The 144,179-nt window shown below is 32.6% G+C and overlaps 5 protein-coding genes across 5 annotated transcripts; 4 read left to right on the top strand and 1 right to left on the bottom strand.

Annotated features, from left to right (window-relative positions):
- The first annotated feature begins 40,080 nt into the window (after positions 1 to 40,080).
- Positions 40,081 to 53,544, top strand: LOC139525116 (uncharacterized). Its single transcript, XM_071320301.1, has 4 exons — positions 40,081 to 40,287; positions 49,126 to 49,311; positions 52,132 to 52,185; positions 53,510 to 53,544. Exons 1-4 carry the CDS (start codon positions 40,089 to 40,091, stop codon positions 53,542 to 53,544), a joined length of 474 nt encoding a protein of 157 aa, XP_071176402.1. The 5' UTR covers positions 40,081 to 40,088.
- Positions 53,545 to 69,937: 16,393 nt separating this feature from the next.
- LOC139523807 (uncharacterized) lies at positions 69,938 to 89,590 on the top strand. Its single transcript, XM_071318092.1, has 4 exons — positions 69,938 to 70,110; positions 84,120 to 84,227; positions 87,752 to 87,850; positions 89,130 to 89,590. The coding sequence occupies exons 1-4, from the start codon at positions 69,950 to 69,952 to the stop codon at positions 89,494 to 89,496; spliced, it is 735 nt and encodes a 244-aa protein (XP_071174193.1). The 5' UTR covers positions 69,938 to 69,949; the 3' UTR covers positions 89,497 to 89,590.
- Positions 89,591 to 117,115: 27,525 nt separating this feature from the next.
- LOC139523806 (acidic phospholipase A2-like) lies at positions 117,116 to 143,766 on the bottom strand. The gene is made up of 4 exons (XM_071318091.1): positions 143,697 to 143,766; positions 122,737 to 122,893; positions 117,749 to 117,864; positions 117,116 to 117,306 (listed from the first exon to the last, which is right to left on the bottom strand). The coding sequence occupies exons 1-4, from the start codon at positions 143,743 to 143,745 to the stop codon at positions 117,152 to 117,154; spliced, it is 477 nt and encodes a 158-aa protein (XP_071174192.1). The 5' UTR covers positions 143,746 to 143,766; the 3' UTR covers positions 117,116 to 117,151.
- LOC139522590 (uncharacterized) lies at positions 124,382 to 128,365 on the top strand. The gene is made up of 5 exons (XM_071316055.1): positions 124,382 to 124,603; positions 125,277 to 125,407; positions 127,154 to 127,268; positions 127,598 to 127,703; positions 128,135 to 128,365. Exons 1-5 carry the CDS (start codon positions 124,551 to 124,553, stop codon positions 128,363 to 128,365), a joined length of 636 nt encoding a protein of 211 aa, XP_071172156.1. The 5' UTR covers positions 124,382 to 124,550.
- On the top strand, positions 130,514 to 139,693 carry LOC139523805 (uncharacterized). The gene is made up of 5 exons (XM_071318090.1): positions 130,514 to 130,619; positions 131,914 to 132,016; positions 137,093 to 137,255; positions 137,499 to 137,591; positions 138,318 to 139,693. Exons 1-5 carry the CDS (start codon positions 130,549 to 130,551, stop codon positions 138,602 to 138,604), a joined length of 717 nt encoding a protein of 238 aa, XP_071174191.1. The 5' UTR covers positions 130,514 to 130,548; the 3' UTR covers positions 138,605 to 139,693.
- Positions 143,767 to 144,179: the final 413 nt, after the last annotated feature.

The raw sequence follows: 144,179 nt of genomic DNA, 5'->3' as shown, positions 1-144,179 counted from the left end.
TTCCATTGCATATAATTAGGGTCTGATTTAGATTTTGTAGAATTTTTGGCTGTTATCAAAGAAGCTACGTGATTGTGCAACAGATATATATATATAAAAAAAAGAAGCGATATGATTGCTAATAAGACAGCTGTACACAAGAGACCAAATGACACAGAAATGAAAAGTCTACATAGATTATAATTTTATATTTAACCCTAAACTTTAAACGAGAACTCGTGCAGTTCAACCTTCAAAGTTATATGGTAATTACGTGTGTTTAACCCGCTTTCAAACCCAAATTTAGGAATGCTTGTTGTCCTTTTACCGAATTTATGACAAATGTCCTCCTGAAAAATACTGCATTTGAAATTTTGTAAATATATTCTTGTTCCTCTCCAAAGCAACATACCGTATAGCGGGTTATTTTCACGGATGTAAAATTTCGCGATTTCCATAAATAAGGTATACGAAATATTTTGGCGGTTATTATTTTGGCGGATTCAAAACTTTTATCAATACCTTTGCATGTACACTTTTAAATTGGCGGAATTTATTTTGGCGATTTTGTTCTATCCGCGTAAATAAGCGAAAATGCACACCCCGCGAAAATAACCCGCTATACGGTATACAGTTGGGTGCAGACCAAGCATTACATAAAGTAAACGCAAGTTAACGCGGCGTGCACATATTTCGTTAGTTAACTTTAAATTTCGCGTTTACTAGTAAACGGCCGTTTACTTCATTTACGTTAACGCGGTCAAAATGGAAATTTCTAATGTCTACTCGAGTAAACGCGCGTTTACTCTGTGTCCGTTTAGTCAGTAGTAAACGGCCGTTTACTTCAGATTTCACAAGTTTAATTTTACGTGCACGTAAAAGTAAACGGGCGTTTACTACAGATTTCTAAATTGTATTTTTACGTGCACTTGAAAGTAAACGCGCGTTTACTTTTCGCGTTAACTAATTGTGTATATTATAAAATAATCGTCGCGTGCATTTGTACATTTATTTATGTTGTTAAAATGACTTAATATTTTACGTATTTGTGTTTTAAACCTTAACATTCAAAAACACTTTTTATTACAAATATAAACATTTATTAATTGCAAAAAAAAATCTCTAACTTCAGTAATGTTTTTGCCAGATCTTCTTAAACTTAATATCCTCTCACGAATGTAAACTGAAAGTCTTGTAGGTTTTACAGTTCCAGGACGAATTTCCATTTTGTTCTTATATGCAATTATTAATTTTCAATAAATTAATTAAAGAGGTGTCATTTCATTAAATGCAATCGTCAATATGTTGATCGAAAATGGACAGATGGATATTTTGATGTACCTTATCATGTGATATATTAGGTCAGTGTATCCAGGATACGAGGACAATCTGCGTTAACGCGCGTTTAATACAAACAGTAAACGGGCGTTTACTTTATTATACAAAATTGGAAGACACGCCTTTTTCGCGTTAACGCGAAGTAAACGCCCGTTTACTCTTTACAAAATTAGAAGACGCGCGGTTTTTGCGTTAACGCGGAGGTAAACGCGAAAGTAAACGCCCGTTTACTATTTATGTCTACTAAAATTTCGGAGTTAACACAGAGTTAACGCGGCGTTTACATGAAGTGCACGCGAGTAAACGCCGCGTTAACTTTTAAGGCCCGTTTACATGTAATGCTTGGTCTGCACCCAACTGTACATGTATAGCTATTTAAATAAATTGGTGGAAAATTGCTGTATATTTCAATATTGTGAAAGATATGAGTATACTGTACATCATTTGAGATGAAAATCAATTTAATTTTTTTCTCCAATAACTGGATATAGCCTATCCTTTCCTTACTTATAATATCACCTGCTGATATGATCCCTTCCTATAGACAACATGTTAATTTACAATATATGTACATTTTCCGACAATGTACATATATTGTTTTTATCCTGAAATTTAAACCCAACACTCGAAACTTTCGTTGTCGAATGTAAATCATATCTCTAATGTTTCAAAGAGATCGACAGTTTAAACGCGGACCGCGATGAGAACACCCAAAATGAACTGGTACAGAAAAAGAAAAATCCCAATTACCCCCTGCTCACCATAGAAGAGGGGTAACAGGAGACTTTATTTGTACATGTACAAATAAAGCAAAAAAAATTATTTGTATACCTGTTAACTTATATGTACAAAAGAAGGCTGAGTTGATTGCAGGATAAAGTGTCTCTATCGACTCTTTCTTCAATCATAATATCACTTGCTGTTAGGATTACTCCATCAAGGCACACATAAAGCGTCTCTATTGATCGTTCCTGTATTTATAACACCACCTCCTGATATTACACTCTCTTATAGACACCATAGAAAGTGTCCCTGTTGACCCTTTCTTTACTTATAACATCACCTGCTGATATGACCCCTCGATATAGACATCGTAGAAAGTGTCCCTATTGATCCTTTCTTTACTTATAACATCACCTGCTGATATGACCCCTTCCTATAGACAGCATAGAAAGTGTCTCTATTGATCCTTTCTTTACTTATAACATCACCTGCTGATATGCCCCTTCCTTTAGACACCATAGAAAGTGTCTCTATTGATCCTTTCTTTACTTATAACATCACCTGCTGATATGACCCCTTCCTATAGACACCATAGAAAGTATCTCTATTGATCCTTTCTTTACTTATAACATTACCTGCTGATATGACCCCTTCCTAAAGACACCATAGAAAGTATCTCTATTGATCCTTTCTTTACTTATAACATCACCTGCTGATATGACTCCTTCCTATAGACACCATAGAAAGTGTACCTGTTGACCCTTTCTTTACTTATAAAATCACCTGCTGATATAACCCCTTCCTATAGACATCATAGAAAGTGTCTCTATTGATCCTTTCTTTACTTATAACATCAACCGCTAATATGACCCCTTCCTATAGACATTATAAAAAGAATCTGTATTGATCCTTTCTGGACCTATTCTATCACCTGCTGATATAACCCCTTCCTATAGACACCATAGAGCGTGTCTCTATTGATCCTTTCTTTACTTATAACATCACCTGCTAATATGACCCCTTCATATAGACATTATAGAAAGAGTCTCTATTGATCCTTCCTTTACTTATGACATCACCTGCTGATATGACCCCTTCCTATAGACATCATAGAAAGTGTCTCTATTGATCCTTTCTTTACTTATAAAATCACCTTCTAATATGACCCCTTCCTATAGACATTATAAAAAGTTTCTCTATTGATCCTTTCTGGACCTATTCTATCACCTGCTGATATAACCCCTTCCTATAGACACCATAGAAAGTGTCTCTATTGATCATTTCTTTACTTATAACATCACCTGCTAATATGACCCCTTCTTATAGACATTATAGAAAGTGTCTCTTTTGATCCTTCCTTTACTTATGACATCACCTGCTGATATGACCCCTTCCTATAGACACCATAGAATGTGTCTCTATTGATCCTTTCTTTACCTATTCTATCACCTGCTGATATAAAAAAGGATCAATAGAGACACTTTCTATGATGTCTATAGGAAGGGGTCATATGAGCAGGTGATGTTATAAGTAAAGAAAGGATCAATAGAGACACTTTCTATAATGTCTTTAGGAAGGGGTCATATTAGCAGGTGATGTTATAAGTGAAGAAAGGATCAATAAAGACACTTTCTATGCTGTCTATATTGAGGGGTCATATCAGCAGATGATGTTATAAGTAAAGAAAGGATCAATAGGGACACTTTCTATGAAGTCTATAGGAAGGGGTCATATCAGCAGGTGATGTTATTAGTAAAGAAAAGATCAATAGGGACACTTTCTATGCTGTCTATATCGATGTGTCATATCAGCAGGTGATGTCATAAGTAAAGAAAGGATCAATAGAGACACTTTCTATGCTGTCTATATCGAGGGGTCATATCAGCAGGTGATGCCATAAGTAAAGAAAGGATCAATAGAGACACTTTCGATGCTGTCTATATCGAGGGGTCATATCGGCAGATGATGTTATAAGTAAAGAAAGGATCAATAGGGACACTTTCTATGCTGTCTCAAGGAAGGGGTTATATCAGCAGGTGATGTTATAAGTAAAAAAGGATCAATAGAGTCCCTTTCATATCAGCAGGTGATGTTATAAGTAAAGAAAGGATCAATAGGGACACTTTCTATGCTGTCTATATCGAGGTGTCATATCAGCACGTGATGTCATAAGTAAAGAAAGGATCAATAGAGACACTTTCTATGCTGTTTATATCGAGGGGTCATATCATCAGATGATGTTATAAGTAAAGACAGGATCAATAGGGACACTTTCTATGCTGTCTGAAGTAAGAAGTCATATCAGCAGGTGATGTTATAAGCAAACAAAGGATCAATAGAGACACTTTCCATGGTGTCTATATGAAGGTGTCATATCAGCAGGTGAAGTTATTAGCAAACAAAGGATCAATAGAGACACTTTCTATGGTGTCTATAGGAAGGGGTCATATCAGCAGGTGATGTTATAAGTAAAGAAAGGATCAATAGGGACACTTTCTATGGTGTCTATAGGAAGGGGTCATATCAGCAGGTGATGTTATAAGTAAAGAAAGGATCAATAGAAACACTTTCTATGATGTCTATAGGAAGGGGTCATATCAGCAGGTGATGTTATAAGTAAAGAAAGGATCAATAGAGACACTTTATATGGTGTCTATAGGAAGGGGTCATATCAGCAGGTGATGTTATAAGTAAAGAAAGGATCAATAGAGACACTTTCTATGGTGTCTATAGGAAGGGGTCATATCAGCAGGTGATGTTATAAGTAAAGAAAGGATCAATAGAGACACTTTCTATGGTGTCTATATGAAGGGGTCATATCAGCAGGTGATGTTATAAGTAAAGAAAGGATCAATAGAAACACTTTGTATGGTGTCTATAGGAAGGGGTCATATCAGCAGGTGATGTTATAAGTAAAGAAAGGATCAATAAAGACACTTTTTATGGTGTCTATAGGAAGGGGTCATATCAGCAGGTGATGTTATAAGTAAAGAAAGGATCAATAGAGACACTTTCTATGGTGTCTATATGAAGGGGTCATATCAGCAGGTGATGTTATAAGTAAAGAAAGGATCAATAGAGACACTTTCTATGGTGTCTAAAGGAAGGGGTCATATCAGCAGGTGATGTTATAAGTAAAGAAAGGATCATTAGAGACACTTTCTATGGTGTCTATAGGAAGAGGTCATATCAGCAGGTGATGTTATAAGTAAAGAAAGGATCAATAGAGACACTTTCTATGATGTCTATAGGAAGGGGTCATATCAGCAGGTGATGTTATAAGTAAAGAAAGGATCAATAGAGACACTTTCTATGGTGTCTATAGGAAGGGGTCATATCAGCAGGTGATGTTATAAGTAAAGAAAGGATCAATAGGGACACTTTCTATGGTGTCTATAGGAAGGGGTCATATCAGCAGGTGATGTTATAAGTAAAGAAAGGATCAATAGAGACACTTTATATGGTGTCTATAGGAAGGGGTCATATCAGCAGGTGATGTTATAAGTAAAGAAAGGATCAATAGAGACACTTTCTATGGTGTCTATAGGAAGGGGTCATATCAGCAGGTGATGTTATAAGTAAAGAAAGGATCAATAGAGACACTTTCTATGGTGTCTATAGGAAGGGGTCATATCAGCAGGTGATGTTATAAGTAAAGAAAGGATCAATAGAGATACTTTCTATGGTGTCTATATCGAGGGGTCATATCAGCAGGTGATGTTATAAGTAAAGAAAGGATCAATAGAGATACTTTCTATGGTGTCTTTAGGAAGGGGTCATATCAGCAGGTGATGTTATAAGTAAAGAAAGGATCAATAGAGATACTTTCTATGGTGTCTTTAGGAAGGGGTCATATCAGCAGGTGATGTTATAAGTAAAGAAAGGATCAATAGAGATACTTTCTATGGTATCTATATGAAGGGGTCATATCAGCAGGTGATGTTATAAGTAAAGAAAGGATCAATAGAGACACTTTCTATGGTGTCTTTAGGAAGGGGTCATATCAGCAGGTGATGTTATAAGTAAAGAAAGGATCAATAGAGACACTTTCTATGGTGTCTATATCGAGGGGTCATATCAGCAGGTGATGTTATAAGTAAAGAAAGGATCAATAGAGACACTTTCTATGGTGTCTATAGGAAGGGGTCATATCAGCAGGTGATGTTATAAGTAAAGAAAGGATCAATAGAGATACTTTCTATGGTGTCTATATCGAGGGGTCATATCAGCAGGTGATGTTATAAGTAAAGAAATTATCAATAGAGACACTTTCTATGGTGTCTATAGGAAGGGGTCATATCAGCAGGTGATGTTATAAGTAAAGAAAGGATCAATAGGGACACTTTCTATGGTGTCTTTAGGAAGGGGTCATATCAGCAGGTGATGTTATAAGTAAAGAAAGGATCAATAGAGACACTTTCTATGGTGTCTATAGGAAGGGGTCATATCAGCAGGTGATGTTATAAGTAAAGAAAGGATCAATAGAAACACTTTGTATGGTGTCTATAGGAAGGGGTCATATCAGCAGGTGATGTTATAAGTAAAGAAAGGATCAATAGAGACACTTTCTGTGATGTCTATAGGAAGGGGTCATATCAGCAGGTGATGTTATAAGTAAAGAAAGGATCAATAGAAACACTTTCTATGGTGTCTATAGGAAGGGGTCATATCAGCAGGTGATGTTATAAGTAAAGACATTATCAATAGAGACACTTTCTATGATGTCTATAGGAAGGGGTCATATCAGCAGGTGATGTTATAAGTAAAGAAAGGATCAATAGAGACACTTTCTATGCTGTCTATATCGAGGTGTCATATCAGCAGGTGATGTCATAAGTAAAGAAAGGATCAATAGAAACACTTTCTATGGTGTCTATAGGAAGGGGTCATATCAGCAGGTGATGTTATAAGTAAAGAAAGGATCAATAGAGACACTTTCTATGGTGTCTATATGAAGGGGTTATATCAGCAGGTGATGTTATAAGTAAAGAAAGGATCAATAGAGACACTTTCTATGCTGTATATATCGAGGGGTCATATCAGCAGATGATGTTATAAGTAAAGAAAGGATCAATAGAAACACTTTCTATGGTGTCTATAGGAAGGGGTCATATCAGCAGGTGATGTTATAAGTAAAGACAGGATCAATAGAGACACTTTCTATGGTGTCTATATGAAGCGGTCATATCAGCAGGTGATGTTATAAGTAAAGAAAGGATCAATAAAGACACTTTCTATGGTGTCTATAGGAAGGGGTCATATCAGCAGGTGATGTTATAAGTAAAGAAATTATCAATAGAGACACTTTCTATGATGTCTATAGGAAGGGGTCATATCAGCAGGTGATGTTATAAGTAAAGAAAGGATCAATAGAGACACTTTCTATGGTGTCTATATCGAGGGGTCATATCAGCAGGTGATGTTATAAGTAAAGAAAGGATCAATAGAGACACTTTCTATGGTGTCTATAGGAAGGGGTCATATCAGCAGGTGATGTTATAAGTAAAGAAAGGATCAATAGAGATACTTTCTATGGTGTCTATATCGAGGGGTCATATCAGCAGGTGATGTTATAAGTAAAGAAATTATCAATAGAGACACTTTCTATGGTGTCTATAGGAAGGGGTCATATCAGCAGGTGATGTTATAAGTAAAGAAAGGATCAATAGGGACACTTTCTATGGTGTCTTTAGGAAGGGGTCATATCAGCAGGTGATGTTATAAGTAAAGAAAGGATCAATAGAGACACTTTCTATGGTGTCTATAGGAAGGGGTCATATCAGCAGGTGATGTTATAAGTAAAGAAAGGATCAATAGAAACACTTTGTATGGTGTCTATAGGAAGGGGTCATATCAGCAGGTGATGTTATAAGTAAAGAAAGGATCAATAGAGACACTTTCTGTGATGTCTATAGGAAGGGGTCATATCAGCAGGTGATGTTATAAGTAAAGAAAGGATCAATAGAAACACTTTCTATGGTGTCTATAGGAAGGGGTCATATCAGCAGGTGATGTTATAAGTAAAGACATTATCAATAGAGACACTTTCTATGATGTCTATAGGAAGGGGTCATATCAGCAGGTGATGTTATAAGTAAAGAAAGGATCAATAGAGACACTTTCTATGCTGTCTATATCGAGGTGTCATATCAGCAGGTGATGTCATAAGTAAAGAAAGGATCAATAGAAACACTTTCTATGGTGTCTATAGGAAGGGGTCATATCAGCAGGTGATGTTATAAGTAAAGAAAGGATCAATAGAGACACTTTCTATGGTGTCTATATGAAGGGGTTATATCAGCAGGTGATGTTATAAGTAAAGAAAGGATCAATAGAGACACTTTCTATGCTGTATATATCGAGGGGTCATATCAGCAGATGATGTTATAAGTAAAGAAAGGATCAATAGAAACACTTTCTATGGTGTCTATAGGAAGGGGTCATATCAGCAGGTGATGTTATAAGTAAAGACAGGATCAATAGAGACACTTTCTATGGTGTCTATATGAAGCGGTCATATCAGCAGGTGATGTTATAAGTAAAGAAAGGATCAATAAAGACACTTTCTATGGTGTCTATAGGAAGGGGTCATATCAGCAGGTGATGTTATAAGTAAAGAAATTATCAATAGAGACACTTTCTATGATGTCTATAGGAAGGGGTCATATCAGCAGGTGATGTTATAAGTAAAGAAAGGATCAATAGAGACACTTTCTATGGTGTCTATAGGAAGAGGTCATATCAGCACGTGATGTTATAAGTAAAGAAAGGATCAATAGAGACACTTTCTATGGTGTCTATAGGAAGGGGTCATATCAGCAGGTGATGTTATAAGTAAAGAAAGGATCAATAGAAACACTTTGTATGGTGTCTATAGGAAGGGGTCATATCAGCAGGTGATGTTATAAGTAAAGAAAGGATCAATAGAGACACTTTCTGTGATGTCTATAGGAAGGGGTCATATCAGCAGGTGATGTTATAAGTAAAGAAAGGATCAATAGAAACACTTTCTATGGTGTCTATAGGAAGGGGTCATATCAGCAGGTGATGTTATAAGTAAAGACATTATCAATAGAGACACTTTCTATGATGTCTATAGGAAGGGGTCATATCAGCAGGTGATGTTATAAGTAAAGAAAGGATCAATAGAGACACTTTCTATGCTGTCTATATCGAGGTGTCATATCAGCAGGTGATGTCATAAGTAAAGAAAGGATCAATAGAAACACTTTCTATGGTGTCTATAGGAAGGGGTCATATCAGCAGGTGATGTTATAAGTAAAGAAAGGATCAATAGAGACACTTTCTATGGTGTCTATAGGAAGGGGTCATATCAGCAGGTGATGTTATAAGTAAAGAAAGGATCAATAGAGATACTTTCTATGGTGTCTATATCGAGGGGTCATATCAGCAGGTGATGTTATAAGTAAAGAAATTATCAATAGAGACACTTTCTATGGTGTCTATAGGAAGGGGTCATATCAGCAGGTGATGTTATAAGTAAAGAAAGGATCAATAGGGACACTTTCTATGGTGTCTTTAGGAAGGGGTCATATCAGCAGGTGATGTTATAAGTAAAGAAAGGATCAATAGAGACACTTTCTATGGTGTCTATAGGAAGGGGTCATATCAGCAGGTGATGTTATAAGTAAAGAAAGGATCAATAGAAACACTTTGTATGGTGTCTATAGGAAGGGGTCATATCAGCAGGTGATGTTATAAGTAAAGAAAGGATCAATAGAGACACTTTCTGTGATGTCTATAGGAAGGGGTCATATCAGCAGGTGATGTTATAAGTAAAGAAAGGATCAATAGAAACACTTTCTATGGTGTCTATAGGAAGGGGTCATATCAGCAGGTGATGTTATAAGTAAAGACATTATCAATAGAGACACTTTCTATGATGTCTATAGGAAGGGGTCATATCAGCAGGTGATGTTATAAGTAAAGAAAGGATCAATAGAGACACTTTCTATGCTGTCTATATCGAGGTGTCATATCAGCAGGTGATGTCATAAGTAAAGAAAGGATCAATAGAAACACTTTCTATGGTGTCTATAGGAAGGGGTCATATCAGCAGGTGATGTTATAAGTAAAGAAAGGATCAATAGAGACACTTTCTATGGTGTCTATATGAAGGGGTTATATCAGCAGGTGATGTTATAAGTAAAGAAAGGATCAATAGAGACACTTTCTATGCTGTATATATCGAGGGGTCATATCAGCAGATGATGTTATAAGTAAAGAAAGGATCAATAGAAACACTTTCTATGGTGTCTATAGGAAGGGGTCATATCAGCAGGTGATGTTATAAGTAAAGACAGGATCAATAGAGACACTTTCTATGGTGTCTATATGAAGCGGTCATATCAGCAGGTGATGTTATAAGTAAAGAAAGGATCAATAAAGACACTTTCTATGGTGTCTATAGGAAGGGGTCATATCAGCAGGTGATGTTATAAGTAAAGAAATTATCAATAGAGACACTTTCTATGATGTCTATAGGAAGGGGTCATATCAGCAGGTGATGTTATAAGTAAAGAAAGGATCAATAGAGACACTTTCTATGGTGTCTATAGGAAGAGGTCATATCAGCACGTGATGTTATAAGTAAAGAAAGGATCAATAGAGACACTTTCTATGGTGTCTATAAGAAGGGGTCATATCAGCAGGTGATGTTATAAGTAAAGAAAGGATCAATAGAGACACTTTCTATGGTGTCTATAGAAAGGGGTCATATCAGCAGGTGATGTTTAAGTACATAAAGGGTCAATAGAGACACTGTCTTTAGTGTCTTCACGAAGGGATCATATGAAAAGATGAGGTTATAAGTAAAGAAAGGGTCCACAGGGACACTTTCTATGGTTTCTATATGAAGGGGTCATATCAGCAGGTGATGTTATAAATAAAGAAAAGATCAATAGAGACACTTTCATAATTGTTTATAGGAAGAAGTCATATCAGCCGATGAGGTTAGAAGTAAAGAAAGGGCCAAAAGAGACACTTTATATATATATAAGGTTCATCTTTCACAAAAAAATACCGAAAGAATTTAGTATAACTTTACAAAATATTCATCATGTCTTGTGCAGAATATATTTAACCACATCTAAATCATGGTGTCATCTTTTATCCCAATTTAATATTGATACTTGGGAATAATGTTAATGTGTAATGGCAACTTAAATTTAGCGGTATCCTTACCAATGGAAAAAGCATGTTTTAAGATTAAGAAAACAATTTTATTTGATAATCCTTGTAAACTTTTAGAAAAATTATTTGATTCATTAGCAAGTCCGATATTGCTATATTGTAGTGAGATTTGTGGTGTTTTTGATAATTCGGGAGACAATTCATTTTGGAAAAAATCCATATGAAATCATAAAAGAAGTTCTAGGTGTTCATTGCAAAGCAATTAATGCTGCTTTATTGTAGAGCCGAACTTTGCACGCTACCGTTGTGGTAAAAAATCTCATTTTATTTATTAATTTTGTTTTAACATATGTTTAGGTTTGAAAACACACTTGTATCCAAATTTTTCTGGCAAATGAAAAAAAAAGAACCCGTGCACAAATAAATGTATTCTATTTTAAACAATCTAGGATTTTCAAACCTAGCTGGGGGGAAGTTGTCTATATTAAACAATGTTTAACAAGTATTAAACAACGATTAATTAATCAGTGCACACAGGATCAATCATCAACAAGAGGCTGTCACAACGACAGCAAACCGGATTTATTAACATTTATCTGTGTCCTGTCAATATCACAAGAACCATAACTGATGAACGGTGAAAGTGAAAATCGTCAATATCAAATTTGACCTCCATTTTGTCAGCAGTATCAACATATTAAAATTTGAAAAGCTTAGTTTGAATGGTGGTTCATGAGTAAATGCAACAACATGAATGGAAACGCCATTTTTCGATCTTTCAAGAACCATAACTCCTGAACGGTAAAAGTCAAAATCGACATTAAAATTTGAAAAGCTTAGGTTGAATGGTTCATGAGTAAATGCAACAACATGAATGGAAACGACATTTTTTCGATCTTTCAAGAACCATAACTCCTGAACGGTAAAAGTCAAAATCGACATTATTGAACTTGACCTCCAATTTGTCATCAGTAATAACATATTAAAATTTGAAAATCTTTGGTTGAACCGTTCATGAGTAAATGCACGGACACGACTTGAAAAGCAATTTTTCAATCTTTCAAGAACCATAACTCCTGAACGGTAACAGTCAAAATCGTCATTATTGAACTTGACCTCCATTTTGTCATCAGTAACAGCATATTAAAATTTTAGCTTTGGTTGAACGGTTCATGAGTAAATGCACGGACAACATTTGGTTGCCGCCCACCCTACTGACCGCCGTACATCCCCAAATCAATAACCGACATTTTTGTCACAAAAATCCGGTTAAAAATGCACGATTCATCCAAACTAAAACTTTATCAACAATTTCATAATTCAAGTCAGCGTAGTTCTTATGTTGATGTTCTAAGTAATAAATAAGAAAGGTCATCTCTGTGTAAAATAAGATTAAGTGCACACAATCTTGCTATTGAAAAGGGCGACATTTAGGTTTACCCATGCACCGATGAACGAGTTTGTAATGTATGTAAATCGGGTGAGGTAGAAGATGAAAATCACTTTTTACTAAAATGTGAAAAAAAAATTTTAACTACAGAATAAACTTTAAAACTATTATAATAAATATACTTCCTACATGTTGTTGTGAAAATCAGCTTAATATTAAAAGCTGCATTAATAGTAATTCTTTAAAAGTCCTGAAAGTGACAAGTTCTTATCTACATAAATATCTGGTATATAGAAATGTGAATTTGGCTTCTTTTAAAACTATAACATATTTAATTATGTTGTTACAATGTACAATGTACTGAAATATGGGCCTTTGCCAATTATTGTAATTGTGTTTGTGCCAATAAAGTATTTGTATTTGTATTTGAATTTATTCTGATATAAGAGCAAAGTCCCGTAAGACCCCTTTTAATATTTTAAAGAATGATTATATTTGTGTTAAACCCCAAAAGTGACTCAGGAACTGCAGGAATATGATCACTTTTGTCTTTGAACCGACAGTAAAGTCCCTGAGAATATTGGGCGTTCTTTGGATGAATAAATACGCAGCCACGTCTAGTCAGAAAGCAGATTTTGCATCCTTTGTCTCGTGATGAGATAAAGTGCCAGGCTCTCTGTACATGTACGTTAATAGCCCTTGGAAGAACTTCTCCTTGCACGGTCTGGAGGTGGGCTGTTGCAAGGCTAAATTTCAATTTCTCTATCCAATATACCATCCAGTGTAATTTCAAATTTGTCGACATTGATTTCGATTAAAGACCTTCCGGTTGTATTAATGATCATTATTGATTTGATATCATCATGAGCATGCATGAAATATTTGATGCTGAACGTAAAACAAACCACAAACAATTAATTTAATATTTAAGTGTATCAGTGTAAATTAAATATACTTCTTCTGCTAGTGTTGTGGGGGTATACAATACAATAATACAATAATAATTTATTAACGTCTCACCATCAATAATATAGTATACACAATTCACATTATAAAAGGAAACCTTAAAATTATTAATGCCATTCTAAAAAGAATTATGAGAGACGGATTAAAAAGGAACTATAGTATTTACAAATTTCCAAAAAGCTATTATAAAACAAGTTAAATATTAAAACATATTTACATCAATTATAGGTATAAAAACCCGTCTTCTACGATCTAAAAGTTCTTTGATTGATCTATTGGATGACTCTCGTAGCGTCCTGTCTCTACCCGTATTGGGACAACACCACAGCGAAACTGAGAGTCATTTTATGTTGAATAATTGAAAAAATGAGTAATTACTAATTAAAAAAGCAAATCTTGGAACACAAGAAAAAAAGATAAAGCAAATTAACACTAATGATATCAAGGTTCCTCTATAAAAATATATGTGAATAAAATGCATAATGATTGTATGTATTGATACAAATTATAAAATACATTTACACCATGATTACATTGAAAGTGTAAGGATACCCTACATTTATCATGATAATCATGTTCACTGTGAACGAAGTCAAATTTTAGAATGACTATCCTCCCCCTTTTTACATCTTGTAAATTACTCAAATCATCGTTTTGCATTCATTATAAAATCATAGATAAAAATTATATTAATTGTGTGGCAAACTTCTTTTAGTGGTGTCCAAACAATAAAATTTTAAGAAAAAAATAACCTATTTCCTCCTTTTAGTTTAAATAATTTCATTTCACTTGTTTTTTTTTATCGTTGCAAGATAATACAATTTATTGTTTCCCAAATCAATATTTTATGTACTATAAAAAAACAAAACTCTTAAAAGTAAATTCAAATTTTACAAACCATTTAAATCATACTTTCCTGCAATCTTACATAACTAATGCTAGCTGTTATTTAACTTAATTAATAAAGTAACATAGCATTAATTTTTAATTTACAACCCGTTAGTGTACAAAGGGAAGCAACTTTAGTTGTTCTACGTAGGGGTAAAATTGGCAGGTTAATGGTGCAAAATCAGCAGGTGCCATATCAGCAGATGAGTGATCTAGACCCGTCTCATTGCACTTTTAACTTCTTCAGGTGTTGCTTGTTTAATTTCTTTTTTGGAATGTTGATTTTCAAAAATGATGTCATTTTGCAATTTAGCCAAGTGGAAGCGTTCCAGGTCAAAGATATTTTTGTCATGATTTGGTGTTCCGAGTTTTTCGAAATGTATTGTCCATGCTTTTAGAATACTTTCTCCTTCAAATTTCTCATTTCCAATGTAAAGAACGTCAGTATTTGATGAATGATTAGATCGTTGTTGCTTTATTAATTTATGGAATGTTTTGCTGTCTTTTTCTGAAGCTTGCATGATTTCATTTATGAACTTTTCCTTCTTTGATGCATGTGCCTGTCTCTGTAGTTGTCTCAGATGACGTTTTTTGTTTTTGAGAGCCAGCTTTTCTTGATCTGCATCCTGATTTTTGTTGGTTTTATCTATCCAGTTCCTATGTGCAGACTTTGCTTCTTTAGATGCTTGGCTAATTTTGCTATTCCATATGCCTTTCCCAACAGATTTTAGTTTTTTCAGCTTCCTGTAGCTCGGAATAGATTTTGTACCAGCTTTATGAAGTGTTAATTTCCAATTTTTGTATACGTGATTCTACGGTACCCGAGAATTTCTTTTCTCCAGATGTATTTCTAGACTACTTTCAATAGTTGACTTGTAGAGGCTTTTGTCGCATTTTCTCCAGTTTGGCCTTGTATATATTTTGACAGGTCGTAGAGAACATCTTTTAACCTTTAGAGCCATATTTGCAGTGACTAGAGTATGATCAGAGGTATTTGTAGGATGTCTCATAGCTATTTTCACATTTGGATTTGATTGCTGTATAATTCTTTCATCAAACAAGAAATAGTCAATTTGTGAGGTATATTTGCCATTGTGATGAAAAAAGGTTGGCTTTATTGGATAACCATCTGGTATATGGAGATTGTTTATGTTTTTGAATTCTCCAAAGACAGTGTCCCGTTTCCTATTGTCACGATGTAAAGATGCATTCATATCACCACATAAAATTATCTGGTATGTTTCTCTATACTTATCCATAATTTCGGAGATTTGATCTAATGTATCTTTATATTCAATGTCCCCACTACTCTGTGCAGATGGCATATAGGCATTAATTAAGCATGTTGCAATTGGACTGCTGTTTATTGTTATCACTTGAATACGAGAATTCCCATCCGGCATTATATTAACTGTGTTGTTTAGATCTTTCTGCCACAGAATTGCTGTTCCTCCGTAGCCACGGATAGATTTAAAGTCTATTAGTGGGTTTTCGTCATCCACTGATTTGATATTTGACGAGAATTTTTTATTTATTTCTATTGCTATATTTTTTTTCCAAAGATAGCAGCCAATGTTCTTGTATACATAGAATTTGCACTGTATCCAGGCCACCGTTTCACAAAGCCTTCTTAACTTACGACGATCGTATCAGTTTACGATCGGTTTACGTGTGGTTCTACGTTCCCGTTACATGTGTTTCACAAAGGCATCGTAAAGAACTACTAAGTTGATCGCAAGTTACGTCGTGTGTATCATCGTAAGTGTATCGTAAACCGAGAAGAGTGCTTTCTTTCACGTCCGCACTTTTATCGAGTATGGCATGCCAAATAAACATTTTTAAAAATAATTATTATGGAAGGCGAATTATGGAGATAGTTTTATATCAAAATTAATACAACTAAAGAATTTTAGTCCGTTTTCAATATTTATTCAAGATATATGACGCTTACAGTTATAGGACAAAAGTGAGTTCCCACTCAAAAATTGTCCAATCATTTCAACTAAAATCGGTATTTTTCAAAAAAATATTACCAAGTAAGTCTATGAGTGATTTTTATAAAATAGATACCATAAGATGCAGAAATGTCTGAAGTTTAATTGTTTATTTGGCTATATTTTTAGTGAGGTTTTTTTTTCATTATTGAATGGGTTAAACACAAATGATTTTTTTTACGATTTTTTTTTTGGTTAGAATACATAGCAAACTTTGCCGTGAGTCAAGCAATATTTTTCTTTGTGTTCACCTCGTCAGTAATTTAAAATACATATATTAACAACACTTTGTACCAATAATCTTTTTGGAGACAAAAACAGTCAAACTATCCGACACAGTGAGGGTCTAGATTAGGGGCAACGAGGGGTAGGGGGGGGGGGGGTTGCATTTCTTTCTTTGTTCTGTAATTCTTTTAGCCATTCTTATCTTTTCAGCATTAAAATATGGTTATACTTCAAATAATGTGCCCCTTTAGAATTTGCACTACACAAATGAAACCATTTATCAATTTTGTTAAATGTCTGATTGAAACGAAACACAGAAAAATATAAATATTGTAACTTAACTTATTTGTAATAATTTGGATATATGGGATAACAATTTAAGCAGTAGATTAGATGAAATTAGTTATATTTGATCTTATCTAGTTTGTAATATATGAGGAAATAGTAATGAGAAGCTAGCGCTGAGTATAAAGTTTTATAACATATACAGCATTATTAGTTATCCGACATTAAGAGTTATCTGGAATCTGACGAAGTAAAAATTTTATCACCAGAACAGGTTAGATTTATTATTGATAGCCCAATATAGAAAAAAATGCTTATCAATATAATCGTTTTGGAGGATTTTAAATTTTTTTTTACTTTTATTCGTAGTGAGAGAAAAATAGGTTTTCCCCAACCCCCAAAAAATCAAAAACAATGTCATCCGTCTTCGAGCATTCGTCTTCCAGACCTATATAAAAAATATATTGTTTTTTTTTTTTTTTTTTTTTTTTTTTTTTTTTTTTTAAATTGGAATGAATATGGATCTCTCAAATATGAAACTGAGGACGTAGGAATCATTCCGGCGAAAGAGACGTTTGAATTCTGCAACTCCCTTAAAATTATCCATAAATTTTGAAATTATAAAGAAACTAAGGTTTCAACTCCATTATACAAAGTTGATCTTCGTCTGCATGATTTGGCTATTTATTCGGTTCTATTTGGTCTGATAGCTCTTCAACTGTTTCTGTTTTTTTGTGCATGCTTCGTTCCAAAAATCGAGAATTATAGCTCTTTGATTGTATGACTAGTTGTTGTATGTTTTTTTTCCAGCTGTACAGAGCTTTTTGTTGTCAATGGTTATTTTATTTTAACTACCATCTCAAAATTTGTTAATGCACAGTCTAGCTCCGCCTCCTTGAGGTAGTAATTAGGGAGCAACCATTTGAACTTCATGGGGGCTATGTTTTTTTGTCTCAGTCGGAAATTTGTTTTCGCAAAAAGCGCGATCAATCTTTTTTAGTTTTTCAACGCTTTCAAATTTTTTTCCCCAATATTTAACACTATAAGGTATGGGGAAAATCTGGATTCAGAATTTATTTTTTGTCATCTGCTTGACCAGAATAAAAAAAACTGTTTATAAAATCTGGGATAAGAATATCTTTTTAGAAGAATAGGAAACATACCCCCCCTTCCAGGGCCCCCACATAAAGTTCTATTTTCGTGTATTGGACAAGCTTCAAACATTTGTCCCTGGACCTTACATGAATTCGACACGCAATCAATTAACCGATCTTCCCCAGTTTTGGGGAACGAAAGAACATTTTGATTTACCTTTATAATTGGTATTAGGGATATGTTTCCTTTTTATCACTACGTCCTTTGAAACTACAAGTCTTTTTTTATGTTTTGATGGCAAATAATCATAGAATACATTTTTGCATTATCCCCCCCCCCCCCTTCCCCCTCCTTTTTTTTCTCTCCACACACCCTTTTTCAAGAATTTTTTGGGAGGAAAAAATAAATGACTTTCGAGTAAGAATCAAACGGCAACAATTCTTTGAATTTTAAACGTACCTTTTAGTATCGTACAAACAAATCCAACTAACATTAATTTTCTGAAATCAGTTATAGTATCAAGCCACTACTTGATTGACGTATCTAAAAATGCAGAAATGTTTAATTGGTTAGGGTTTAACCTTTAACATGTGTTAAAGGTTAAACCCTAACCCTGTAGCCCATTAATGTTACAAATCATATATAGACACGCCTTACTCATTAACATATTTAATCATAAGTTAATTCGTAAAAGGCGTGCTATATATATATAGAGTCTATAACATTAATTTTCTGAAATCAGTTAAAGTATCAAGCCACTACTTGACTACAATATATATATATATATATAACTTGTTGTAATTATTATTGACACTATGTAGGAGAAGGATGTTAGGTTAACTAAGTCTGCAATAGTGGACGAAAATACCGATGCTTATTAATGAACATAATTTGCATGGCTAAAATCATTGAACCAGTTCTGATAAGGACCAGTTCAACATTTCATTCCAAATGATATACGTATATCAATATTTAATTTGGTATGCAGAAAACGCAGAGTTTAGTTATTTTGTCAACTTTACTTTATATTCTCTCTCTTTTTTTCTCTTTTTTTTTTGGGGGGGGGGGGGGGGGCATTATTCTCTATTCTGTAAACCTCATTCACAACCTCATATATCTTGAGTTATTTCAAATAAATATCTGGTATTCAAGCGCCTATTAATGGGATAGGATGCTTAATACTATAAGAGTATCCACAAGTAAAGTTTTAATGGTCTCTTTTAAAAGTCGGTGCATGAGAATATTATGCTACAACTAAGCAACAAAAAGGGTTGCCTACTAAGTATATAAAAGCTAAAGAATATGCAAAGCATGTAATTTTTACGACGCAGGAGTTCGGGTTAAAGGGGTTCCCAACCGTGAATATTAAATAATATATACCGATTTGATTGGCCAATAAATGTTTTAACACACGACGCCATCAATTTACGTAAATACTTTGGAAATATACAGACGATATTTTGCAATCCACGGCTCCTAGGAAAGTTTCTTGTAGTGTAACGTAAAGCGGGAAATACGCGTTTATGTAGTTAAAAATTGGTAATTTTAAATTAATAACTTTTTTTACATTTAGGCTTCTTCCTTTTTTTCCAAATTTTTTCCATTATTTGGAGAATTGCGATTTAATGTTATTTTTTTTTAATCGTTTCTATCAAATTTTATTTTTATATTAAAACTAAAAATTGATCTGTTGTCTCACAAGGAAACAGCTGTTTTGACGTTTTTTCTAGAAAAAATTCCTAAATATTCTAAAAACTTTTCACCCACATTTTGTCGGCTTGAATTCAGTGAGTAATATTGAATTTCATGCTAAATACAGAAACTTACCAGATTAAATTAACGCGACCTATTAAAATAGTCAAAACAATAAGTTTTTATTCCAATTACAATTGAACTTTTTATATCAATTCGAGATTTATGTCATGTTGATCTGTAATTATATATTTATTTGTATTAAAACTTGACCAACTTCTTAAAATCTGACGGACCGTACGCGAACAGTCCGACGTATGCCGCGTATTTTTGAAAAAGTACGCGTACGGTACAAATACTCATATGGTCTGGAACATAGATATCTATCTATATTGTTGAAAACTATACTATACTATGTTGCCTTCTGGATGTCCTTAGTTTGTCTTTGTCATTTGGTTGCTGTCTTATTAACGTATAACCTACATTTCCAGCAGTTTTGTATAGCTAAAACGGCTAATGTGTATAGAATAATTGTCTTTCTTCCCTAAATAATATGCCTAAAAGAAGAAGGGCCGAGGAGAGATGTGCACAGGCACTTGTTTCGATCTATCAATAGGAAGGTCGACTATCCATATATATTACATATTGATAGTCGACCTTCCCATTGATAGAAACAGGTGCATGTGGCGATGTCCCTAAATAAAAAATAAAGTAAACAGAAAAAAATGCTTCACTTTTCAATCTTTAACTTCCCCTCCCGCTTCCAAATTTGTTTCTACTGTATTAATTTTTGAAGACATGTCGCATCTACACAAAGCCTGTCTTATTGATCTGCAGCTTACCCCTATTAGTTTTGGTATATGTGATCTACAATAAATTCGATTCAAAAATAGTCACTCGAAAGGCATATTATATATCTAAATAGTTGCAATAAGTTCCATTAACCACGAAACTAATTACAGTCAGATATTTATTTCGATATTCTTATTAAAATACATTTCTTTTTTGGCCGAAATTACAAAAAAAAATAATTATTATCTGGTTTGACTGTGAAACACTGATTTCAGATTTATATTGTACACATAACTTTAAAAATGGGAATAAAACATCCTTCTTTAAACGTTTTATCGATTACCACTGTGCCTGTAGTGATATAATTATAAATAGATTTCAGAACGCGGACGTGATAGAAAGCCTATTTATTAAATTGTGAAGACGTACGCCGGTAGGAAATAAGATTAGTAAACAATGATTAATACCTTAGATTTGCATTAAGTTAGTTGCTTGAATATACAAATAATCAAACGAAAAAAGACTTCAAGTGTAGTTCTATAATATTGAAGATTCTTCTTCGTCTTTTAACATTTGAGGCATCTTGACAAAGAATAAAGAACGCTGCAGCCATGTTAGATGGATTAATTTATTTTCGTAGAAAAACTACGATGGAGTTACGACTGGGTATAGCTGTAGTAAGTTACGCCAGGATTTACGCTTTATTTACGATCATCTTAACTTACGACGGCTTTGTGAAACGGCTGTAAATCCTACGATTTATTTACGATGGACTTACGATGACACGTAGACTTACGAAGGCTTTGTGAAACGGTACCCAGGATTGAATTAAGATACAGGGTGTTGCCTTTTATATTTTGAATATTGATGGTTCCTATTATAAATTCATGTGGTTTATTGTCCAATTTACTGATGAGGCTCTGCCTGCTCCTAAAAAAGGCTTGTTTGAGTTTATTTGTTCATTATTTAAGGCTGGTTCTGAAATACTTCTATGATGTAATGTACTTCTAGACGGTGGAATATCTGGCTTACATGTACTATGAGATGTGTCCATATCATGTTTTGTATATACATGTCCATCCCTTATTTGGGTGTTCGCCTGATTTGATTCTGGAGTTTGTACCAGATTTTGATGAGAATTTTGGTTTGGCTTCTGATTTTCTTGCACTTGATGGAGAGTTTGTTGTTTGTAAACTTGTTCACTGTTAGTGTTAGTGGTTTTCGCCAGTTTTTGATGATTTCTTTGCATTCTGGACCGTTTTTGTCCTTGTGTTTCGGTATTTACTCTTTGGCGAGGTGGTTGAACATTTTTAGGCCTTGTATCATAGCTTATGTGTGTTTTTTGTTGTTGCACATGAGGAGCATATGGGGCGAATACCAATCCCATAGGTGTTTGATAGGGTTGTGGTCTAGTCCACATTGGAGGTCTTGTAAATTGTACACCAGGTATCTGTGGATTGTTTAGTGCCTGTTGAGGAAAGTTCTCATTCTGTGGTCTATCCTGTCCAATAGGTGCTTGGTATTGTGGTGGTTTAGTCCATATTGGAGGTCTTGTCCACTGTAGCCCAGGTGTATGTGGATGGTTTAGTGGTTGTTGAGTTTGTTGATTTGAGTTCCCATTCTGACTTTTAATGGAGTACTAGCCAAACTAGTAATATTTACTAGGTATTTTTTTCAGTGATCTTGGAAATGGAGTGAATTGAGTATTCATCTGTGGATATTGACTCGGTGGTTGTTGATTTCCACTTATGGTAGATTTATGTTGATTACATTCATTTTCCATATGATGAAGTTTACATTTCAGCTCATTGATTTCTGTATTGTGTTTCATTTGAATGGATATGATGTTAAGTTGATGCTCAAATTCCAGTTTCATTTTATTAATTTGCCCTTCAAATTTCAGTTCAAGCTGATGGATTTGTTGGTTAAATGGACGTTGGCTGTTGTTGTCTAATGGAGATTGTATGCCTAATTTAGATGATAGTAAGTCAATTGTTTGTCTATATTCCTGATTGACTGTTTGAAGATTGCTGATTTTTGTTTGACTTTCAGCCAGTTGTAATTCAAGATGAGTTTGTTCTAGATTGTCCTTCTTTTTTGCTCGCTTTGGTTTGGTTTTCACTTCAATAGGTGGAATATGTATATTATTTTTGGTAAGATCTTCTTTAACTGCTGATTCTGGTAGAACAGGTAGGCATGGATCAGATTTTTCTGCTTCAGCTTCAGTTGTATGGCATATTTTTATAGCGTCAGTATCCTGTTGACTCTTTGTTTCATATACTAGCTGTTTTGGATGGGTTTCATCCCTTTGTTGGATCATTTCATTATGCAGTGATTCGTCATATGGAATTGTATCGTCTAGGATTCTGCATGACGAGCATACGTAGGCTGTATGGTTATTGAGCGAGTTTTCGGATATTCCTTCGCAAACAGTATGCAGCCATTGTCCACATATTGTACATTCTACATTATTTTCATCTATAATAGCAGATCCACATACTATGCAGATTTCATCTGTTGTTTCTTCGCCTTCACGAGAAAGTGTATGTAACTCAGAGTCAATAAGTTCATCATTTAGACTAGTAATTGAGTTATAATGACTGTTTATACGTGTAGGGCTAGAGTCGCATAGTTCTTTATCACTGGTGGTCATTAATCTATGTGTTGTTTTTGGTTGATGGTTATGACTATCTTGGTTATAATCATTTAGCTCAACTTGTGTTTGGACTATATGGTGAGAATGCTGTTTAATAACACACGTTTTCTTGTCCTTATCACTGTTACCTGTGGAAGTATTGGTTTGCACAGTTTTGTTGAGTATGGGCTTAGCTGATAAGATGGATTTAGCTTGCCCCTTATTTGGATTATTTATTTGGTCTTTAGTGAGCTTACACATTTGCTTGATTTTGTTATTTAGCTCAGAGGATGATTTATTGACCAATAGTTCTTCGCATATTTTATCGAGGTCTTCTTGAATAAATGTTTGTACCATATATCCGTTAGCATCGATTCTACATGTGGTGTTGAACATGTTTATTCTAAATAGCTGACGACTAGACAAGGATGGATCTCTATTTTTGACAGATAATGATTCCTCAACTATCATTGGTTGTTTGCTGACATCTGGTAGACTTGACTTGCTTGTTTTGGTGTGTAGCCTATATGTTCTATCTTCAGATTGGTCGTAATATTTATATATGGAGGATTTCAAGATTTCATAAGCTCCTGCATTGCATGTTATGACTAGTGTACCATCTTTAAATTCCATATCACAGGAGTGATCCCTGTCTGTTGCATCAATTTTCTTATCTAGTGCCTTCTTGGCATTTAGCCTGTAGGACATATGCTTATTCCCATGTGATCGAGTAACACTTGGTGTGTATGTCATGGGAGGGTGTCTAGTTCTTGTAAGCCTTGTTATTTCCCTGGAGCCCATGTTGATAAAGTTATTGTATCTTTTATTTATTTATTTCTTTGTCTATAAATTGGTTGTATATTTAATGTTTATTATGACAGATAGCTTGGTATCCCATGCAGTCTGTATTAAAACTATTTGTTGAGAGGATAATAAGCTCTTACGAAGGTGTTTTAGGTACAGAATCAGTTAGCTTGGCATCCCATGCAGACTGGTCTGTATTTGTTATATATATGTATGACTATTGAATTTGAAGCTACGGATTAATATACTTATTTATGTGTCTTTGAGGCTGGTTTTACTAATTTTATTTTCTTAAATTCTATTAGAATTTATATTCTAAAGTTTATACATGTAATAGCAGTTAGCTTGGCATCCAATGCAGTCTGTATTATAAGCTTTTTGTTGTAAGAAGAACAAAAATATTGTTGATGTTAAAGTTCAGTTATAAGTTGGTATTCTGTATAATGGACAAGGTTTTTATATGCTATTGCTGTTGTGTATGTTGTTCCGGTTTCAGATACAGAATCTAGTTAGCTTGGCATCCCATGTAGACTGGTCTGTATCTGTTTTATGTATGACTATTGAATTTTAAAGCTACGGATTAATATACTTATTTATATATCTTTGAGGCTGGTTAAACTAATTTTATTTTTATTTTCTTTGAGAATTTATTATATCCTAAAGTTTATAATAGCAGTTAGCTTGGCATCCCATGCAGTCTGTATAATAAACTTTTTGTTGTGAGAAGAGTAAAAATATTATAGATGTTAAATTTCAGTTATATGTTGGTATTCTATATGACGGACAAGGTTTTTATATACAAACAATGTACTATTGCTGTTGTGTATGTTGTTCCAGTTTTAGATACAGAACCTAGTTAGCTTGGCATCCCATGCAGACTGGCCTGTATCTATTAAATATAAGTATAAGAATTTAGGATTTGACTTCAGATTTGCTCCAGCAATCAATTTTTATTCTTTCTGCTATTTCACGTAACCAAACTCTTGCTAGATTCTGGCCAGGATGGATCCCGTCCCTGTACAGGTTGTAATTGAAGTATTCCCAGGCTTCGACTCTTGACCGTGTACGGTGTTGTTTGCGGGCTTGTAGGAAAAGTGAAAAATTAGGTGAGCGTGTATCTAAGATTTGGTTCGTAGCTCTTATTTTCTCATTTACTTGCCAGACTTGATTTGCAAGTGTTTCGTCTTGTTGCTTGAAAGTTTTCGGGTCGGAGTGTTTTTGATGTTGATTGTAAGCTTTTATTGAGTATACTGGTACTTCAAGGAAAATAAGTTTGACTTGTGGAAAATCTTGTATATAGTTCTTGATGTCATCAATACAGGAGATAACTTTGTCAACAGTATCAGAATTATCAGTTGTAATAGATATGTATTTTGAGGATTTTTCTTTGGTTTTCAGATTACATGTACCAAGCCAGACATATAGAGCAATGTCTCCAATTTCATATAATTTAGTGGGAAGATTTCTTTTGAGCCAGGCAAAACTTTGCTCAATTGTCACACCTTTCTTGCACCACCATATAATATTTTGGTCAAATGGACTTATGATATTGTTTCGTAATGAAAATCCTTTGCTGTCAGATAAAATGACAGGGCGCCGTCTTGTTTGTCCTGTTGGAGGCACAAAGTTATGTGTTCTGAGATATTTTGCTAGCTTTGTCTCGGACATATAGATTCGATATTGTTGATAAAAGAGGGGGGTGGTACTATCAGGAACAGCCGGCTACAAGATTCCAAGAAAATTTGGGCCTTGGCAGGGTTTAGTTTTTTTTTTAGTTAAATAACATTTAAATACGAATTGCAAATATAAAATAATAAAAATGAGCTAGCAATGGACGGAAGACTTGAAAAGTGAACTCAAATGACCCGCGTAATAAGGCGGGAAATTCAATCGATCAGAAAATGTCAATATTGTTTCTAAAAATCGATTTAAATAAATTAAATTTAAGTTCAAACGTGAAAGTTACTATCGTGCTCAATATAGACAATTGTTTTTGATTTAAGTGGAGTGCAACACTTAGGAACCTCAATAATATTGTCTTCTTTCTGTGCAGTGAAAATCAGTCCGCCATGTTATCTCGTGAAAATCATTTGCAGTACAATAACGTCTACAAAATAATTTCTTCGTGCAACCAGAAAGGCCGAGTAGTTCCGATTGCATCAGTACGTTGGTGGTTTTCTGCAACAAAAGAAGAAATACGGATTTTCTACTTATGCTCACCGTATTTGTTTGCTATTATGGCAACTTCCGGTTTATAACTTCAAGACTTGGACACATTCCTCAACTACTCGTGAAGTGTCCTTGGATCATTTATAAGTACACTGTGTCTAAACCACACCGGCAAAATTTGCTCGGACTCGATGCTATCTAACATCCGGCACAATGACGGAACACCAATAGACAAAAGAAAGGTAGGTTTCTCCTTATTGTTTTATTCTTTTTATGATATCGAAGAATATATATACATATGCAACTATTTTCTATTGTGAGATGCAATATTTTCTACAACCGTTCTCTATTAACGGAGAATTAAGTCAAAATGCATGTCAAAATGACGAATTGAGTGAACCTTGCCTCGAAATTGTTTAATTTCTCGTTAAATTGTTCACATTGTACGGAAAGAAAGTTACGGGAAGATAGATATTGACACGGAGATTGCAAATTTAGTTATTATGAGCATCTCAATAATTGTAACTCTGTGTATGGAACGAAAGAAATGGGTCATGTCAAAATCGAACTGGCCGGTTTCGTCAATGTATACAACCCGGTTTCGTCATAGATTTCAAAATGCATAACCCGGTTTGGTCAAATAAAAAAAAATCATAATCGCATTACATTAGAATTGATTATTTAACTTCAGCGTCCAGAAGGAGTTTTGTGGGTCGTTCGAAAACAATTTCGCTCACCGAACAGCGGCTTATTATTTATATGAGTCTCAGATTCAAATAAATAATAAGCAAATTCATACTCTTATAGCCGACACATATATTTTAGTTTTACTTTGCATTCCGAAATTTTTTAACAGCATATTAAGATTAAAGCTCTCTAAATATGTCTTTTCTATATGAGTTATGGGAAAATATGTTGAATAATTTTAAACTTGAAATTAAAGTTTACGGTCTAAAAAATCGAAACACAATTGATATGTGATTTTCTCGCACAAAAGAATGGACACCTTTATAAGTAATCTAATCATTCCATGTATGTAATCTTTTCTACCATCGTTAAAAATAAATCTTCTTAAGGATAAACGTTGATAATAAGACAAATGTATATGCATGCATAATCGGCATAGAAAATATATGTAGGGTTACAACTACCATGCATTAAAATAAAATTTATTTATCACTATACTGCTATGTACAAATTAGTATAATAGTCTCAGGTCATCGATACAATTCAATAATAATTATTTTGTTAACATTATTAAAAAAACCGAGTCTGCACTGTCGCCATTGTGTTATGATGATCGTACACTGATGTTGATCAATATATTTTGACAATATATACGGACAGACGAATTCAGTTTATTTCAAAGTGGGCATATTTCGAACAACTTTTACATACCGCCGAGCGTAGCGAGTCGAACAATATTTTGATTATTTTTTGCTTTACAAAATCTTTAAATACAGGAATCAATAAAGTTTTGGCAACCAAAGGTGGGGTCGGGGCGTGCAACATATACGTCATCTAGATTCGCCACTTATCTTATAAAGTGTATACCGAATTAAAATATTGTAAGAAATGAGAAAACAGGGACACCTGGGAAATCGGATTATGTCAGTTGGATTATGTTTCTCATAATAAATGCCGAATATCAAGTTCTTTTTATCGATTTCTATACATTTTTTTTCAAATATATATAAAAGTTATATAGGAAAATGATAAGGCAGACAAATATACAAATAAATCGACTTGGCCGATATTCTAATAAAAATTATTGACCTTTAATTACGATTTTTTTCTCCATTTCTTCGCGTTTTTACACGCCCGTCCCAATTTTGACAGGCCGTATTATTGTATACACCCGTCTAACCGTCCGTCCTTCCATCCGTCCGTTCCTCAATCTATCAGTCATTCTGTCCGTCCGTCCATCCGTCTATCTATCCGTCTGTCCACCATAAACATGTCGCACCGTAACTTCAGGACAGCTTATCTTATTTTCTTAAAATTTAACATGATCTGTAAACCTTTTAGTGAAAATCAAATTAAATCTTTTTGAGTTACCGAACATGTAAGTGAAACAGGAATGTGGTTTTTTTTTTAACATGTCGCGCCATATCTCAAAAACGAAGTATTATAACTGCATCAAACTTTATACACTTCTTAGTTATATAAATACTATAAACTTCTGTTTACTTTTTGGTGATGTTTAAAATTTTGGTTTAGAGGGATTGAATTTTTTTTGGTAAAACAAAAACAAAAATAGGGGGGGGGGTCATTTAAACATAAAAAAATCATACAAATTCCAAGCGACAACAACCCGACCATAGAGCAGAAAACAGCCGAAGGCCACAATGGGTCTTCAATGAAGCGAGAAACTCCCGCATCCGGTGGTGTCCTTTAGCTGGCCCCTTAATAAATATGTATACTAGTTCAGTGATAGTGGATTTCATAGTAAACTGCGAATACATGTATATTTATCATATTTAATGGATAATTTGAACTATGATACAAGTTTTGGCACACATCGCGAATTTACTATAAAGGCTCTGTCATAGGACGAGTTAAGTTTTATTCATCATTTTTTATTATTTGTACTTTTGTTGTACTGTTTATGTCAGCGACAACACTTTGACTCAGTCCATTTCCCGAGTCACAGGATTGTAATTCTATGGTTGTCTTTGGTTGATTTATACCATATGTGTTTTGAACATAAAATAGGCAGGTAGTATTTTTGTTTAAATTGTTTTACATTTATAATTTAGGGCCCTGTTATAGCTTGCTTTCATGCGGTTTGTGTGTTTTTCTCATTGTTTAAGGCATACGGTGACCTAAACTTGATTAATTCAACATCATTTTTGTGTCTAACAGAAAGTTGTCTCATTGTCAATGTGTATGGGATAAGTGGTTACCGTCACTTCTTCTAAATAAGATCTAGATATAAATGACGGTCATGTTTTGCAAACCAACTTTTATTCACATTGAAAATACAATACTGTCAGATATTGTTTTCGAAAGTTATCTTGAAGTTTCAATTGAATTCGAACTGTAAAAAAGATGAATTTGAAATGTAAAAAAAAATCAATTTGAACTGTAAAAATAATGTGAAAAGCATGCCTATAGGAAAATAAATGTGCCTACCAGAAACGGGGAGAAAGTTAGAAATCTCATTGCTATGTTATGGATGTTTAAGTGTGAAAACTTGCTTTAGTGCGCAAGGAACACAGTATATATAGTACCAGGAAATCTGGCAGGACTGCATGCATGATAAACTTGTACCAGAAAATCTGGCAGGACTGCATGCATGATAAACTTGTGCAGAACAGTATAGACTATAGTCGGTTTGGGACTGTTCGTCAATGATTGAATGCATAGTGTATATAATTTAGTATAGTAAATTAAAATTATGGCACAATCAAAACACATACTTTTATTTTTCATCTTTACACACTACTATTATAAACAAAGAAAATATAATAATGTTACAAAATTATTAGATACCAGTGCTATTGAGTATTTATATTCCATTTAAAATTAGTTTGAAGTTAAGTGAAATAAGGGATACGCCTTTCATTAGGAAAATGTGTATTATCATAATTAACTATGTCCAAAAGTGCCTGTTTAAAATAGATTTTAACACGCCAAGTTTACCTTACAATAATTACATTTGATGTATGTTTCATTATAATACTTTATTTTGATTGGCTAACTGCACATCACGTGTTATTCCGTAAGCAATTGCATCAGTCAATATAACTTTTCACTCATGATAACACGTGGTCCCACAATAAAGTGCACTGGTAAATAAAATACAAAAATAATAAAATTCGTATTTTCGTGATCATAGGAAAAAAAATGTAATTATAAGTATTGAATGCTTCTTTTTGTAACTTTATAGGGTTGTAAAAGCGTTGACCGTGCGCACATTTTAGGTATGAAGCGCTTCCGCGCATCATACAAAATGTACTTCGGTCAACGCTTTTACACCCCAATAAATTTACAAAAAGAAGCATTCAATTCTTAAATAAATATATATTTAAATTCTCGAAATACAATGTTCAGATCCGTGCAAAAGTTGCTTTTCATAAATTGTTTGTTAAAAAAACCAACCAAACCGGGTGATATATATAGACGAAACCGGGTGATTGTGTAGTAACAACATTGACGAAACCGGTTTATTTTAATTTGACATGACCCTTTTCTTTCGTTCCATACACAGAGATACAATTAATTAGATGCTCATAATAACTTAATTTGCAATCTCCGTGTCAATATCTATCTTCCCGTACCTTTCTTTCCGTACAATGTGAACAATTTAACGAGAAATTAAACAATTTCGAGGCAAGGTTCACTCAATTCGTCATTTTGACATGCATTTTGACTTATTTCTCCGTTAATAGAGAACGGTTGTAGAAAATATTGCATCTCACAATAGAAAATAGTTGTATATGTATATATATTCTTCGATATCATAAAAAGAATAAAACAATAAGGAGAAACCTACCTTTCTTTTGTCTATTGGTGTTCCGTCATTGTGCCGGATGTTAGATAGCATCGAGTCCGAGCAAATTTTGCCGGTGTGGTTTAGACACAGTGAAGTAGTTTCAACAACTAATTGATGAAACGTCAACATTCGATTTGAAATTACAAGAGTTTCATTAGACATTACCCAACAGTTACAATAGTTTTTTGTACCAGAATTTCGTCGCGAGAAGTGATACCACCTCGATTACGGTGGCCGGTAGGTACAGTTTGTACTAAAACAAATAATTTCTATGTGGCATTGACCGGTCTCTAGGTTCCAATAATTCTGAGTCTGTTTCCAGGGTTTAGTGATGTTAGTTAGTTTAAAATAAGGCTTATTAATATGAGGCAGGCATTACCTGTAAATGGGGACGAAGTCTGTATGAATTATTTGTTTGTAACTTAAATATTTGTTTAAAAAAAAAAGAAACGGAAATACCGTAACGTTTTCGGTTTTGGTTCTGTTGTTAGGGATTTTAGTTGTGACGTTATTTTAGTTTTGACGTCATATGCAATGTAAACAAAGAAACGCTATCATCAGGTAACGTTTTTTCATATCAAGGAATTATTAAAAATGAAATTTGTATTGCGTTCCTTCCTATTTTATACTAGACTGATAGTCTTTAGTCTTTAGTATGCGTCATCTTGACACTGATTTTCTCATATGTACTTTGGTCACTTGCGCGTTTGAATACATTAATCACGTTTGTATTTTCTCTTTGTACTTTCACTTTAATTTACATGATTTAGGTAGGCGCTGTTGATACTGATTTATAAAAACAAATGATCAAATCTTCTAGTATCGTCTATAAACTCGGAAACTGCATATTGTATGTCTGCACTGGCTTCTGTGTTAAGTAATTCTTCTAGATCTAGATTAAGTGTTCCTGTTTTGAAATATATTGACTGGCGGAGTTTTTCTCTATCCAAACTGTAATTGTCACAATATAATAAAAAATGTTCTACAGATTCTATTTCTCCGCAAGTACATTTGTTGTCTTCTACATGTCTGTTAATGAAATGTTGATACCCCTTTAGTTTGGAGTATCCTGATCTGAGACTGTTTAGTACAATGTATATTGAAGTGTTTTTTTGATGGGAAGTCGAGTTTGATTCTTTTTGATGCATCTGGGTGATGATTAAAAAATCTTCTCCCAACCTCACTAGATTCCCATTGTGTCTTCCATTTTTTAATGACTGATGTTCTCGCCGCTTGTTTGATGTCTTGTTTTGTCGTGATTGAAGACATTTCCTCCCTATTATCTGCCTCTTTTGCCGCTGCTTTTGCCAGACGGCCAGCCTGTTCATTTCCCTCTATATCAGAGTGCCCCGGTGTCCAAATGATGTTGAAACCCTTTTGTTCCAATTTTATTTTCCTGTTTTTGATTTCTTGTATGGTTTTGTGATAGTTTTCTGATTTCCAATTTAAGGTTATAATGCCTATAGATGGCAGATTGGCTGTCAGAGTATATGTTAAGTTGTTTAACATTGCGGTAATTATAATTGTCTATTTTTTCCAGCACAAGTTTAATGGCTACTAGCTCTGCTAATAGTATTGATCCTCTGTTTGATACAGGATACTGTATTGTTTCCTCCTCTTCATTATTGTATATAATGGCTCCTGCACCACAAGGCCCTGGATTTCCCATGCATGAGCCATCTGTGAATGCCACTGTTGTATTTGGAGGAAGTTTTTCTAATTGTTGTTTTATAAGTCTTTGTCCTTCAATGGCTTGTTCACTGGTTCTTGTTTTGGAACTTCCCAATGTGGTCCATGACTCCGGTGCCCTTCTAATTGCACACATGCCACGACATTCATATTGCTGTTCAATATTATTTACTTCAATTGTTGTTTCCTTCTTCATATCATCTGCCTGTAGTATCATTTTTCCAATTGGAGAGATGTAAGTTTCCGGATTAGATTCTGTTTTCCAGTTTTCTAGCTTTTTCTTAATTGAACTGTTGTAAAAGATGAGGTAATTTTTGCCAATTCTCTAATTGCTATTTCTTCTCTTCTTAGTTCTAAAGGTAAGACTCCACCAATTATCTGAAGAACTTCAAGACTGATAAATAAATATTTTACTCAAAGTTTCATACAAACGAGACCGGAAAAAGGAAATACATTGTAGATTTCTGCGCAGATGCGGGAATTCAAAACATGACATCCAAAAAATTGAACGATTTTGAGTTCATTAGTACAATGAAAATTTCGGGAAAATTTTTCCCCGATTTTTTTTTTTTTTTTTTTAATTGATTTTTCTACTGTTATTGGGGACTTTGTCCCCATAGAATTGCCTGTATTGCTGCTTTCATGTCGATTCAGCCCCACAGTCATTGTCATTGATCTGTCCCAAGTTGATCGGGCCCAAGTCGATCCATCCCAATGTCGATCCGGCCCCATAATTACCTTTTGGCTTCATAAATGACTGTAATAATATAAATTATATAAATTTTTTTGGCCGAAAACATAAATCTTTATATACATGTCTTTACAATAATATGAAGAACAATTACCAATACAAATACTAATACTTATTCAGTTAATCTGGAATAATACACATAATGGCGGGCCACAAAAATTAAATATCTGCTGCATAAGTTACTGATGCAAAATATGCAAAAATAAAATAAAATAGAAGAAATTTTAAACAATATAAAAAGAGAGGGAGGGTGGGAAAATTTTCGAACTGACTACTCTAAAGAATTCTAATGTAATGACTAGGAAAAGTAATTCACTTTAAAACTAAAGGTGGAGTGAACACAAATCAAAATCAGTTAAGCGAGAATATCAAATGATCGGCCAAAGGGGAGTAACTAGAACATATTTCGCATCGTAATTACTAGTTTTTTAGAAAAAAACAAACCAATTACTTTTTGCTTCATAAAAGACTGCAATGATAAAATAAATTTATTTGGCCGAAAACATAAATCTTTACATACATGACATTTATGTCTTTACAATAATATAAAGAACAATTACCAACACATATACAAATACAGTACGCCCAGAGAGTATGTAATCGCGAACTCTAATCACCGATTTCCGAGTGTAGCGGTGTGACACCGCGAATCACGGATTATACTCCCAATTTCCTCCAAGGATTCTCTCCCAACACCGCGTGGCTGTTAATTGGTTTATTGCCCATCGGATGTTCTGAAAATTAATGACGCGTGACAACATCATCGGATTAGCCAGATTTATTACCTTTGTACATTTAATCGATCTTGATTGCACCTGTGTGCTTTAAAATACGTTATTTAAATGTCCTTTCATTGTCAGATAAAAGTGTGACATTTCTATTTAAAATAAGATTATTATTCTTGTATGTATATGCCCATGTCATTGTCATATGACATACAGCGTACTAATACTTATTCAGTTAATCTGGAATAATACACATAAAGTCATAATGGCGGGCCACAAGAATTAAATATCCGCCAAACAAGCCCGCCAAACAAAACCAAATAAGTTACAGATGCGGTTTTAATCCAAGAGATGTAACACTCTCTTGAAAGTTCAACTCCAAGCAGGAAGAATAAACCACTTCTTTAGCTGCTAGATCTACTTAGGAGATGCTCACGGAAATCTGTCCTAAAAGTAGAGTACCTTAAAGAGACATACATTTATGAATCCAAAGGATGAAACACTCCCTTGAAAATTCAAAAACCTAAGGAATGAAACACTTCCTTTAGGCTAGCCTATAAAAACTAAATAATAATTACGACATACATGAAAACAAAATACACAATACTAAATTATCTACATATGATTAATAGCATGCTGAAAACACTTGCGCAATTCATATTGCCCAGCTTCATTAAGGTGAAGCCCACCATCTTTAAATGCAAATAATGACCTAACTGTAATGCCTTTATGAAAAAATATTTTAAAAGACCTAATATAACTTAAATTACTCTTAGAGCACATCTTGCTCAATTCTAAATTAACACTTTTACACTTATTACCTGTATATGAAAAATCAACAGGCCTTGGCAGAATAGAAGAAATAAAAATCTTAATACTGTATGAATAAGATTTGATAGTAACAATTAGTTCCTTATAATCAGCAATAATTTTGTCAACAGAGTTATTAACTACAATATATATCATTACTACCTAAGTGAATAATAATATGAGAATAGTTAGCTAAACATATTTCTCTACTCTTAATCATGTTTCTTAAAGAATTTATCCTGGCTCCTCTGACCGGGACCAAATCCATGCAAATTATGTCATCCAAATATTTCCCTATAGAGTCTGTGAATACCAAAACCTTCTTAATGGTCACAACTTCTGAATGACAATTAAACAAATTTTGCCATGTTTCTAACTACAGAAGTTTTATCTTTCATAGAAAACTCTAAATATATCTTGTAGGCATCGCTTGCCCAGTCCCTGTGTAACTAAATCAGATCGCTAGGCACGTGAGAACTAAAAGCAAAAGTGGCACCACCCCTCCTAAAACTATGTGATGAATATGAATTAGGATCTCTCCCTTCTTCAGAATAACAGATTTCAGTTTTCTCTGGAACTGTGCATAAGTGACGGGTATCAACTTCGAATTCTTACATAGCTTATAACAAAGGCAGGGGAATCATAAGATGCCGGAACTTTACTACACATATGATTATGGGCAGAAACTGGACAAAGGACAGAGCCAGGACTTTTAACCAACAGAATCTTTAATTTTCTTTCTCCATGTTGAATAGTCTAATCCATTCAAAAACAACTATAGCAATGTCATTAACAACAAAGACTTTACCTCTGGTCAATTGCTTATTCTTGTCAAATTGAGAACTAGAATCTGGAACTAAATTAGATTTCCTAGACATTAAGAAAAAGGCAAACAAAAAAAGACACCAATACACACAATCAGAACCACTTTCTAAATTAAGATGTTTCACCATCTCTTAATAAAATATCTGGCGAAATGGGTAAAGCTCTACGTGGCATATGTAACTTGGTTCGTGACAATCCTTTAAGGATGTTCGCTACTCTGTTTAAAAATAACAAACTTTTTAAAAGATTGTTATAAATTGAAAGTATATAAATAAACAGAAACTTAAAAAGCAGAAAAAAATGGAGGGTCCGTGTGCTTGTTTTCGAGATATAAGCTGTTGAAAATTTGGCGGGAAATAATTCTCTCTAGAGTTTTCTTTTACTTAACATTGACACCTTTTTTGTTTAAAAAACTATGAAAAAATAACAAGGATTTTATGAGATTTTCAAATATGGCTTTTTAAATAATATGTAATAAAAATATGAAAAGAAAAGTAGGGGTTAGTGGGCAAATTTTTTTTAATGGTAATACATGGATAAAACCAGAGGATTCCGAAAATCTGAAAAAAATTCAAAAAGTAGAGGAGCAAACATCCTTAATCAGAAATTTATAAACAAAACTGTCTAAGTGTGGAAAGGTACAATCCAACATTAAATGCATAACTTTTACACCATTAATATAATTCTTAATCATTGTTAATAGATTCTACAGATTTAAAAGACCGACTGAGAAATTGTGCATAACAACAAATAGTATCCAAATTTGCAGGAATAAAACTCATATTAAAGTATGTGCAAAATATTAAAAAGGCTCTCCATAGAACTAATAAGTTTTTCTTCGATCCTAGCGCATATGCAGCTCTGGTAGAAACTTTAACATCCTCTTTTAACTGTATTAAGGGAGCTACCATTTGAATTAATGGGGGGGCTAGGATGAAAAATTTTGTCCTGCATTTTTTTTTAGTTGTAATCTCTGTCCTGCCTTTTTATTTTTCACTCTATTCGGTCCTGCCTTTTTTTTATTAGTTTATCCTGACTTTTTTTACCTTAATTGTCATCCTGCCTTTTTTTTTTTCGCAAAGTGTCTCATCCTGCCTTTTTTTTTACTCAAAACTCCTGTCCTGCCTATTTTTTTCAAATTTCATCCTAGCCCCCCCATAAAAATCAAATGGTAGCTCCCTAAATTTCGAACTGACTACTCTAAAGAATTCTAATGTAATGATTAGGAAAAGGAATTCACTTTAAAACTAAAGGTAGAGTGAACACAAATCAAAATCAGTTAAGCGAGAATATCAAATGATCGGCCAAAGGGGAGTAACTAGAACATATTTCGCATCGTAATTACTATTTTTTTTTAGAAAAAACAAACCATTTAAAGTCGATCCAGACCCAATAAAAAAAACATATTTATAAGGAATAAAAAGGAAGATAAGTATTGTAATTCATAAATGTTTATGTATACATGTGTATGTTTTAATGTCAAATGAATGTAAAAGTTGTTTTCCTTTGATGTTAAAAAAATAATAAAAAGCTGGCCTTTGGCGAATATTTTCATTGGATGAGTATAAAACAACTATGTTGATTCTGTTTTCATTTTAAGTTTTACAGATTATTGGGTATAATTATAATAAAAACATACATGATACATTGTACTGTATATAAAAGAATTTAGTACAATCAACAGTCATCAACAATAACAATGAATAATCAGGGGTCTCACTAATTAGCGACAAGAAGAATAAGTTTAGCGACAAGAAGACTATTTAGCGACAAGAAAACATTTTTTTTTATATTAAATATAAAGAAATATGCATTTAATCTTTTTTTTTTAATATACAGGCAATGAAATGGAAATAAAAACAAAGATTTTTCAACTTTCCTTTGAAGATTTTATTGAAACAAAAACATGAAATATTATTTCCTTTCTAACAGTATAATTCATTGTTCTTGATAGGAACAACATTAGATGGGGCTTCACTCTAAGGTAATAACAGTACACACAATGTGGAACATCAGTCAAATGAGATTAACGAGGCGCGTCACACGCCGTGTCCAGGGACGGATCCAGCTATTTTAAAAAGGGTGGGGTTCCTAACCCAGGACAAAAGGGGGGGTCCAACTACATTGTACATGTCCCCATTCATATGCATTGATCGTCCCAAAAAAGGGGGGGTTGCAACCCACGGAACCTCCCCTCCCCCTTGAAAACTCAAGATTGTCATTAATTTCCTTTAATATTCAATCAATTTGCATAAACATGATAAATATCGTTAATTGAGGCAATACACAAAATAAAATGATGGAAAATATTCACATTTTAATTTTGTTTTCCTCTTGTTTGATTTCAGTTCTTTGTATTTCGCAATTTGTGTCTGTATTTTCTGGACAATGATGCACAAATAATGCATTTTGCGAGTTTATTATATATTGTTCAAAGAGTAAAAAATTATAAGATAAATATATTGTTCTAAAACACAAGTAAAAGTAATATAATACGACAGGGTAAACGTAATACTTTCTGTTATACATAATAAATAAAAAAAATTCATGTAAATAAATGTAGCAATTAGATCTATGTTTCATTTTTTTTTCTATCAATATTAACTTTTTTGTCGCTAAAATTGTTTTCTTTTGCATATTCATTGATATTCTTTTAATATTTATTTGGAATAAGTAATTTTAATTAAAAAAAAAAGTTATCTTGTCGCTTCTTATCGCTGAAATTATTCTTCTTGTCGCTATTGCTAATTAGTGACAGGCGGAAACCCTGTTGAATTAGAACAAAAGAATTGAAGCTTTTTGTTAGAGAAGGTGATAAATGCTTACTGTAGTAATGTTTACTATAGTGACCAAAATTTTAAAAGTTAATAGAAACAAATAAAATGACAATTTTCTTCTCAATTATGAAGTGTTTTATTTTAAAAACACCATTTGCATAAGTTTTCAATTTATCTAGTACATAGTTTAGCAGAACAATTAGATATCTAGTCGACGACATGGGTATCTTTCAAGTTGGATGTAGAAAATGCATAACCTCCGATTCTAATTTTTTTTTACCACGGACCGAAAACATATCAATCTATTAGTTCAGTAATTTTCGTGTCTGCCCTTTGTTTATGTGTCTCAAGAAAAAATTCCAAAAAATGGGTAACAATTGTATCGAAAAGAGAAAAGCGTGTGCACCTTTTTATGTTAGGGCGTGTTTGCGTTTAATATTTTGTCTTGATATCGTACAAAGCAAAAATATTTCATACATCGTCTTGCTTCAGATTCTATCATTTTTATTTATATATCAAAGCTACAGGTTGACTTTATAGCATAAAAAAATCACAGTACTAAAAGATGAAATATATGGGTCAAGTGAAATACCTATCCAATGAATCACAAAAGCAGAATAGGTGTTTTCGAATAGATATTTTTTTACTAAAAGTACTTGACAATTTTTTCGTGTGTAATAACTAGGGTTTATCATGTTTATAGTCTTCAACCACTAAAAAAATCTAGTCTGCCCTTCCACGAAATATTTAATTAGAATTTTTTTTAAATGTTTATGAATTTTTCGAAAATTCCACCTGACAACGGATCAGACAATAGTTTTAAGTTGAATCAATGCCGACACGATCATTAACTGATGTTCATTAGCTAGTAGATACATTTGTTTTTTAAGATACAACTTACATATAAGGATCGTAATGTTGCACTGTGGATAAATTTATCGGTTTCCAAGAGCAAAATTGGCAGCGCGTCATCTCTACAATGGCTTCCATTTCTATGATTGGTAAAAATGAACTGACGTAATGGGGAGATAATTTTGACAAAGTAACATCCTGACTGGTGAGACCGATAATCAGCATTGTTTTTAACTGACTGTGATCCTAACAAGTGTCATCCGGTGTAATAACTTATAGTTACATAAACAACAGTACTAGCCAAACCCGTAAGCTGATACATACACACTTTATTTTTTATATGGTCACATTCTTTTTTATACATGTTACAAGTATAAGTATCTCATTGGTGTTTACTTTGCATCAATACCTATATGGGGTATGTCATTGGTTCTCATGAGCTCTAAGGGACGACATCAAAAGATCGATGTAGGATAAAAAACTTAAATCAAATAGTTTGGGGTGGGGGGGGGGGGGGGGGGGGTCAACATTGCTGCAAGTTTTGTTAATCTAAAATCGATTTTACATATACATGTATCCCTATTGGTCAATCAATTTTTCCAAAATTAAGTTAAGAGGGGGGGGGGGTGTGGGGGTCAGTGAAAAAACTATGAATTAAGTTTTTTATCCTTCATTGAACTTTTGATGTCGTCCCTAATGAATTTGGGTCTGTGCAAAGAAATATTTTAAATGATCTTAAATCCAATACATGAACTAGATCAGAGTACATGTAAATGACTCATTGAAATGATTATAAGTTACCTTTATATTTTAGAAAATCAGAAAATATCTTATGATTAACAATTCACAAGAGTCATATTGGACTGACAGACTCACCACAAGAAAATGTAACACTTATATATATTTTATAAAACAATAAAATAAAAATACCTCAGCAGTATAAAAAAAGAAGATAAGTATTTCATATTTCCATGTGTACTATTCTATTATAATATTGTAACCAAAATGAATATTTTCAGAACCAGATGAGAACATGGCAAGTGGTGGTGATGAAGGAGAGAACCCCTTTCAAAGAACCAGTGCCACAATATTGAACAGTATCAACAGTGAACATGATGAAGCTAATGAAGATGAAAAAAACCAGACTTATGATAATGGAAAACACCAAGCACCTAGATCAACTTGTTCCAACAATCAGAAAATTAATGCAATCCCCGGAGGAGAAAAACAAGGTACATTTGTATTTTTATTAACAATTGACTATCAACAATGATCAATGCCTATCAATGAAATACATGTAACTATTAAATACAAGGTCCAGGAATATATCATCTTCATGGAATTACAGTATTCAGTCATATATATAGAAATGTTTGCACCTGTCCTAAGTCAATGCAAGTCAGGAATCTGATGTACAGTAGTTGTTGTTTGTTTATGTAATTTATACGTGTTTCTCGTTTCTCGTTTTTTATGTAGATTAGACCGTTGGTTTTCCCGTTTGAATGGTTTTACACTAGTAATTTTGGGGCCCTTTATCAGTTTATAGCTTGTTGTTCGGTGTGAGCCAAGGCTCTGTGTTGAAGGCCGTACATTGACCTATAATGGTTTACTTTTATAAATTAATTAAAACATAGGGATAAAATACAAGTGCTGTCTATTAAGAAACGCTATGAATAACGAAAACCTGATGTGAAAAACGTGTTTAATCTGACATCGCACTCGGACTTCTTTTAAAACGAGTTTTACTGTGTGTATGCTTCATATGTGTTTCTTTATTCTACATAGGCTAGAGGTATAGGGGGAGAGTTGGGATCTCACAAAACATGTTTAACCCTGCCGCATATTTGCACCTGTCCCAATTCAGGAACCTCTTGCCTTTGTTAGTCTTGTATATTTATTCTAATTTAATCTTATTTATATTTTTTGGAGTTTAGTGTGACGCCCATTTTCATTGAACTAGTACATAATTTTATTTAAGGGACAGCTGATACCACCTCCGGTTGCGTGATTTTCTCGAAGACCTATTGGTGGCCTTCCGATGTTGTCCCAAGTCAGGAGCCTCTGGCCTTTGGTAGTCTTGTATTATTTTAATTTTAGTTTCTTGTGTACAATTTGGAAATTAGTATGGCGTTCATTATCACTGAACTAGTATATATTTGTTTAGGGGCCAGTTGAAGGACGCCTCCGGGTGCAGAAATTTTTCGCTACATTGAAGACCTGTTGGTGACCTTCTGCTGTTGTTTTTTCTATGGTCGGGTTGTTGTCTCTTTGGCACATTCCCCATTTCCATTCTCAATTTTATGCTCTTTGGTCGGGTTGTTGTCTTTTTGACATACTCCCCGTTTTCATTCTTAATTTTATTAGAATGTTCTCCTAATGTCTATTCACGTAAAAAATAGTCAATGACTTCTTACAGGAGTTTTCAACCTTATGTGACGAATTTCTCACTTGCATGTTCGCCTGTTATATTGAAATATATTGTAAATAGATCAAACTTTTAATAGCAAAAATTACCAGCAAGACAAGATCTCTTGGTTTTCATAGTCCTTTATTTTCCCCATTAAACTCTGTCTATTAATATACAAGTTTCTTTCCGTTTCCGTTCCGTTTTCCGTTTCCGCCGTTTAGCAACACCCATCATACTAAACTCCAAATTATAAACAAGAAACTTAAATTAAACATCTTATATACAAGACTAATCAGTATTGGAATATTTTTTGAAATATGGTTCCGGAAGCTTGTAAACAGTTTTAAATGTGCACCCGTTGGGTTGAAATAAAAATTAATTCAGACCCCGATACATATTTTTATTTCAAGTCCTTTTATCAAAAAAACTTTCTTGAAATTTACAATCACACAAATCATTAAATAAAACCCGGTCAGTGGCCAACAATAAATGAATAATTAACAAATTAAACAAAACTTACCTAAGTTGTAGTATGATGTTAATTTGGTAAGGTGAACAGATGATCACATGATGCAAATCAGACTTCAGAGTGGAGAAAGTCAGGAACTGAAACTTCCATAATGACATGAATGAGGGTGGGCACAAATCACAACTCGGGCGGGCATGTGATTCTGGTAGATTGGACCTTACCAAATTAACATCAAACTACAACTTAGGTAAGCTTTGTTTAATTTGTTAATTTAGTAAGTCCAATCTACCTATAGAATCACATGAGTCTTTAAAGTTCAGTTCTGCACTTTCAGTCAAAATCTTTGTTAAGTAGTAACAGTTATACTATAAACACTACATATTTCACTACTTGGAAAACACTACTAATTCTAAATTTCAGAAATTATATACATCCTTATATACACAAACTATCTTATTTTCTCTTGGCCAATAAGATTTCTTTACTGAAGGAGCTGTCATTAGTAATTGGTCTTTGATAAAATTTTCTAAACACACTATCTTTCCTCCATCCAGCTGTGCGAAGAATTGTAGCTATTGGAATTCGTCCATTAACATAGGAAGTAGCAGCTCCTCTAGTACTATGAGGTGTAAAGATTGTCATATCTATTCCAGCCAGAATTAAAACTTGTTTAATCCATTTAGCAATGGTACCCTTTTTTACAGGTTTATACGGTTTTTGGAAACTCAAAAACAATTGAGTGTTATTAAATCTCAATTTATTTGTGCGTTCTAAATATTCATGTAATGTATGAACCACACAAATCCTAAAATCTGGCTGAAATGCTTCTATAAATATGTTTGGTAACTGGTATCCAGGTCTAGTTTGCTTAAGCAAGTCTCCATATATCTAATTTTATCTGAGTATGTATCAAGATCCAAATTTCTAATATCTATTAAGAAAATACTCTGCATTCTTTGACCTGTTGTTAAAGATAATAACATTGCCAATTTAAATGTTAAGTTTTTTAATGTAATATCTTTCACTGGGTTCCAAGTCTTTAACAGACTTAACACAGTTTCCACATTCCAAGTACAATTATACCTAGGTAAAACCGGTTTCTTATTAAATATTCCCTTCATAAATTGTTTAACATAAAAATGTTTTCCAATTTGCACATTAGTAATAAGGTAAACAAAACTAGATACTGCTGATTTAGCAGTATTATCAGCACTATATCCTAAGCCGTTCAGATGCAATTCTAACAAACATTTTAATACACTATTTACAGATGGATCAAATCGCTCCGTTTTTTCTTTGTCACAAAAAAGCAGCCACTTTTTGATATATGTCCCATACTGTTTTTTGGTAGAATCTCTCCATGAATTGATGATGATGTCGGTAGCCTCTGCTGATACTCCTCCCTCACACATTTTATTCCGGAGATCTTGAAAGCCGCCAATATCATGTTTTTCAAAGGATGAGTTTGATTTGTTTTTGGGATTCGTCAGAATTGTTTCCACTTTTGGCAAAATATATGGTTGATCGCAAATCATTTGTAGTAGCTGCGGAAACCAAGGCTGTGTTGAAAATAAAGGTGCTATAACTAATGCGGTTGCTTTTTCCTGACAAATTTTCTGTAACACTGCACTGATCACACTGAAAGGAGGGAATATATAAGCATAAAATGTATTCCAAATTAAAGAGAATGCATTAACAGCCAAAACATTCACATCAGGGCCAAAGGATACATATTGGTCTAATCTATGGTTATGTTTTGATGCAAATAAATCAATGTCACATGGACCAAGTTTATTCATTATACACTCAAAATTACTATCAATAATCATCCATTCCATATCTGAATTAGACTTGTGTCTGCTTAACGCATCGGCTTTTATATTTAACTTTCCTGGTAGATGAAATACACTAAGCCAAATTTGTCTATGTATATACACAACAACCATATCTCTTTAGCTAAATTATTTTACTCCTCTTTTCTTCCTCCCATTTTATTCAAATACTTAATAGTAGTTTTATTATCAAGAAATAATTGTACATGTTCATTCCGAGTTCTGCCACAAAAGGCTTTTAATGCAAGAAACGCTGCTTTCAGTTCCAAAAAATTTATATGTTTATTACGTTCACTTAAACTCCAAACACCTGATTATGTAAGATTATTTGTTACATCAAGTGCTCCATATCCTAACATACTACTGTCAGATTCAATTTTTCTATCTGGTGGTTTAAAAACAATCGGTTTATAACTATCATGAATGTTTTCAGTCCACCAGTTTATACATTGTTTACTCTCATTTGATAATATAATCCTAGCATCAAAATTTCCTTTATTCAATTTTAATTCAACATCCTTTTGTATTTCTAAAGTTTTGTAAAAAAACTGGTGCATATAAGACACCATGTTCACTAGCAACTAACTTTCCAATTCACTGTGCAAATTCACGTATAGTAACAAAACACTTCCTGTATAATTCCACAATATTTGCAACTTTCTTTGGTGCTAGTTTCACTACCATGCTCACAGAGACTATACTGAATCCTAAAAACACAATGTTTTCAGCAGGCACAACAACTGATTTTTCTTTATGTATCGTAAATCCAAGGCTATCCAACAATTTCATTGTTTCTTGAACATTATTTAGACATTCCTCATAAGTATCCCCTACCAATAAAATGTCATCAATATACGCACAATTAACATATCCTTCTTTCCTTAAAGAAGATAACACAGGTTTTAACAACTTTATGAAAATACGAGGAGCTGGTGATAAACCATTAGGCATAGCTGTAAACTGATATAATTGACCTTTCAATGTAAATCTCAAAAATTTTCTATCTTCCTTTTTTATTCCTAAACTGTAATATGCATCTTTAATATCCAACTTTGCAAAAAAAAATTTATTTTTTACTAATTCTAATGCTGACTTGAAAGTTTCCATCTTGAAATGTTTATATTCCAAATGCTCATTCAGATTACTTAAATTTTATATTAATCTAAATGAACCATCAGCTTTGGGCCTAATAAAAATACTAGATAATACTTCCCCATGCTGATGAATTACAGGTTCAAAAACCTGTTTGTATAAAAATTTTGTTAACAGATTGTCGATAACTATCTGTTCACTGTCATTAAATTTAATTTCTCTCCGTGAACATTTACTACATGGTTCACATTCAAATTCCAAGTGATAACCTTGACATACAATATTCAAGAGGTCCCTATCACTTGTAATTGTTTTCCATGTCTCACTATACTGAGCTATTTTTCCAGCAACAAAGTTGTCAGTAGTATTATGCAGACAATTAAGATTTAATAATGTACATGTACTTACATTACTATTACTATGTGTGTCCATTTCTAATGGCCCAGATTCCCCTTTCCTTTCTTGTTGAAGGGTTTCTTCTGATCTCGTCATATCTGGGCTTTTTTGGCTAAAAAAAAAGGTTTTTAAAACCACTTTTCCCTTTGAAACTTCCATTGTCAGACTTAAAATTATCATTCCGAGAATGAGTGTCCTTAACTCCTGTTCCATGCACTTTTAACTTTCATTTTATTGCCCAATTTTGTACTATCATCTATTTCTTTCATCCGTTGTTCCAGATTTTCTCTGTCCCCAAATAAATAGTTCGGCGAAATTTTCTCATCTTCGTGGCTCAGAGCTAAATATTTTTTCTCTAAAGCTGGCGTTGGCAACTTCCTTCTTTGACTAGGCAGATCTCTATGACCATACAACAACAAATGTAGGGAGTCCAGGGATAGTTCAAACGTTTCTTCCGATTCTTCTGATGAGCTTTTCAACGACTTTTCCATCAACTGAACAACCGGTATCATCCCTTTAACAAGATACCCTTGTGTTCTTTGCAGGGATCTGTCATTATCTGTCACACGTTTAGATGTTTCCTTAGAACTCCACAGCACTTTATTCACTTTAGGAACCTCTAGAAATTCACAATTATCTGGCCGAACAAATTTGTCCACTAATTCCTGAACTTCTTTATTTTTATGATCTACGGCAGACTCCGCCCCTTGATTAACGATTTTAGCTATCTCCTCGTGTACCGGCGATCCTAATTTTGGTTTCTTAGACAAAATGTTCTCAACTTTTTTCATTTTTTCCATTTTTTCCATTTTCGTCGTAACTTTTATTCTTTTTTGCGGTGGTTCCTCCGCCATATTATCCTCCTCATCCTCCTGAGAAGACTCGTAGTCCCGTTCCGATTCCTCCTCCGACACACTGTCATAAAATGTATTCAGAGATTTGCCCCGTTTATTGTTTATCAACTGCATCGGCGCAATGAGCGCAATCGGATCAGCTGTTTTGGGGAGAACCACATTTTTAATTCAATTACGGATTTGGTTAGCTCATTAATAGCTTTCTGCTTTTCAAAATAAAGCTTTTGGTTGTTTATCAATTGCTCATTGTATTGAGCTAACAAATCTGGTCGCTGTTGATTAACTTCAACACTTGCAGTAAAAGGTACATAGTTAGGCTCCACCCCCTTTTTGTTTTTCTCAACTGTCGCTCGCTTCGAAACAGAATTTATACGGGTAGGCTGTGAAGATGATGGAGCTCCAGTATGAATCAACTGAAGAGAACCATTATCCTTCACCACTATTGCCTGGTCTTGGAAAACATTGCAATTTTCCACCACTGGATACAAAATAATAAATTCCTCTGCCATTGTTCGGAATTTCCTAAACACACGTGCCCTCTCTATCAGCGCAAACACATTTAACAAAGAAAATTGTTTACAAACCTAATTTCATGTCAAATGAAAATTATGGATAACATCACTATAGTAAAACTTTCAAACTACGAACAATTCCTGACTATCCAAACACTAAGGGAGCTACCATTTGATTTTTATGGGGGGGGGGGGGGGGGGGGGGGGGGGGGGCTAGGATGAAATTTGAAAAAAATAGGCAGGACAGGAATTTTGAATTAAAAAAAAAGGCAGGATGAGACACTTGCAAAAAAAAAAAGTCAGGATGACAATTTGGGTAAAAAAAGTCAGGATAAACTAAAAAAAAAAAGGCAGGACCGAATAGAGTGAAAAATAAAAAGGCAGGACAGAGATTACAACTAAAATAAAATGCAGGACAAAATTTTTCATCCTAGCCCCCCCCATAAAAATCAAATGGTAGCTCCCTAACATATTTATGAAATTTTGAATTTTCGTCTCCTGAATAATTAGTCTAACTTTGCATAACAAAGGATCAACCTCGTTCTCATTTGCATCATGTGATCATCTGTTCACTCATGTCATTCTATAGGTAAATTGGACTTACTAAATCAGAATTTTTACATTTTAATATCATTTTGGTTCATGTCAATTTACACTTGGGTGTACAGGGATGGGTGTGTTATGTTTTTGAGTTAGACATAATGAACAGTTGAGATTTCCCAACTACATTCCACTATGAGCTGCTCATTCAAAAATAAATGTTGTCAACTCATCTAAATGCTTTGTAAAATAGAACACAATCATAAACGCTTATTATATATTTTGGTCACTGGACAAAATGCTGCAAGCATACTGTTTTACCCGTGTAACGGGTATAAGATTTTCAGTAAAAAATTAAACATTTATTTTTCATTACAAATTTTATTAAATACCTTTAGTAGTTGTTACTTTATCAAATAATACAAAAATCATTTTGCAGTTAGATTTAGCACTTTTTGTTTTTAGATTTCCTCTGAGTCGTTTTTTTCTTCATTTTACTTTTTATTAGCACTTTCTTGAATCTTTTGATTAACTCATTTATTAGATAATTGTTTTCCTGCTAAATTTCAATAATTCTAGTATATACATATTTGTCTCCTTTTTATCCACTTTTCTCCCTTCTCCCGCCCCTCCTCTCCCTTCTTCCACCCCTCTCTCCCATGCTCCCAATACCATGTCTAGGCCCTCAACAATATTAACATTTTCTGAATTCACCACTTTTTATGATGAAAACCTGGATAAACAGTTATATGTGGTATTAGTACTTTATTATTCTGTTTTAAAAAGCCAAATAGTATCATGACCAACTTCCAACGTAGTCAGAGATTACTTTGACGTCCAACGGCTGTTTTGCCAGACAAGCTGCGGCCCAGCTTGTCTGGCAAAACGGCCGTTGGACGTCAGAGTAATCTTGGACTACTTCCAATTGGGCTTGTTTATGTTATTCATGCCCACCGTCATTTTGCACCAAATTTATCAAATTTTGGAAGTCGTTTAGGATAATTCTCTAGAAAATATAGAGGGAAACCCCTGTTTATTTACTCAATTGGGGAAAAAGTATCATGTTTTTAGTATTTGATTGTAAAAATTATTTAATTAGCTTTCAATAAAAACAGGTTGAATGATTGAAATGATTTTAAAAATTATATTAAATATGTTATGAGGGAGACAACACTGTAAACATCCTGTGTTTTTGGCAGTGAAAATTGAAAATTTATCCACTTTAGCTTTTTAGCAGGAGACCGTACCCTGAAATGAAGTTTTTTTTTGAAAGGCCAGGTAAAAACTTATTTACTTATGTAAAATATGCATGAATTAAGTCTTCATGGGTATGCATGTACATGACCTGATTTCAGGTTTTTTTTTCTTCAAATTAGGCATTTTTTCCCCATATAAAAAGTACACTATATTTTTATTTCATTATAAACCAGAGAACCTGAGAACTGTGACCCACATTCTGATTCCAGTGATATCTAGTTTTCAGCTGTCAACATATATTTGTTCCACCTAACAGAAGTTCCACTGGAAACTTTGTTATAAACAATGTTATAATACCTATTCCTGTTGGGGAAAATAATTTCTATACCATAAAGTCCATTTATTGCATTAGGAACATATAATGTAATATTTATTCCTGTGGAAAGTGGAAATAATATTAATATTTTTTTCCTTTTGGAACATTTATTATGAAGGAACTTCTATTCCGTGACAATACAAGTGTCTTTATCAATCAGTCCACCACTAAGGGTCACTTATGCGTGGTCCCTCAAAATTTGACGCCCTAGAATAAAACTGTTGATTGCACCCTATGTATTGCCTTGTAATACTCATAGAGTGCGTGTTTTTATATATATATTAAATATCTAAAAATACACTAAAGTGAAATTGAATGTTTCATATATTGCTATGTGTAGTTAATAAATTTATCTTTGATCATGTTAATATATAGAACAAACTTAATATTTTCAGAAGCAGATGAAGACATGGGGGATGATAGAAATAGCAAAGATGAAAAAAAAAATTTGGCCCCTAGATCCAACAGTCGAGAAGAAATATCTGAAGGAGAAACAGAAGTCCAGTCAGAGTTTGATTTTTGTTGGACTGTTGTCTTGTTGTCAATCTCAATCTTACCTCTGCTCCTTTATCTTATAAGTGGTATGTTTTTCATTTCAGCAAAAATTTATGCTACCATTTGATTTTTATGGGGGGGGGGGGGGGGGGGGGCTAGGATGAAATTTGAAAAAAATAGGCAGGACAGGAGTTTTGAGTTAAAAAAAAAGGCAGGATGAGACACTTGCAAAAAAAAACGTCAGGACGACAATTTAGGTAAAAAAAAGTCAGGATAAACTAAAAAAAAAATGCATGACCGAAAAGAGTAAAAAATAAAAAGGCAGGACAGAGATTACAGCTAAAAAAAAATGCAGGACAAAATTTTTCATCCTAGCCCCCCCCATGAAAATCAAATGGTAGCTCCCTTTAAAAAGAAAAAAAGGAAAAAAATTGTTGAAAAGAAAAACAACAGTACATTAATATATAGTGCATCAGAGCAGTGTTTCAACTTTCTGTGTGTCATTATGCCATTATGTATCTAAAACTTAATCCTAACAAAATTCACAACACCTCTTCATTTATTGAAGTTTGCAGAAATCACAACCCAAAAATTATTTCATAGGCATTTCAACTAAATTTTCAAAACGTTTGTATTAATTGTAATAGCTAGAAATAGCCAGGGGACATAAAATACAAGGTGTCAGTCCATTTTTCCACTCTTGTTAGTGCTCTCGCACTTCTGGTAGATTTATATGAAACTTATATCATAGGTTAAGATTAACAATATCTTGGTTGAGTTCGAAAAATCGTGCGGATAAACTAATTTTTAAAGAATTATATCTCTAGGAAACATTAATGGTCTCAAAAATTGCATCATAAGCGTCCTCATGCCAAGAATTCACGCCCGATTTTTATGAAACTTAAATCATAGGTTTATATAAGCAATGTAAAAATTAAGTGCTGATCAATTATTTTCATAACAGTTATGCCCCTTGGAAACATTATTTATATGGAAAATTGCATTGTTAACACATACTCTCTTACATACAATTCTAGCCAACTTTTTGTTGAGCCTGCGACTTTTGTCGCAGAAAGCTTGACATAGGGATAGTGATCCAGTGGCGACAGTGGCATTAGCTAACATCTTAAAAGCTTAATATTTTAGAAGGTGGAAGACCTGGATGCTCCATCCTTTGTATATAGATGCCTCATGTTGCGAAATTTCCATCTGTCACATGTCCATTGTCCTTGACCTCATTTTCATGATTCAGTGACTACTTGAAAAAAAAGGTTAATTTTTTTTGTTATGTTAATTTCTCTCTTTTTTTTAAAACTATAAGCAATAGGTCAACTATATTTAAAGTATTGAATTATTGTATGGTGTACATGTATTTCTCGTTTGGTTAATGTGACCTTGACTTCATTTTCTTTGATCATGTTTTTGTTAAGTTTTCTACTTCGTCAAAATTATCTCCCCATTATGCCAGTTTGCTTTTACAATAGTTAAAATGGAAGCCATTGCAGGGATGACACGCTGCCAATTAAGCTCTTGAAAAAACAATCAATTTATCTACATTATAAGCACTGATTATGATCCTTATATGCCAGTTGTATTTTAAAAGACAAAACTATCTAATAGCTAATGAACATCATCTAATGTACTTGTGTGCATTCAGTCTCCTTAAAACTAATGTTGGAGCCGTTGTCAGGTGGAATTTTAGAAATTCATAATTTAAAAAAAATTCTAGTGCTATATTTCGTGAAAGACTAAAACTTTTCAGTGGTTATAGAATATAAAGTTGATTGAGTATAACCCCTAGATATCACACAAAAAAATTAAGTTTTTTCGAAGTTATGCATTTTTAAGATCAAATTTAAAAGTCTATCGTCAAGTACTTCGTTTAAAATTTGCTATTCGAACACACCTACCCTGTTTTTGTGATTCATTAGAAAGGTATTTCACTTGACCCATATATTCCATTTTTTTAGAACTGAATTTTCTATGTTATAAAGTCAACCTGTAGCCTTGATATACAAAAATGATAGAATCTGAAGCGAGATTATATATTAAATACTTTTGCTTTTTAAGTTTTCAAGACAAAATATTCAACTCAAACACGCCCTAACTTAATAAGGTGCACATTTTCTCTTTTCGATGCAAAGATCTTTGATTTTTTATGCCCCACCTACGATAGTAGAGGGGCATTATGTTTTCTGGTCTGTGCGTCCGTTCGTCCGTCTGTCCCGCTCCAGGTTAAAGTTTTTGGTCAAGGTAGTTTCTGATGAAGTTGAAGTCCAATCGACTTCAAACTTAGTACACATGTTCCCTATGATATGATCTTTCTAATTTTAATGGCAAATTAGAGTTTTTACCCCAATTTCACGGTCCACTGAACATGGAAAATGATAGTGCGAGTGGGGCATTCGTGTACTGAGGACACATTCTTGTTTGGTTCTATTTCAACTGGGTTTCCGCCTGGCAGTAAAACTTTATATTTAGGACTATCATAATAATATCAATGGTTAGTAAAGAAGGCGAGACATTTCAGGGTGTGCACTCTTGTTTACCTTCATTTCAAACAAGCAATTTTTTAAACAATAGGTTTGAAATAAAACATCATTGAGGAAAAATTCTGTGTGTGATTTTCAACTCTTTTTAGCACTTTACCTGTTATATCATTTTGATTGAGAAATATTTAAATTAAAAAAGAATATACCATGTTCAGGAACAAATTCAGGGCTGTATAATGCTTCAATGTATTCTCCATAATTGCCCCAACTATGCAGGGTTCTACCTCTGCAATGGAATCAAGCTGCACCCAATGAAACATTTTATATTTCTTGGCTCTATACACATGACCCTTTGTTAATATTCGGACATCATTCAAATAATTTTAAATACATGAACATATATTTTCATTTCAGATGCAAACATTTCTACAATTGAATCAACAGATATATCTTTGTCCAGCTATCATGGTGAGTTTGCATAAAACATTGTTTTAAAATATTTAATTGAACTGATTTCCTATACAAAAAAATTTGCTGTATAGTCAGTTTTTAGCTTAGTTGACTGTGAGACAAAATATTGTTTTATGGGAATAAACAAAATATTGTATCATTGGAATAAACAAAATGACAAGCTTTTTTGCCCTTGTTTAATTCATGCAATTGACATGATTTACACAAGAGCAAAGAAATAAATGTTACTCCTGATGTAACCTTGTCTGACTTCAGTTTACCAACTTCAGTTAAACTGAAGTCTGAGATTACTATGACACAGAGATTGGTCACTTGTGATATCCTATATGAAAACCATTAAATGTATTTTATTAATATGTCCTACTGTTACACCACATCTTCTGTTTGGGGAGAGGTAGGCACCCACAAACATGTTTAGCTCCACAAAATTCTGTATTAGCCTGTCATGAATGAGAGACATACATATCTTACAGTGAATTAGTTGTCTCTGGACAGTATACAGAAGTTTGACAAAGTTCATGATAGCTGAAAAGCTTTAACTAGAATTCTAATTCAAACTTTTAATTTTAATTGATAGAAGAAAAAAATAATCAAATTTGTTTTTCATCTACCTTTGATTCTAATCAATCTTTAAATTAAACATCAATGAGCATGTAGAGGGAAACGTGTATGTAATATTCAACTCTTTTTAGCAACTTTTTTTTAATGATATCCATCTATTTTTGTATTTAATATAAAAAAGAAGATGTGGTATGATTGCCAATTAGACAACTGTCCACAAGAGAACAAAATGACACAGACATTAACAACTAAAGGTCACTGTATGGCCTTCAACAATGAGCAAAGCCCATACCGCATAGTCAGCTATAAAAGGCTGCGATAAGACAATGTAAAACAATTCAAACGAAAAAACTAACGGCCTTATTTGTATAAAAAAATGAACGAAAAACAAATATGTAACACATAAACAAACGACAACCATTGAATTACAGGATCCTGACTTGGGACAGGCACATACATAAATAATGTGGTGGGGTTAAACATGTTTCACTTGAAATCAAACTATGAATATTTGGAAATATTTTAATAAAAAAAAATTATACAAGGAATGAAGAAATTCAGAGCTGTACATGCTGTTTCAAGCTTGAATGTAGTGTTTATATATACTTGCCCAACTGTTCTTGGTTCTACCTCTGCTGTCCAAGCAAGCTATGCCCATTGGATCATCTTATATTTCTTGGCTCCATACATATAACCTTTTGTTTATATTCAGATATTGTTCAAATAATTATGTTAACATGAATATTTATTTTGATTTCAGATAGAACTAGGCCTTCAAGTTCATCTCACAGATGACTCCTCCTCAGAATTTTATTGTGAGTTTGAATCAAACAGTGTTTTAAAACGTTTAATCATACTGATTTGTTATATGAAACAACTTGCTGTTAAGTCAGTTCTTAACTTATTTCACTATGAGACAAAATATTGTTTAATGGGAATAAACAAACAAACAAGATTTGTTTGCCCTTGTTTAATTCATGCATTTGACATGTAACTGGCTGAATTCAGTTTATAATGAGGAATATTCTTTGAACTTAGGATACCAAATCATTGTTTGGGGTTGCCATTAACCTGTCATGTTATATTGGTATATCTGAGGAAGTAATCATTGTTTTGTTTTATTGCATTTTCTTGAGGGGTATTTCGGTATTGTTATTGTACAAAAAAAAGTCACAAAACATTACAATCATTTCCCCCCTTCCAAATTATCAACACAAAATGTAAAGGCAGAAATTCTGAATGAGATTGTTATCCTTTCCCTGATCATATTATTTTTTGTCAAGCCTGTGACTTCTGTAGCAGAAAGATCTAGCTAGGGAAAGCAAAGCAGCGGCAGCTGTATTAGCTATCTTCTTAAAAGCTGAATATTCCAAGAGGTGGAAGACCTGGCTCCTTCATTCTTTTATACATGTATATAGATGCCTTATGTAAAGAAATATGGCTGCATTAAGTGATGAATATTCTTTGAACTTAAGATACCAAAAATCTTTTATTGGATACCATTAAAACTGGCATGTTATTGACATACCAGGGGAAGAAAGCATTTCTGTGTTGTTTTGGCATTAGCTTATAAAGCAAATTACCATTTATTTTGAAGGGGATTTTAGATTTGCTTTGAACAAAAAAACATTCAAAATTGCAATATTTGCCTTTTTATGAGGTATTTCATTTCTCTCTTTCCCATGCAGGGGCAACACATAATGTAAAGAAAAATTCTGATAGATACTACTTTTGTTTCCTTTCCCTGTCATATTGTTTTTCTGAAAAGTTAGAATCAGATTGTTGTCGAGCCTGCAACATTTGTCTTAGAAAGCTTAACATACTTATAATAGGGATAGGGATCCAGCATTGTAGACTATCCAGCCATTGTTGCCGCACCGTTTACTAACTTCTTAAAAGATTTATATTTTAGAAGGTGGAAGACCTTCATTCTTTTATAACATGTATGAATCAAGCTGCGCCCAATATCTAGAGAGGTTTATTTTTCTTGGATCCATAATCATTAAACACTACCTTTTGTTTATATTCATGATATTAGGACATTGGTAAAATAATGGTGAATAAAAGGAATATTTATTTTCATTTCAGATGGAAATCGCATCCCATTTGTATTTCAACCAATAGATGACTCAACATTGGGAAATCATGGTGAGTTTGCATAAAACAGTGTTTTAAAACATTTATTATAAATTGTACTGATTTCTTATACAAAATAATTTGCTGTAAAGTCAGTTCTTGACTTGATTAATTATGAAACAAAATATTGTTTTATGGGAATAACAAAATGGAAAGCAAGCTTGTCCTTGTTGAAAACATGCATTTAACATGTTATAGGCTGGATTGGTGATGAATATTCTTTAAACTTAAGATACCAAAAATCTTTTATTGGATACCATTAAAACTGGCATGTTATTGACATACCAGGGGAAGAAAGCATTGCTGTGTTGTTTTGGGATTAGCTTATAAAGCAAATTACCATTTATGTTGAAGGGGATTTTAGATTTGCTTTGAACAAAAAAACATTCAAAATTGCAATATTTGCCTTTTTATGAGGTATTTCATTTCTCTCTTTCCCATGCAGGGGCAACACATAATGTAAAGAAAAATTCTGATAGATACTACTTTTGTTTCCTTTCCCTGATCATATTGTTTTTCTGAAAAGTTAGAATCAGATTTTTGTCGAGCCTGCAACATTTGTCTTAGAAAGCTCAACATACTTATAACAGGGATAGGGATCCAGCATTGTAGATTATCCAGCCATTGTTGCCGCAGCGTTAACTAACTGCTTAAAAGATTTATATTTTAGAAGGTGGAAGACCTTCATTCTTTTATACATGTATATAGATGCCTTATGTTACGAAGTTTCAACTTTTCAGGGTTCTACCTCTGGAGTTGAATCAAGCTGCGCCCAATATCTAGAGAGGTTTATTTTTCTTGGATCCATAATCATTAAACACTACCTTTTGTTTATATTCATGATATTAGGACATTGGTAAAATAATGGTGAATAAAAGGAATATTTATTTTCATTTCAGATGGAAATCGCATCCCATTTGTATTTCAACCAATAGATGACTCAACATTGGGAAATCATGGTGAGTTTGCATAAAACAGTGTTTTAAAACATTTATTATAAATTGTACTGATTTCTTATACAAAATAATTTGCTGTAAAGTCAGTTCTTGACTTGATTAATTATGAAACAAAATATTGTTTTATGGGAATAACAAAATGGAAAGCAAGCTTGTCCTTGTTGAATACATGCATTTAACATGTTATAGGCTGGATTGGTGTGATGAATATTCTTTAAACTTAAGATACCAAAAATCTTTTTTTGGGTGCCATTAAAACTGGCATGTTATTGACATACCAGGGGAAGAAAGCATTACTGTGTTGTTTTGGCATTCACTTCTATTTAGCAAATTACCATTTACCTTGAAGGGGATCTTAGATTTGCTTTGTACAAAAAAATCATCAAAAATTGCAATATTTGCCATTTTATGAGGCAATTCATTTCTCTCTTTCCCATGTAATGCGGTGACAGAAGTGTAAAAAGTAGTATAGATTGCGAGTTTAATCTCCCCAAATAACACACGGCTAAAAATTGTCTTAACTTTAAAAAGACAAATATGTCTTCTTTATTTTTTGCCCTGTCGTAAGAATTTCTTATGGTCACATTTTTCGAAAAAGTCGTATTAATGACTAGTAGTATATTGGAGAGTTTCAACCGCCCTTTTTCAAAATGAAAAATTGTGTATGTTTGCTTACATTTAATTGAAATAGTTTTTTTTCTGAAGCTATTTTCATATGTCAAAATATTCTATTCAGTATTTTATTTTCATCTAATCTATAAAAATTTGCTAAGTTTGGACTGTTTAAAATTGAGGTAATTTTAATTGCAAATTCAGACATTGTCAGATGCAAACTTTAGTTTCTTCTTTCATGGTACACTGTAGTAATAAAAATTATCCCATAATATTTTAAGCATATAGTATTTCATAAAACTAATAACTGATAAAAACATGAAAAATTTAGGAACCCAAATATGAAAACAAATGTAAGAAATCAATGGAAAAAGAATGGAGTAAAAAAACTTCAATAACATGGAACTTAATCACTTGCCTTCTGTCACATTTTGTGTTTGATATGAAATTACTACCTTTTTTGCTATTATATACAAATATTTTCAATTGAAGTGCACTAATATATGGCACATACTTTGTTTGTATATGCTTATATTCTATGTTTTTTGTTATAAAACATAAAATATACTATTTTAGAAAAGTCTTATTGTAAAAATCAAAATAATTGACAGATAGTTTCAGTAAATATTCCTAGACATGTCAAGTCAGTTGAAACTTGCTCCTTTGAGTCCAAAGAAAAGACAAACGTCGTTATATTTTATGCAGTGCTTAATATGCAAAAAAAAACCTACTGAAATTTTGAGTCAATTTACCAGTATAGGGAAGTCAACTTTTGTATCTGCATTGAATAAAAGATTGGATGAGGTGAACATCAAGGTTTTTCATGGGATAGCTGTGAATTTGAAGAACTCCGTGCAGGATGTTTATCATCGTTCATGCTACAAAAGTTACACAAGTAAACATAGTTATCCCCCTTTTAGAGCAAGGAAGCTTCTTATCTGATATTTTATGACGACATACAATTATCGGACTGTTGTCCCTCAGTTTCGGGTGTTTGTACGCATTCTAGAATGCAGTTGTTCAACTTGAGTGCTTGTATATTTTGTTGCAACAACACATTTTAAAAAGATCAAAAACTACACAAGTTTGAATCAGATGAGCGTATTAAGAGGTTTTCTCAGTGTCAGATAAAGTTTAAGTTGAAATAGTTTCTCGTCCATCTTTTAAACTTCAAGCACTCTGTCATTCTGGTTGCATTACAAAAATTTGCTAAAAACGAAAAAAACTAAAACAACTCCAAACCTGTGGAAGCAGAAATCTCAGATCAAAGGTGTCATACCACCAATTAAAAGTCCCTATCTGTTCAACCAAATTTTACAATTTTCACAGCTTTCTAAATATTTTACCTTAAGTTTAACTTCATAGAAACCAGGTATATCCTGAATCGTACATGTATCAGCTTTCTACATGCCAATTTTCAACAGGTGTTTAAAATCATATAAAAAAGAAAAGGTCTTCTGAATAGAGGTACGACTAAAAATAACCCCTGGTTTTCTGGAAATCTTAAATTAGTATACTATGGAGTGCATTAATCCTCAATTTTGAATGCAAACTCATAAACAAGTAAATTTTAGCTCAAAAAGGTCTCAATCTATTTCTCTTTCACCAAAAGTTTCATTTCTGCCAATTTGTTGGTTAGTTTATTAAGTAAACAATGACATCAAATGTACTATTTTTTGTCCGAGTAGGCCTACTTTCACATACGTTCTAAATTTGAGGGAGTAATTGGTGGTATGACACCTCAAGATACTGCTTTTACTAATTTTATTTTGGTTATTGACAACGATCCAATGGTTAAAAAAAAAACATTCCTCATGACACTGTTACTCGATAAATATAGATCTTTTCTTCCTACTGATTCTAATTTAAAATATTCTACTTATAAAATGCAGTCTAAACTAATTGCTTTCTATAGAAACTCAGTTGTCAAACAACTTCAACAAGTTCAAGGCAAATCTAACATAATATTTAGTAGCAAAATAACTATTTGAGATGCCATATCAACTGCTAGTCAATTCAAAACTGACCTCAAAATCTCAATGTCAACTGTATTAATCACAAAAACGGACAGCAATCCATTCCGCTGCAAGTATACTTAGAAAAGACATCGAAAGTCTACAAATTTCCACAGAAGAATACCTAGCTTCGGATGAATTGTCTTTTGAATTGTCTTCATTCTTCAATTTAGTCAATGCCTTCGTATTTATTGCAATTTATTTTATGGTTAATAGATGATACTGCAGACAGCCAAGTCTATTCTTAGTAAATTGCACCAGAGAAATTGCGTAAATGCTTGGCAATTGTTGAGTCAATCATTTATGTGGCCAAATTTATTTTGTGGGTCCCTCAAACTAATTTATTAAGCAAAGTGTTTATTAGGAGTGGTATGATATATACCAATTCCTAGGGCATATATAATGAATAGATCCTTTGGCAGAGAATTTCCCTTCACCAATCAAAGAAGAAAATGTTACTATTGATGGAACCTTGTCTTGATCTAAAGGGGGCCACCTCCTTTATACAAGATGATAGGACATACTGCTGGAATAGGTCACCTTTTTACACTTGATGATATGTGAATAGCTCAGGAAAACTATTTAAAAAAGATGATAAGGTCAATAAACATGATAAAAGTTCCATAACGTAATCGTCTGTCATCTTTCTTGGTGTTCCCGTCTTTGTTTTTATCAACCAATTTTTCTCTTTTGACACTTTGGTATTCAACTCTTACATTACACACCACATGCATGAAACCCGGACAATATAGGAAAAAGTTACATTTTTACCTACCCAATATATGAAAAGGTATACATTTTTATGCCCCTACTGTAGCAGAGGGGACACTAAGTTTTACCATTGTCTGTCTGTACATACATACTTATGTACGAACCAAACTTGGTTTCCTTTCTCTAACTTTAGTTTGCCTCAACCAAATGTTATGAAACCTATACTCAATGCTTATTACCACAAAACACAGATTAAGTTTGTATAGTGGTAGCGTCACTATAACCGTTCTAGAGTTATGTCCCTTTATATCATTGATGAAAAATTTAAGCAAATAAATACTGGTGAATGATTCAGGCTCATGAGAGCCTCTTGTTTCAATTTTTGTCTTTTTTCTTGAAATTGTTAAAAGGTAGGGAGAAACTTTAAAAAAAAAAAAAAAGAAAAAGCAAGAATGACCAGCATGAAAAGATGTAGAAATAAGATAGACTTCCACTTGCTAAAATTAGATTCATAGACTAATTATTTAGAAGTTGGAATGTTTTGGGCTTCTTATATAAGTAATATAACCAAATAAATCACTTATTTATAACAGGGACAGTGGAAACAGTGAGTCTTAATGACAGTCTGGAGGTACCAGTTACACATCAGATTTCAAATACCATGAGTGATACACAAAGGCCTAATAATGTTATAAGATTGGGAAATACAGTACCGATACCTGAGAGAGACATCATTAATACCTGTATTGGACCTATGGAAATTGATGGTTTGTATGCTGTTTATCATCACACAAAAGATATTACTGTTATTGCTATGAAATGAAATGAATAGTTGCTAATTTTATAAAAAATTCTTTCAACCCAATAGTAAAATTAGTTAACTTTAATTACATGCACAGTATATTCATTGGACAATGTTGATCTACAATTTATTAACTTCAATGAAAATCAAAATTAATGTTCTGTTTCTTCTAATAATGGACTAGATGGAATAATATACATTTATTTCCCGTGCCTGAGGGAGATATGAAGATTTGTTCACCCAAGAATATTCATATTTCATGAGGGCTCTGCCCGAGGGAAATATGATTTTTCGAGGGTGAACAAATCTTCATATCTCCTGAGGCCAAGGGAAATTAATGTATTATTCCACTGCCTAAGCTTTGTATACTATCTGAACTTTAAATATTAGTTTGCATACCGGCATTTTTTCCGACTTATCCGCTTGTTTTTATTACTAAACACGACATATATATATTGATAAATAGTAAGGATAAACATTAATTATTTAATTAGTCCTTTTGTTTTAACGTCTGAAATAAATTTGAACATGATAATGATATTTGCTAAAGCTAATTAGAAAATAGGAAGTTCAAGACGTTATGTTCATAAACCGCGCGTAACGTTGCACGATTTAGTCCCGACATGTCAGAGAGGAATATGATACTCGAGTTGAATATGAAGTTTTCTTCGACGTCACATGTGAACGTTTCAACCAATGAAATGTTGATTTCGCTATCAAAATCAACATGCAGTGGAATAATTTAATTTAATTATGTTTTTTTAAAAGAGATAGGGCATACATTTATACTGCAACTAGTTGTGTTTATTTCCTTAATATAGTAACACAGCTAAATTGTGTGCAATGTCAATTTCATCATGGAACACTTTCTCCACAATCAGGGGTTCATTAAGGGATGATATTAAGATTGAAATTTGTGTTCCAATTTAAATAGCTATCAATGTATTAGTTTAAGTTGCAGTATAAAAACAATACTAGGTCAATGTCAGAAAAATATAAACTGTTTTGTACTTAGCTAAAAACTGTTAAAGGGCTCGCTAGAACCTCGCCCTTCCCAAGTTTCTTAGCCTCATACAAAAAAGTTTAAAATTTCTGACATTGACCTAATATTGTAAATTTATGTGACAGGAATCCAATGAAACAAGCACTGAAAGAACTTTGGAAGTCAACATACAGACACAAAATTCTCTTATTAACAGTGTATGATTCCCTAAAAGTATTTAGTTGATAACCTTAACTGACTTACAATTGAATTTAAATATCTACAAAAAACATTTTTTTCTCAAATCAAAGATAATTGGTACACAAAAAAAAAAAACAGTAAGCAATTGGGATTAAATGATACTGACATGATTATCAGTGTTTATCTTCAACATCATATGCAACTGTCTATTTTAAAACACATTTGAAATGCAACCCTAGCATAATTAAATATGTATTGATTCTTATAGTTTTTATATCTTAGAAATTCCAATTATGTGCAGCAACGATGGTGGAATTTCATCAGATACATGCACAATAGACAGCTTAATGATGAATTTGATGGTGGCAGTATTGGTGTATCCTGATTTGCCAAATACATTGATCAATTCGCAACATCAAATCCATAATGAGGTATCACAATGTTACATAATTCAGAATTAGGAGTTAGGCCTGTAGAAATTTGTGATTATTTTATGATTAGAGTATATTTTTGCAGTGTGTTAATATGCCCCCCAGTGTTCTCCCCAGAAATTTTGGATAGCATCACATTTGGTGTAAAAAAATATATTGTATTTTTTTCAATGTAATTTGTCTTGTCATGGCAATGCTCTATTTCCTTTATGTTTGTTATATACGTTATTATTTCATATCGGTTAAGAATAAGCTTCTATGATTGGATAAAAAGGGGCCACATGACATTCATTATTCTTCAGTAATAAATTCAATCGGTCATTAACAGAACAAAATGTACCATAAACCGGTCGTTAACAAACTTTTACATGATAATGACCGGTGGGGCATGGTTTCAGTCTGATAATGACCGTTGGGGCGTGGTTTCTCTGTTAATGACCGATGGGGCGTGGTTTTTATGTTTAGAAGAGAGATGTCCCTTTAATAATTTTCCTGTTTTCAATATATTTTTTATACGACCGCAAAATTTGAAAATTTTTTCGTCGTATATTGCTATCACGTTGGCGTCGGCGTCGTCGTCGTCCGGCGTCCGAATACTTTTAGTTTTCGCACTCTAACTTTAGTAAAAGTGAATGGAAATCTATGAAATTTTAACACAAGGTTTATGACCACAAAAGGAAGGTTGGTATTGATTTTGGGATTTTTGGTCCCAACATTTTAGGAATTAGGGGCCAAAAAGGGCCCAAATAAGCATTTTCTTGGTTTTCGCACTATAACTTTAGTTTAAGTTAATAGAAATCTATGAAATTTTGACACAAGGTTTATGACCACAAAAGAACGGTTGGGATTGATTTTGGGAGTTTAGGTTTCAACAGTTTAGGAATTAGGGGCCAAAAAAGGGCCCAAATAAGCATTATTCTTGGTTTTCGCACAATAACTTTAGTTTAAGTAAATAGAAATCAATGAAATTTAAACACAATGTTAATGACTACAAAAGGAAGGTTGGTATTGATTTTGGGAGTTTAGGTCCCAACAGTTTAGGAATTAGGGGTCAAAAAGGGACCCAAATAAGCATTTTTCTTGGTTTTCGCACCATAACGTTAGTATAAGTAAATAGAAATCTATGAAATTTAAACACAAGGTTTATGACCATAAAAGGAAGGTTGGTATTGATTTTGGGAGTTTTGGTCCCAACAGAATAAGGGGCCCAAAGGGTCCAAAATTAAACTTTGTTTGATTTCATCAAAATTGAATAATTGGGGTTCTTTGATATGCCGAATCTAACTGTCATGACTGTGTATGTAGATTCTTAACTTTTGGTCCTGTTTTCAAATTGGTCTACATTAAGGTCCAAAGGGTCCAAAATTAAACTTAGTTTGATTTTGACAAAAAATGAATCAGTTAGGTTCTTTGATATGCTGAATCTAAAAATGTACTTAGATTCTTGATTATTGGCCCAGTTTTCAAGTTGGTCCAAATCGGGGTCCAAAATTAAACTTTGTTTGATTTCATCAAAAATTGAATAAATGGGGTTCTTTGATATACCAAATCTAACTGTGTATGTAGATTCTTCATTTTTGGTCCTGTTTTCAAATTGGTCTACACTAAAGTCCAAAGGGTCCAAAATTAAACTTAGTCTGATTTCAACAAAAATTGAAATCTTGGGGTTCTTTGATATGCTGAATCCAAAGATGTACTTAGATTTTTTATTATGGGCCCAGTTTTCAAGTTGGTCCAAATCAGGATCTAAAATTATTATATTAAGTATTGTGCAATAGCAAGTCTTTTCAATTGCACAGTATTGCGCAATGGCAAGAAATATCTAATTGCACAATATTGTGAAATAGCAAATTTTTTTTTAATTAGAGTTATCTTTCTTTGTCCAGAATAGTAAGCAAGAAATATCTAATTGCAAAATATTGTGCAATAGCAAGATTTTTTTTTAATTGGAGTTATCTTTCTTTGTCCAGAATCAACTTAAATCTTTGTTATATACAATATAAAATGTATATTCACTTTTTACTACCAACTGATAAATTATAATAAATAACATTCAGTGATAACAAGCAGTTTTTTTTACATCTTAATATTTTATGATGTATTTAAATGAGTAGTTATTGTTGCAAACTCCATTAGAAATTTTAATTGAGATTAGTTTTGAAATAAGGGAAAGGGGGATATGATTAAAAAAATTGGGTTCAATTTTTATATGACCGCAAAATTTGAAAAATTTTTCGTCGTATATTGCTATCACGTTGGCGTCGGCGTCGGCGTCGTCGTCGTCGTCCGGCGTCCGAATACTTTTAGTTTTCGCACTCTAACTTTAGTAAAAGTGAATGGAAATCTATGAAATTTTAACACAAGGTTTATGACCACAAAAGGAAGGTTGGTATTGATTTTGGGAGTTTTGGTCCCAACATTTTAGGAATTAGGGGCCAAAAAGGGCCCAAATAAGCATTTTCTTGGTTTTCGCACTATAACTTTAGTTTAAGTTAATAGAAATCTATGAAATTTTGACACAAGGTTTATGACCACAAAAGAACGGTTGGGATTGATTTTGGGAGTTTAGGTTTCAACAGTTTAGGAATTAGGGGCCCAAATAGGGCCTAAATAAGCATTATTCTTGGTTTTCGCACAATAACTTTAGTGTAAGTATATAGAAATCAATGAAATTTAAACACAATGTTAATGACTACAAAAGGAAGGTTGGTATTGATTTTGGGAGTTTAGGTCCCAACAGTTTAGGAATTAGGGTCCAAAAAGGGACCCAAATAAGCATTTTTCTTGGTTTTCGCACCATAACGTTAGTATAAGTATATAGAAATCTATGAAATTTAAACACAAGGTTTATGACCATAAAAGGAAGGTTGGTATTGATTTTGGGAGTTTTGGTCCCAACAGAATAAGGGGCCCAAAGGGTCCAAAATTAAACTTTGTTTGATTTCATCAAAATTGAATAATTGGGGTTCTTTGATATGCCGAATCTAACTGTCATGACTGTGTATGTAGATTCTTAACTTTTGGTCCTGTTTTCAAATTGGTCTACATTAAGGTCCAAAGGGTCCAAAATTAAACTTAGTTTGATTTTGACAAAAAATGAATCAGTTAGGTTCTTTGATATGCTGAATCTAAAAATGTACTTAGATTCTTGATTATTGGCCCAGTTTTCAAGTTGGTCCAAATCGGGGTCCAAAATTAAACTTTGTTTGATTTCATCAAAAATTGAATAAATGGGGTTCTTTGATATACCAAATCTAACTGTGTATGTAGATTCTTCATTTTTGGTCCTGTTTTCAAATTGGTCTACACTAAAGTCCAAAGGGTCCAAAATTAAACTTAGTCTGATTTCAACAAAAATTGAAATCTTGGGGTTCTTTGATATGCTGAATCCAAAAATGTACTTAGATTTTTTATTATGGGCCAAGTTTTCAAGTTGGTCCAAATCAGGATCTAAAATTATTATATTAAGTATTGTGCAATAGCAAGTCTTTTCAATTGCACAGTATTGCACAATGGCAAGAAATATCTAATTGCACAATATTGTGAAATAGCAATTTTTTTTTTAATTAAAGTTATCTTTCTTTGTCCAGAATAGTAAGCAAGAAATATCTAATTGCAAAATATTGTGCAATAGCAAGATTTTTTTTTAATTGGAGTTATCTTTCTTTGTCCAGAATCAACTTAAATCTTTGTTATATACAATATACAATGTATATTCACTTTTTACTACCAACTGATAAATTATAATAAATAACATTCAGTGATAACAAGCAGTTTTTTTTACATCTTAATATTTTATGATGTATTTAAATGAGTAGTTATTGTTGCAAACTCCATTAGAAATTTTAATTGAGATTAGTTTTGGAATAAGGGAAAGGGGGATGTGATAAAAAAAATTGGGTTCAATTTTTCTCATTTGAAATTTCATAAATAAAAAAGAAAATTTCTTCAAACATTTTTATGCCCCACCTACGATAGTAGAGGGGCATTATGTTTTCTGGTCTGTGCGTCCGTCCGTCCGTCTGTCCGTTCGTTCGTCCGTCCGTTCGTTCGTCCGTCTGTCCCGCTTCAGGTTAAAGTTTTTTGTCAAGGTAGTTTTTGATGAAGTTTAAGTCCAATCGACTTCAAACTTAGTACACATGTCCCCTATGATATGATCTTTCTAATTTTAATGCCAAATTAGAGTTTTTACCCCAATTTCACGGTCCACTGAACATGGAAAATGATCGTGCGAGTGGGGCATTCGTGTACTGAGGACACATTCTTGTTTTGAGAGGATTAATATTCAACAGCATAGTGAATTGCTCTAAGAGAAAACAAAACTTTTAAGTTCATTAGAACACATTCATTCTGTGTCAGAAACCTATGCTGTGTCAACTATTTAATCACAATCCAAATTTAGAGCTGAATCCAGCTTGAATGTTGTGTCCATACTTGCCCCAACCATTCAGGGTTCAACCTCTGCGGTCGTATAAAGCTACGCCCTGCGGAGCATCTGGTTCTCATTTGAAATTTCATAAATAAAAAAGAAAATTTCTTCAAACATTTTTATGCCCCACCTACAATAGTAGAGGGGCATTATGTTTTCTGGTCTGTGCGTCCGTCCGTCCGTCCGTCTGTCCATTCGTTCGTCCGTCCGTTTGTCCGTCCGTCTGTCCTGCTTCAGGTTAAAGTTTTTGGTCAAAGTAGTTTTTGATGAAGTTTAAGTCCAATCGACTTCAAACTTAGTACACATGTCCCCTATGATATGATCTTTCTAATTTTAATGCCAAATTAGAGTTTTTACCCCAATTTCACGGTCCACTGAACATGGAAAATGATCGTGGGAATGGAGCATTCGTGTACTGAGGACACATTCTTGTTTTGAGAGGATTAATATTCAACAGCATAGTGAATTGCTCTAAGAGAAAACAAAAATTTTAAGTTCATTAGAACACATTCATTCTGTGTCAGAAACCTATGCTGTGTCAACTATTTAATCACAATCCAAATTTAGAGCTGAATCCAGCTTGAATGTTGTGTCCATACTTGCCCCAACCGTTCAGGGTTCAACCTCTGCGGTCGTATAAAGCTACGCCCTGCGGAGCATCTGGTTTTAATTTAAGTTGTTAAATTGTTTATTATATGTTTTCGTTAATTATAAAATAATAGAGAACTTGATTAAGTATTTATATACTGAAAAATTGCACTAAAATGAATGGCAGTATTACTAAGACTGTTTTTCACTCTTTGCCATAGAAATAATACTACTAATCGAGTTTGCTTTAGGCATTTTGAAATTATGCGAAATTTCAAAAACATGGTTTCTCAGTGAAATAAACATAATAGTTCTTGAAACACTGGTCATTATCATGATACATGGAAAATTACAAGATATATATTGCAATGTTACATAAAATACATACAGTTTTTTCAGTTTATGTTTTCTATATTCATTTATAGTTTAACAATTATTTTTTTCCTCTTGGGCCAAATGAAAATATATGTATGGTTCCAGTTACCCTACCTACTCAGCTAAATGAATGAATGGTTTATTATAGTGCAACCTGTATAGATACAATTGCACTAAATATGTAGGAAATGCACTAGTTCTTAAAAAAAAAAGGAAGAGAAAGTATCATATAGCAATAAAATTTAAATTTAAAAAAACTGATTCTTATCATGTCTATGAAATATTTGGTTCATGGTACATTTTGTGTACACAATAATTAGTCCCGGTTGTTTCTTTTTATCAAATGATATATATTTTTAACAAAGTTATCTAACAAAAAGTCTGTTAATGCTTAGTTTTCTCTTTAGTTATCATTTTTTTTTGTCTACTGTGCCATTTGTGCATATGTATTTAAATTGCGGATTTTTGTCATATTTGGTCAGGTATCAATCAGTGGTTTACACTAAAATATTCAATGGCCGCCGAAGGCAATAAAAAATACGAAATTAAACAATGTTTGACAAGAGATTGGGAATGAATATGGCATTTTTAACCGGATTTTTGTGACAAAAATGTCGGTTATTGATTTGGGGATGTACGGCGGGCGGGCGGTCGGGCGGGCGGTCGGGCGGGAATCAAATGTTAGTGTATTAACTCATGAACCGTTCAACCAAAGCTTTTAAAATTTTAATATGTTGTTACTGACAACTAAATGAAGGTCAAGTTCAATAATGGCGATTTTGACTTTTACCGTTCAGGAGTTATGGTTCTTGAAAGATTGAAAAATGGAGTTTACAGTCGTGTCCGTGCATTTACGCATGAACTGTTCTACCTAAGCTTCCCAAATTTTAATATGTTGTTACTGATGACAAAATGGAGGTCAAATTCAATAATGGCGATTTTGACTTTTACCGTTCAGGAGTTATGGTTCTTGAAAGATTGAAAAATGGAGTTTCCAGTCGTGTCCGTGCATTTACGCATGAACTGTTCTACCTAAGCTTCCCAAATTTTAATATGTTGTTACTGATGACAAAATGGAGGTCAAGTTCAATAATGACGATTTTGACTTTTACCGTTCAGGAGTTATGGTTCTTGAAAGATTGAAAAATGGTGTTTCCAGTCGTGTCCGTGCATTTTCTCATGAACCATTCAACCAAAGCTTTTGAAATTTTTATATGTTGTTACTGATGGCAAATTAAAAGTCAAGTTCAATTATGACAATTTTGACTTTTACTGTTCAGGAGTTATGGTTCTTGGAAGATTGTGAAATGGCGTTTCCATTCACGTTGTTGCATTTACTAATGAACCATTCAATCTAAGCTTTTCAAATTTTAAGATGTTGATACTGATGACAAAATGGAGGTCAAATTTGATATTGACGATTTTCACTTTCACCATTCATCAGTAATGGTTCTTGTGATATTGCCAGGACACAAATAAATATTAATAAATCCGGTTTGCTGTCGTTGTGACAGCCTCTTGTTAATGAATTAAATTGATGCAACATAAACTAAAGCCAATTATGATCACTTTCTAAAGAAAGTACAAAACTTCTTAAGCTCAAAATCAAAATTTTCATTCTTGATTTACAAAAAGTACAGTATAGATGGTATAGGAAGAGAAAGAAAGTAATTTTGAAAGTCATAAAAAGATAAGACTCAACCTCTTTTTAAAAGAGAAGAATTGTTTGTTTCTTTGAATTTTCATTTTGCAAACATATATTTAGATTTTTTTTATGACTTCTGATTACATTTTCTCCGAAATTTTTGATTGTAGACCACATGGTATTAATGACAGAGGCGGATTTAGGGGGGGGGGCCAGGTTGCTTATATAGGGAATCACTCGAGTGGGCCCCCACGTATGAAAATTTCTACATCCGCCAGTGAATCATGTCACAAGTGACAGCTTGGAGTATTCATATCCACACAACAGTTATCACCCAAAGGGCAATTAACACCTAATTAATCACTCTAAATTGCCTCTAGTGTCCGACTTGAAGGGATTACAATTAAAGGTGATACATTTGTTTTATGATCACAAGCGGTTATTAGATGAAAGTTCAAAATTTAGGACATGGCTTTGTCATATAGACACGAGAAAAATAACATCCTGAAAATAATTTTTGCGTCATGGAAATTATAATAGGGTCAAATATAGCGTTGCGGTACTGTGACGCTAAAACGACCTGGGTAGAACACTGCCCCCGCTTTAAAAAAATGGGGGTATGCTGTTTTACCTCTGTCCGTCCATTCATCTGTCCTGTCTGTCTGTCCATCCACCCATCAGTCTGTTCATCAATACCATGAATATTTTTCGCAATTTTCTCAGGAACTTCATTTCAAGGATTTCTGAAATTTGGCTTCAGGGTTTATATATGCATGATATGTCAGCCTTTTGATGTGTACATTCAGTTTTAAAGAAGAAAAAAATACTAGGAAAGTCAAAACCTTAGATTTGCTAATTTACCTTTAATTTGATGAATATAGCTATCTAAACAAATTATGACACTCCTATGAATGAAAATAACAATTCCTTAAATAATAAGTTATCTCTTTAATTGTACCCCAGAAAGTTGAAACCAGAGAAATTTGATATATTTTTCTATTTTCTTCCCCAATGCAGATCATGGCTTGAATTTTCATTAGCAGAGGTTAACAGGTATATCCTAATCGTTTTGAATCCAACAAAAGGTATGAATAAAAAGAGACTATCAAATAACTCCTATTAATACCAAACATTCAAATAGTAAAAAATAAATGCAGGAAGACAACCTACATACAACATTTACAACATGTACAAACTTGGTTAATTCTTTAAATGTGCTTAAACCATTACAGTTTAAAAGAGACAATGGCATGGCATATACAATAGTACCCTGGAATGCTTGTTATATTTTTTCAGATTTGTACCATTCTTTTTCCAATGTTCCTGCAAAATTCGATGGATGATATAAGAAGTGACTGGTTGGTACGCCTTGATTGGTATGAGCAGTTGCCAGACAGATTGAACTTTTATTGTCAGGATTGTCAGCTGATACGTCCATTAACAGTTAACCATTATGATCAAGAAACTCTTTTAAGCAGGTGAGCTTTTGTAACTGTTATACGATTCAGATAAAAACTTACAAGTTGCTCAATGAAAAGTTACTTTGATTTGTGGCATCAAATTGACATCACAAATTAATGTGAAAACATTTTAAGCAAGAGTAGTTTGACTTTTATTTTTTTATGTTTGCTTTTCTCTAACAAAACAAGACATCTCTGTTATTAACAGCAATTGAATTTATCATAATGAACAACAATTAAATCGTAACCAAATAAACATTTATTCTGTATAATTCCTGGATTTTGCATTGATTTTACTGATGACCAGTTCCTGTTAGCTGCAAAAATAATGCCCTAATTTGTTTGACTTATACGAGGGTCATGACTGAATCCTCCATTTTTTTAGGCTGAAAAAAATTTAAATCCAGAAATTCGAAAAAAAAAAAGAATTCCCAGATCCCGAAAGGTTTAATCCCGAAATCCAGAGCTTTACATTTTTATTCAAAATGGTAGAAATTCTAATCCAATGTGCTTTCCAAAAGATGTTTCCATAAATATGTGTTAGGCCAGGATTTTTTAATTTGTTGGTTTACGGATCCGCCGACCCGATTTTGCCGATTCCTAGAATAAAAATAAAATTGACTTTTCATGCTTTTTTATTCCCGCCGACCCAAACAAATACATTATCCCTGAAAAATAATTAAATGATTCTTTTTTATGAAATGAAATGCATGAATCACTAACAAAATTGATAACACTCTCTGTTGTGAAAAAATAAAACTTCCAGTTTACGTTTCTAAAAATAGACAAATCAATTATAACTGACCTTGAAATGTCGTTTACGCAAATAATTTTGCGGAACGAAATCTGTGTTTAAAACCCATTACACAATAAGTTCGTTTCCCTTATTTGTCATCAGTCTGTAAGATGCATAATCTCATAGAAATAGACTTGTCCAAATGTGGAGAGGTGGAAAGCACCTTGGAAGTAAAAGTTCTGAATATCAACAAGTCATTTAGAATTTTCTTGTTTCATGGATAATAAAAAAAAAAATATCGTCCATTTGGATAAAAAACGGGAATGCATGACACTAGATTATAAACCCGATATTCTCGTTTTTTTCGTGGACGAGTCTATTACGTTTTTGACACGTGTGTTGAAACTTATTTTCGTACGACGTTTTTTACATTTTTTTCTTTATCAGTTTTTGTTTTTGAGGATCATTACTCACCAAGTTTTCTGAAATTGATTAAGAGCTACGCGAATTTGTTTTTCTTGTTTGTGAAAAGACGATTTAATTTCGTCTTTGTCTGTGAACACCCCCCTTTTTTACGGCAAACTATTAGACAATGTCATGCGATATTTATGACAGCTGAGCAAGAATATTTCATCGAACTAAAATTTGAAATGATGACAAAATAGCATAAAAAAACATTTTGTTAGAATGGTGAAATGTATATTTATTTTGCATTTTTTTTCTGTCTTGAAAGATATTTTTTTTTCTTTTTTTTCCCGACCGACCGACCCGACTTTTTCATGGGGAAAATCCGTAAACCAACAAATTAAAAAACCGTGGCCTTAAAACATCAATCTTCCTAAATCCAAGAGTCATGTCATCAGAAGAATGCATTGCGCTATTCAATGTCAATACAATTATTTGTAACTTTTTGATCTACATATTGTATTCATGATAGCTAAAAGACATCTTTCCTTGTATGTGCCATGTGCATGCTCCAGCCCAGTTCAAATTTTAAATTTGTTTGAGGTTGTTTAGGGTATTGTGACAGGGTGATCCCTTTGAAATTTGTCCCTAATAACAACTGTTAATTACCTAAATCTTGAATATTTGATATATATTATAATAAAAAATACTGTTTGTTTTTTATCTTCATGCTATGAGTTATAGTTAAGTATATACAGAAAAATGTATAAAAACATGTGCTTCCCTTAATTTGGCCTCACACTCCGTGTATATTTATAATAATACTTCATGTCTTCATGCACTATACACAGAGATAAATAGAAAACAGATGGCACGTAGCATTTATATCACCAGCTCATATTTCTAATTGCTCAACTTTTGCTCAACTACATGAATTTAAACCAATTTAAAGATAAATTGCTCAACTTTTCCAACTACAAAAAAAATCAAAGTCTGAATGCTCAACTTTTCCTCAACTACAAAAAATTCAAAGTCTGAATGCTCAACTTTTGCTCAACTATATGAAAACCAAAGAGCAATTGCTCCACATTACCACAACTTAATGGTCAGCTTCAGTTGAGGGCCAGTTGAGCGACATCTATCAAACATACAGTGCTTGGCCAGGTTTGACTCGAGCTAAGCTGCTCAACACCTAGCCCTCAACTATTTTGCTTAAAATAGTTATCCCTCAACTGTCCACCACATGGCCCTCAACTTGCCCTCAATTTTTTTTCTGGTGGGGAAATGCTGATAAAAGAATTGATTTTTAGATATTACTATTAAATTTTAATCTAGGTTTTCTATTTTTATCCATGACTATGATGTCATTTTCTATTTGATACTTTTATGATGTTCTTTTAAAAATGGGTTTGGTTTGATGAAGGAATTTATTTTTATACGACCACAAATATTTTTGCAGTCGTATATTGGAGTAAATATCCCTGAAATAATACTACAAGGTTTCTTATTACAAAGGAAAGGCTGGAATTGAGTTCTGGGGTTCTTGCTCCAAGGGGGTTTCATGTGAGGGGCCAAAAAAGGGGCCCAAATAAGCATTTTTGTAGTTTTCAGTCAATAACTTGTGTTTAAATTTATAAATCTCTCTGAAATTATACCACAAGTTTCCATACTACGATGGGATAGAAATAGGGGGTAATGGATCTAATCATTAAGCAATTAGGGGTAAAAAAGGGGTGAAACAAGGGTTTTTCTGGTTAAAGGACAATTTAGACAATTTAAAAGCAGTGTGAGGGAGGTAATCCAATTCCAATTAAAATTTAAAGAATACTGTTATATAAAGATTGAAATAAACAATTAATTTCCCAATAGGCAACAATTGTAGCCTTTTTGGAGATACAGACTTTAGAAAGTTGATTTTTTTAACGAAACCTTGCTAGAATCAAAGAAAAGTTATTAGGACAGTATTTTTTTGTCCCAAAACTATAGGTCCGTGTTGCTTTTCTTAGCGTATTTTGTACTTATCTCCCATGCCTATCAATTTTGCCCTTAAAAAAATGTGTCTTGTCCTAGCGTTGACAAGTCATCTCAGTGCCTTTAGGGCTCTGGAAATTTTTTATTTTGCCTTTTGTATAAAGCAGAGTGCACGAAGTCTCTAAAAATAAAAAAATAACGGGCGCACATATCGGCCAATCAGGATTAGCCATACTTTTAATTCTGAATACCATGTTACGCTCATAAAATGGCTGCGCCCATAAAATCTAATGGTGTATTGTAACCTATACGGTATTTAATACTTTCTTGTATCGTGCAATTCGTAGTGCGTTAGATGCACAAATATATATGCCACAAATAAATCATCTTTTAACCGTTCTGGCATTACTCTCTGAATTTTCACAATTTTTTATAGAAGGTGACCCCAGTCGAAAAATGTGAAGAAAAAAAAATCTGTTTTTTTTTTGGTAAATGCGGTACTGCTAAATAGGGCCTTAAGATAATGCCCACTTTCTCCAATGATTCTTTATATATCATCAAGTACTGATTATATTGATACCAAAGCCAATCCAATATGTAACTACTACGGTGAATTTTGAACAACAGTTTTAAATGAAACCATTTTCGTCTAAAAGTACATTTTTGAAACAGACTATAGCATTTCAAAATATGGAATATGTGTAAATATTTGTGATTTAACATCGATTACTGTTTGTTAACTACAAAATGGCATGCTTATTCTTATTCTTTTAGTTTGTTATTCGTGTGAACACTTCAATGTTCGAAGGGGATCATTTCTGTACATTTTCACTGAATTTGGTAATTTTGATAATAGCACTTGGGTCGAGATTGTTATGTTTAAAAATCGAATTATATTCACAAACTCTAGACGTGTACTTGCTCTTTTCGAACAAATCAGCAGAACTTCAGAAAATGACATATTCGTTCCACAGTAAGTCAAAAGTCAAGCCCACCCTTGTTTCTAAGGTAAAACACAATACAAATATGAAACAGACTATAGCTTAAAAACTAGATAATCAATATTTCATTTGTCACAAAGAAATATGGTTACACATAAAATGTCAAGTAAAATAGCTGTTTTTGACACTTTTTGAGCACTATGATAAAGAAATGGCGATGCAGTATATAGTACGGCGGCTTTGTGAAAAATTGTGCACATCCTGCTACAAGCATGAAATTTGGCATAGACCTTCCTCAAGTAATACTCTTTTATTACAGATAGGAAGGCATTTGAAAAAAAATGTCTCACTTCCGGTAAAATCCAGAATGGCGGACATCATACTTAAATCAGCCCAATATCGAAGGCTAGTGTGTAAAAAGGTGTTATTATCATGCTTCTATTATAATACTTGGTACAAACCTTTGTTTTTATTTTACTACTTTTCGATAAATTAAATAGATTAGATGTCTTTAATAACCCTGCTTCCGGTAAAATCCAACATGGCAGACATTGTACTTAAATAAGCTTATTTTTAATGGAGGGTAATAAATGTTTTTTAACGTATTGCTACTATCATTACATTGTGCAGGAACCTTTCTATGGTGCTTCTCACATTGATACAATGTATAAGACATATGTCTTTAAAACCCTTACTTCCTGTAATATAAAAAATGGCGGAATATTCAATTTTTTTTTCAAAATGTTGGGGTTTTTTTTCTGTTCATTCAATTTTTGGCTTTAAGTTATTCTCAAAACCACTAGTTCTATTGTGTTGCAAATGTTTAAAAACAAAGTTTACACTTCCGGTAAAAGAACACAATATGACGTAAATATCAAAGACGAGTCCTCAATCCATATTTTCGATGTAGAGTTTTGGATAGATTGATTAAAACAAAATAAAATCACTATAGTACTAAAACATTTTTACAATTTTCGGACAAAATTAACGGTAACCACCACATGTACACATCGCAGTGCACGGGAGACCTGATTTTCCACATTAACAACGACCGCGGCATCCTTTCTTACATTTACAATGAACAAGCTTCTGACAAAATGATGAGGCCTCAAAAAGAGTTTTTAAAAGTTATCCTCTTTGTCCCCGCCTGGACTGGGTAGCTTAAGAGCCAATCCCAAGCTCGTCTCCCTGAACACCTACCTAAGTATATTGCATGTTTTACATGCTGGAAAAGATAAGTTAAGGGAATAGCCTCAAAAAAGCCTTCCCTTTTGGACAAATAGTTATTTTCTTGCTTCGTTAACCATGTTTTACCCATCTGTTAAGTTTGTGCGATCTTACAGTAAAACCCCGGTGATTAAGGCTGATCAATCATCATTCTTTATGTTAAAGTTGCATCTTCAAATGCAATCAATGTCTCCCACCCAGTCTTTTTTTTCTCTTTTTAAGCAAAGAGAGAACCCTATCACAACCGGTAAAGGCATGGATAATAATAAGTGCGTGTGATCACTCATTGCCTATTGCATTTGAATGACCATTGATAGATATTAATCCAAAGACTTTTGCCCTCCCAAACACAATCCATAGTTCGTCTAACCCTATGTCATGGAATGGTGAAACAGTAATGACAGCATTATTACTAACGACGGTTCGAATCATGACTCGTTTAAGTTCGTGTTTCATTGCATCAGACACATGCACCATGATTCTAGTGTCTGCCTTTAAATGTGAACTTGTTGCTAAACTTGAAATACATCACGTGGAGGATAATATAGAATATCCTGAGCATTTGTTGCTTTAACTACCATACGCATCCAAGACTTCATCCACTCGTATTACAGTTTCAAGGTATTTTATTAAGGTAAGGACATAATACCCAATCAGCATACTCGTTAGGCCGCAATTCAGAATCCGAGAGCTGATTTTCCACATTTACAAAGACTGTGGTATTGTTTCTCACATCCATAATGTACAAGCTCCTGATAAGATGAAGAGGCATCACAAAAAGTTGTATAAATGGATCATATTTGTTCCTTCGCCATTCATATGCGTCTGGACTAGTTAGCATAAGACCCAATTCCATGCTTGTTACTCATTCACACCCGCCATGGTATATTGCACGCTTTACATTCTGAAAAAGACTAGACCGAGTCGTGGGAATAGCCTCTTTCCTCTTCCAAAAACTCATGTTTTCTTACTTTGTTAACCCCATCTGATAATTTTTTTTTCAATCTTACAACAAAATCACGTATCGTTTTCAATGACATTAAATTTATCAAATCCATATCTGGTGATGTTGGCTGATCAATCATCATTCTAAATGCTAAAGTCACATCTTCAAACGCCATTAATGTCACCAACACAGTTCCTTTTCCAGTAAACGTGTTATCTTTTAATGCCTAGTGAATTTGAAAGGTCATGGATAGATATATATCTTAAGCTTTTTCCACTTCCAAATGCAAACAAAAGTTTGTCTGCCCCTACATGTATGTCACGGAATAGCAAAACAGCAATGACATCAGTATCGGCTGTTCGAGTCATGACTCAATTAAGTCTGTGTTTCACTGCATCAGACACATCGATCTTAATTCTAGTGTCAGTCTCTTCGTGTAAACATGGTGCTAAACTTGAAACATCATCAAGTGGTGGATAACACTGAACATCCTGAGCATTTGTTGTTACAACTACCTTTTCTTTAAAATTGTATTGAGCAAGCTGCTGTGAATGAGAACTTAAAAGTTCTTTCTTATTGCATCTCTCAGAAAACTTAGCCAATTTTGAGGATTTTTTTTTACCCTGGATTCGTCTGTGTATTCCCTAAATGTAGCTCTTGCTTCTTGTAGCAGCTTTCAAACTACCAGTATTGTCTAGGTTCGCATCCGATAATACATCCACTATTGTTACAGTTTCAAGATGTTTCCTAACGAGAATGATGATTGGGTATTATGTCCTTACCTTAATATAAATTAGAATACCTTGAAACTGTAACAAGAGTGGATGAAGTCTTTGATGAATATGGTAGTTGTAGCAACAAATGCTCAGGATATTCTATCTTATCCACCACGTGATGTATTTCAAGTGTAGCACCATGTTCACATTAAAAGACAGACACTAAGGTCATGGTCAGTGTTCTCCCCAGAAATTTTGGATAGCATCACATTTTGCGTTAAAAAAATAACTGTATTTTTTTTAATGTCCTTTGTCGTGTCGCGTTGATGCTCTATTTCCTTTATATGTTTTAGTTTATATTGTTTAATTCATAACTGAGAATACAATTAAACTATAACCACAAAAACAGTTGTTTCAGTTTATGTCTTCTTTATTCATTTATAGTTACAGAATTATTTTTTTCCTCTTGTGCCAAATAAAAATAAATATGTGGTTTCAGTTACCCAACAATAAGTCAAATGAATGAATGGTTCATTGTAGTGCAACCTGTATTTATACAAAACTAAATTATCTAGTACACAAAATTAACTACTTTTTATATTATATCAAGTAAAGATAAAGTAGCAAAAGAAGCAAAAAAAATCAATTTAAAAACTTTTTGTTATCATGTTTATGAAATTCATTGTTTCATGTCACACAATGAATTAGTCCCAGTTGTTCCTTATCTTTACATCAAAATCATATGTATTTTTAACAAAGTTATCTAACAAATAGTCTGTTAATGCGTAGTTTTCTCTCTTGGTTTAATTTTTCTGTCTACTGTCCATCTGTTGTCATTATCGTGAAAATGCGGATTTTTGTCATATCTTGTCCGGTTCCGATCCGTAGTTTACACAAAAATGTGCAATGGCGGCCGTAGTAAAATTTACGAAAATGATTCCGAGAATAAACATTGTTTGACAAGAGATTGTGAATGAATAAGACGCTTTTAATGCATTAAATGGATTAAACATAAACTTAAGCCAATTATGATAACTTTTTAAAGAAGTATTAAACTTATTTTAGCTCTAAACCAAAATTCTCGCTCTCGTATTACCGGAAGAGAAAGAAAGTAATTTTTGGAGAGTTGCACAAATAAACGACCTTTTTAAAAAAAAAAAAATCTTTTCAATCTTTGAAATTTCGTAATACAAAACGTTGATTTCGAATTGTTTTGTGATTGCATTTTTCCATGTCGATATTGGTGATTGCAGATCTAGACACGTGGTATTTATAGTCATGTCACAAGTGTCAGCTTGGGATATTCACATCCAAACAGTTATCACCCTGAGGGCAATTAACACCTAGCTATTTAATCTCTTAGCCTGACTTAAAGGGATTACAATTAAAGGTGATATAACTTTTATGATCATAATCGATAATAGATGAAAGTTCAAAATTGAGGACAAGTAAAATAGCATCTTCAAATTAAAATAATTATAGCGTCGCGGGAATAATTATAGCGTCGCGGGAATTATTATAGCATCACGGGGAAAAAATATAGCGTCGCGGTACCGCGACGCTAAAACGGCCTGGGGAGAACACTGATGGTGCATGTGTCTGATGCAGTGAAACACGAACTTAAACGAGTCCTGAGTGATTAACAGTCGTTACTGATGATGCTGTCAATACTATTTTGCTATTCCATGACATACTATGAATTGTGTTTGGGGAGGCAAAACTCTTTCGATTAAAATCTATCAATAGCCTTTCAAATGCACTAGGCAATGAAAAATCACACACACTTATTGTGATCCATACCTTTATCGGTTGTGATACGGTTCTCTCTTTGCTTGAAAAGGAAAAAGACTGCGTGGGAGACATTGATGGCATTTGAAGATGGGACTTTAATATCAAGAATGGTGATTCATTAGCCTAAATCACCGGGGTTTTTCTCTAAGATAGCACAAACTTATTAGATGGAGCTAACATGATTAACGAAGCAAGAAAATAACTATTTGCACAAAAGGGAAGGCTAATTATAATTGAGGCTATTCCTTCAACTTGGTCTAGTCTTTTCAAGCATGTAAAACGTGCAATATATTCATGCAGGTGTTAAGGGGACGAGCTTGGGATTGGCTCTTATGGTACCCAGTCCAGGCACTAAAGGATGGCAAAGGGACAAAGAGGATCCCTTTAAAAAAAACTCTTTCTGAGGCCTCATCATTTTGTCAGAAGCTTGTACGTTGTGGATGTAATAAAGGATGCCGCGGTCATTGTTGATGTGGAAAATCAGGTCTCCTGTGCACTGCATTTTGATATTTTGAATTCACATCAATTTTACCGGAAGTGTCAACTTTGTATTAAACATTTACAACATGATAGAATTAGTGGTTTTGGGGATAACTTAAAGCCAAAAGTTTAATGACCAGCACAAAAAAAATCATTTCCTTTACATTTTAAAAAAAGTTGAATATTTGAATAATAAATTGATATTTCTATGTCCGCCATTTTGGACATTACCGGAAGTAAGGGTTTTTAAGGCATATGTCTTATACATTCTATCCATCAGAAGCATGAAAGAAAGGTTCCTGCACAATATAATGATAGTAGCAATACGTTAAAACACATTTCAATTACCCTCCCAAAAAAATAGCTTATTTAAGTACAATGTCCGCCATGTTGAATTTTAACCGGAAGAAGGATTTTTGGAGACATCTGGTCTATATAATATTTTCAAAAGTAGTACATAACAAAGGTTTGTACCGAATATTATGCTATTAGCATGATAATAACACCTTTTCACATACTTGCCTTTGATATTAGGCTGATTCAAGTATGATGTCCGCCATTTTGGATTTTACCGGAAGTGAGACATTTTTTTCAAATGCCTCCCTATCTGAAATAAAGGAGTGATAGTTGAGGAAGGTCTATGCCAAATTTCATGCTTGTAGCAGGATGTGCACAATTCGTCTGAAATATGCTTGTAGCTGCCGGACTAATAGATTGAAATAAACAATTAATTTCCCCATAGGCAACAATGGTAGCCTTTTTTGAGATACAGACTTTAGAAAGTTGATTTTTTTTTAACGAAACCTTGCTAGATTCAAAGAAAAGTTATTAGGACAGTATTTTTTTGTCCCAAAAATATTGGTTCGCGTTGCTTTTCTTAGCGCATTTTGTACTTATTTCCAATGCGTATCAATTTTGCCCTTAAAAAAATGTGTCTTGTCCTAGCGTTGACAAGTCATCTCAGTGCCTTTAGGGCTACAGATTTTTTTTTTATTTTGCCTTTTGTATAAAGCAGAGTGCACGAAGTCTCTAAAAATAAAAAAATAACGGGCGCACATATCGACCAATCAGGATTAGCCATACTCTTAATTCTGAATACATAAAATCTAATGGTGTATTGTAACCTATATATATATATGTTTGATTACTTGATTACCTCCCTTACACTGCTTGAAAATTATGTTAAAGGCAGTGATAATTGTCTTGAGATGTGTAGCTGTAAATTTACTTTTAGAAGTTACTGTTAATTAATATTAGTTTTAACCATGACTGTAAGTTATTTTATATTGTAATAGTTTATGATGTATTCAAATGAGTAGTTATTGTTGCCAACTTAACTAGAAATTTGAATTGAGATTTATTTTGGGATTAGGGATTTGGGGAGGTGATAAAAAATGGGGGTAACATTTTTCTCATTTCAGATTTCAGAAATTAAAAAGAATTTTTCTTCAAATATTTTATTTTGAGGGGATTTATATTCAACAGCAAAGTGTATTGCTCAAAGCAAAACAAATTTTATTTTATTTAGTTCTTTAGACCACATTCATTCTGTGTCAGAAACCTTTGCTGTGTCAACTATTTGATGTTATGTCCATACTTGCCCCAACTGTTCAGTGTTTGATCTCTGCGGTCGTATAAAGCGGCAGGCACCCTGTGGAGCATCTGGTTAGATGTTACTATTAAATTTTGTTTAATAAGGTTTTCCAATTTTAGCCATGACTATGATGTCAATTTCTATTCGATACTTTTATGATGGATTTAAATGGGTTTAGTTTTTTGTGCATTAGAATTACCTCTCTTACAATAGTTCTGTTATAATTTTCTAACATGCAGGAATTCAGTGCAAATAAAAGACCCAAAACAAGCATTTTTAAAATTTCCAGACAATAACTTATGTGAAAGTGTATGGACCTCTCTAAAATTGTACTACAAGGTTCCATACTACAAAGGGATTGATTTTGATGGTTAATGCTCCAAGGAGGATTCAAAATGTTTTTTAAACGGTTCATATTTTCTTTTCAACATTTTCGAAATTTTCAAAGAAAAAATCTTCAATTGCACACATTAAATTTGTAAAATCTTTGACCACATTTATTTTGTGTCAGAAACCTATATTATGGCAAAAATTTGATCACAATCCAAATTCAGATAGTATCAAGCTTGAATATTGTGTCCAAATTTGACCCAACTGTTCAGGGTTCTACCACTGCGGTCGTATCAGACTAAGCTCAGCAAAGCATTTTTTTTATTTTATCAATTTGTTTTGCTACGAAAATGTTTTCTTCCTGACCACCTGGTTTCATGGCTGAGTTTCCTACCTGAAAAAAAGTATAAAAATCAGTGTATACATGCATAATACCCACAGCCCTTTTTAGATATCTATCCCTGGGTAAAAATCTACGTACTATACACACCTTAAGACGGTAATCGGATCGACATTTATTTGAGTACCAAGAGCACTTCACATATTCAAATACGGTGCAGTCCGGTGTATCCGTGCACCTAAGACTTATGACTTCGCTTTATTCAACTCATAAAACCAATAATTGGATAATATTGTGTGAACACATTCATAACATACTTTCATTTCATAAAATCTTCTGTTTGTATGGTTTCATCCCCTAGATTTTGTGTAATGTGTGTCCAAAATTAGGGAAACCCCTGTTCTGAGAGTTCTCCAATGTCTGGTGATTTCGTGCATGCTTTCCGAAAAAAGCTTATTTTGAATAAAGAAAAGATTTTATACTACGAAATATAGCTGAATTTGAACCAAACGCACTGCCAAGGATGCTGAGCAAAAATTATTTCAATCTGATATACATTTGACTTAAATAAAATATCTTTATCTGATGATGTAAATTTATTTGATGGAAATTGGCCAAATATTGTAAATCACCGGATTGCAGTTATTAATGAACTCTTGAACTTATCAATTTTATTCTTTTTTATCCCTTCGGAAGGCAAAGACAATAACAATAATAAGAACGATTTTGTTTGTGTTACTGTGTTGATATGACGAAATTAGGTAATGCGCGATATCATGGACTGTGCGGACACCGGGGACTCCACTGTACCTCAAATTTTGCATAATGCACTAGTTGTAGGACTACTGTTATATAATGAAGATAACAAATAAATTTTATTTCCCATCAAGGAAGTGTCAACTGAGCTATTCTTATTACTTGGCATCCATCATCCCTTGACTTCTACAAAAATATTTTATTAACTTTTACCATAAGGTTCAATACAACTAAAGGAAGTTTAGGATTGCTTTTTGGTGGTTATGGTCCCAACAGTTTAGGAATTAGGGGCCAAAATAAGCATTTTTGAAGTTTCCATTCTACAAAGGAATGGTTAGGATTGACTTTGGGGGGTTATGGCTCAAACCATTTAGGAGTTATGGGCAAAAAGGGGGGAAAACTAGGTTTTTCTGGTTAAAGGAAAATTAAGACAATTTAAAAGCAGTGTAAGGAAGGTAGTCCAAATATGAATTCTCAACAGTATAATGTATTGCACAAATGCAAAAAAAGGGAGTTTAACCTTCTTTTTTTTGGGGGGGGGGGGGGGGGGGGGGTCAATTTGCACCAGCATAGTGTATTGCATTAGAGCAAAAAATACATAAATTCAAATTATATAACCAATTCTAAGTTCTTTGACTACAGTTTTTTCTGTGTCAGAAACCTATTATGTATCGAATATTTAATTACAAATCAAATTCAGACCTGTATCAAGGGCGAATATTGTGTTCATTTTTGCCAAAACTTGCCCTCTCCAGCGCTATGCTCAACAAAGCAATTTATTCTTGTTGGGATGGGTTAAGATTGTGAATACATTTCCACAAATCTTTGAACCTTTTGAATTTTTTACTATCTTTGAATAAAAATTTCTTTAGATTCACCAAGTATGTGTTTTGCCAAATTTGAACTCAGACCACATTCCTAGTTTTGGTATTTCTTAGGCATATGTAATTTCATTATTGAACCATTCACACAAATGTTTTCATCATGTTCCCTTTTTAGTTGTCACTTAAAATTGATTATATAAAATGTATTTTTTGTGAAAATTTCCTGTCCTAATCTAGATGTAGAAAAACAGAAACTTTGAATCCAAAAAGGTTTATTATGATTAAAATCTTATTTTTGAATATTCCTATCTTTATAGGAAACTCAATAAGGGATGTTTCTACACCAAGTACAAATTCTATTACTTATGTTGAATTTGGCTTTTCTTAACAATGATTGTTCAATATATATATATACCAGTTACAGTTGGATTCCAGGCACAAGATTATTTAGATAATAGTGATTAAATTAGCAATGTGTAAAGAAATAAATTTTATAACACATAATTGTTTTAATCCCTCAAATACCTGTGCATAATTTTCTCTATTGATGGCAATGTGTAACTGTAAATGGAAACCAGGTTAAGATTTGACAATTGATCAGTATTGTAAACAATATTAGACAAAATTATTAATCTGTCCAAACATAGATATTATCTGGCAAATGTAAGGATAGTTACTCTGTCAAAGAATGTGTGGTGGTTGTGGGATGAAGCTTCCTGCGAAATGTAAACTTGTGAACTACTGAGTTAAAAATCTGGCTCAATGCATTGGTTCATTTCAAGGGAGGGATCATATTCATATCACATTTGATTTAACAATTCTACTCCTGATATGCATGTAATAATTACCAGTACCTATATTTTGGGTATAATTTTAATTTACTTTTCCAAAATACTCCACAAAAAATAAAAATGATGCCCCTTCAAAATCACTTATAAAATGGGATTGAAATGATTATTTCATATTTCAGCTATTATGGTTATCATGATGACAGACAATGTGATGAATCATTATCATCAAACTTGTTTGATAGCTTGTTTTATCAGGAACCACTCATTTGGACAAACAAGGAAGATAGGTAAGAGTTTATGGATTAGGTAAATCCTTTTAAATATCAGTTCAAATTTTAGGATTGTTTTTTGTCCGTTACCGGTAACCGTCGATAATTTCGTTTCATTTAAAACTTCCTGTTCAAATTTCGGTTTTCTTATTTCTTAGAGTATTCTTACTGAATGATTAAGTCGATATATTCTGCTGATCTATGATGAAAACATTATTTACCGAGAATGGAGATTGATTACGAGAAGGGCGTGAAATATTCGGGTGACGAGTTATACGCTGTGTCCAAGAACGCAATTCGCCGTAGCGTATGTCACAAATGACACAAATGTTTGTGAGTAAAACACCTTGGATGTATTTTATTTATGCAATGACTTTGTGTCAAGAAATTTGGACTGTGAATAAAACCCAAAAGTGTTAGAATCGTGGAACACATTTGACTGAAATAAAGAAATTGACACAAGCATGAACTTTTTAAATTGGTGACCGCATATTGAGTTCAAAAAAATCAACAAACATACGCATTTTTAATTTATTAATTCATAGCAAGCTCTTAGATTCAGATTTAGCTTTTATTTCGTTTTTTGTAGAAATAGAGAAAATATCCTCTGTCCCAATACTCACGATAGAGTCATTAAACAACTTTATGTTCTACATTGTAATTAAGTTTGCATCTTGCACATTAAGGACCAACCCTATTAATTAAACACTGTTTGAGTTCATTTTATTCTGTACTTATCGTACTTGTGTTGCATACCAATGCATTTGCTTCATTTTATTAGGACAACAAAACATTGCTTAGAAAGCAAAATACATTTGATGTAGGTAGTCCAACTGAAGAGAGCATTTCTCCACATTTCTGCTGCATGCTTTACTATAAAATAGGTTTCTAAAGCGGCAATTACATGTAGAACAATGGTTGCCAATCAGAGATATATTTATAATTTTGAGAAAGCGGAACCAGCATATGGAGAATATGTGTCTCAATTGATACGTTACTCTAGAGCTAGCTCAAAGTACGTTGATTTTGTTGAACGAGGAATACTGCTTTCTCAAAAGTTATGAATCAATCAAATTAAGGTCATCACTCAAGCAATTTAATGGTCGCCATCATGAGCTGATTGGCCATTATGACAAAAGTGTGTCAGAAATCATGTCTCAATGATATTCTTCCTCAGTCATAACAACCTTTCATCATTACCGAATTGAACAAAGAAATAACCCGACGGGTGCCGTATACTGACAGTGCAGGAAATGCACCTGATGTCACCCCTGGTTTTGAGTTCGTGTTGTTTCCTACTTATTATTTGTAACTGTTGATGTAAATGTCTTTTGGTTTTATGAGTCTTTGGTTACTCCTTGGTTTTGATTGTTATTGTCTGATACACGATACCTTATGGATGTATTTACATGATATAAGCTTATTATAACACTTTCATATATAAATAACACATGACAAGAAGGTTTCATATGAAATAAAATTTAAAAAATAAAATCCTCCCAACCGCCCCATTTTTTTCAAAAATTTGAATGAAAATCTACTTATTAATTTTAGTTGGCCTTATTATGAGTAACAGGAAAATTACATTTGTGTATACAGTTAATTCAAAAACTACTGCATGCTTTTATTATTACAATTTTTAAAGAATGGACAAAAATATGTGATGTATCATTGCAATTTCAGGGAAAATCTTCATACAGGTATACATATCAGCCATCAGAATATGAGTTCTTATTATTGTGATACTCAACCAGTCACATTATTTACATTAATATAAACCTAGCAATATCTACATGTCTGTCAGACAGGGTTCACCTGAACTCTCCCAATCAATCCAGATTAAACTTTTTTTCATGATGATAGAAAACGGCTAATGATTATTTGGCTCATACATTTTATTGGTTTACCACCAAATCAAAGTCATTATCAAACTGTATTGCAAAGCTAATTCTAATTTTTGATAGTGATAATATTAGATTAGAAATCAACAATTAAACTGATGTTATTCTATGTCCAAAATTATCCTGCGAGCAAAGCAATCGAGTTGAGATGACCAATGATAATCTGTTTATTTCTATTTTACCTATGACGACGTTGTCAATTTCATGTCAATTTCATTAGCAAGTCACATGCTTCCTTAGTTTCTAGGGATAATTTTCCATCTCAAGTGAGTAGCATGATATTAAAAATTATCAGAAAAAAGATCTTAGGAAAAAATGCACAAAATAGCGATAATTGAGCATATCAACATTCATTTGTTTATTATGAACTTTTCTGTATGATTCGGTTATAGGCATCATTTTATTAAGAGAAATTAAATTGTTCACCCAAAATTTGGAGGTGCTATCTTTCTGTCTACTCATTTAGGACAAAGTTTATATGATTTGAAAATGATGTTTTACCAAAAAAAAAGGGTAAGAGTGGTAAATAGGAAGAAAGTAAGAAGAAAAATAATAAACTAATGATATTTTAGACATATGCGATAAATGAAGGAAGGAATATTTAGCTATATTTTTTTTAAATATTAAAGGGCACTAGCTGTCAAATTCATATTCACAGATTTGACTCAATTTCTCATATTTGACTATAACATACTAAAAAGTATATCCAAATAAAAAGTTCCATAGTAAACAATTAACAATGCATAAACAGGAAATTATGTATCAGCATTTCATGTGTCTTTTTAGTCTAGATGCCATCTAATTTATTATCGGGTCAACCCTGTGTTGGCTTTATAGCATGCAGTCAAGGTCGTTAATAACCCCCATTATCATAATCATCTAGGTGACCTTCCGAAGACTGACGACTGTTATGTAACCTGATAGAAACATAAACATAGATATAAAGGATGGCAAACTCATGCAATTGGATTTTCTAGGTCTGTTTGATTTCGTATTATAGTTTAAAATAATATGTTAATAATCGTTTTTACCTGTATAATGAGTTTTTGGTGATTCAAGCAGTCAAACAAATGGTTTATCATTGTTTCACTCGTTGACATTCTTTTCTTATACTAGCTGAACACACATAGTTCATGCATAACCCATCTCTAGCTAAGCTCTAGCTAAGCGCTTCAATTGAAGTTCACAGATTTAATGATGTCGAATTATTCATTTGCAAGTGAATAATTTGTTAGGAGTGTTTCTTTGCTTATTTTGACAACATTTAACCAAACTGCCTGTTAATAACAAACTTGTATTCACTTTCTTTAATGATTGAACAAAAACAATCATATATTCTTTTTATATTTCATACCTAGTGCCCATTTAAGAAAGGTAAAAAAAAGTTAACACAAAAGATTTATATGCCCTTCTGACAGTTAGCCAGTGGAAGACACATATAATTTTTCCACAGTATATAAAGAGTGTTTATGTCTGTCATTATAAAAAATTGTAACGATACCTAATACCATCATTCTCATGATATGGATGATATAAATCTTTACAAGGACAAGAAAAAGTATGAACAGAAAATGCTGTTTTGATTTCATAAGCTTTTTTTTTTTTTATTTAAAAGCTTCTTTTTACTTTTTTCAATTTTAGACTGTATGGATTTGGCATTGTCAACAGCCTTACTGCAGTTGACATTCAATACTGTTTTGATCAATATTTCCAACGACAACAAGAAAACTCAATTGTGAGGTAAGTGTATTTATTGTCAATGTCTTATTCCCTTCATTTCATATTTAGCCCACCTGGCCTAAAAGTCCAATTGAGCTATCTTTGTCACTTGGCGTCTGTCGTTGACATCAATCATGGTCATTAACTATTTACTACATTTTGAACTTCTTCTAGAAAACCACTGAATGGAATAAAACCAAACATTGCATGAATATGCCTTACCAAGTGAGGTTAATTTGAAGGCAATCCTTCATCCAAGATGTTGGCCAGAGAGGGACTTAGTTTAACATAGGACCCTATAAGAAATACATACAAATGTCTTCTTTTAGAGAACCACTAAATGGAATGAAATAAAACATGGCATGAATGTTCTGTATGAGGTTCTGACCAAGTGTTGCAACTTTTTAGGTGATCAATCATCCAAAATGGAAATCCTGGTTGAAAATTAGGCATAGGTACTTTAATTCAATCAAGGAGTCGCAATGTATTGGGTGTTTTCTTTTAGATCTTAAAAGTTCAAATATAGAAATTTACTTTCCGGATACTTTTAAAGCTGTAGACAATCATGTCATAAATGATCGAGGAGACTTTAATATTGTAGAAGTTAGTCATATAAAATGAGTGACAGGTGAACAATAATGTTTATCCAATTCTTAAACCATTGCATGTATATATCAATAACTTAGTCTTTTGTGCTTGATTTTATCATTTCTTACGCAAAAATATGACATAATCGTCATTTTTGTGTGTATTTGTCTGTTATGATTTAACAAATATTGCAGCTAATTAATTGCTGTGATTTGAAGTCATAGTTTACCGATTGTAACCTTATAGTAAAAAATCAACTTAGAAGCATGGATATTGAGCATGTGTTTAACATGTACAATCAGATATTAGTTTATTTCAATGACAGATCTATGCGTATTGCGATCACTGGATTTTTACAAGAAGGGTCACGCTAAGGTCACTTGCATACGGAAAATATTTAGGCTAATTAAGCAATAAAAAAAGAAGTAAACTTCTTCTAAATGTGGACAAATTAAAGAATTTTCTTTAAAAAAAAAAAGTATATGTACATAAATTTTATAATGAAAACAATCCATGTATAAACATCTGCATCTTTTTTTTTTTAATTAATTTGTGGTTTCATATGACTTTAAAGATGGCTCACATGATCCCTGTGATTTCTTCATATTTTTGATATAAAATTAGAGGCTTTCATACTATTCAATGCAGGCTTATATGCTAGCTAACTTAAAAACAAATTATACATACAACATGCACTTACTTTATATTTTAGAAACTGTGAATCTATTCCCCTTCGTAATACAGATCCTTTTATGGTTCTGGATGCTGGGACATTGGTAGTTTCAACACAAAACATACAGAACCTTCTTGGGAGTGTAATACAAGTTGGCAAAGTACTGTACCAAATTTCATCATACACTGTACATCGAGATAGTCATTTTTATTCAGTGATGTATCTACCACAAAACAACAGAAACATTATTTTTGATAATAACCACGGTTTTCTTCAGAATCATTTGTCAGTATATAAACTCCATCAATTATATTCCTATTACAATCGATGTAGGGATGTTTGCTCAATAAACTACCCAGATGAAACTATTAGCCTAATCATCCTAGTGAAAATAAATAGAAATTGACAACAATTAAAATTATTGAACTTGTAAAATGTGACAGTTAAAATATAACTGTACAAATTAATATCAATATTCATCTTTGAAAATATAACTGTGTTCCCACAATAATCCTTCCATTGTAAGGTATTTTTTATATGATATTTCTACAATTAATCATCTTTATGTGACTCTGGAGGTTTACAGTTTTCATATGTTATGTTTTCAAAGAAGGTTTATTTAATATAATTTTTGATAGATTATTTTGTCTAAATTATATACTTTTTAGATTGAATCGAGGAGGAGGTATGATAAGCACCATTATTTGGGCCTGTGAAATTTCAACAATAGTAAAATTATTCAAACCTATTGAAATAACTTTAATTTTATTGATAAATGAACAGGTTCTGATCATTTAGGAATTTGAGTGCAAAAATGTCATATGTGATTTCACAATGTTATCATTAACATGCTGAAAATTACTCTTGAACCTAAATTGGCAATATTACACATTATTTTTTTTTTTAATTAATTAAGTTATGAACCAATGTGCAAAACATATATTTTACATGCACTAACATCTTTGATACATACACCCTGAAGACAAATGTCTCTGTGTTAAGCTTTGGCTCATATTGAAATACTTGTTATGTTAATATCCCAAGTTGAGGGTTTTCATGCAGTTGCACTGTAAAAAATTATGAAGACTTAGTGCAAATATGTAAGACAAATTTCAAAATTATACCCAACATGCAATGTTGAATGAACTGTTAGTTTTGAAAGTTGAGATAAAGTTGAAAACACTGAGTTTTGATTGAATATAAGTTGATTGTTAATGTCAAACCACTTCACAATTCAAAATTCATCATTAAAGTGTAGTTGTGTCATGTTGAAAATAGACATTACCCGGCCAAGTGCACTTGTATATTTGTCCATCTGATGAGTTAAGCCTTTTTTTTATACGACCGCAAATTTTGAAAAAATTTTCGTCGTATATTGCTATCACGTTGGCGTCGGCGTCGTCGTCGTCGTCGTCCGGCGTCCGAATACTTTTAGTTTTCGCACTCTAACTTTAGTAAAAGTGAATGGAAATCTATGAAATTTTAACACAAGGTTTATGACCACAAAAGGAAGGTTGGTATTGATTTTGGGAGTTTTGGTCCCAACATTTTAGGAATTAGGGGCCAAAAAGGGCCCAAATAAGCATTATCTTGGTTTTCGCACTATAACTTTAGTTTAAGTTAATAGAAATCTATGAAATTTTGACACAAGGTTTATGACCACAAAAGAACGGTTGGGATTGATTTTGGAAGTTTTGGTCTCAACAGTTTAGGAATTAGGGGCCAAAAAAGGGCCCAAATAAGCATTATTCTTGGTTTTCGCACAATAACATTAGTTTAAGTAAATAGAAATCAATGAAATTTAAACACAATGTTAATGACTACAAAAGGAAGGTTGGTATTGATTTTGGGAGTTTAGGTCCCAACAGTTTAGGAATTAGGGGCCAAAAAGGGACCCAAATAAGCATTTTTCTTGGTTTTCGCACCATAACGTTAGTATAAGTAAATAGAAATCTATGAAATTTAAACACAAGGTTTATGACCATAAAAGGAAGGTTGGGTTTGATTTTGGGAGTTTTGGTCCCAACAGAATAAGGGGCCCAAAGGGTCCAAAATTAAACTTTGTTTGATTTCATCAAAATTGAATAATTGGGGTTCTTTGATATGCCGAATCTAACTGTCATGACTGTGTATGTAGATTCTTAACTTTTGGTCTGTTTTCAAATTGGTCTACATTAAGGTCCAAAGGGTCCAAAATTAAACTTAGTTTGATTTTGACAAAAAATCAATCAGTTAGGTTCTTTGATATGCTGAATCTAAAAATGTACTTAGATTCTTGATTATTGGCCCAGTTTTCAAGTTGGTCCAAATCGGGGTCCAAAATTAAACTTTGTTTGATTTCATCAAAAATTGAATAAATGGGGTTCTTTGATATACCAAATCTAACTGTGTATGTAGATTCTTCATTTTTGGTACTGTTTTCAAATTGGTCTACACTAAAGTCCAAAGGGTCCAAAATTAAACTTAGTCTGATTTTAACAAAAATTGAAATCTTGGGGTTCTTTGATATGCTGAATCCAAAAATGTACTTAGATTTTTTATTATGGGCCCAGTTTTCAAGTTGGTCCAAATCAGGATCTAAAATTATTATATTAAGTATTGTGCAATAGCAAGTCTTTTCAATTGCACAGTATTGCGCAATGGCAAGAAATATCTAATTGCACAATATTGTGAAATAGCAAATTTTTTTTTAATTAGAGTTATCTTTCTTTGTCCAGAATAGTAAGCAAGAAATATCTAATTGCAAAATATTGTGCAATAGCAAGATTTTTTTTTAATTGGAGTTATCTTTCTTTGTCCAGAATCAACTTAAATCTTTGTTATATACAATATACAATGTATATTCACTTTTTACTACCAACTGATAAATTAAAATAATCTTTACCATTCAGTGATAACAAGCAGTTTTTTTACATCTTATTTCCTTATCTTATCTAAAATGTTTTTAGATAATGTATGTTGGACATTTGCCAGACATGACTATGATGTCATTTTCTATTTTTATTTGCCCATTACTTTATGTAAATAACTTCATTGGAAATTTGCCAATATAAAATGTTGCTGATGAAGTTTTTTTTATTGTTTATACAATAAACAATGTATATTCACTTTTACTACCAACCAATCTTGACCATTCAGTGATAACAAGCACTTTATTTTACATTTTAATATTTTATGATGTATTTAAAAGAGTAGTTATTGTTGCAAACTCCATTAGAAATTTGAATTGATATCAGTTTTGGAAAAAAGGAAACGGGGATGTGAAAAAAAGGGGGGGGGGGTTAAATTTTTCTCATTTCAGATTTCATAAATAAAAAGAAAATTTCTTCAAACATTTTTTTGAGAGGATTAATATTCAACAGCATAGTGAATTGCTAAAAGGCAAAAACAAACTTTTAAGTTCATTAGACCACATTCATTCTGTGTCAGAAACCTATGCTGTGCCAACTATTTAATTTTAGATTTAAAAAGTTTGAAGAAGAAATCTTTTATTGTAAAATTTGTAAAATCTTGGCATTTGTTTTGTGTAAAAAAAAACCATGTAATGTCAAAAATTTGATCACAATCCAAATTCAGAGCTGTATCACGCTAGAATGTTTTGTCCATACTTGCCCCAACTGTTCAGGGTTCGACCTCTGCGGTCGTATAAAGCTGCGCCCTGCGGAGCACCTGGTTATAGTTCGTTTTTATGTTGTACTGTTACACCACTGTACCAGGTTAGGGGTGTGTTGGGATCCCGTTAACATGTTTTACCCCACAATATTCCCTATTTACCTGTCCCAAGTCAGAAGCCTGTAATTCAGTGATTGTCGTTTGTTTATGTGTTACATATTTGTTTTTTGTTCATTTTTTGTACATAAAATAGGCCGTTAGTTTTCTCGTTTGAATTGTTTTACAATGTCATTTCAGGGCCTTTCATAGCTGACTACGCGGTATGGGCTTTGCTCATTGTTCAAGGCTGTACGGTGACCTATAATTGTTAATTTCTGTGTCATTTTGGTCTCTTGTGGACAGTTGTCTCATTGGCAATCATACCACATCTTCTTTTTTTATATGAACATGTGCAAATATTTGAAACATGCATTTTGATTACATTTTTTTCAAAAGTGATATCAGCTTCCACTTAAGGTGGCTCGGGACTATTCGACTGCGCATAATTTCATGCATGAATTACAAAAGTATTTGTCGTAAATTCGATATAATTTTTTTTTAATATTTTGATTGATTAGAAATGTCAAATCATTGTAGTTATGTAACTAATAGAATATTTTCGTTATTATCGGTATTTTTTAAAGAGTCAAAATGACAATTCATCCATTTTCACCATTTTCCCGCCAAAATTTGGGTTTTAAGGTAAAATATTTTTTTTTCCTTATCGGTGACCTATGTTTTTTATTGGCTCATTCTTTGAAGCTATATTCCAGCTTTTCATATAACAGTTTTGGACCAATTGTCATAGAACGTTTTTTTGATATTCCGAAAAAAATATGTCAACAACTCTATTTCCCCTATCATTTCATTGAAAAATGGTCCCTTTTACATACCTGTTTAAAAGTAAAATTTTGAGCTTAAATGGTCTGTGACCCCCTATTTTTTTTTTGACCAATTTGAATCATTTTCTTTAAAGAATAAAATAACCAAAAATACGGCACTTCTGATAGAAACTTCGAATACGCCCGAGCCACCTTAAACACTATGTGTTCACATCACTGGATACCACTCACAGTTCAAATAAAATCACTGATACAAAGATATACAATCTGTGTTCAAGCTTAACAGAATTTCATATATTGCAATAAATCATTTTTCAAATTAAATTTGCTATAGAAATGTGTTGCATATATAGTATATGTGTGCTAGGAGAGATAGGCAGATTCTTGGAAAGATTTTTTAAAATTATTTTTCTATGCAAGATAATCAAAATGAGGTCAAAGAAATTATTTAACATAGTATTGGGGCCATTTTTCCTCCGTTATAAGACCAACAAATGGCATGAAAGAAATTTTTTTTTTTGTCATTCCATTTACTATTTATATGTTTTTACTTGTCTAGTGTGATTTTACTCTATATGTATTTTTATATATTGTTATTTTATTTTTTTTTCACTATCACTTTGACTTAATAAATGATATTATTAGTTACATAGTGTGCTAGTGACCTAATACGATATATATATGGGGTGAAAGCAAAACTATGTATTGAAATAAGTCCGCCTACTAACTTAATATGGAATATACAGGGTATCCAGTGGCTTTTAACCAAACATATTCCTAAAAATGTATAGGAGGTGAGATAAATAATTTTACAATACATTCCAATGCAATCTTATAGTGTTTCCATCAGTTATAACTTGTACTGGTAATTTTTTTTTTTTATTTTGGTAAAATATCAGTAAAAATTTAAAGTTAATCAATAGAGCACACAAGTGGAATTAAATCTGTCAAATTCAATTTTGTGACCAAAATATTTTTTTAAATGTTTATGAAGGTCAACACATCAACTTGTTTTATTTATTTGTTTCTATATTTGTATGTGCTACTGACATTTTAAAAGTTGTGTTTCAACTTTTAAATATTGTTATTGTGTTATGCATTGTTTGTTAACATGTATACTCATTGTGGATATATTTGATTTCATCCGTTTTAATTTTCATGGTTCAATAAAAAAAAATTGTCCTGAACTAGCAACTTAAAATAAACAGATCTTTTCTGTTAGAAATTAAGTTTACCTAGGGACATGAAACAAAACTAGATAAACAGTTATTGTGTAAGTAAACTACAGAATAATGCAAAAAAAGAAATAGAAAAAATCATTCCATTTCAGTCATTATTTCTTGCATAGAAAATTCTCTAAAATGTATTTGATTTGTGTTTTGTGCCTTTTACAGTCTGACATCATACCTATGCTTCCAGCATCAAATTTTAACACCAGAGGATTTTAGGCTTGATGTATGCTTTTGTATTTAAAAACTAAATTACCAAAAAGATCATTTTGTGTTCAGAAATGAAATATTTTTTATTGTTAAAGAAATGGCATGTCAATAAATTTCGAAAAAATTCTAAATGGATGCTTCAGACATGTAAACAGTGGATTCTTTGAATATACCCCTCAAGATGTATAATGTTGTTTAAGCAAAATAGTCATTTCAAACAAATTGCGTTACAATTTGTTTTTCATTTAGCATTCTGGCACCTTGTTTTTCATTTATTCATCTACCCATCAAATCCATGAAAATTGATACAAATGAAACATGAATGAATCTGCAGTATATTCTTCTTATTTTGTGTAAATCGTAGAATTATGCAAGCTAAATGTTTTCAATGAATAGTAAAGTTCACATTGATGAAAGTGCCTTTTTCTATTTAACAAATTGTTCATATATATTTTCAGATGATTTAATGCATCACATTACAAATACTTTTATATTATTAATGTGTTTTATTTTTCTTGGTAATGCCATAATAATTCAGCAATAATCATGCTTCTTTGTTATAGGAATTTTGTACAGTATTTTATAAAGGTATGATTCCCAATTGGGTTTATTTATAGGAAATTTTGATAGATCATTTTCACCTTAAATTTTATATATTGAAATTTTCGGAATATTTTACCAATTTTACTGGATAGCATGTTCTCTTAAAATTTTAACGGTCTTGCTACCAATGCAGGAGTGATTATTGTGTGTCATTAGTTAATGTGCCATAAGCATTGCAGAATCTTAAATATTGAAAAGGTCTATAAGTTGTTTTCAATTATTACACAATAATATCTTTTTTCAAATAGTAATTAAACATTATGTAAATTCAATTTGCTAATTGTGTACTTGTGTCAGTAGTAACAAACACAGTATAAAGGATCTAAGAAAAAGTTGCAGGCTCTTTTGAAAGTTTTTTTTTAATTATTTATGCAAGACAGGTAATGCCATAGGAATGTAATGAAGTTACCCTTGTCGTAATAATTGATATAAAATATATTGTAGTTTTATTCACCTTTATTATGTACATATTTAATAGGAACTAAGGATCAATTTTTTTCTAGAACCCTAGCTAATTTAAAAAAAAGTATTTAAGGCACAGTTTGAATTTTTGTTTATTTCATTTGTTAACTTATAAACTTTGTTGCTTTGTATTTGCATATATATTACATTCTAGTCTTTGAAATAATCAACAATAAGTCAAAGAAACCAATGAACATTGTTAATTATTGTGTGTGTTATTTATTTTGGAGACTAGTCATCATTCATTATAATTCAATTTTTCAATTCAAAGTTTTATTGCCATATAAACTCTACAGTTATGCTATCAAATAGCTACGCATGAAGGAAAAATATGTTAACTTTTTTTTCAAGTATTATATATTGTCATTTGCATTTCATGTATTTTTTTTATTTATTTTATTGTATTTATAGGTTGTCAATACTACAGGGTTCTTCTTAGCTAAAATCTCATGGAGGGGCTCCCTGAAATGAGAATGGTTGAGAAACACCCTTGCGTTTGAAAGACCTATCTGTTTATTGCTATTTTGCAAATGGTTCAGGGGAACTCTAGTCTTAAAAAGCAATGGCTCAATAGGGGTTCTTGTAGCTCAAGACTTCGTTGGGAGCATTTTCGTACAACAGCTTTAAAAATGTAACAAGTATTTGAATCCGACTTTGTAGATGAACATAAAATTTTTTATAAGATTCAGCATATTATTGGGCATTAGATCCTATGGACTGACAGATGAGCTTGGGTGAGGGAACCATTCCCAGACTTTTGTTGATTAAATGTTACATTATTTCTTTTTGTCAATTATTGGCCATGTGCACCAAGGCCTAACAGCTTATCCAGGGTCATGGCTATATGCACCCATACCTGAAAGGCTAACCAGGTTCATGGAATCCTTGCTCAGTTTTTACTTGAATGCTCAAAATGGTATATTGATATTTATGAGTAACTATTTTTGTTTCCAGAAACCTGACTTAGCCATTGTTTTATTTTGTTTTAATCCAGATATCTGAATAAGAATTGTTACACATTTATGCAGTAGGAAATTGTTTATGTTATTTGTTACTCCAAGAAGACTAGTCTTTTAAACAATTGGAAATAAAATAAAAAATCTCAATAAATGTGTAGCTTGAGTGGCATTAAAGGCAGTGCCAGCATTTCACTTGCTATTTATATATTTTTAATTTAGTCTTGCCTTGATTATGTCCCAGACTCCTGCAAATATTTACATGTTAATTAGTTGACTTTTTATTTTAATTTTTATTTAAAATTTGCATTTTACTACCAAATATACAAACACATGAGACATATCGCAAATGTTAAATTTTATGAAACATTCCAATTCAATCTCAAAGTATTTGAGTTTTTCCATCATTGAAAACTTGTTTTAGTCAAAGCTTGTTCAGTTCAACTTTATTTACAAATTAACATCCCTCAACTTAATTTAATGTCAGATTGATTGTATTTTTTTTTATGTAAGATGTGAATCATGTATATTTAGATCTGATTTTTGGGCCACTCTTTTCAACATGAAAAACCAAATATATATTTTTTTATTTTTTAAACTCCAATGTCTCAGATGAACCTGTGAATTTGGTTACTTTTTAAAACTTGTAAGATCTTTGTATTATTGTTAAGTTATAAGTTAAAAATAGTGTGATTAGTGTTCTTATAGGGCATTGCAATAATCGCATGTTTTTGGGGTATTTCTCTTGCTATGATATCCATGAAAATTATATATCCATTTTATAATGAAGTAACAATGTTCTGGTTTTTTTTCTAAAAGTAATCTTGAAAGTATGTAAGAAAAATATTTGGAAAACTATAAAATCCCAACAAAGTATTATTAAAAATGTAAGTTGTGATATGATTTTACGGAAAGTGCGTTTTGAAATCCAATAGTGCTTTTTGAAAATAATTGGACCAAGTGTGTTTTTACTCCTAATTTAGGCTGTTAAGGAAAAATACTCAGAGCTTTACGATCAATTTGTTCAAAAATGTTTTAAAAAAATTTACTCATAATACATGGTATTTTTTACAGTGAGCCTTTTAGCCAGGTGGTTTTACTGCTCTTAGTTTATACAGGTATATAAGATAGTGAATATTTTATATTTTCTTAATATAACTGCCATGACCAATAGTAATTTTATGTTTGTTATTGAAAGATAATAAGTCTTGCCTTGATTAAGTCACTAACTTCTGCAAATATTTACATGTTTATAAGTTGATTTTCTATTTTGATTTTTATTTAAAATTTGCATTTTACTACCAAATATACAAACACATGAGACATATCTATGTTAATTTTTATGAAACATTCCAATTCAACCTTAAAGCCTTTGAGTTTTTCCATCTTTGAAAACTTGTTTTAGTCAAAGCTTGTTCGATTCAACCTTATTTACAAATTAACACCCCTCCTTTTTGAAATCCAATGGTGGTTTTTGAAAATATTTGGACCATGTGTGTTTTAACTTCTAATTAAGGCTGCTAAAGAAAAAAACTCAGTGCTTTAAGATCAGTTTGATAAAAAATATTTTTTTAAATTTACTCAAAATACATGAGGATCTTTTACAGTGAGCCTTTTTTCCAGGTTATTTTACTGCTCTCAGTTTATACAGGTATATAAGGTAGTGAACATTTTATATTTTTTATTAAATTGCCATGACCAATTGTTATTTTATGTTTGTCATTGAAAGATAATAAGTCTTGCCTTGATTAAGTCCCAGACTTCTGTAAATATTTACATGTTTATTAGTTGATTTTTTATTTTATTTTTTATTTAAAATTTGCATTTTACTACCAAATATACAAACACATGAGACATATCTATGTTAATTTTTATAAAACATTCCAATTCAATCTCAAAGTATTTGAGTTTGTCCATCTTTGAAAACTTGTTTTAGTCAAAGCTTGTTCAATTCAACTTTATTTACAAAGTAACACCCCTCAACTTAATTTAATGTCAGATTGATTGTATTTTTTTTATGTGAGATGTGAATCATGTATATTTAGATCTGATTTTTGGGTCACCCTTTTCAACAGGAAAAAACAAATATTTTTTTCTAATTTTTTAAACTCTAATGTCTCAGATGAACCTGTGAATTTGGTTACTTTTTAAAATTTGTAAGATCTTTGTATTATTGTTATTAGTTCAAAAATAGTGTGATTAGTGTTCTCATCAAGGTATTGCAATAATGGCATGTTTTGGGGTATTTCTCTTGCTATGAAATCCATGAAAATTATATATCAATTTTATAATGAAGTAACAATATGTTCTGGGTTTGTTTTTTTAGTAATCTTGAAAGTATGTAAGAAAAATATTTGGAAAACACTATAAAATCCCAACAAAGTATTATGAAAAATGTATGTTGTGATATAATTTACGGAAAGTGCTTTTTGAAATCCAATGGTGCTTTTTGAAAATATTTGGACCATGTGTGTTTTAACTCATAATTTAGGCTGCTAAGAAAAAATACTCAGAGCTTTAAGATCAATTTGTTAAAAAAAAAAAATTTTAATTTACTCATAATACATGGTATTTTTTACAGTGAGCCTTTTTGCCAGGTGGTTTTACTGCTCTTAGTTTATACCAATATATAAGGTAGTGAACATTTTATATTTTCTTAATATAACTGCCATGACCAATAGTAATTTTATGTTGATCATTGAAAGATATACCATTTGTTATTCCTCTTACGGAAATGAAATAAAAAATAAAAACTGTATTTGTATTTGTTTTATATATTTTTTATGGTAATATATAGGAAAGATATATTTATCTTTTAAGAGAGATAAGAGGTGGTCCAGTGGTATACTGTGATACATATTTAGTAGTACCTTAGTGTCTTGATGGATAAAGGACTAACCATTAAAGAGTATATTTTATTTTATTTTATAGACAAAGTCCGACTAGAATAGAAATCGAAATCAAGTAGAAATCACAAGACTTGTAGATGAGATTTTGTGACAAATCATTTAACAGAATAGACAAAGTTTGATTAGAATATTAATCGATTAATGTACTGAACTCCAAAGGTTATTTAAATTTTCTAAATCCACAAAACTGAAAATGTTTGGAAAAAAGTAATACAACATGTTGTAAACTTAATGTGTCCAACATGCTTTCCTGTATTTACTTTCATCAGGAATGCTCAAATCCGAATACTAGTATTTAAAAGCCAAGGATGTATACCGAAACAGTTGAAGAGTTATATGATCAAAAAGGACATATAAAATAACCAAATTCATCTTAGGTCAACTTTGCCTGAGGGAGTATCAACCTTAGTTTCTTTATAATTTCAAAATTTAGAAACGAACAATTTTAGGAAATTTTTGATATAAATCAAGTCAGAACCGACCTCTGAGCTAATCATACTCTCGGGGACTGAAAACATTAAAACAGTGTGGCAGAAAATATCAAAGTGATATTCAAACTCATAAGCAAAAGACAAACCAACAACGTCATGAACAAATATGAAATACAAAAACGACTAAAAGACAATAGATTTTGGATGTGTATTGATTGATGATTTAGTCTTAGATGCATGATTTTGGTAGAGCCTGGGACTTTTGTGGTAGAAACTCGACAAAGTGGCGGTGGCGGCATTAACTAACTTCTTAAAAGCTTTATAATTTAGAAGGTGAAAGATGCCTTATGTTATGAAGTTTTAGTCTGTCACATGTCCATTGTCCTTGACCTCATTTTCATGGTTCAGTGACTACTTGAAAAAAAATGTTAAGTTTTTTTGTAATGTTTCTCTCTTATTTTGAGTAATAAGATGACTATATAGTTGGTATGTGCGTACCTTGCAAGGTCCTTGTGCCCGTCAGACAGTTTTAACTTGACCTCGACCTCATTTCATGGATCAGTGAACAAGGTTAAGGTTTGGTGGTCAAGTCCATATTTCAGATACTATAAGCAATAGGTCTACTATATTTGGTGTATGGAAGGATTGTAAGGTGTACATGTCCAACTGGCATTGTCATCTAACAATGACCTCATTTTCAGTGGTCGAAGTTAAGTGTTTGAGTTTTTTTATCTTATATATTTGGGACCATCAACATAATATCAATGGTTAGTAAAGAAGGCGAGACATTTGAGCGTGTGCACTCTTGCTTTAATAGTAACTGCGATTACTCTTTATACTTTTTTGTTGTTTGCATGTGCAAGTACCCATCCACGTCCACTTTGTGTTTTTGTTAGATCTATCATTATGAGTTGAGCCTGTTTTAACTGATTATTATCGTTTGTTCTTATATTGTACTATTGCCCAACTTTCTGTATGTGCCTGTCCCAAGTCAGGCACCTGCAGTTCAGTGGTTGTCGTGTGTTGCTGTGTAACGTATTTGTTCTCGTTCATTATTTTGTACATAAATTAGGCCGTCAGTTTTCTCGTTTGAATTATTTTACAAAAAAACATTTGTGATTTCGTGGCCTTTTATAGCTGACTGCGGTATGGGCTTGGTTCAGTTTTAAAGGCATTTCGATGATATATTGTTAATTTCTGTGTCATTTGGACTCTTGTAGAGAGTTGTCTCATTGGCAATCATACCACGTCTTCTTTTCATATATACACAAGTCTAACAAAAACTAGGGATGATCTCATTAGCCTTAGATGGGTAAGCATATCATTGTTCACATCATGCATGTGACACCCATTGTTTAAGATATTATCATACATAATAAGACATGTATGATGTAGTAAACAACTATACTGAGCTTGAATTTGTATAGAAACAAGTCAACATAAATGTAATGATTTTATTGCACAAATCGGCATTTTGGTAAAGGAAGTAAGTTCGTTATAAATTATTGATTTTGGTTGAGATAGTCTAGTGTTTCAAATTTCCATGTTTTACGAACTTGCCTTTTACCTTAAGGGCTTCTTCCTCCATTTTGAATTTTAGAATTGCAGATAACAATCCGTCTATATCTTTAATGACAAGTGCAATTTTCGAGAGTAATCTGTAATTCATTTCAAGACTTTTCATGTTATCATTGAAAATCATATTTACGACTGTATTTTACAAAAAACTGAATATTTTTTTTTGGTTCATTAATTTTTTTTTTTAACTTTGCTACACAAGGGGAGATACATCAGATAAAGCAGAGACATAAAAAGTAATTATTACAATTTTGAAAAAAGCATAACAGCGTTTGACAATTATTAAAAAATCTATGGATTTAAATGTTAATGCCTACCCCATCTACCCTTAGTTTGTAATTCGGTATTTCTCTTAGTACATGTTACGACACTTTATATCTCCACAGCAGGCGTTGCTGATTAACCACTAAATGTCACAAAAAAATCCCCTTCATTTGAATTTTTTAAATTACCAATACCATACGAATAACAATTTATTTATTGTTTATTTATTTATTTATCCATTGAGAACTGAAAGGTTTATTTATCGAATGAATACATATAAGTTCGTCTTGTCTGCCACTTGCCATCTTTCTTGTCCAAATTAAGGTCACACTATTCCTATTCCATGAATATACATACTGAGTAAAGAACATTTTATTGACTTCAGATTGTTTATTAATCATACTTTGGTACTAAACCTACTGTTATATCTTTTTTAATATGTTAATGCACTTTATGAACAACAAATGAAAGACGAAACTTTGCAAGGAACATTCATGACTTTCCTTTCCCAAATGTATGTTGGGTTGTGTTATTGAATTTGAATCGCAACATATAGCAAAAGCTAATAAATCTGAAGAAGATTATATACTATATCTTAAATCCAAGACATAAATAGATTATCCAATTTAATAAAACATGTAAATTAATAAGGTTGATCGATTAATGTGCAATTAGAAATCTTTCATTTTGAATTATTATAAGGAGACCGGTCCCCGGATCATAAATGACAAGGAGAAAAAGAATACGTATGAACATAGTATTGTAGGTGTAAATGTAGGGAAGACAATAATTCAATAGCAAATTACAGACTACATTTATGAAAATTTTGAAAAGATAACGGATGTTATTTTATAAGAAAGTCCATGTACACTAGTTTTATAGTCAAAAGTGGTCATTCGAGTATATTAAAACGTATCCATTTTTTTTAAATTGAAATTTCATATGACTTCAACAACAACTACTACATATAGTATACATATATATTTATAAGTCGATTCAGGGTTAATTATTTTGTTTGTTCAGTCGATTTGTGATAGAAACATCTCGTATATTAATCAATATTTGCTATTCAAACATAAATTTTATATTGCAAAGAATTGTCTCTGTCTTTTATAATATCATATTTTGCATGTTTTAAAAACGTCCATATTCGAATTGATTTTTGAAAGGAGCGTGTTTCCATAGGAAATAAACTGAATGAGAATACAATTAAAATACTTTTATACGGAAAAAATAGTTTTACAAAATTTTTTGGTTAAAACTCATGTTAAAGTCAGAGGTCAAGTCTTGAAAGTGTAGGATAATATGCTTGGTGTGGAAGAATTTTATATTTCTTATAAAAACAATTCTTTTTGTTAGTGATTTGGATATAAACATATTGAAAAATCCTGGGAAATCCAGAAAAGATTATTTTATATCTAAAATCAAATCGGAAAACAAAGATATTCAAATTCAAATATTATATAGCATGTAATTTAGTATGAAGGTAAAACCAACTATATCGATTTATTTGCAGTTAGGAGTCTTGCATTTTGGTTTAATGTAGACTACTTTTCGAAGATCACTTGTTCGTAATAACCAGAAGAATAAGAAGGGCCCCGGGTCATGACAGGGAATACTCACAACGCCACTCAACGTATGAACGCTTGTCACAGTAGTGAAAAGCTCTTCTTTTGGGCGATGGAACAATATATTTTAATGAACATTTGCTAATCAGACGTTCTTATTATAATACAAAATATCAACTATATCTTTTAGTTTATACTTTTTTGCGTGTTTTGATAACATTTATATTCTAATACATTTTTTGAAAAGTACGCGTTTTCAGGGGAAATAAACACAATACAAATGTGATACAAATACTGTTTGCATATATACATGAATTTATTTGCTATATCATGCAGATCTGTTAGGCTTTTATTGGTCCAGTTGACACACATGCACTGATGTGTGCCTACTAAAATAGATGTTTGATGGGTATTTTTACGGATTTTCGAAACAACAGTATTTCTCGTTTAATGCACAAGTAATGTTGCCTGAAGATGTTTCTATGCTAAATCTTGAATCTTGACAACAAGTACATCATAACGACCTATAAACAGATAAGTCTTAAATAACGTGTCAATTGGCAGTGATTCAGAGCGTCAGAGACAATTATTTATTTACAATATGCATATTGATTCTAAAGTGGGTGTTAAATGGAAACCACCATTCATAGCCGACGATTTTGAGTTTTGTCAGGAGTGAACAAAATACAGCAATCATTCAATTTAACGTTTCGAGGACATTTTTGTATAATGATGATAAACCTCGTATGGCTTTGCTTGCAATCAATCTATTGAATACATTGTTAACAGATAAATCGCTTTCCTAATAAGCTTAGTATGATTCCGTATACCGTAAAGTTATCGGAATTCTACTGGCCTGTTTCTGTATTATTACGAGTTACAGTCCATGACTAAAATCAGCAAGGACCCATCGAAACAACATCCGATTAGATAACACTTTTAGAAATTTCAATGATATATGGACTCTCAATAATGACCTCAGTATGTACCATCAATAGTTATTTCATATCGGTTAAGAACTAGCTTCTCTTATTGGATAAAAAGGCGCCATTTAACAATAGGAAATGAAAAATCATCTCGGTTAAGAACTAGCTTCTCTTATTGGATAAAAAGGCGCCATTTAACAATAGGAAATGAAAAATCATCTCTTTTATCGTAAATTTTGGTATTAAGCCTCCCGTAAAAGATATATATATATATAAGCTAAAGTTAGAGGAGGGGATAACTTTATTTTGTATTCGTATACTGACAAATTGCACTTAAATGAATGGAAGATAAATAAAGTTAATTCTAACATTCTTTATTCTTCAGTAATAAATTCCACCGGTCGTAAACAGGCTTTTGCATGTTAATGACCGGTGGGGTGGTTACTCTGTTTAGATGTTAATGACCAGTGGAGCGTGGTTTCTCTGTTTAGATGTTAATGAGCGGTGGGGCGTGGTTTCTCTATTTAGAGGGATGTCTCTAACATTTTCCAGTTTTCAATTTGAAATTGAATTTGTTGAATTGTTTACCATATGTTTTCGTAATTATAAAATTATAGAAAACTTTATTTTGTATTCGTATACTGACAAATTGCACTTAAATGAATGGCTGTGACTTATAGTTACATGTATCACTATGACTTGTCTTCACACTTTCCTATAGAAATTATCATACAATAAATCGAGTTTGCTTTGAACATTTTGAATTTATGAGAATTTGTAAAAACATGGTTCTTCAATGAAATAAACATAATAGTTATTGAGGAACTGGTCATTATCGTGATACATGGGCTGCCCGTAGGACATTGGCATTGACTGCGACAGCGATAATCACCTCGCCTACGACTCGGTCATTATCGCTGCTGTCCTGTGGGCAGTCCATATTTCACGATGATGACCAGTTTTTTAATAACTATTATGTAAATTTATCTTGCTGAACTGACTTCAAATAAAGTTAATACTAACAATTAACATTGCCTTTTCCTGCATCTTAATATCTATATATACATGTATATATATAAAGTGCCTAGAAAATCAACCTAACGATGTTAGAGTAGATTTGATTCGTAACTTCCTCCCAGGCGCCGGGGCTGAAACCTGTACTTTTTTTCTAACTTCTACGACAACACCGCCTAGCATTGCGCAGAGACCTTATCCCCTCCTCTAACTTTAGCTTATATATATATATATATCTTTTACGGGAGGCTTAATACCAAAATTTACGATAAAAGAGATGATTTTTCATTTCCTATTGTTAATTAATCTATTTTTAGATTTTTACTTCACGATACTGTTGTCAGGTAATAAACATTGCAATTTTGGAATTAATATTGATAAACACATTTATTCGAAAACCAGATGTTGGCATAATAATGTTTATGCTCTTCTTGTATATTTTATGATAATATGATACTAAACCCCATGAGGAGGGATTGGCTTGATTCTCATATGATGAAGACATAATCTTTCAATAAGGATAGTTCTGGTCTGGAGCTGGAATGTCAGTAACTGCTAGGAGTCCTTTGTTGATGTATGTAACATTGTCATTTTGCTTCATGTCTTCTATTACATCGGACTCGTTTTTTAGATTAGTTTTACTATGCGTATTGCTGAGTGTTTGTTTACTCCACATTGAATAGAGGAATAGGGGAGGGTTGAGATCTCACAAAATATGTTTAACCCAACCGTATTTTTTTGCTACTGTCTTCAAGATAGGAGCCTCTGGCCTTTGTTAGTCTTATATGTTTGATTTTTTTTCTAATTTTGGTTCATTTTTATATCTCAGAGTCCATTTTCGCTAGACTAATAAACTTTTTAGTTTAAGGTCCAGCTGAAGCCCTCCTCCGGTTGTGGGATTTTCCCTAGCAGAGTGGAAGATCATTTGGTGGCCTCGTGCTGTTTTCTGCTTGATCATCGGATTTGTGTCTCTTTGACACATTCCACGTTTCATGTATACTTTCGCATGTACCATAACATGTATATATGTACCCTTTTTCATGTTAGTTATTATTTCCTTTACAAAAAAAAAAACACCTTTAAAAGTGGGACAGATGATACAAACGGCACATTAAATCAAAAGAAGAGGTCATACTAACAACAACATGGCAAAAACGAAAAACCAAAGCACAACAGAACACAAAACACAACATATAGATCGATAGAATAAACTACAGAAACCTAACAAAAAAAAAACGTCGGAGGTGATTTCAAGCGCTCTTGAAGGATAAGTTCATCCTAAATCACTTGTGGCAATCGTTATCATACTTATATATTTTCTAATTCGCTGATAAGTATAATTTATGGCGATAAATGAATAAAAATTGAAAGACGAAAATTTGTTAGAAATATCAGGAATATGGAAGACTTTTCTTTCCTAATAATATGATGGCTAGTGTTATCGAATTTGAATCTGAAAATATTCGAAAAGCTTATTTCATATATGAAATCATAGACAAAAACAAAAACATATTAATCAAATTTAAATATATAACATGTTATTTTGTATAAAGGTAATTGATTCATTTGCAATTAGAAATCTTACATTTTGAATTATTACAAGGACAAGGGTCCCCGGATCATAAATAAACGTAGCCATTCAAGTATATACAACATATCCATTATTTATAATTGAAGTTTAATATGACTTAACAACATACATGTATAATAAACCTAACTTTATAAATCGAATCAGGGTTTGTTTTTGTTTAGTCCATTTGTGATATAAACATCTGGTATATTATTCAATTTTTGTTAATCAATTATAAATGTTATATTGCAAAGTGTGTTCTATTTCTATTACTATTTCATATTTTGCATGTTTTAAACACATTTATATTCTAATGAATTTTTGAAAGAAAAGTGTTTTTAGGAGCAAATAAACAAAATAAAAATACAATTTAACTACCGTATGTATGTATGAATAGTTATGCCAAATTGTAGAGCTAAAATAAAGGTTAGATTCAGATATCAAACTTTGAAATTATAAGATTATATGCTAGTAATAGAAGAGTTTTCGTTCTCTAATAAGAGAAATTCTTTTGTGTACTGAATTCGAATCTTAACATATTGAAAAGTACTAGAGAATCTCAAAAAGATTATATTATAATATCTATTAACAGCGGGAAAAAATCCGATTAAAATATAACATGTGATTAAGTATGAATGTTAAACCAATACATATATATATTTTTGGGGAGGAATCTAACATTGTGAATTATTGCAATTTCATCGTACCAATTATATTACTATACTTGTATTATAATTATTACAAGGAGATCACTGCCCGGGTCATAAATGACCAGGACAAAAAGATGTCCCACAACGCCACTCAACGTATGAACATGTGTTACAGTAGTGTAAGGCTCTTCTTCATACGGAATAGCCATTGTGGGAACGTTAAGAATAGCTATTTCATAAAATGATTTTTATTTATAGATCGATTGAATGTTTATTATTTTGGTTTGTAAAGTCAATGAGTGATAGAAACATCTAGTATATTAAATAATATTTGCAGTCAAATGTAAATGTTATTCTACAAAGTAATGACTAATTCTATTGCTTTATTATTTTTTGCATTCCTTTAAAGCATTTATATTTTGATGCATTATTGAAAGGTACGTGTTTTCAGGGGAAATAAACACAATAAAAAATGTAGAGCTAATACTGATATTAGACAATTTCGAAAAGTACGTCTACATGCATAGACACTTATAATACCGACACCGATACCTGCACTGACTATGAAATAGAGACTCAGGCGCCGTATGAAAATGTCGAACTATTCTGAATTTATCCTTCTAAATTAATGACCTCGAAAACGGTGATTGGGCTCAGCAGAGGTAAAAAATATACATTCTGTAATGGGTTTCATAATTATGATGTTTGATTCGATATCTGAGCTAGAAACACCGAGTAATCTCATTAGCTCGGACTTATGTAGTTATGAATTAGTGATATTCTATCTGGATTTTTTTCTAATCATCGCAATCAAATATTTCGACTTTCGTTTTCTTTTGATATTGCCATTGGGTTAGGGACTTTCCTTTTTGAATTTTCCTCGAAGTTCAGTATTTTTGTGATTTTACTTTTTTCTATGGGTTGAGATCTCACAAAATATGTTTAACCCAACCGTCCTTTTTTGCTACTGTCTTCAAGATAGGAGCCTCTGGCCTTTGTTAGTCTTGTATGTTTGATTTTTTTCTAATTTTGTTCATTTTTATATCTCAGAGTCTAGTGTGACTACCATTTTCGCTGGACTAATAAACTTTTTAGTTTAAGGGCCAGCTGAAGCCCTCCTCCGGGTGTGGGATTTTCCCTAGCAGATTGGAAGATCATTTGGTGGCCTCGGGTTGTTTTCTACTTGATTGTCGGATTTGTGTCTCTTTGACACATTCCACGTTTCATGTATACTTTCGCATGTACCATTACATGTATATATGTACCCTTTTTCATGTTAGTTATTATTTCCTTTACAAAAAAAAACACCTTTAAAGTGGGACAGATGATACAAACGGGACATTAAAACAAAAGAAGAGGTCATACTATAGTGTGTGATAACATTGTGTGAGGGAATTCGACGTTTGCTGCACCACTGTTCACTCCAGCGCAATTGATGACAATACCACTGTATCAATCAGAATGATTTTTTTTGCAGTGTTTTAAGAAATGATTTTACTTTGTTGTCGCGTATTATTCGTGATACATACAATGTTTTAAAAAGGCGAATTTTCTGTATAAAGTCAATGATTATGTTGACTTTTGAAGGCCTTAAATACGCAAATAAAAGATCCAAAAACTATACCAACACAGAATGACATGTTTATGAAATTATAGAAAATCTATTGGTTAATAAATTTTTATTCGTTGTTGCAAAAAAATGAACTTAAAATATCTGACATTTTCTCCCTACCCAGTTTACCCCTATACATTTTTATGATGTGGACTGGTCATTGTTATTGAATCGTAGGCAATTTGATTGGATTAAGTTGTTATTAGTTTACCTTCAAACTTGTTTATGCCTTTCATACATGACTATTGATTAATTGGAACGTGCATGAATGTGTACGGTAACTAAAATTATCTTCAAACTGGACACTGGACGAGTCAATATTATGTTTTATCAATGAAAGTTAAGGTATGAAAGGTAAGAATTGCCACTTCTTCTATTTTCACAAAATGTTCTGAATACACAGTTGAAAGATTATTTTTTAAAAGCCTATTGTGGAGATAAAAGAGAAAGTTTACAAATAAGACGTTTTGTTCCTTTAAACAAGTCATTTCTTAAGAGAAATGCCGAAATATATTTTACGCACGACTACGGCAGGTAAAATTATTATTTATCATAACAAAAAAAAAGCATTTTTCAGTCTCATTGGAAAGTGTTAATTACAATTAATCCCAAACTTAAAAAGTCAGTAAATAAAGTCAAAATATGTTCGATCTGCCTATTTCTGGACATCAAAAGTCAATACAATCGTTTTAAAGTCAATTTCGTCTACCTCACAAAATCTTGTTAGGCACTATAACAACGACATGGCAAAAACGAAAAACCAAAGCACAACAGAACAGAACACAAAACACAACAAATAAATCGATAGAATTAACTACAAAAACCTATAAAAAAAATGTCGGAGGTGATTTCAAGAGCTCTTGAAGGATAAGTTCATTCTAAAACACTTGTGGCAATCGTCATCATACTTATATATTTTCTAATTAGCTGATTCATGTATTTAGTTTTGATGTTATATTTGTTATTCTTGTGGGATTTTGTCTGTTGCTTGGTCCGTTTCTGTGTGTGTTACATTGTAGTGTTGTTTCGTTGTTCTCCTCTTATATTTAATGCGTTTCCCTCAGTTTTAGTTTGTTACCCCGATTTTGTTTTTTGTCCATGGATTTATGAGTTTGAACAACGGTATACTACTGTTGCCTTTATATAAGTATCATTTGTGGCGATAAATGAATAAAAATTGAAAGACGAAAATTTGTTAGAAATATCAGGAATATGGAAGACTTTTCTTTCCTAATAATATGATAGCTAGTGTTATCGAATTTGAATCTGAAAATATTCGAAAAGCTTATTTCATATATGAAATAATAGACAAAAACAAAAACATATTAATCAAATTTAAATATATAACATGTTATTTTGTATAAAGGTAATTGATTCATTTGCAATTAGAAATCTTACATTTTGAATTATTACAAGGACAAGGGTCCCCGGATCATCAATAAACGTAGCCATTCAAGTATATACAACATATCCATTATTTATAATTGAAGTTTAATATGACTTTAACAACATACATGTATAATAAACCTAACTTTATAAATCGAATCAGGGTTTGTTTTTGTTTAGTCCATTTGTGATATAAACATCTGGTATATTATTCAATTTTTGTTAATCAATTATAAATGTTATATTGCAAAGTGTGTTCTATTTCTATTACTATTTCATATTTTGCATGTTTTAAACACATTTATATTCTAATGAATTTTTGAAAGAAAGGTGTTTTTAGGAGCAAATAAACAAAATAAAAATACAATTTAACTACCGTATGTATGTATGAATAGTTATGCCAAATTGTAGAGCTAAAATAAAGGTTAGATTCAGATATCAAACTTTGAAATTATAAGATTATATGCTAGTAATAGAAGAGTTTCGTTCTCTAATAAGAGGAATTCTTTTGTGTACTGAATTTGAATCTTAACATATTGAAAAGTACTCGAGAATTTCAAAAAGATTATATAATAATATTTATTAACAGCGGGAAAAAATCCGATTAAAATATAACATGTGATTAAGTATGAATGTTAAACCAATACATATATATATTTTTGGGGAGGAATCTAACATTGTGAATTATTGCAATTTCATCGTACCAATTATATTACTATACTTGTATTATAATTACTAGAACACACCCGCGAAATCGCGGGCATTCAGAGCGTAGTTTAAAGTATGTAATATGTTGTTAGAAGAACCGAATGACTGGAGAATTTCAGCTAAAGTATCATAAGTTATTGGGGACAGGAATTTTTTTTTAACCCTCCACCTTTATTTCCAAAGTTCACAATTTTTGGTTTTCTATCAATTTCAATATGAACATACATTTAGTATGTTATTAACATTTATGCAAGGAGCCTGTAATTCGGTGGTTGGCGTTTGTTTATGTGTTACATATTTGTTTTTCGTTCATTTTTTGTACATAAATAAGGCCGCTAATTTTCTCGTTTGAATTATTTTACATTTTCATTTCGGGGCCTTTTAAAGCTGAGTATACGGTATGGGCTTTGCTCGTTTTTAAAGGCCGTACGTTGACCTATAGTTGTTAATCTCTGTGTCATTTTGGTCTCTTGTGGAGAGTTGTCTCAACATGGCAATCATACCACATCTTCTTTCTTTTGTAATCAATGAATTTTGTAAAAGATTTAATGACTGGAGAATTTCAGAAAAGGTATCAAAAGTTCACATGAATAATTTAAGCGCTCATCTGTATATTATGAACATTCATTACTATATAAATAAAGTGTATTTTCTTTCAATTCTAAGTTTACTAATCGATCCATGGTGGTTATTGATATAGTATACAGACCCTCTATTAAATAAACTCTGTGACCGCCGTGGATAGTAAACTTGAAAATGATAGCAGATAAAATTCTGAAAATACACTTTATTCGTAGTATGTGTATGTTCAAATTAAAGTATACAGAAAAACGCAAACCGGAAGTATAATCTGACTTAAAATTTCGTCCAATGACGGGACAATATCCGGATGTCTTTTTTCCCGTTTTTCTCCCAAAATAACTCAATCTGAATAATCATATGAATGGATGACAAATGCGACTATACACTGTACCTATAGGACACAGAGGCGTGTTGATGAATTTATTGTGGAAAGAGGAGAAGCGACACCAAAAATGAGGTCTTCTCGTTTAATAGTATAGATTACAAGGAGATCACTGCCCGGGTCATAAATGACCAGGACAAAAAGATGTCCCACAACGCCACTCAACGTATGAACATGTGTTACAGTAGTGTAAGGCTCTTCGTCATACGGAATAGCCATTGTGGGAACGTTAAGAATACCTATTTCATAAAATGTATTTTTATTTATAGATCGATTGAATGTTTATTATTTTGGTTTGTAAAGTCAATGAGTGATAGAAACATCTAGTATATTAAATTATATTTGCAGTCAAATGTAAATGTTATTCTACAAAGTAATGACTAATTCTATTGCTTTATTATTTTTTGCATTCCTTCAAAGCATTTATATTTTTATGCATTATTGAAAGGTACGTGTTTTCAGGGGAAATAAACACAATAAAAAATGTAGAGCTAATATTGATATTAGACAATTTCGAAAAGTAGTCTACATGCATAGACACTTATAATACCGACACCGATACCTGCACTGACTATGAAATAGAGACTCAGGCGCCGTATCAAAATGTCGAACTATACTGAATTTATCCTTCTAAATTAATGACCTCGAAAACGGTAATTGGGCTCAGCAGAGGTAAAAAATATAAATTCTGTAATCGGTTTCATAATTATGATGTTTGATTCGGAATCTGAGCTAGAAACACCGAGTTATCTCATTAGCTCGGACTTATTTAGTTATGAATTAGTGATATTCTATCTGGATTTTTTTCTAATCATCTCAATCAACTATTCCGACTTTCGGTTTCTTTTGATATTGCCATTGGGTTAGGGACTTTCCTTTTTGAATTTTCCTCGAAGTTCAGTATTTTGTGATTTTACTTTTTTCTATGTTTGCACCCGTTCACTAATAGATCACTGTCTGTCTCCCGGTATAAGTAGAGGAAATTGGAGCACTTATTAAATGCCAAAAGTAAATTTATGGAGATCTTTTCGGGGGGAAACGGCTAAAAGTTCCGTACGGAATGGGCGCTATTGATGGGATAATCGTCCGTTAAAATACCCATAACAGCAATATTTTTTCCGGTCACCGCTGATATTAACCCTTTAGTAATTATGTGCTATATATAATATAGATTCCGTAGACACGTGAATGAGGACCAACAGATTATGCTATTGCGACAATTAAATCAGGAATTGGCCTTTCCCGGTGAATTTTGTTTTATCAAAATCCGTATCCATCAATGACGCCATATACAAAGTTGTCAATTTCTAGTAATCAAAAACCTGCTAACCTTGAGGGAAAATTCGGGATATATTCTTTTTACTTTTTACAGAATAACGTGTTGCGGTTAAAGAGAGGCGGAAGATACCAGAGGTACATTCAAATTCATGAGTTGAAAATAAACTGAAAAGGCCATGGATAAAAAAGAAAAAGAAAAACAGACAAACAAAATTACACTAACCTAAATAACAATATAAAAAGCTTACGATTAAGCAACATGAACCCCACCAAAGACATGGGGTGATCTCAAGTGTTCATGAAGGGTCAGCAGATCCTGCTCTACATGTGGCACCCGTCGGGTTGCTCATGTTAGTACTAATCCGGTAACAGGTCTAATTTGATAGGTCACATTCGTGAAAAAGGTACGGGATTGTAGTTACGACATTAGGAATATATCCGCTAACATCTGTGAAACGGAAAGTCCATAACGGTCAACCAACTCGTGATGGCGTCCGTAAAATTTACAAAGGGATGATTTCAACTTCACCATTTGGTACTCTTGGTTTATTACCTTTCTTGTGAGCAGCAACTCTCTATCAAGGAAATCATGATAGGAAATACAAGCCAGGCAATAACGTATCACTAAGGAGATATATACTCGTATGCAGGCGCAGCTGGAATGGTGCTACGTAGAAATGGAAAGTTCAAAATTGGGAAGCTGAAATCATCTCTTAGGTCGTACATTTTTGTTTTCAACTGACCCTCATTGTCAATTTTTAGATGAAAGTCAAGATATGAAGCAGACTTAATTGTATCTGATGTATCCTTTATCTCAAGTTCGATAGGATAGAGGAGTTCAACATAAGTCATTAAATTATAATTTTTTAGTTAGATAACATCGTCTTTATAACGGAAAGTTAAGTTAAGGGATACTGGTAACTTCTTTTCTTTCTTCATAAGAAGTTCCTGTATGAAATCAGCCATATAAGAATAAAGGAACAAGTCATGAAGAAGAGTGGCACAGTTGGTTCACATGGAAATGCCAATTGTTTATTGAAAACACGTCCTTCAAACATATCAAATGAAGTAGATCTGAATTGAACTTGTTTGGTTTAATGATTAATAATGTGCAAGATTTAACAGATGACTTGTTATCACCAGAAAGGGCGATGCCAGTCATTGCTCCACGGACCAATTTTATGTTAGGTCGCACTTTGTGTCACATGCATAACGAATGACAATTTAACTGAAACTCAAAAGAAAAAAATCCAGAAAGGAACAATAAACTATAAAAAAAAAAATGAAATAAAGTCTTATTTCCAACAAAGTCCTAAAAACACAGAAAAACGCTGATGTAGTTCGTGACTTTGAAGCACTACAAATATTTAAAGAAGGTACACGTGTGCGCCTGATTACTACAAATAATTAGTGGTAAGATGTAAACACATCAAAAGCGAATGTCGTTAACTCCATACAACACCGAAAATATTATGCTTAACATTTCTAGAAAGTATTACTAAATATTTTTTTCAATCTTCAAAAGTCGAAGACAAAAGTCACTTAATCAAGAAACATTGTTTTGACGAGATTACTTTTAAAATCGATCGATCTAATCTTTTTGTCTGTTAATAAGAATTCCAAGAGAGAGGATTAATTCAAGTGAGTCAGGCTTTCTAGACACTTACCCAGTCGATGCATGCGGTCTTGCTTCTTTTGAAGTAAAATTTAAAATTGAGAATGGAAATGCATGTGCATGCAATTCCCTGAGGTTTTGTTTGTTACCAATTGTCTATTCTTATCCGACTTACGCGATGTGAACACCAGTAAACTAATTTCACCTCAATCTTTAGACTGAATGTCTAAATGCAAAAAATGGAAATAAGTTAAACTTTGTCTTGTCTTTTATTTTGCTCACTAGTATGTGCTTTGTCTATGTGCCATTTTTTTTCTTTGTTGAAATATTATTTTTATAGTGATTAAGATTATAACACAATATTGACTGCTAAACCCTTATTTTTGACATGTTTACCTATTATAGATATAAGAAAACGTAGTATGAGTGCCAATGAGACAACTCTCCACCCAGGTCACAATTTGAAAAAGGTAAACCATTTAGTTCGGTCTTCAACACGAAGCCTTGGTTCACACCGAACAGCAAGCTATAAAGGGTTCCAAAAATGACTGTGTCTGATTGTTTTGTTCACACATTGTTGTCAATATATAGGAATTTTATGCGACCTTCATATAATTGAGAGGTAGCTATAAAACCATAATTTTATCCAACATTTTTTACATAAGAAAATGTCTTTACAAAGTCAGGAATATGATAATAAGTAGTTGTTTTCCATTCATTTGATGTGTTTGAGCTTTTGATTTTGCAACTTGATAAAGGACTTTCCGATTTGAATTTTCCTTGGAGTTCGGTTATTTTATTTTTTAAACAGAAACTATCACAGATAGATCAACAATATATTGTTATCAAATGATGAATAGATGTGCTGAGGCTACCGTTGAGTCTACAGTCATGGAAGGACGATAAAAACAGATCCTGAATTTAATAAAAGGAATTGACAAAATATGAAATCAACACGCTGCAAATTTCATGCGTCCGAAACGCTTTTCTAGATTTACCTTCATTAGGAACGCTCTAATTCAAGGGTCAACGGTCTATTCAATGTCTGAAGGATTGAACACAGACTTGTGAAAATTCAGAATCCTCGAATTATGAAATAACTTCTGATATGCACTTGGATTTTTTAAAGGTCAGGAGCTAACCGGAGGGAGACAATTTCAGAATCGTGTTGTGGACATGGATATCACATATACAGTTTGTGCTGGTGGGCTAAACTAGTTTATTGAACTGCAAAACAACTTTCTTTTATGTTTCTCGATCATCAGAAGACTAGGGCAAACAGTTCAACAAAATGTTGATACAATTTTTTTAAGTGCATATTGTTAAATATGGTATCAAATACCATACGATTCAACATGTCAGAATATGTTTCGTCTTGTCAACAGTGGGTAGGTGTTTGAAAGAACAGTATAGTTTTGTTTTAATTTGAGTAATCTAGTTATTGAATCACCTTTAACGTCTTTTAAATGTGTTTTTAAATCATTTTTTTGTACGTGTTTGTTCAAAGTTCTATCAAAGAACATATTTTTCTTAATTATCGCAGTGTGTGTGTGTAGTTGCGTTTGTGTTTATAATTCGATTAAAGCACTCGTGTTGTTAAACCTTTTTCTAAATTGAGCGTTTTATTTATTGTTTTCACTTTTTTCCAAAAACAAACTCTATCAACGACCTTACTGCACGTTTTGGTTGTATTAGAGATCTGTCGTAATAAACATCGTTTACTTGTAGGCACTGTGCAAAATCGAGATCACATTCGCATACTCTTCTTCTACAAGTCTCCACTTCAAATTCTAAAAAAGAACAAGTGTAAACTCATCAAGAAAGGAAATATATTTATCTACTTAGGGTTTCGTTTACACTTAAACTTTTAATCTAAGAAGAAAAATATTTCTGGTAAAAAGAAAGACAATTTTATCTTAACATTATATTAAATGAGTTTCACCAAATATACGTAAACATTTTCAGATATGTGCTCCCCCCCCCCTTTTTTTCCTTTCTGTTTGCTTCTTTTCAGTATACTACTACGCCACTGATACATCTTATATGAAAACATCATAATTTTTTTAAAACATATATCAACAGAACTTTTTCAAAGCATCTATTTTCGAGGTAACATATAAAAGTTTAATCAAAAAGCAAACCATATTATGAGAACATAAACCAACAAGTACAAACAAAATACTATAATATTGGTTTGGTAGTGTGAGTTTTAGAAATAAAAAATAAACTCACCGCAGTTTAATTCCTGTCTTCTCTCGTTAAACAATAGCATAAAGTTAGTGTCAACTGACATGCATCCCTGTAATGTATCAATGACAAGGTAGCACTCGTCATGTTCTTTGCAGCATCTAAAATTAAAAGAGTCTAATTAGTTTCAGCCGATTGCATTGAGTGTGTAAGAAAAGGTAATATCTTTGGTTAGCTTGCTTGCTAGCTAAAGCGTGGTCATTATTACGTTAGGTAAACTATCCTCCTTTAAGAGTAGACTAGTCCGACAGAAAACAAATCTATCTGTCTGTAGGGCTAGGTTACTTCGAAAGGAGGGAAGTATACCTTACCTAATAATGACTTCACGGTTCAGCTAACAAGCAAGATAAACAAAGATATTACCTTTACCTACACATCCAATGCAATCGTCTGTAAGCATCAAAATAAGTAAAGTCATGTATTGTCATAAAGCAATAAAGATTGGTTGATTGGTTGATTGTTGTTAACGTGCACTTGGGAAAATTTCATTTTCAGGACGAAAAAAGAAAAAAAATGAAGGAAGAATTTAATTGCGTGGTCATGAATAAGAAATCATTTTTTACTGAATTTCAAAGTATATTCTACTAAAACAATGAAATGAAAGCAGAAAACACATTGAAGCTAAGAAATTGTTATTATTGGCACTTGGTTTGTATAGACCAAAGGGAGTAGGTTCTTAATATGGAGACTCAGAGATCTCTTTGATAGCCCACTAGTCTTAATGACACACATTAAGATAGTTGGTAAGATACATTCGTTACACAATGTCCTAGTGACCTTCCCAATCTAACCCCATATTTCGTATAAGCACAGTAACCAATATTACAGTATAAATACACGACCCCATTTAATTGACTATGCATCACATATTCAGATGTATTCTGTCAAAATCGGTATCATGATATAATCACTCCAAAATACACAATCATTAGGGACTCATTTGATCCGAGACCACAGTTATTTCGTAGTGCGTTTCTTTTAGACAATAAATGTAATTTAAAAAAATCCCACCTGCGCTTTCTCGATAATATGTTTACAGTGTATTGTACTTATTATAATTATATCATAATTATAGATTACTTCATCAGCTCTTACTCAAAATACGGACAATTTTATATAAATGGGCGTCTTGATATCTTTTGACAGCTTCCAAAGTGCTATTTGTTAACTTTTTTCAGTTGGGCCAAATCACTACTTCATTTTTTCATTCATAACGCAATTTTTTTACAGTCTAATTTCATCCCCCTATTTGCTATTTGAAGCATGAAACATGAAAAAAATAAATTTGGAAGGGATATTTAAAAAAAAGTCCACACTAGGGAATCGGACAACGAAAATCAAAGGACGATATTGTGTTCTCGAACCTAATATGACCGTGTCAAAACTTTTTCATGTTCAATCCTCTATATAATTTGAAAAATCGGACATTGTTTGGACTTGAATTCTAAATATTCTTAGAAAAACATAGATTTATGAAATGAGAATATTTTTTTCCAGCGGTTGGAATTAATCAGGGACGGTTTTAATATATAAAATCCTCTTTTGAAAAAAAATGGTCCACAATTTCTGAATTTTCTCATCCGTTTATTTTGAACAGTTTGTATTTCCACCGAATTTGAAAAGTATCAGACAAAAACACGATGAAACTTTTCTTTAAAAAAACATTAAGCTTTTCGTAACTTCGTGGCGTAGGGGTGTTGCTAAACGGCGGGAACGGAAAACGGAACGGAAACGGGAAATGGAAAACGGAAACAGAAAGAATTAAAATCTTTTCTTTTTGGTTATTTTATCTACATAGGCATGTTTTATAAAGTATTACACATGTTCACAAGAAAAAACCCGGAGAAATGAATTTAAAATAAAAGATTTTAAAGCATAAAGTATTGACATAATTACCAGGAGATGATGAGACTATGTTTTTGAAATATTTGATAAAGTCATGTGTACTGTAAGTCGTTCGTGCGATTCAGGTAAGTCTGTTCGACTTTTTTTTTTTTTTAAGTTTGATCAATTTCAATATGATAGCAACCCAACAACACACAAAAAAAATCTCTAAAGAGCTAAACAAGATTGACATTGGCCTCGATTTTATAAATAGGTTGTGATGAAATAAACCTTGGGGAATCCTTTGCATCATTTTTTTCTTTTTCTTTTTTAATTGCCTTGAATCAAGATTAGTGTTGTGGTGTGTCATGTTGTGTTGTTCTGCATTGGTGATTTTCGTTGTATCTTTTCTTGTATAATGGAAAGAAAACCTGAAAGAAACCTAATAGGACAATGGTGTATAGAAAAAATCCGATATGGAAACCAGGGAACTAGAATAGTAACTTGTATATACTTTATCTCACTATACAAAGCTTTTCTAACCCTTTTACAATACTCAAGGATTTGTATTGTAAATCCTTGCAATACTGAAGTATGATGTTTGGTATTTACATAGGAAAAGCATTATATCTCCTATATTTAAATCAATTAATACGAATTGATGTGCAAAAAGTGGCGAACAATTAGTAGTCTACGTGGATATATACGATTTGTACAGTGCCCTCACCAAGTTAGTCATAGTCATGTCCAAAGGTTTTCAAAATCAAATTTTCTACGCTGCTTCAAATATCATGCCGCTTAATTCTTCTCTGAAAATTCAATTCCTCTTAATTTTGCATAGTCAGCTATAAAAGGCCCCGAAATGATAATGTAAAACAATTCAAACGAGATAACTAACGGCCTTATTTATGTACCAAAAATGAACGAAAAACAAATATGTAACACATAAACAAACGACAACCACTGCATCACAGGCTCCTGGCATGGGACAGGCGTATACATACAGAATATGGCGGAATAAACATGTTAGTAGGATCACAAGTCTCCCCTAACATGGGACAGTGGTATAACATTACAACATAAGAACGAACTTACTATAAAAATCCGTTGAAAAAGGCATAACTCCTCAGATGGACATTCATATACAAGTGGACGTGGCCGGGTACTTGAACATCCCAATAACAAAAAGACACTATGTACAGATCTGAGATTTAACTGACGGTTATTTCAAAGTCACAAACAATTAATAAAAGAACCATGCATCTAAGTCGTAAAGCATTAATGATATTTTAATAATAATCTGGACGGTAACACATTATGTTGGACAATACTATATGCTGCAGCATTTTGCAGAGAATGCATGTTTGAGATACTTAATTTGCGGAAATGCACTAATGTCTCCTGTTGTCCATTCATCCGGTATCAAGCTGGTATTGATGATTGGTGAAAAATTGGTGAATAATAATATGATAGCTGCTAATTTATTTTTTTATTTTTTTAGGTCTATTTTTTTTTTACATTTTATGGCCTATTTCTTCTGGCCTCATACTTTTTATGTATTGAATCAACATTCTAATTTTGTTATCGCCATACTTTAGTTATTATGTCTTTCCATTTTGGATGTAACGGTTTATTTAGTGGTACATATTTAGTTGATGTATTCTTAGTTGATACAATTATAGTGAAATGTTCATTCAATGTTTGCTCTGTCATGGTACTAAAACCTGCTTTAGTCTTTAGTGGTATACTTTGCGAGAATTCTTTTTTATCTGACCTGGCCCTGCTAAGTGGGCTTTTCTCGACACTTTGCGTTCGTCGTCCGATTTCCTCTTTGATAACTTTTACAAAATTTCTCAGTCTTTAAAACTACTGGGCCAAATGTTATTGAGCATAATGTCTTTTAGAGAGTCGCCTGATAGTTTTGGTTAAACTTTGCAATACTTATCATTGGTGTATTTAATTTAAAAACTGTGTTGGATAACCCTGCCTATCAGCCTAGTGAGCCGACATGGCTTAAATCAAAACATATGGATAAAATGCTGTCTATTAAGAAACACTATGAATAACGAAAACGTGATGTGAAAAAACATATATAATCTGACATCGGACTCGGACTACTTTTAAAATGAGTTTTACTGTGTGTGTGCTTCATATGTGCTTCTTTATTCTACATTGGCTAGCGATATAAAGGGAGAGCTGGGATCTCGCAAAACATGATTAACCCCGCCGCATTTTGCGCCTGTCCCAAGTCAGGAACCGCTGGCCTTTGTTAGTCTTGCATATATTTTTTAATTCAATCTCATTTATGTGTTTTGGAGATTAGTGTGACGCCCATTTTCACTGAACTAGTACACAATTTTATTTAAAGTGGTACCCAACACTTTCACTAAAATTAATTTGGCTCGTTTAATTTTCATAAAATTTTGTCAAAGTATTTACTTTGAGACTTCAATAAAAATATAAAAAAAATTTGAACCAACCGTTGTGTCAGAAAAAATACACTGGTTATATAGCAATTTGACAAACACCAATTTTGATCATTGAGAAGCTTAATATTCCTTTTACAACACAACGTAATTAAAACGTTTAGCTGACTTTACAGAGTCATCTCCCTGTAGTGTTAGGTACCACCTTAAGGGCCAGCTGATACCACCTCCGGGTACGCCGGGGATTTTATCGCTGCGTTGAAGACCCATTAGTGGCCTTCGGATGTTATCTGCTCTTTGGTCGGGTTGCTGCCTCTTTGACATATTCCCCGTTTTCATTCTCAATTTTATTAGAATGTTGAGCTCTACCTAATGTCCATTCACGTAAAAACAGTAAAATGACTTCTTACTGGATTTATCGACCTTCTATATGACAAATTTTCTCACTTGCATGTTCGCCTGTTATATTGGCATATATGGTAAATAGATAAAACTTTTAATAGGAAAAATTACCAGCAATCTATTGATTTTCACAGTTCTTTATCCCCCCCCCCCACCCCCCCCCCCCCTCCCCGCCCTAAAATGAAAATAAAGTCACGTCATTGGTTGAATTTCCATTGTTTATGTCATTTTAAACCAATCACGACGTATTGGTGTACACTTTGAAAATATTACCTAGGATGCATTAGACTGTGAAACGGCGTTTTGACATATTGTACTTACCCGTCAATAGGATCCATTACTGGTCCACTCCCACCGGCCCCACAATAATTTCCATAACCAACATAAGCCGTACCCTCTCGCATGGTTGTTACTCTACTAATAAATTTAGAAGTTACCAAATGAGCTTTCCTTTCACTGAAGCCATACGCCCGCAAATCTAGAGAAAATAATTGAAATTTATGAAAGTTCTGTGTAATTCACAGCTAACAAAAAATGGTCCAGAATCTTTACATGCCCATTATAAAGAGCAATTTTATAGTTGTCACCCAGATATTTACGCTCTTCTATGTATACTATTATCAAATTGCAAACAACTATGTATATATAAATACGAAGCACAGACTAATGTGCACCACAATCTAGACAAGGTAAAGAGAAAGAACAGTTCATAATGCAATTCTATTCTGTACAAGGGTATATCCAGAGCCCATTATGTACGTTCTCTCCGAAATAAATCCCAGGCTAAAACTGACTTTTAACATTTGATTTATAATCTTTTAGACTTTAAGTGCTGTATATTATCTAGGGTATGATATGTTTATATTGTGCTGTCTTGAGTCTATTAAAGTTTTTTTATTTGTTATATATATATATTATTTATAATAAATAAAAAAAAAATCGCTAAAATGGGCATTGAAAATTTTAATTTTCGCTGAAATTGGTAAAATAATCAGTCGCTAAAGTGGGTTCTACATTGGCGTTAACTGGATTTCTTTTGATACTTTTATAGCTAGGAGTTAAGAAAATATTTTAAAAAAGTAAGAAGGATGAGTTTTTTTAAAATAAAAATATTTTATTTGATTTTAAACCCGGGTCATTGTATCGGTTCGAGCTGATAACGATAGTGTAGTCCTGAGTTGAGCTGTTGTTGTAAATCAAGCCTCATAGCCGAACAGTAATAACAGTTTTAAAAATAAAAATATTTTATTTGATTTTAAACCCGGGTCATTGTATCAGTTCGAGCTAGTTAACGATAGTGTAGTCCTGAGTTGAGCTGTTGTTGTAAATCAAGCCTCATAGCCGAACAGTAATAACAGTTTTAAAAATAAAAATATTTTATTTGATTTTAAACCCGGGTCATTGTATCGGTTCGAGCTAGTTAATGATAGTGTAGTCGGATGTCCTGAGTTGAGCTGTTGTTGTAAATCAAGCCTCATAGCCGAACAGATAAGGAGAAGAAACAATTATAAAATGTTTCAAACTTTGTGAGTTATTAACTTCTCATTGCAATAACTTTACACGACTCGAAAGCCTACCTCTCTGTGATAAGCAAGGGTAACAGATTATATCTGGTGATCGGACGAAGCACTCGTTCATTATTCTTTTTGAAAAATTGCTCAAATGTCCTATAATTTGGCGCTCTTTTAAAATTGCTCAAATGTCCATTACCGATTTTATACCTCTGAATTCTAAATTAGCTTGATTCTTATTAGTCTTTGCAATTCTGGTTAATTATCATATTCTCTTTATGTTAGCTTTTTTTTACAGTAACTTATATTATAAGTAGCAACTTATTCACGCAAAATGAACTTAAATATGCAACAGCCATTGGTATGATAAAACATTAAATTACACTCATATATTTGTAAGAATTATTTGGGCAAAAAGTAACAGTTTCCTTCGGTAATATAAAAACTAACATCTAAAATCTTATTCGGTGAAGTACGGCTTTCTTCGAAAAATTTAGACAACGTTAATGTCACCACACTGTGACGTTACTGTATCTCTCATAGCAACATTGCTTGCCGCAACTATTGTATGTACAATATCGCACGCAAAATTCTGTCAACGATTCTTTAGTATATTTTGAAAGAATGGAGAACATACCATTGTCCAGACTTGGATTTGTTTTGAAGCAATTCATAAAGTAAGTGCCTTTAAAATATTTTACTATATTTTGTTGTGCGTTTCTTTCTTAATCCGTGTTAAATTCATTGAAGTATACAATGGTTTATATGTTTACTTCAATTTTTTTCAATTTGCAATTATTTAAGCATTCAGATAGGCCAGTTACCTAAAATGATATATAATGTTGTCTTGATTAAAAAAAAAAAGTACTACAGAGGTAGTGGTGAAATTCATTTTGCAACATTTGAATATATGATTTATATATATATAAAAAAAAGAAGATGTGGTACGATTGCCAATGAGACAACTCTCCACAAGAGACCAAAATGACACAAACTTAACAATTATAGGTAATCGTACGGCCTTCAACAATGAGTAAACCCACAAACATCGCGGCACATAGTCATCAATATTGGGATGGAGTGTGGAAACTGGAGCTGTTACAAGAAGAAATTGTAAAATGTCATATAGCTATGTCCCATGTATCTTTAAACTCTTATTTGAGAGTAAAAAAAAATAACCAAAAGAAATGACCAACATCAAAATTTAAAAAAAAAACAATAGCTCGTTAAGCATTCAGATTCAATGCTATTAAATGACAGCTTGATCTGCATACTAGTATATTAAGTTGTATAAAGGATGAAATTGTGTCCAAGACCACAAAAAACTAGTTCATTTTATTTTGTTTGAAGGATTGACAATTACAAGTGGTATGGTACTATTCTAAAAGAACACGCTAGAGCCGGCTTTACTATCCACGGAATACCAGCGCCTGTATTTGTTGCAAGGAGGATGGCGTATGTTCAAGAAACAGACAATTTTGGTAACTTTAAAACATACTGTAACCGCTATCATTTCTAAGTTTCTAAAGTCTCATTTACACTTTTATAAGGGTCTGGATGGGGTACCTCGACTCTATTTTGCTTTATTTTTAAGCCATTTTCTCTCTATATGTTTTTTTTTTTTTTTTTATAGTTTCCATAATATTCTCTATTCTTTATTGTTTTCCCTTTATTCTCTATTTTTTATATTTTAACACCCAAATATGCTCTATTCTGTATTGGTCTATTTTTTCTCTTTATCCAAGTCAGGAATATGGCAGCTGTTATTCATTTGTTTGATGAGTTTGAGCTTTCGATTATGCCATTTCATAACGGACTTTCCGGTTTGAATTTTCCTCGGATTCCGGAATTTTTTGATTTTTTTAAAATTTTATTTCCTCTTAATTCTGCACCTTTTCCCCATTATCATCCATTTGTAAACTGCATCCAGATCCTTAAGAATTAATAATCTGGATATTAGTACTTTTTTTTACAAAAGAACAAAAATCGAATCTTGTTTAGAATAAAATATCCTTAGATTAAACAGTTGTTCTCTTATGGTAACTACAATAAAGAACTATGTCATGAGAAAATGTCACTGTGAAAACTCAGAAAGAACATACTACAACCTCTGCAAAACAATAAACATTTTCGATTAAATAATTTTCTCAAGAAATGAACCCTTCAGAATAAAAACAACCTATATTTTTTTAGAGAAAGGAGCTGACACTTTAAAATAAAAGTAGATATATAGTCAATACTATGCATAAATACTCTGTCAGTAAACTAATTAAAACGAAGTTTAATTACCTGTCATAATTCGTTTATGTTATCTGAAAGCAAAAATGGGTCCAGAAAATCTATTTGGTAAATGGAATGCCCAACCACCGGAACACCATGAAACGTTCTCATACTTTAAACAAATCGACAAAAGGGGTGTTCCATCCCCTGGATACCATTCGGTAGTCAATAGAAACAGCTTTATTCATCAAAGTGGCACAGTACAAATCATTCATGTTTTCTTTATTTTTTACGGCATGTTTCTCCACTCTTTATATTCATTGCACATTATTCTCTATTCCTTATATTTTAGCACCCCATTATTTTCCACTCTTTATGTTTTAGAACCCCATTATTTTCTATTCTTTCTTTTTAGCAACCCATTTTTTCTCTATTCTTCATATTTTAGCCACCCGGCCATTATTCTCTATTTCTAATATTTTAGTCCCCCATTATTCCGTATTCTTTGTATTTAGCACCCCACAGTATTCCTGATAGTTTGGCTCCCTATTATTATATCCTCTATTCTTTATATTTTATTCCCCCATTATTTTCTATTATTTGTATTTTAGCACCCCACAGTATTCTTTATATTTTGGTACTCCATTATTCTCTATTTTTATATTTTCAAGTATATTTTCTGAATTCTTTTAAAATTACTTCGTGTGATGGACTTTTATAGCCAACTATACAATATGGATTTTTCTCATTGTTGAAGAATGTATGGTTGCTTATAATTGTTCACATCTACCGAATTTGAGTTGTGGTGGATGGGGTTTCTCATTGGCGCTAAACAACATCTCCCGGCTTATATTTATTATAGAAAGCTATAAGACTAAGACACTTGAACTGATATATTGTACGGAAAATGTCAGTTGTATTCATATTGATATCTAGAAATAAAGATGATTCAATTCAGTTTTTCTAGTTTTCTCCAATTCCTGTAAATTAAATACATAACTTTACAGGTATCTTGGAAATGAAAAATTTGCTAGAGCCAATTTGTAACGTAGCATACCTCCTCAACACACAAACTCCAGATATTTCTCAGCTAAAAGAATACCAGCCAAAGTACCATTCCACGTACGTATACATTGTTGTTATTTTTTTCTAAATCAAGGAAACAAGATTTTATTCTATATGTTATAAGCTGATTCTAGTACGCAAAATTAACCATGAACGAAATACAATATAAGTTATAGTTTTCACGAAATTGGCCAAGGATAAAAAAAAAACATCAAGTTAAAGGTACATGATGATAACATTTTCCAAATCTTGTTGTATTACTTAGCGTCTCGTGATTTTCCACGTGGCACATAACAGCTAGATTCGCCCCTGTCCCCGGTTTAGTCCCTTAATGATATTTGGTTGTCTTCTGAATACTAAACGAATGTTTTATGTGCTGTTTACAGATTTGATGCAGCATATTGTAAAGAGGTCATAAAAATGGAGATTAAAAGAAATAGTATAGTTCGCTCTCATAATTACTGCGTAGATCAACTAAGATCGCTTCAGAAAGTAAGTTTTGTGTTGTTGATTAAATTGATTTGTAATTGTTTTGTTCCTTCATGACGAATTTGTTCAGAGTTTCTAAAACACTAAAACTTGTTGTTGGCACAATTTCATAGAAATATCGTTCGTGGAATTTCAGAAAAGGATTTTTTTCTCTAGACTAAATCAAATAATAAGCAGTGTGTGCATTGTTATACAAAAACACGTGTATATAGTTTGAGTTCAATCATAGGTTCAATGCATATATAGTAGTTCTTTTGTTTTAACTTTTGTTCATAACCTTTGATTGTTATAAATCATATATTCATTTTACTTCTATACGACTTCCTATAACTGCCTTTGTATCTTTGTAAAAGTTTGACTGTAGCATATTACCACTAAGACCTGACAAAATCTCTTTTTATTTTATGAAGTTATAACTGATTTCTCTTTCACAGGAATGCGGGACCTTGAAAAAACACTGGAACCAAAGAACCTCGAAGTTGGAAACATTTTTAAAAATTAATAGAATAGAAGGAAATGTCCCAAAAAAGTTTGAAAGCAAGCTTAAAGAGATAGTCCAAAAACGGTCAAAGGCGGAAGAAAAATATACAACTGCTTTCACCATTTTCAATCATATACTCAACAATGAGAAAGCCCTGAGAGAAGAGCTTATAGAGGTGAGTTGACTACAGCATAAATTATGCATTGAGTGTGTAGCTAAAGTTAATAGCATTGGTTAGCTTGCTTGCTAGCTGAACCGTGAAGTCATAATTAGGTTTGGTAAACTATCTTTCTTTAAGACTAGACTAGTCCGACAGATAATCCAATTTATATGTCTGTCGCAGGAAAAATGGGACACCAATATAACGTCGACTTGGGATGAAGAATAAGTCACCATAAACCCAAAGACTAGTCGTGGTAATACGTTTGGGCCATTATTGCATTAACTGAGTCGTCCAATTTTAATATACTTTATTATATAATCGGCAAGTATACAAATTGTAAACTAAGTTTACAATTGTGTTACACTAAATATGAACAATATATTCGACTGAAATATTTGCATGCAACGGAGCTGTATTCTGACCTTAACTTACATACCAAAATGCGGCTTTCAAGCCTTACTGAATTCTATATATTTGAAAACTAAAGTAACTTTACTTTAATTGAAACATTTTAAACATGGCTAAAAGAATAAATAAAGTTACAAGTACCTGAAGTGGTGACTTTAGTCTTCCGCCCTCCTGAGTGTAATAATAACCAGTGACTAACTCGAATAGTGAAGTTAATATATTAGTATATATATATATGGTTAATATTGCCGCGCTTTGAGTTCATGCATAACCCATGCCATTTGAAAATAAAATGTATATCATTTAAATAATAATAAAGAATCGCTTTAACTTTCTATTGTACTATTTTAAATATTCAGTACGTATAAAAGCAAAACATAGCGTACAAAGCTATAGTTTATTTCAAAATACGCAGCGCAAAACTATTGTCGTCAATCGAAAACAAAAGAAACATGAATATGAAATATGAATATGATATGAATGTGAAACATATAACACTGAAAACACAAATAATATAAAATGCTTAATAATGAAACAAAATGGATAAATATATCCGGTGACATGTCTGTAGGACTACTCCGAAAGGAGTGTAGTATACCTAACCTAATAATCAATGGCTTCACGGTTCAGCTAGCAAGCCAGCAACTAAGTATCCAAAGATTCTACCTTTACCTACACCCTCAATACACTTTGCTGTAAAACGAACCGTTTATAGATGTCGACTGAAATCCAGATATCTATATGAAACAAGGGCAGATAATTTAAAATTCTGAAACTAGATGTCATATATGCTTTAATAATTAACCAAATTTGCATACAAAAAAGGAGGCCCTTTAAGGGGGTAGACCTTGGTTCAGGGAGATAACTCTTTAAATCAGTTAAGCGTTTGTAAAAGTCAAGTTCATCAATAATTTTTAAGCATTTACCTGAAACAGATTAAAAATAATCTATGTAACCTAGAAGCGTAGAATATGTTTTTGAAAATGGTTGACACAAACGTAATGCTGATTTTAAGAGTTATTTTCCTTAACCTAGGTCTACCTCCTTAAAAGGGTTAGTCCCCTAAGTAAAGGGCAGTGGTAATACAATTCAGTTTTGCAAAGTTGGATAAATCATCATACTTTATTTCCTCCTATATATAGGAGATTGACATAAGACAAAATGCAAATAGTATGTACAATTATAAAGTTTTGAAATCACAAAATTAGAAATGTCAATAGCTTTTAAAATATTTTGAATGGAAAAGTATTTACAGTTTACCATTTTAGGAAGGAAAATCCTTCGCTAAGGACTCCCAAACGATGTTCTGGTATTAAAATGTCACAGAGATCTTCATGATTGCCAAGCAAAAGATCTGAGAAGCTCTCGTCCGATTTTGAAACCGCTATGTACACGAAATTGAAACTTGTTAATTCAGTTAATCTGTTATATAGTGATTGAAGTTCTGTGCACATACATATTTGGTGGTTCGGTATATCTAGAACAGTGTCCACACACTTTACAATTTACGCTAGTAGGAAGAGTAGTCCAGAGTTTAGCTATATGTTTCGCGTTTAAAAGTCTGTCACTGATTTTTGCATATTGCCACAGGAAATCATAGTTTTGTTTTCAAATATAAGATTCACTATCTATTACATTCAAGCTTTTCTAGCTATCATTAGATTTTCCTTACAATCATGTATGTATGAAAAAAATGATGATAAAACTCGTGACATTAAAAAAGTTACCTTATTATAATTGTCTATTTCAAATTGTTAAAGTTTGGAGCTTCCATTAAAAGTACACTTACTACCAGAATGAAATCAGGTATTAACAGTGCACAGGAAGAACTGGACCAGGCTATTTTCTGGATCAATGACCACCATGGGTATGTTTATGTATAAATTCTCAAAGTTACTAGGCTTATAATCTAAATAGTCAGGAATGTGTTTCGTCTATTAATAGAAGAACTGAGGATGATAAAACCCATAAATGACACAAAATCAGTACTTTTACTACAAAACAAATGTTAAAAAAGCAAATGAACAGCGGTTTTATTGTTGTTCTTCATCTCAAAGTCACAGTGAGGCCTTATACACGGAACAAGAAAAACCTCACATCTCACTGGAAGTTTGAGATGGCAACTAGCATCGATATGAGCTGAATTCTTTGCCAAATTAATTTGGAAAGACTTTGACATATAGCTCTTCAACGGTTTCGGAACTTATACATCTTCGGATTTCAAATGTTTGGCTTTGAGCGTTCCTGATGAAGGAACATACAGAAAAGTGCTTCGGACGCAAGAAATTATAAAACGTGTTGATTTCAATTTTTTATATGTAACATCACCAAACGTGGCCCGATCAAAAACGAACATATTGGAGGGGGGGACAGGGGGGTACCCTTCTCCCTTCTCCCACCCCTCTTCTCCTTTCTCCTACCCCGTTCTCCTTTCTCCCATTAGAATAAAACATCTCTTTTTGAGATATTTTTTCTTGAAATATTAGATCATTTTTTAAAAGGAGAGATATTTTATTTTTTCTCCTTTCTCCAACTTTTTCTCCTTTCTCCCAGCCTTCCTCTCCTTTCTCCTACCCACTTTCTCCTTTCTCCCACCCCCTTTCTCCTTTCTCCTACCCCCTTTCTCCCTGTCTCCCTTACCCCTGTCCACCCCCTCATATTGTACTGGTGTTCCTTGTAGAACAGATAGTTAATGATAATTGGCCGTTATATAATCTAAAGGACTATGGGTAATTTCATTGTTCGTACCCCAAAATGAAAATAACGTTACGTCATTGGTTGAATTTCGATTGTTTAGGACATTTAAAACCAATCACCACGCTTTGGTGTACACTTTTGAAAATATTACCCAGAATGCATTAGATTCTGAAACGGTGAATTGTGAATGCTGTTTTAGACTAAACAGTAGCACCCGAAGCAAAACAATCGGATTGAAAAAATAATTAAAAAGAAAAAGCGCATTCAAAACCAAAGATTTCAAAACCTTGTGCTAAATTTGTCTAAGGCAATATATGACTAGGAATGAGATCTACGCTCCAATATGATAGGGTTTAAAATTAATATCTCAAATTTCTGAATGAATTTAAGTACAAATAATTTAATTAAAATTATTTCGAAATTTGAATTAACTAGTACTGTTTATTAGATTTACATCTTTACAGATTTAACTTTGTAAGAAATCAGCTGCAGTCACTAAAGATTAATGAAATAGTTGAGGCATTATATAAGGTAACGACAGCAACATATGTTACCGCAATACCTGAGGTAAGTCCCATATTTATGAATTTATATACCACGTTACAGCTTTTTTCCTAATGCATGTAGTTTAAAGGTTTGATTGGCTTCCTTTCTTGTCTATATTAATGTTTGCTCTAGTATTGTTATTAAGATTGACGTCTGCAATCAATAGATAAGCAGGGTTTTAGTTTGTAAGTATAACAAATGTATAATACAGATACTTATGTATACAAGCTGAAGCCCAGTCTAGATGTCATTCTTAATTAATTTAAATCTTTAAATTACGTGCATTCGGAAAAAAGCTCTAAAATAACGCTTTTATTTCTTTTCAATATCTGTGTATTTCTATTACGACTATATTTTTTGAAACTAGACATTTATTTAGATAAAAAATAGAATCAGTGACCAGATAACAGATATATCTTACTATACATACCATCAAGAACCTATGTACGTAAATATTGTAAGTAAGTCATTTTTGAAAATTGCAATCAGTCCAGACAAAGACTTTCATGCAAACAATAATTCCATCAATCAGTGGAATTCTCTAAGACTTCTATAACACATATGAGAGGTTAATGGTGGGATGTTCTTCATTTCTGAATCAGTATTTTTATACTATTTTTCTCTATTCTTCACATTTAGGAACTCAAATATTCTTGATTCTTTCTAATGTGATTTTGCCATTTTCCCCCTATTTCTTATATATATTTTTTCAGTGGCGGATTTAAGGGTTGTGGTTCCAAGGGTTTGTACCCCCCTTTTTTTGGACGATCACTGCATTTGAATGGGGACATATGGTGGAACCCCACCCATCCCTTTTTTTTAAATAGCTGCATGGATGCTCCTCTGATTTTTTCCATTATTCTGCACGTTTTTCTTTTCTCTTTTCTGTAACCAATTCATCCTCATGTATTAAATTAAACTCGTAGAACCACCAAAAAATCATTCAAAATTCCAATAACTCAACACATTTTTTAGTGTGGCTTCTTACCATTACCATTATAACTTATTTATTACATCGTATGGACTTCAATTCAGTCAATAAAAAACAAAAATGTCACGGTGAAAGAAATCTTGCAGGGAAAATTTGTCAGACGTCTTGAAACAATTATAGGTGTTGTCAAGACTTTGTCAATGACGTTGCATCGACAGACCGAGTGCTGACATTTTCTTAGTAAAGAGTTTAAGGTGGTATGGGAGTCTAAAATAAAAATGATAGAATTTGTTCATACTTTGCCAAAACGTAGTATCTATTGATATATGTCGAAAAATATAATAAAAATGATAGGTCACCACGCATTTTCTCAAGCTACAGGACGGGACAAAATGACACATTTTGTATGAATTATACAGGAAAAAACACCATTTTGTGATTAAAAACTAAACAAAATGATAAAATTGTTAAATACTACAGGAAAAGATAGCTTTCAGACACTGCTTTGAGAATATCAAAAGAAAAGATAGGGTCACCGTACGTTTTTTTCCGGCTAAAATACAAAATAGGAAAATTCCATGTAGAATCCTTCAAAAAATGCACTGTTTTAGAGTTACCTCCCCTTAAAATGCCAAGTTAAAAAAAACTAAAAACAACCAAAAATAGTTAACATTTGCAAAAATATTAATATTTATAAGTTATATTGTTATAAATTAGTTCTTATAAATGAAAATTCACATTAAATATCTGCATTCCTGCATCAAATTTTGCTAACTTGATGGAAAATCTAGACCTTTGGTTCTCTGTTTTTTACGATCAAAGATGGAGGAAGACACCCATACCACCTTAAGAGACGTCTAACTAATCCAAAATTAGAATATAGAAAAGTATATAACTCCTAATAAAACTATGCACATTCGTGAAATTTATTGCAATAGGTTATATTTTCTTTATAAATATTCTTTATAATGATATATCTCAGTTACAGAACAAGTAACTAGAGACACTTTACCCCTCACAGACTGAACTGATTGTTAGTTATAGTTTACCCTGTCAGTCTGCACTGATTTTCAGTAATAGTCACCCTGTCAGTCTGCACTGATTTTCAGTTATAGTCAACCTGTCAGTCTGCACAGAGTTTCAGTTATAGTTAACCCTGTCAGTCTGCACTGATTTTCAGTAATAGTCAACCTGTCAGTCTGCACTGATTTTCAGTAATAGTCAACCCTGTCAATCTGCACTGATTTTCAGTTATAGTCAACCTGTCAGTCTGCACAGAGTTTCAGTTATACTTAACCCTGTCAGTCTGCACTGATTTTCAGTAATAGTCAACCTGTCAGTCTGCACTGATTTTCAGTAATAGTCAACCCTGTCAGTCTGCACTGATTTTCAGTTATAGTCAACCTGTCAGTCTGCACAGATTTTCAGTTATAGTTACCCCTCACAGACCGAACTGATTGTTAGTTATAGTTTACCATGTCAGTCTGCACTGATTTTCAGTAATAGTCAACCCTGTCAGTCTGCACTGATTTTCAGTTATAGTCAACCTGTCAGTCTGCACAGACTTTCAGTTATAGTTGACCCTGTCAGTCTGCACTGATTTTCAGTAATAGTCAACCTGTCAGTCAGCACTGATTTTCAGTTATAGTTACCCCTCACAGACTGAACTGATTGTTAGTTATAGTTTACCCTGTCAGTCTGCACTGATTTTCAGTAATAGTCAACCCTGTCAGTCTGCACTGATTTTCAGTTATAATTAAGCCTGTCAGTCTGCACTGATTTTCAGTAATAGTCAACCTGTCAGTCTGCACTGATTTTCAGTTATAGTTAACCCTGTCAGTCTGCACTGATTTTCAGTAATAGTCAACCTGTCAGTCTGCACTGATTTTCAGTTATAGTGAATCCTGTCAGTCTGCACTGATTTTCAGTAATAGTGAACCTGTCAGTCTGCACTGATTTTCAATTATAGTTAACCCTGTCAGTCTGCACTGATTTTCAGTTATAGTCAACCCTCTCAGTCTGCACTGATTTTCAGTTATAGTTAACCCTCTCAGTCTGTACTGATTATCAGTTATAGTACATTCAATTCATTTCAAATATTTATTGCCATATGATATAAACTTTATCAATATTAACTTTGTGACAAATACAAAATAGGTAGATAATATAACTAAAATGCACATAATAATATATATACACAAACATTTAATTGCAGTAAATATTCCAGTGTCCCTTGTCCTCAGACTTTTTGATGTAGGACCCCAATTTATTTACTTGTGAGGGTGTTGGTAGATTTAGTATATAAATCACCAGACAAATCGTTAAAAGAAAAGTTTAGTGCCAAATTGTTTAAAAAAAAGTTAATACTCTCCACCTCACTTATTTCGGTTGAAGTTTACCCTATCAGTCTGCATTGATTTTCAGTTAAAGTTAACCCTGTCAGTCTGCACTGATTTTCAGGTAAAGTTAACCCTCTCAGTCTGCACTTATTTTAAGTTATAGTAAACCATGTCAGTCTGCACTGATTTTCAGTTATAGCCAATCCTGTCAGTCTGCACAGATTTTCAGTTAAACCTTACCCTGTCAGTAAGCTCTGATTTTCGGTTTTAGTTAACCCTCTTAGTCTGCACTGACTCTAAGTTATAGTTAACCCTCTCAGTCTGCACCGAGTTCATTCATAGTTAACCCTGTCAGTCTGCAACGATTTTCAGTTATAGTTGACCTTTTAGACTGTTCTGATTTTAAGTTATAGTTTACCCTCTTATCCTGACCTTTTTTCAGTTATATTTTACCCTCCCTGTTACACTAATTTTCAGTTATAGTTAACCCTGTCAGTCAGCACTGATTTTCGGTTGTTAACCCTGTCAGTCTGCACTGCTTTTCAGTTATAGTTAACCCTGTCTGTATGCACTGATTTTCAGTTATATTTTACCCTCTTAGACTGCACTGATTTTCAGTTATATTTGACCTTCTCAGACTTAAGCTAGGGTCACACATTCAGGATTTTTACTGCCGTCCTTGACAGGACCATTCCCGATTAAAATTTGTCAAAAGTCTGATCAAGATCCTGTGAATCGTGGATTGAAATTCGATTTGTATCTTTCGCCAGGTAAAATTCGACCGAGTCTGTCACGACTGCGTCCCGATTCTACCGAATGTAATCCGACAGAGATCAGATAGTGACAAGACAGTGAACCGACGCTGACGGAAGTTATCCGTTCGAAAACTGTCGGCATAATCGGGATGATCAGGTACTGTCGGAACGTAATCCTATCACGGTCCGCTCTATCGCATTGCAAACGGCTTTGTCTGGTCTCAGTCGTATTGTATTCTGTTATTGTCGGGACTTCTCCAGATCATTCCCGTTCCACAGGACACCGTCCCGAATACACAGAACATTGTTAGGAATTCGATCCGATACAGCAGAATCTGTCACGACATAGGCACGATTGTAATCCGACTAGACAAAATCGGCTGAGTTTCCCCGAATGTTACGGGACGCACCTAACTGTCGGGGTGCTTTGCCGAACTATTCGGACCCTTCCCGACCAGTAGGAATCTCTTACGAACTAAAACGACTGCGTTCAGACAATAATAGGACATTCCAGATAATTGAGGATACTAATCCGACTTTTTCACTTTTCGTGTCGTATCGCTGTCTGATCTCAAACGGGAGCAATAATCGGCAATGTGTGAACCCCGCATTAACAATTTTCAATTATAATAGTTAAACCTGTCAGTCTGCACTGATTTTACGTTATATTTGACCCTCACATTCTGAACTGACTTTCAGTTATAATTAACCATCTCAGACTGAATGATTTTCAGTTATAGTTTACCCTGTCAGTCTGCACTGATTTCCAGTTTTAGTTCACCGTCTTATTTTGCACTGATTTTCATTTAAATTTTTTTTACATTTGTCATTTCGAGTTTTTTTAAAGCTGGTTATGCGGTATAGGCTTTGCTCATTGCTCAAGACCGTGCGGTGACCGATCGTTGTTAATTTCTGTGTCATTTGATCTTATGTAGTGTCACTGGTAATCATATCATATCTTCTTGTTTTTATATTATAAACTACTATATTTATCCACACCAAAGGGGGAGCTAACTCACCTGATCAAATTGTAAAACCTTTATCAAAAAGGTTTTTTTTTCTTTTTTTCAAGGACTTTTTAGAAGCAACAGGACAAACAGAGTTCATACCTAAGATCAAATACACTCAATGTGACTACAAGATCTTAGGTATGAACAACGGATCATACCTTAAAAGGTCAAAGAAAGACAAATCCCACCTAGTTGTCTTCGGGGAAGATAACTCTGAAAGTCAAGGTTAGTAGATGGTAGCACCTCTTGACGATATAGGCAAAGTTGTTATGTGGAATGTCATTTACATAATTGCATGTACATTCCTGAAATCTTTCTGTACTACAGTTAAAGTTTGTTTTTTTTAAATGTAATTAATAAAGTAATAGAACTATTCATGCACGTTAAACGTAAGAAACAATTTTTGATTTTCGATAAAACTTTTGTATATACAAAAACAAACTTTGATTCTGGTATTTTACATTTCAGATGATTGTTTCTTTCCAATAAATGGAGGTGTTCGTGTAGCACCAGTTAAACGAAGCGAGGAAGACAGTAGGGGTATTTTTAAAGTTAAAACAGGTTTGTGTATTTAACATCTTATGTTTAATTTATTGTGTAACTTGTTACTTCAAGTCAACCCAAGAAAACGTGTTGCCAACTTACAAATTTAAATATCATAGCATACGGCACTATAAAGGTTTTAAATAGAAAATTTCCGTGACATTGAAACTGTAAATTATGGTTGGCAAAAGTTGGGAGTTAACTAATCTAAATTAAAAACTGAGCAAGTTACATCCAAAAATAAAAGAGAAATACACGAATGTAACATTGACTTGTAATTAAGTATTGAATGCTTCTTTTTGTAACTTCATTGGGGTGTAAAAGCGTTGACCGAAATACATTTTGTATGAAGCGCTCTAAAAATGTGCACACGGTCAACGCTTTTACAATACTATGAAGTTACAAAAAGAAGCATTCAATACTTATAATTACATTTTTAACTATGATCATGAAAACACGAATTATATATTTTTTTTTATTAATTCACCTGTGCACTTTATTGTGGTACCACGTGTTATCATGAATGAAAATTTTTATTGAGTAATGCAATTGCTTAAGGAATAACACGTGATATGCAGTTTGCCTATCAGAATAAAATATTATAATGAAACATACATTTGTACATCTAATGTAATTATTTGGCAGTATATCAAAATAGTAACTATCCATGTTTGCACATTTAAATAAGAATTTGGAAATACCTTTTTACATTTTTTTTTTTTTTATTTCTATTTATTTTCATAGGTTACCAAGTGAAGATGAAGCTATCTCTTATGAATGGAAGTGTTGGCTTCGGTTGGATAAGGAAAAGCTTTATCCATGGAGCCAAAAAATGGGGCTTCTATTTTCTATCATCAAAGGATGCTCAAAAAGTGATTGGTGAAGCATCCAGTGCTCACGAAATCGACAATTTTGCTGATTTTACCAATTTTTACGATGATGCCCATGTCACAACAGAAGAAGAAAATACGTCTATGCACCAAATAATTTCAACTTGCATAGAAGACTCTGAAGACCTAATTGTTTTTTAAAGAAATTATCTTTATTTATTTTTTTATAACCGATACTGCTAGCTTCGACATTTTACATATCTCCTGTACATCATATGTTTCTTGGGTTGTGTAATCGTATAGAGAACAATATTTGTCTTTCAATTTTTTTTTTCTCAAAAATTCAATTCTAATTCAAGTAAGTTTGTTTAATAATGTTCTAGTTTTTCGTTAGGGCTACACGATGTAGAATATATGTCTAATAGCATTTTGATAAATATTCTCTATTTCTGTCTCCCTCTCTCTTTGTCCCACCCAAACTTCTCCCTTTTCCCTCTCTCTCAAGTCTAAGTAGAAACAATGTTGTTGAATTCAAAAGTTAAGAATATCGAATAGTTTCAAGATTGATCCCTCATGATAAAAGGTGTCATCAACTTAATTTCTTATCATTTCACTAGTTTTTTTAGAGTCTCAATTCCTAAAAATAGTTAAATCATCCCTCACTAAACAGTTTTCGGACGAGAAGTCAAGCGTTTCTAAAAAAAATCTTTCAAACCGGAAATTTCATTAAATGCTATACCGATTAAACTGGACTTAAAATTTGTTTAACGAAAAAATTTGACAGATACATAAAATATAAATTTGTAATTTGTCACCGTATCCATTTTATTTTACATCATCTGTGAAATAAGCACGTCGTATTTTATATACACAACTTATTCAACGTTCATTTATCTCAACATATTTGATAGAATATTTCCTATTTTATAAGATTTTATAAGATTTTTAAGATATCTTTTGATTTTTTATCAGATATCATAGTTTATGAAATGTCTTATAATTTATGAGGTATCTATATTTTTTTTTTATATTTACAATGTTTTTATACATTCTCATAAAATTTATCAGTTGTCTTATATAATTAAATATTGATTGATTGATTGTTTCTTAACATCCAATGGCAAAAAGAATTATATAAGATAAATGATTAATTTATGTATATATTTCTATTTTTCTATTTTCTATTTATATTTGATATCTTGAATCTGATTAATATAAGATATCCTTATAAATTAACATATATTTATTTATACTTTTATATCTTAACCTATATACACTATTTTTTATATCATTTATATACACTATTTTATATATTATTTATATACAATTTTTACATATTATTTATATATTTTTTATTTTTTATTTTTTGAATCAGATATCTTATACATCCACATGATATAAGATCTCTAAATTATTTTTTATGCTTATATACATTATTTTATATTTATATATGATGTCGTACATCTGTATTGAGATATCTTAGTGATAACTCATCTTCGCTAGCCAAGGGTTACTATCCACTTCCCTCCTCTCCACATGGAGAGGACGGAAGTCGATCTCCTTGGCTAGCGAAGATGGTGATAACTGAGATTTACAGATGTTTTGTTATATAAGATATCTTATAAAGTTTATAAGATATCTTATATGATATATCTTGAACGTTGGATAAGTATATATGATTGATTGATTGATTGATTGATTGATTAATGGTTGCTTTACGTCCAGTGGCAAATATGTCATGGATGTTCAGGACGACGAATTAAGAATATTACGGCGTGCTTTATTTTATAGTTTGGATTAGTTATCCAAAGTTAGCCATCATGTTTTAAATCAAAAAACTTTTTTTTTCTATTTTCTCACTAGGAAATTAATTTTGCAGATCTTCCGTTAAAAAACTGTATTTTCTAATTATTATTTTTTTCATTCATAGTTTCCCGTCTTTTTAATAAATAAATATAGATTTTTTTTTTATCTAATTTGATATAAGGAAAAACGCAAATAAAATCACACTATTTTGTTTTCATAAATTTCTAATGGCGCTGACTTGTATGGTGGTTAAATTGTCTATGGCATGATTCAGTGATATGAGACTTTGAAAAAGATACAGAAATTAAATATATTATTTAAAAATACTAGATAGACAATACTAGGTCCAAATAAATACTGAGTGGTGACTGGACAATCCTTATATGCATTCAAGTACAAAATGTCGACTTTCATAGTAAATGATATAGGCATACAATCCATATTGTATCCCTATTATGTCGCTGCATATAATCTTCCTACATAATTTATTCAAACGCCATTTAATAATCCAGGGGAGGGGGTCCTTTTATCTTGCAGCTATGTATTTTAACAAAATTACTAAGTTACATTTTCACTTCGCGAAATGTAACATTTAATGCTACCGACGTTAATACCACCCCTCTTATTTTTTTTTGTTCGCTAATGTGTAATTTGAATGTATCACAAATTTTTTTTCTTCTATTTTTTGTATATATTATTTGTCTTACCCATATCTGAATGAAACAGCCCACTAACATGTTACAAGTTTTTCAAAATGATGTTATAAATAAAGGTTATCACATTTATGTTACTTTATCATGCTTTTTTATAGTTTATATCCAAAACATTTATCAACAATATTATATAACTTCCATTTGAGTTTTATTTCTGAATATTTATTACTGTTAATGCTAACATATTAGTCATTTTAGTCATTTTAGATATATATTATATACAACCTAGAAATACAAGCAAGTTGTCGTTCAGTGAAAAGAATTTTAGTCTTAAGTCTTTTAAAATTGTTAAAAAAAAAGCACCAGCATGAAATGAATTCAGGAGAAATTGGTCCCTGCTATTTTCGGTAATGACATCAATAAATAAGTGGTCAGAATTTTTTTTATATATTAATTTTGTTCTCTTGAAATTTTGAAATGATGAATTAGAAAAGAAAGATCAATGGGTATCCTTCAATGACACAACATCAGTCAATGACCAGCAACAGCACAAACAAGAATATATTGCTGTACTTCATCTCAAAATCACAATGAGGACTTCGAAACGGAGAAAAAACTATCACCTCTATGCAAATTTCAGACGGCCCCTTCTCACCCGATATGAGCGGAATTCTATGCAAAATGACCGATAATACCACAACTGTGAATTGAAGAACAAAGACATGGAACAATTCCAATAAGATAAATCAGGCAACTGAGAATGGAAATGTAATCAAGAGACAACAACCCGAAGCAGCCCAAGGCCGAATATGTACTGTCAAAAGTGTGCCAATATATATATTTACAGATCTAACATTGTTGGGTTGATGTTTAGACGAGTTGTATATACATTATGTACACAGCCATGTATCACCATCATTGATGGCGATCCGATGGATACATCTGTTGTAGGGTTGTCACTGACTCAGACGTACTTATAAATATAATTATTTTCTGTGACTGTATCTTACATTAATTTGTAGGATCCTTTACTATAGATAATTTAGCTGATCTGTAACAATAACATCTTCATGCCTTATATATCATGTACTGCAGTACGCCGCTAGATTAAAACTGACGTGGAAAGGTAACACACGGCCAGCGAAAGCTCTTTTTTTAAGAGCCCAGGTGGTCGTGTGGTCTAGCGGGACGGCTGCAGTGCAGGCGATTTGGTGTCACGATATCACAGTAGCATGGGTTCGAATCCCGGCGAGGGAAGAACCAATTTACAGATCTAACATTGTTGGGTTGATGTTTAGACGAGTTGTGTATACATTATGTACACAGCCATGTATCACCATCATTGATGGCGATCCGATGGATACATCTGTTGTAGGGTTGTCACTGACTCAGACGTACTTATAAATATAATTATTTTCTGTGACTGTATCGTACATTAATTTGCAGGATCCTTTACTATAGATAATTTAGCTGATCTGTAACAATAACATCTTCATGCCTTATATATCATGTACTTCAGTACGCCGCTAGATTAAAACTGACGTGGAAAGGTAACACACGGCCAGCGAAAGCTCTTTTTTTAAGAGCCCAGGTGGTCGTGTGGTCTAGCGGGACGGCTGCAGTGCAGGCGATTTGGTGTCACGATATCACTGTAGCATGGGTTCGAATCCCGGCGAGGGAAGAACCAAAAATTTGCGAAGGCAAATTTACAGATCTAACATTTTAGACGAGTTGTATATATATATAAGTACGTCTGAGTCAGTGACAACTCTACAACAGATGTATCCATCGGATCGCCATCAATGATGGTGATACATGGCTGTGTACATAATGTATATACAACTCGTCTAAACATCAACCCAACAATGTTAGATCTGTAAATTTACAGATCTAACATTGTTGATATAATATCAATATTTAGACGACCACAGGGCAAATAGAGATGTATTTAAGTAAGTTACTAGGTAGGAAATGACGTATGTTTAGGGTAGATGTATTGGGTTAGACTAAGTGAAATATAAAACAACCAACTCGGAGCCGGCCAAGGTAACTGCACATGTCATGTATAAATTTACCGATATCGCATATTTTGATTTGCTGACGATAGTGATATCCTACACATGGAATTTAAGTGCTTTTCCGAAAATTACATATAAAAATTCAGTGCATTTCCGAAAATTACATATAGAATTTCAGTGCTTTTTCCAAAAATTACAAAAAGAATTTCCGTGCTTTTCCGAAAATTACATATAGAATTTAAATGCGTTTCAGAAAACTCTATATAGAATTACCGTGCTTTTCCAGAAATTACATATATCATTTTAATACGTTTCAGAAAACACCATATAGAAATTCAGTGCATGCTTTTCAGAATATAACATATAGAATTCAGTGCTCAGATTAAGAAAATTACACATATAATTTCAGTGCTTTTTAGAAAATTAACTTCAACATGTTCCAATAAAATCACATGACTGCTGCAATGCAATGTTTTCTATTAACATTTATAAGCAAATCAAGGAGGTTGCCCATCACCTCCTTGATCAAATTTCAGTAGATGTACAAATCTAGTAGTTTTATTTTAAATTTGTTCTGATGTGATCTTAAATTTGCATGGAATACTTCACATGTATATGTGTACCACAAGAATTATTTACAATATCAAAATGTTATTCCATAACAACCAAAACTTAAATATATTTACACGAAATCATTTATGGCAGTATTGGGATAAATCGCAGCTATCAGAACACTATAACAAATCAGCCAACAGTCAAACAAACTAGAAACAATTTTAGTAAAGCGATAGTTTTCGAGCAGTATACTATACTTACCTATATACAGAAGAATCAGAATTAAAACAAACCCTGAACGTGACAGCATGCTGTTTTAATCTGTAGAAATATACAAAATTGATAGTCTTATATTTATATGGAAGAAATATACGAAGGAACAATTAGTACGGTCCAAATAATATAAAGTACCCCACGAATAATTCATATTATCAATATTGCTTTTCATGCCAGTCAAAACTTTAATGTGAATCCGTTAACCATTAATTCAAGTACTAGCTTATGGAACAAGGTAACAATAATCAAAGCACAAGTAATACTAAAAGACACCTAAATCACAATTATGAATGTTATGGTGAGTGGCTATATAACATACACACACAATTTCTTGGAAACAGCATCAATAAGTCAAAGCTTATGGAACACTGTAACTAAAAAATTATCACAGCACAAGTAATACTAAAAGACACCCAAATCACACTTTTGAATGTTATGGTGAGTTGCTATATAACATACACACAAAAT

The sequence above is a fragment of the Mytilus edulis genome, chromosome 5 (genome assembly GCF_963676685.1).
Source record: "Mytilus edulis chromosome 5, xbMytEdul2.2, whole genome shotgun sequence".
Lineage (NCBI taxonomy): Eukaryota > Metazoa > Mollusca > Bivalvia > Mytilida > Mytilidae > Mytilus > Mytilus edulis.
Note: the sequence above shows the minus strand (reverse complement) of the source record. Positions and strands in the feature narration are given on the sequence as shown.

Coding starts and splice junctions, on each gene's coding strand:
- LOC139523807 (XM_071318092.1), top strand. CDS start 69,950: ATGTTCCTGCAAAATTCGATGGATGATATAAGAAGTGACTGGTTGGTA. Junction 84,228..87,751: donor TGGACAAACAAGGAAGATAG/GTAAGAGTTTAT, acceptor TTTCAATTTTAG/ACTGTATGGATTTGGCATTG. Junction 87,851..89,129: donor CAAGAAAACTCAATTGTGAG/GTAAGTGTATTT, acceptor TTTATATTTTAG/AAACTGTGAATCTATTCCCC.
- LOC139522590 (XM_071316055.1), top strand. CDS start 124,551: ATGGAGAACATACCATTGTCCAGACTTGGATTTGTTTTGAAGCAATTC. Junction 124,604..125,276: donor GTTTTGAAGCAATTCATAAA/GTAAGTGCCTTT, acceptor TTTTGTTTGAAG/GATTGACAATTACAAGTGGT. Junction 125,408..127,153: donor TCAAGAAACAGACAATTTTG/GTAACTTTAAAA, acceptor ATAACTTTACAG/GTATCTTGGAAATGAAAAAT.
- LOC139525116 (XM_071320301.1), top strand. CDS start 40,089: ATGGCAAGTGGTGGTGATGAAGGAGAGAACCCCTTTCAAAGAACCAGT. Junction 40,288..49,125: donor CCCCGGAGGAGAAAAACAAG/GTACATTTGTAT, acceptor TAATATTTTCAG/AAGCAGATGAAGACATGGGG. Junction 52,186..53,509: donor ATCTTTGTCCAGCTATCATG/GTGAGTTTGCAT, acceptor TTTTGATTTCAG/ATAGAACTAGGCCTTCAAGT.
- LOC139523805 (XM_071318090.1), top strand. CDS start 130,549: ATGAAATCAGGTATTAACAGTGCACAGGAAGAACTGGACCAGGCTATT. Junction 137,256..137,498: donor AGATAACTCTGAAAGTCAAG/GTTAGTAGATGG, acceptor TTTACATTTCAG/ATGATTGTTTCTTTCCAATA. Junction 137,592..138,317: donor TATTTTTAAAGTTAAAACAG/GTTTGTGTATTT, acceptor TTATTTTCATAG/GTTACCAAGTGAAGATGAAG.
- LOC139523806 (XM_071318091.1), bottom strand. CDS start 143,745: ATGCTGTCACGTTCAGGGTTTGTTTTAATTCTGATTCTTCTGTATATA. Junction 122,894..143,696: donor TCTGATTCTTCTGTATATAG/GTAAGTATAGTA, acceptor TATTTTCTCTAG/ATTTGCGGGCGTATGGCTTC. Junction 117,865..122,736: donor GTAATGGATCCTATTGACGG/GTAAGTACAATA, acceptor TTTTAATTTTAG/ATGCTGCAAAGAACATGACG.